The following is a 144,179-nucleotide window of genomic DNA, read 5'->3' on the forward strand; positions in this document are numbered from 1 at the left end:
CGCCAACACATGTCGATGAGGCCTCATGTACCCAGGTTCTTAACAAATTTTCTTCCCTTTTTGAGCCAGGCTTGGGAAACTTTTCCAGGGCGAAGGTGCGGATCCAATTGGCATGACCCATTCACCACATGGCACGAGCGGCACCTCACATGATGAGGGAGAGAGTGGAAATCGAGCTGGACAGGCTGCAACGTGAGTGCAGCATCTCCCCAGTGGAATTCAGGAGCGGGCCAACCCGATTGTTCCAGTACTCAAAGGTGATGGCACGTTCAGGATTTGCGGCTATTATAAAGTAACTATTAATCGTTTCCTGCTACAGGACCAATACCCGCTACCTAAGGCAGACAACCTATTTGTGACGCTGGCAGGAGGCAAGACATTCACCAAGCTCGACCTGACTTCAGCCTACATGACGCAGGATTTGGAGGAGTCTTCGAAGTGCCTCACCTGCATCAACACGCACAAGGGACTGTTCATCTACAACAAATACCAGTTTGAAATTCGGTCGGCTGCAGCGATCTTCCAGAGAAGCATGGAGAGCCTACTCAAGTCGATACCATGCACGGTGGGTTTTCAGAACGACATATTGGTCATGGGTCGGGACACCGTTGAGCGCCTACAAAATCTGGAGGAGATCCTCCAGCGATTGAATCACATACGGCTGTAGCTGAAGAGGTCGAAATGCATCTTCATGGCAACAGAAGTGGAGTTTTTTGGGAGAAAGATCGCGGCATATTGCATTCGGCCCACAGACGCCAACACAGATGCTATCAGGAACGCTCCCAGGCCACAGAACGTCATGAAGCTGCAATCGTTCCTGGGACTCCTCAACTATTTTTGTAAATTCCTACCAGGATTAAGCACCCTCTTAGAGCCCCTACATATGTTATTGCGTAAGTGTGAGAACTGGGTGTGGGGAAAAAAACAAGTAATTGCTTTTGAGAAAGCCAGAAACATTTTATGATCCAACAAGTTGCTTGTATTGTATAACCCATGTAAAAGACTTGGGCCAGCATGTGATGCGTCATCGTAGGGAGTCGGGCATGTATTACAACAAGCTAACATTGCGGGGAAGTGCAACCTGTCGCCTATGCCTCCAGGTGCTTTTCTAATGCCGAGAGGGCCTACAGCATGATTGAGCAAGAGGCATTAGCGTCAGTGTTCAGAGTAAAGAAAATGCACCAATATCTGTTTTGCCTCAAATTTGAGATGGAAACCGATCACAAGCCCCTCATATCCCTGTTCACTGAAAACAAGGGGATAAATACTAATGCCTCAGCCCAAATACAAAGGTGGGTACTCGTGCTATCAGCATATAACTATACCATCCGCCACAGGCCAGGCACCGAGAACTGTGCAGATGCTCTCAGTCGGCTACCATTGCCCACCACGGGGGTGGAAATGGTGCAGCCTGCAAACTTGTTGATGGTGGCGCAGCCCGCAGACTTGTTAATGGTCATGAAAGCATTTGAAAATAATAAATCACCTGTCACGGCCCGCCAGATTAGGACTTGGACCAGCGAAGATCCTCTGCTGTCCCTAGTAAAAAAACTGTGTACTGCATGGGAGCTGAGCCAGTATCCCCGTTGAAATGCAAGAACTAATCAAGCCGTTCCAGCGGCGAAATGACGAGCTGTCAATTCAGGCAGACTGCTTCTTGTGGGGTAACCAAGTAGTGCTACCCAAAAAGGGCAGGGAGACGTTCATCTCGGATCTATACAGCACACACCCGAGTATAGTAATGATGAAAGCAATCGCCAGATCCCACGTGTGGTGACCCAGTAACGACTCTGACATAGAGTCTTGTGTACGGCAATGCTGCGTATGTGCTCAGTTGAGGCACCACCAAGTTTGTGGTCCTGGCCATCCAGACCATGGTCAAGAATCCATGTCGACTATGTGGGCACGTTTCTCAGTAAAATGTTCCTGGTGGTGGTGGCTCTGCAAAATGGATTGAATATGAAATAATGTTGGGAAGCACCGCCACTGCCACCATTGAAAGTCTGAGGGCCATGTTTGCCACCCACGGCCTGCCTGACATATTTGTCAGTGACAACGGGTCATGTTTCACCAGTGCCGAATTTAAAGAATTCATGATGCGCAATGGGATCAAACATGTGACCTCGGCCCCGCTTAAACCAGCCTCCAATGGGCAGGCAGAGTGTGCAGAAGAAAAAACCTCACAGAGCCTTAAACGAGTCATAGAAAGCTCACTCCAAACCTGCCTGTCCCGAGTACTGCTCAGCTATAGCACGAGACCCCACTCACTCACAGGTGTGACCCCGGCTGAGCTACTCATGAAAAGGACACTTAAAACCAGACTCCCGCTGGTTCACCCCAACCTGTATGATCAGGTAGAGAGCAGGCGGCAGCAACAAAATGTAAACGATAGTCGCGCTACTGTGTCATGGGAAATTGTTCTGAATGACCCTGTGTATGTGCTAAACGATGGACATGGTCCCAAGTGGATCGCGGGCACGGTGATAGCTAAAGAAAGGAGTAGGGTGTTTGTAGTCAAACTAGACAATGGAGAAATTTGCAGAAAGCACCTGGACCAAACGAGGCTGCAGTTCATAGACTGCCCTGAACAAACCACAGCAGACACCACTTTTTCGAGCACACAACACACAGCCAAGGGATCAATTACACCACCCCGGACCAGGAAATCGAACCTATCATGCCCAACAGCGCAGCAAGGCCAGGCTCACCCAGCAGGGCCAAAAACACGCCAGCAGAGCGAGGGCACAGCCAACAAACCAGAATAGACATTTGTACCGAGGCGGTCCACCAGGGAAAGAAAGGCTCCCGACCGCCTCTCTTTTTAAATAGTTTTCACTTTGACTTTGAGGGAGAAGTGATGTTGTGTGTCTGTAAAGCATGCACTCCCATGTTCGGCCACCAGGGAGTGCATCCACTGAGATCCCAAGGAATCCCAGCATCCCTTGGGAGCACTGTATATAAGCCGGCCCCTAAGGCCTGTTCCTCACTCTGGAGTGTCTTAATAAAGACTGAGGTCACTGTTACTTTAACCTCCCTGTCTGCAGTCTCATCTGTGTTAGAAACACAATAGCGACGAGATAACGAACAACCACGCAAAAATGCAGAGAACTGTTGGTATCCTGTAGAAATTCTCAGAAAGGGACGATTGGGAGGCCTGCATGGAGCGACTCGACCAATACTTTGTCATCAACGAGCTGGAAGGGGATGAGAACACTGCCAAACGAAGGCCGATCCTGCTCACTCTCTGTGGGGCAACAACCTATGGCCTCATGAAGAATCTTCTCGCTCCGGTGAAACCAACAAGCAAATCCTATGAAGAACTGTGTAAGCTGTTTCGAAAGCACCTAAATCCGAAGGAAAGCGTTCTGATGGCAAGGTATCGATTCCATACGTGTGAGCGGTCTGAAGGCCAGGAAGTTGCGAGTAACATCACCGAACTAAGGCGCCTTGCAGGACATGAGCTGTGAGAACGAGGCTAAAAGGCTGTGTGCTGACTTGGACAGGTTAGGTGAGTGGGCAAACACGTGGCAGATGCAGTATAATATGGATAAATATGAGGTTATGCACTTTGGTGGCAAAAACACGAAGGCAGAATATCATCTGAATGGCGGCAGATTAGGAAAAGGGGAGGTGCAGCGATACGTGGGTGTCATGCTACATCAGTCTATGAAATATGTCATGCAGGTGCAAAAGGTGGTGAAGAAGGTAAATGGTACGTTAGCCTTCATAACTAGGGGATTTGAGTATAGGAGCAGGGAGGTCTTACTGCAGTTGTACAGGGTCTGAGTGATGCCTCACCTGAAATATTGTGTTCAGTTTTGGTATCCTAATCTGAGGAAGGACGTTCTTGCTATTGAGGGAGTGCAGCGAACGTTCACCAGACTGATTCCCGGGATGGTAGGACTGACATATGAGGAGAGACTGGATCGACTGGTCCTGTATTCACTGGAGTTTAGAAGGATGAGGGGGATCTCATAGAAACATATAAAATTCTGACGGGACTGGACAGGTTAGATGCAGGAAGAATGTTCCCGATGTTGGGGAAGTCCGGAACCAGGGGACACAGTCTAAGGCTAAGGGGTAAGCCATCTAGGACTGAGATGAGGAGGAATTTCTTCACTCAGAGAGTTGTTAACCTGTGGAATTCCCTTCCGCAGAGAGTTGTTGATGCCAGTTTATTGGAGATATTCAAGGGGGAGTGAGATATGGCCCAAGGCTAAAGGGATCAAGGGGCATGGAAAGAAAGCAAGAAAGGGGTACTGAGGTGAATGATCCGCCATGGTCTTACTGAATAGTGGTGCAGGCTTGAAGGGCCGAATGGCCTACTCCTGCACCTATTTTCTATGTTTCTATATTTCTATTGCGAATTCGATGGATTCCTTGATCAAATGCTTGGCATTGGACATGAGGTTATCCTTCACAAACTATTGACTGTTGAAACACCTAATCTGAACAAAGCCATAACAATAGCCCAAGTATTTATGTCCACCAGTGATAACACCAAACATCTTTGGCAGCATAACGAGGTTTTGGCAAGTACTGTACACAAATTAACATCATTTTTCCGCAGGAATGCATATGGCAGAACGTACACGCCGGCAGCTGCAAGACCTCAGATGACCCAGAATCACCATTAATCATTAATGCGATGCAGTTAACACCTTGTTGGAGCTGTGGAAGTGATCATCAAGCCCATCAATGCCGCTTCATACACTATCTGTGCAAAGGGTGTGAAACAATGAGACACCCGCAGCGAATGTGCAGATGAGCTGCAAACTCTGCAAACCACCACGTTGCAGAAGAGAACAGATCCATGGCGGAGCAGTCTGAACTACAGACTCGAACCGAGGAGGTAGAAGTGTAAGGGCTACAGACCTTCACCACGAAATGCCCACCAATCATGCTAAAAGTCGAACTGGATGGAATTCCAATATCCGTGGAACTGGACACGGGTGCGAGTCAGTCTATCATGAGCAAAAAGTTCTTTGATAGGCTGTGGTGCAACAAGGCACACATGCCCAAGCTTAGCTCCATTCATACCAAGCTAAGAACTTACACTAAAGAGCTGATCCCTGTAATTGACAGCGCAGCAGTAAAAGTCTCCTATGATGGAACAGTGCACGAACTCTCACTATGCATTGTACAAGGAGATAGCATAAGAACATAAGAACATAAGAATTAGGAACAGGAGTAGGCCATTTAGCCCCTCGAGCCTGCTCCCCGTTGGCTGATCTGGCCTAGGACTCGGCTCCACTTACCCGCCTGCTCCCCGTAACCCTTAATTCCCTTATTGGTTAAAAATCTATCTATCTGTGATTTGAATATATTCAAAGAGCTCGCCTCAACTGCTTCCTTGGACAGAGAATTCCACAGATTCACAAACCTCTGGGAGAAGAAATTCCTTCTCAACTCGGTTTTAAATTGGCTCCCCCTATTTTGAGGCTGTGCCACCTGGTTCTAGTCTCCCCGACCAGTGGAAACTACCTCTCTGCCTGTATCTTGTCTATCTCTTTCATTATTTTAAATGTTTCTATAAGATCACCCCTCATCCTTCTGAACTCCAACGAGTAAAGACCCAGTCTACTCAAACTATCATCATAAGGTAACCCCCTCATCTCCAGAATCAGCCTAGTGAATCGTCTCTGTACCCACTCCAAAGCCAGTATATCCTTCCTTAAGTAAGGCGACCAAAACTGCACGCAGTACTCCAGGTGCGGCCTCACCAATACCCGATTCAGTTGCAGCAGGACCTCCCTGCTTTTGTACTCCATCTCTCTCACAATGAAGGCCAACATTCCATTCGACGTCCTGATTACCTGCTGCACCTGCAAACTAACTTTTTGGGATTCATGCACAAGGACCCCCAGGTCCTTCTGCACCGCTTGGCAGAAGTTGGCTAAGAAAAATCCGCTGGAACTGGGTCGGCATCCGAGCACTCCTATCCATTGACGATGCTTCATGTGCCCAGGTTCTGAGTAAGTTCCCATAATTGTTTGAGCCAGGCATCGGAAGTTTCTCAAGGTCAAAGGTACAAATCCACTTGGTTCCCGGTACACGACCCATCCACCGCAAGGCACGGGCGGTACCATATATGATGCGAGAGAAAGTGGAAATTGAGCTGGACAGGCTGCAGCAAGAAGGCATCATCGCGTCAGTGGAGTTCAACGAGTGGGCCAGTCCTATTGTTCCGGTTCTCAAAGACGAAGGCATGGTCAGAATTTGTGGGGACTATAAAGTAATGATTAACCGTTTTTTTAACAGTTCCAGTACACGCTACCCAATGCAGACGACCTATTTGCGACTCTGGCTGGAGGAAAGTCATTCACCAAATTGGACCTGATCTCGACCTACATGACGCAGTAGCTGGCGGAATCTTCGAAAGGCCTCACCTGCATCAACACGCACAAAGGTCTGTTCATCTACAATAGGTGCCCGTTTGGGATTCGATCAGCTGTGGCAATTTTCCAAAGGAACGTGGAGAGTCTGCTAAGTTCCGCGCACCATGGTTTTCCAGGATGACATACTGGTCAGAGGTTGGGAGACCATCGTACACTTGAAGAACCTGGAAGATGTTCTAAGTCAGCTGGATCGCATGGGACTCAGGTTGAAATGCTCGAAGTTTATTTTCCTGGCACCAGAGGTCGAGTTCTTAGGGAGAAGAATTGCTGCAGATGGCATCACACCCACCGACGCCCAGACGGAGACCATGAAGAACGTGCCGAGACCACAGAACATGACGGAGCTGCAGTCGTTCCGGGGGCTCCTCAACTAGTTTGGTAATTTCCTACCTGGGTTAAGCACTTTGCTAGAACCCTACATATGCTGCCATGCAAGGAAGATGACTGGGTATGGGGGAAATCACAAGAGGTTGCTTTTGATAAAGCCAGAAATCTGTTACGTTCCAACAAACTGCTTGTTCTGTATAACCCATGTAAATGTTTAGTGCTAGCTTGCAATGCGCCTTCATACAGGATCGGGGTGTGTGATACAGCAAGCTAATAAATCGGGAACATTGCAACCGGTCGCCTATGCTTCAAGGAGTTTGTCCAAGGCCGAAAAGGCCTATAGCATGATTGAAAAAGAAGCTCTGGCATGCACTTATGGGGTGAAAAAAATGCACCAGTATCTGTTTGGTCGCAAGTTTGAGCTAGAAACTGACCATAAGCCACTCATATCACTATTGTCAGAGAACAAAGCGATTAATATGAATGCCTCTGCCCAAATCCAAAGATAGGCGCTCACGCTGGCTGAATACAACTATGTAATCCGCCACAGACTAGGCACAGAGAACTGCGCTGATGCTCTAAGTTGGCTACCATTGCCCGCCATCGGGCTGGAAATGGCCCAGCCTGCAGTCTTGCTCTTGGTTATGAATGCATTCGAAAATGAAAAGTCACCCGTTACGACCCGCCAGATCAGGACCTGGACCAGCCAGGATCCTTTACTGTCCCTTGTAAAAAAACCTGTTTCCTCCATGGGAGCTGGTCCAGCGTCCCAGCAGAGATGCATGAAGAGATCAAGTCGTTCCAGCGGTGCAAAGACGAAATGTCCATACAGGCGGACTGTCTTTTGTGAGGTATTCGCGTGGTTTTGCCTAAGAAAGGCAGGGAAATGTTCATACGTGACCGACACAATACCCACCCAGGCAGAGTACTGAAGAAAGCTATAGCCAGAGCCCATGTGTGGTGGCTCGGCATTGCAGACTTAGAGTCGTGCGTGCGCCAATGCAACAGTTGCTCTCAACTGAGCAATGCACCCAGAGAGGCACCGCTAAGTTTGTGGTCATGGCCCTCCAAACCGTGGCCGAGGATCCACGTTGACTTTGCGGGCCCGATCCTAGGGAAAATATTTTTGGTTGTTGTGGATGCTTATTCAAAATGGATTGAATGTGTAATAATGTCTGTAAGCACGTCCATTGAACGCCTACAAGTCATGTTTGCCATGCACGGCCTGCTCGATTTCCTTGTCATTGACAATGGGCCTTACTTCACCAGTGCTGAATTCAAGGAATTCATGACCCGCAATGGGATCAAGCACGTCACATCTGTCCCGTTCAAGCCCACACCCAACTGTCAGGCAGAACGGGCAGTTCAGACCATCAAGCAAAGCTTGAAATGTGTGTCGGAAGGCTCCCTGCAGACCCGCCTGTCCCAAGTCGTGCTCAGCTGCTGCACCAGACTCCACTCGCTCACCGGGGTACCCCCAGCCAAGCTGATCATGAAAAGGGCAATGAAAACAAGGCTCTCTCTTGTCCACCCTGATCTCCATGATCATGTCGAGGATAGGTGGCATCGACAAAACATGTACCATGATCGTGCAAATGTGTCACGCGATATTAAAGTCAATGACCCTGTATTTGTACTCAATTATGGACATAGTCACAAATGGCTTGCTGGCACTGTCATAGCCAAAGAAAGGAGTAGTGTGTTTCAGATCAAACTTGCCAAAGGACTAATGTGCAGAAAGCATTTGGACCAAACTAAACTGCGATTCACAAACAGCCACGAGCAAACTGATGAGGACACCATCAACTTCGACCCTCCAACATACACACAAGTGGCAACCGACATCACGGTTGACCACGAAACTGAACTCACCATCCACAGCAGCCCAGCAAGGCAACTGTCCAGCAGCCCAGCGAAGAACCAACCAACTCACCCACACCTGCATTTGTACCGAGACGATCGACAAGGGAGTGAAATGCCCCATATCGTCTCACCCTGTAAATAAGAGTACGATTGACTTTGGGAGGGAGTGATGTCATGTTTACAACTCCAGGCAACCTTTATAATATTGCCATCAGAGGGCTTACCTGATTGATCCCAGCATTCCTTGGGAGCACTGTATATAAGCAGGCCTCCCACGATGCAGTCTGAATAAAGGAGCTGAGGTCACACTTACTCATTGTCTACAGTACACAGTTGAATTACTTTATTATGAGCATTACACCACCGATCACCGAGCTCTCTTCCTGTTGGTTCCCAGGGCAATCAATCAACACTCGCCAACATTATGCTGCCAGATTAAGTTGAGGGGCTCAGAGGAAGTAATAAATTGAGGCCGTGAATCTGAGTTAAGAAATAAAGTTAGAGAAGCATGAATAAATGAATGAGGAGCGGCAATATAAACTAAAGGGTACAATCCTAAAGGGGGTGCATGAACAGTGAGAACTGCGGGTTTATGCACACAAATCACTGAAGGTGGCAGGACAGGTTGAGAAACCAGTTACAAAACTTACAGGATCCTGGGTATCACAGAGGCATGGCGTACAAAAGCAGGAAGGTTATGATGAACCTTTGTAAAACACTGGTTCAGCCTCAACTGGAGCATTGTGTCCAATTCTGGGCACTGCACATTAGGATGTGAAGGCCTTAGAGAGAGGGTGCAGAAAAGATTTACAAGAATGACTCACGAGATGAGGGACTTCAGTTACGTGGATAGACAGGAGAAGCTGGGGTTGTTCTGTTTTGAGCAGAGCAGGTTGAGAGCAGAATTGATAGGTGTTCAAAATCATGAAGGATCCAGACAGATCAGATAGAGAGATACTGTTCCAAGTGGCTAAAGGGTTGAGAAACAGAGGAGACAGATTTATGGTGATTGGCAGAAGATCATCATCATAGGCAGTCCCTCGAATCGAGGATGATTTGCATCCACGTTAAAAAGTTCACAGGTGTTTCAACGAAGGACCTAAAATTCCAGGTCCGAACTAAATCTTGAAGAGTGGAAGATGCCTGAGCGTGGAATTTTTAACGTGTTGTGACATTTGCATGCCAGCCACCACTCGAGCTTGACAGAGTTCTTAGTTCAGTAGTAAGGATTAACCAAGATGACTGGAGACCAGCTCTGCTGCACGGACCTAGTGCACACACATATCGCAGTGTGGGCTGGCCTGTGCTGCACCCGGGCCCTCGCCTCTTGTGGACCCTTAACTCGTGCCTATCCTGGGCCACAATCACGTCCCTCTACAATCTCTCGCTGCTCCTTCGCTCCAACCTCGCCGCTCCTGCTGTACCTGCCCACGCTCCAATCACTGACCTGGACCATGGCGACGTCCCTTTTCACTGCCGTTGCTCTGCTGCTGCAGCACATGCAGCTCCCTGGAATGGTATGCCGCCAGGGTGCTCATTCCGCTCCCTGGCCTGCTCCAATAGTGCTCACAGGCCGTGGGCCACTCAGACTGCTGTGCCAGGCCGCCACGCTGCTCCTTCCGCTCCCTGGCATGTTTCAATGGTGCTCGCAGGCTGGGGGCTGCTCAGACTGCTGATCTAGGCCACCGCGCTGCTGCGTCCGCTCGTTGGCCTGCTCCGATGGTGCTTGCAGGCCGAGGGCCGCTCAGTCTGCTGGGCTAGGCCGCCATGCTTCTCTTTCTGCTCCCTGGCCTGCTCCAATAGTGCTCGCAGGCTAGTGGCCGTGCAGACTGTTGCGCCAGGCCGCCATGCTGCTCCCCGGCCTGCTCCGATGGTGCACTCTTTGGTAGACTGTGGGTAAGGCACACAAAGAAACTACACATAAGCCAGTTGAACGGCCTCTCCCCAGTGTGAATTCGCTCGCATACAAGCAGGTGGGATGAACGAGACACACACACACGAGTAAGAATGTTCCAGTGCACTGCCTGTGAAAAGAGCTTTAACCAGTTACACAGCCTGAAAAAACATCGCACCATTCACAGTGGGGAGAAACCGTACACATGTTCTGTGTGTGGATCAGTCTTCAACATAGGTTCCCATCCCCCAACCATATTAGTCTAACCACTCCCCAACAGAACTAGCAAACACTCCCCCGAGGAGATTGGTTCTGGTCCTTCCCAGGTGTAGATCAATTGTACTGGTCCCACCTCCCCCAGAACCAGTTCCAATATTCCAGGAATTTGAATCCCTCTCTTCTGCACCACTCCTCAAGTCACGTATTCCTCTGAAATATCCTGCGATTCCTACTCTGACCAGCACGTGGCATTGGTAGCAATCCTGAGATTACTACCTTGAGGTCCTACTTTTTAATTCAGCTCCCAGCTCCATAAATTCGTCTTGTCGGACCTCAAACAGAACAAGTTTGGGGTTTATATGATAGAAGGCAAACTCGGTAAGAAGTGATATAAGTTAGATTAAGAAAAAGCACTAAAATGAAACATCAATTGGTCTCCTGTGATCACGGAGCAATCAAATATTCGAAACACTGTGTTTGAAACACAGATAATGTATTCAACATTTATACAGGGTATCAATTTCCATCTCAGGTATAAGTGTTATTAAGATCATCAGAAATGAACAAGAGCTGCCAGAATGAACATGTTTCAGTGTCCAATGCAATCACAGTAAATCCTGTTCTATTTACAAAGGCAGCCTTTCTCCTCAGACCATTTAAAACTGAGATGAGGAGGAATTTCTTTTCTCAGAGGGTTGTAAATCTGTGGAATTCTCTGCCACAGAGAGCCGTGGAGGCTGGTTCATTGAATATATTTAAGGCGGAGTTGGACAGATTTTTGAGCGATAAGGGAGTAAAGGGCTCTGGGGAGCGGGCAGGGAAGTGGAGCTGAGTCTATGATCAGATCATCCATGATCTTATTGAATGGGGAGCAGGCCCGGGGGTCCGGGTGGCCCACTCCTGCTCCAATTTCTCATGGTCTTATGTACCCAGCATGCCCCGCGGGGAAGAATGTGATGCACCCAGACTACAGGAAATCAGTGCGCAGGCGCGGGTCATGGGGGTAGGGGCTTTGGAGCATGTGCGGTGAGGGTAATGCCGGATGCAGAACGTTTTGGGCAGCCTCCTCAAAAGTGTCCTTTTCATCGGTGCAGAGCGGAATAATGTACCAGCGGGGAGTTGGAGAGGCTTCATAAACAACCGGTGCCCGCCGCAAGCCCGAAATAATAACCTGAACATCGGCGGCTGCAGCTTCGGGGCTTTCTCCCGGTCACAGGCCCAGGCTAACGGCGGACATTTTGGTGTAGGAAGTCAGGTTCAACGGTCTGCCATCTATATTCAGAGACTAGCAAAGCGCATGCGCAGCCATGTTGGTGCAGGAACAAAATGAATGATGTCAGTGGACCTGAACCCAGCCAGAGTCAGCACCTTCAGGGGAGGAGAGGGAGGGGAACCAGTGAGTGTAGAATTGAACCCAGCCAGAGTCAGTCCCTTCAGGGGAGGGGAACCAGTGAGTGTAGAACTGAACCCAGACAGAGTCAGCACCTTAAGGGGAGGGGAACCAGTGAGTGTAGAACTGAACGCAGCCAGAGTCAGTACCTTCAGCGGAGGGGAACCAGTGAGTGTAGAACTGAACCCAGACAGAGTCAGCACCTTCAGGTCGAGGGGAACCAGTGAGTGTAGAACTGAACCCAGACAGAGTCAGTACCTTCAGGGGAGGGGGACCAGTGAGTTTTGAACTGAACACGGCCAGAGTCAGTACCTTCAGGGGAGGGGAACCAGTGAGTGTAGAACTGAACCCAGACAGAGTCACTACCTTCAGGGGAGGGGAACCAGTGAGTGTAGAACTGAACCCAGCCAGAGTCAGTACCTTCAGGGGAGGGGAACCAGTGAGTGTAGAACTGAACCCAGACAGAGTCAGCACCTTCAGGGGAGGGGAACCTGTGAGTGTAGAACTGAACCCAGACAGAGTCAGTACCTTCAGCGGAGGGGAACCAGTGAGTGTAGAACCAGTGAGTGTAGAACTGAACCCAGCCAGAGTCAGCACCTTCAGGGGAGCGGAACCAGTGAGTGTAGAACTGAACCCAGCCAGAGACAGTACCTTCAGGGGAGGGGAACCAGTGAGTGTGGAACTGAACCCAGACAGAGTCAGCCCCTTCAGGGGAGGGGAACCAGTGAGTGTAGAACTGAACCCAGACAGAGTCAGTACCTTCAGGGGAGGGGAACCTGTGAGTGTGGAACTGAACCCAGCCAGAGTCAGCACCTTCAGGGGAGCGGAACCAGTGAGTGCAGAACTGAACCCAGACAGAGTCAGTACCTTCAGGGGAGGGGAACCAGTGAGTGTAGAACTGAACCCAGACAGAGTCAGTACCTTCAGGGGAGGAGAGGGAGGTGAACCAGTGAGTGTAGATCTGTACCCAGCCAGAGTCAGCACCTTCAGGGGAGGGGAACCAGTGAGTGTGGAACTGAACCCAGACAGAGTCAGCTCCTGAAAAGAACATAAGAAATAGGAGCAGGAGTAGGCCATACAGCTGCTCGAGCCTGCTACGCCATTCAATAAGATCATGGCTGATCTGATCATGTACTCAGCTCCACTTCACTGCCCGATTCCCATAACCTCTTATCCCCTTATCGTTTAAGAAACTGTCTATTTCTGTCTTACATTTATTCAATGTCCCAGCTTCTACAGCTCTCTGAGGCAGTGAATTCCACAGATTTACAACCCTCTGATAGTAGCAATTTCTCCTCATCTCTGTTTTAAATTGACGGCCTCTTATTCTAAGATCATGCCTTCCAGTTGTAGTCTCCCCCATCAGTGGAAACATCCTCTCTGCATCCACCTTTACAAACCCCCTTATATCTTATACATTTTGATAAGATCACCTCTCATTATTTTGAATTCCAATTGGTAGAGGCCCAGCCTACTCAACCTTTCTCCTTCATTCACGGAATCAACCTAGTGAACCTTCTCTGAACTGCCTCCAAAGCAAGTAAATCCTTTCGTAAATATGGAAACCAAAACTGCACGCAGTATTCCAGGTGTGGCCTCACCAATACGTTGCATAACTGTAGCAAGACTTCCCTGCTTTAATACTCCATTCCATTGGTCTTCCTGATCACTTGCTGTACCTGCATAGTATACTTTTGTGTTTCATGCACAAGTACCCCCAGGTCCCACTATACTGCGGCACTTTGCAATCTGTCTCCATTTAAATAATAATTTGCTCTTTGATTTTCTTTCTGACAAAATGCATGACCTCACACTTTCTAACATTATACTCCATCTGCCAAATTTTTGCACACTCACTGAGCCTGTCTGTGTCCTTTTGCAGATTTCACTTGTCCTCCCATCTTTGTATCGTCGGCAAATTTTGCTACGTTACACTCAGTCCCTTCTTCCAAGTCGTTAATATAGAATGTAAATAGTTGGGGTCACAGCACTGATCCCTGTGGTACCCCATAGTTACTGGTTGCCATCCAGAGAATAAACCATTTATCCCGATTCTTTCTTCTTTGTTCTCTGTTCGTTAGCCAATCCTCTATCCATGCTAATATATTACCCCCATACCCGTGGACTTTTATCTTGTGCAATAGCCTTTTATGTGGCACCTTGTCAAATGCCTTGTGGAAGTCCAAATACACCACATCCACTGGTTCCCCCGTATTCACCCGGTTCGTTACATCCCCAAAGAATTCCAGCAAATTTGTCAAACATGACTTCCCCTTCATAAATCCATGCTGACTCTGCATAACTGAATTTTGCTTTTGCAAATGTCCTGCTACTGCTTCTTTAATAATGGATCCAACATTTCCCCATCACAGATGTTAGGCTAACTGGTCTATAGTTTACTGCTTTTTGTCTGCCTCCTTTTTGAAATAGGGGCATTACATTTGCAGTTTTCCAATCTGCTGGGACCTCCCCAGAATCCAGGGAATTTTGGTAAATTACAACCAATGCATCCACAATCCCTGCCGCTACTTCTCTTAAGACCCTAGGATACAAGCCATCAGGTCCAGGGGGTTTAATCTGCCTTTAATACTATTATCTTACTGAGTACCACCTCCTTAGTGATTGTGTTAAGTTCTTCCCCCGCCACCCCCGTATCCCCTTGACTATCCACTGTTGGAATATTAGTGTCCTCTACCTTAAAGACGGATACAACATTTTTGTTCAGAGTTTCTGCCATCTCCCTGTTCCCCGTTACTAATTCCCCGGTCTCGTCCTCTAAAGGACCAACAATTACTTTAGCCGCTCTTTTCCTTTTCATACACCAATAGAAACAGATGCTATCTGTTTTTACATTTTGTGCTACTTTACTTTCACAGTCTATCTTCCCTTTCTTACTCATTTTTTAGTTATTCTTTGCTGGTTTTTAAAAGCTTCCCAGTTTTCTGTCGTCCCACTAGATTTGGTCACTTTGTATGCCCCTGTTTTTAATGGATAACGGCCATTATTTCTTTCGTTAGCCATGGATGGCTCTATTTTCTCTCGCACCTTTTCATCCTCACTGGAATAGATTTTTCTTGAGAGTTGTGAAATAGCTCCTTAAATGTACACCACTGTTTATCAACCATCCTGCACTTTAATCTATTTTCCCAGTCCAAGTTACCCAACTCTGCCCTCATACCTTCATAGTCTCCTTTATTTAAGCTTAGTACGCTGAATGGAGATCCAACTTTCTCACCCTGCATCTGAATTTCAAATTCAGTCATGCTCTGATCACTCATTCCGAGGGATCCTTTATTAGGAGATTGTTTATAAATCCTGTCTCATTACACAGGACCAGATCTAAGATAGCCTGCCCCCTGGTTGGTTCCGTTACATACTGCTGAAGGAACGCGTCCCTTATGCACTCCATGAACTCCTCCTCAAGGCTGCCCTGACCAATTTGATTTGTCCAATCAATATGGAGATTAAAATCACCCATGATTATTGTTGTTCTCTTTTTACAAGCCCCCACTATTTCCTGGCTTACGCTCCGACCAACAGAGTTGCTACTGTTCGGGGGCCTATAGACTATGCCCACCAGTGACTTTTTCCTCTCATTGTTCCTTATCTCCACCCAAACTGTTTCAACATCCTTATCATTTGAGACAATATTGTTTCTTACTATTGCATTGATTCCATCCTTTATCAATAGAGCTACCCCACCTCCTTTTCCTTTCTGTCTGTCCTTCCGGATTGTCAAGTACCCCTGAATATTTAATTCCCAGTCCTTGTAACCACGTCTCTGTAATGGCTATCAGATCATACCCATTTGTCTCAATTTTGCCGTCAACATATCTATTATGTTACAAATGCGACGTGCATTTCGACAAAGTGCCTTTAAGTTTGTTTTTTAACTCTTTTTTCCTGCTTGTTTCCTCTCTCCTTCAAACTCACTATCTTTCTTTTTGCTTTCTAATTCCAGCTCCCTGCTGAATCTATTGTCAGGTTCCCATCCTCCTGCCGAGCTAGTTTAAACCCTCAGCAACAACACTAGCAAACCCCCTCACCCTCCCATAAGGATATTGGTCCCGGCTCTGTTGTCCAGGTACCACCTCCCCCAGAAGTGGTCCCAATGTGTCAGGAATCTAAAACCCTCCCTCATGCACCATCTCTCCAGCCACGCATTCATCTGCTCTATCCTCCTATTTCTGTACTCACTAGCTCGTGGCACCGGGAGTAATGCGGAGATTACTACCTTTTGAGGTCCTGCTTTTTAATCTCCCTGCTAGCTCCCTAAACTCTGCCTGCTGGAGAGGGGAGGAAGGGGAAACAGTGAATGTGGAATTCAACGCAGCCAGAGTTAGTGCCTTAAGGGAAGTGGCGGATGGGAGGGAGGGGAACATGCGAGTATACAACTGAACTCAGCCAGAGTCAGCACCTTCAGGGGAGGGGAACCTGAGAGTCTAAAACTGAACCCAGCCAGAGTCAGATACCTTCAGAAAAGAGACAGAGGGGAACCAGTGAATGTAGAACTGAACCCGGCCAGAGTCAGCACCTTCAGGGGAGAAGATGGAGGGGAACCAGTGAATGTAGAACTGAACCCAGCCAGAGTCAGCACCTTCAAGGGAGGGGAACCAGTAAGTGTAGAACTGAACCCAGCCAGAGTCAGCACCTTCAGGGGAGGAGTGGGAGGGGAACCAGTGAGTCTAAAACTGAACCCAGCCAGAGTCAGCACCTTCAGGGGAGGAGTGGTAGGGGAACCAGTGAATGTAGATCTGAACCCAGCCAAAGTCAGCACCATCAGGGGAGGAGTGGGAGGGGAACCAGTGAGTGCAGAACTGAAACCAGACAGAGTCTGCATCTTCAGCGGAGGAGCGTGGAGGCAATTTAGAGAAGGTTCACGAGGTTGATTCCGGAGTTGAGGGGTTTCTTATGAGGAAATGTTGAGGAGGTTGTGGGTAATATAGCAGCATGGATAGGGGATTGGCTAACTAACTGAAAACAGAGAGTCAGGATAAATGGTTCATTCTCGGTTTGGCAATCAGTAACTAGTCGGTTGCCGCAGGGGTCAGTGCTGGGTCCCCAACTATTTACAATCTATATTAACGACTTGGAACAAGGAACCGAGTGTAACATAGCCACGTTTGCTGACGATATATAGATGGGAGGAAAAGCAATGAGTGAGGAGGACACACAAAATCTGCAAAAGGACAGAAGCTTAGGGAATGGGCAATATTTGTGGAGATGGAGTATAATATTGCAAAGTGTGAGGTCACGCACTTTGGCAGAAAAAAAAATCAAAGAGCAAGTTGTTATTTAAATGCAGAAAAATTGCAACATGCTGCAGTACAGTGTGACCTGTGGGTTAATTGTGCATGAAATACAAAAGGTTAGTATGCAGGTACAGCAAGTGATCAGGAAGGTCAATGGAATCTTGGCCTTTATTGCAAAGGGGATGGAGTATAAAAGCAGAGAAGTCTTACTACAGTTGTACAGGGTATTGGCGAGGCCACACCTGGAATACTGCGTGCACTTTTGGCTTCCATATTGAAGAAAGGATATACTTGCTTTGGAGGCAGTTCACTAGGTTGATTCCGGAGATGAGGGGGTTGACTTATGAGTAAAGGTTGAGTAGGTTGGGCCTCTACTCATTGGAAATCAGAAGAATGAGAGGTGTTCTTATCGAAACACATATACGATTATGAGAGTGCTTGACAAGGTGGATGCAGAGAGTATGTTTCCACTGATAGGAGAGACGAGAACTTGGGGGCATAATCTTGGAATAAGGAGCCGCCCATTTAAAACTGAGATGAGGAGAAATTTCTTCTCTGAGGGTTGTAAACCTGTGGAATTTGCAGCCTCAGAGAGCTGTGGAAGCTGGGACATTTGTATAAATTTATGACAGAAATAGACAGTTTCTTAAACGATAAGGGGTTATGGGGATCGGGCGGGGAAGTGGACCTGAGTCCATGATCAGATCACGAATAATCGTATTAAATGGCGGAGCAGGCTCGAGGGGCCGTATGGCCTACTTCTGCTCCGATTTCTTTTGTTAACCAGTGAGTGCAGAACTAAAACCAGACAGAGTCAGCATCTTCAGGGGAGGGGAGGGGAACCAGTGAGTGCAGAACTGAACCCAGCCAGAGTCAGCATCTTCAGGGGAGGGAGGGGAAACCAGTGAGTGCAGAACTGAACCCAGCCAAAGTTAGCATATTAAGGGGAGGAGATGGGCGGCAGTTCAGAGAAGGTTCACGAGGTTGATTTCAGAGATGAGTGTGTGAACTTATGAGAAAATATTGAGGAGGTTGGGAGCAATATATTCGCATGGATACAGGATTGGTTAACTAACATAAAACCGAGAGTCGGGATGAATGGTTCGTTCTTGGGTTGGCAACTAGTAACTAGTGGGGTGCCGCAGGGATCAGTATTGGGACCCCAACTGTTTACAATCTATATTAACGACTTGGAAGAAGGGTCTGATTGTAACGTAGCGAAATTTGCTGATGATACAAAGACGAGAGGAAAAGCAATGTGTGAGGAGGACACACACAATCTGCAAAATGACATAGACAGGCTAAATGCGTGGGTGAAAATTTGGCAGCTGGAGTGTAATGTTGGAAAGTGTGAGGTCATGCACTTTGCCAGAAAAAAATGAAAGAGAAATTTATTATTTAAATGGAGAAAGATTGCAAAGTGCCGCAGTACAGCAGGCCCTGGGGGTACTTGTGCACGAAACAGAAAAGGATAGTATGCCGAAACAGCAAGTGTTCAGGAAGACCAATGGTATCTTGGTCTTTATTGCAAAGGGGATGTAGTATAAAAGCTGGGAAGTCTTGCTACAGCTATATAAGGTATTGGTGAGGTCAAACCTGGAATACTGCGTGCAGTTTTGGTTTCCAATTTTACGAAAGGATATACTTGTTTTGGGGGCAGTTCAGAGAATGTTCACAAAGTTGATTCCAGGGATGAGAGGGTTGACTTATGAGGAAAGGTTGAGTAGGTTGGGCCTCTACATATTGGAATTCAGAAGAATGAGAGGTGACCTTATGGAAACATATAAGATTTATGAGGGGGCTTGACATGGAGGATGCAGAGAGGATGTTACTACTGATGGGGGAGACTAGAACTAGGGGGCATAATCTTAGAATAAGGGGCCGCACATTTAAAACTGTGTTGAGGAGAAATTTCTTCTCTCAGAGGGTTGTAAATTTGTGGAATTTGCTGTCTCAGAGAGCTGTGGAAGCCGGGCCATTTAATAAATTTAAGACAGAAATAGACAGTATCTTAACCGATAAGGGGTGATGGGGAGCGGGCGGGTAAGTGCAGCTGAGTCCATGCTCGAATCAGCCATGATCTTATTGAATGGCAGAGTAGGCTCGTGGGGCCGTATGGCCTACCCCTGTTCCTATTTCTTATGTTCTTATGTTCTCTGCCCATTCCTCATAACCCCTTATCCACTTATCGTTTAGAAACTGAGTAATTGGGACGAGGGTCCAGTGACCCTGCTGGAAAATGCACGTGTGAGGCCTCAGGTGAGAACAGTGGAATAGCCTGTCGACACTCACTGTTCAGGTTCACACAGGGAGATTGGGCACATATGTCACTACTGGAGAGAAACTGGTGAGTGTAGAACTGAACCCAGCCAGAGTCAGCACCTTCAGGGGAGGAGAGGGAGGGGAACCAGTGAGTGTAGAACTGAAGCCAGTCAGAGTCAGCACCTTCAGGGGAGGAGAGGGAGGGGAACCAGTGAATGTAGAACTGAACCCAGCCAGTATTAGTGGTGAAAACTAGGAGTGGAGGAGAAACAGTCTAGAAATGTGCGATGGTTTTGGATTTCAGCACAGCAGGAGGGACAATGTGTGGGACAGGGTTTTACAGCTTTGGAAGAACAAGAGAGAAAAGAATGTTCCATGGAAACTCGGGGGCCAAGTTTCGACCGACCCGTAGAATGGCGCACCTCCGAGAGGTCCGTCTAGAAGGAAAAGCGCACCTAATACTTAGCTCGGGATTCTCCACGCTGATCAGGCCTGCTTTGGACTGGGTGCAGCGCAGCAGAAGCAGTGGGGGGTGGAGCTACAGCCCTTCGCCGAAAAAAGTGCCGGCAGATGCGCGCGTGCGCAGTGGAGTCTGCGCGCATGCGCAGTAGTTCCTGGCCCTCCCAGCGCATCGTGGCTCCGGGTCACCCTAACCCTGGCCAAGTGGCCTGCCTGCCTCACCGTCCCTCGCCTCGCTGCTGCCTAAACCAGGGCCTCGCCTCACCGCCCCTCTCCTCGCCACTGCCCAACCTCGGGCCCCACCTCGCCACCACTGCTCTTACCTAAAGGCCTCCTCGCCGGCCTGCCTAAACACCTCCTCCATGATGGGGCCGCCCGACCACCTCCTCGGCAGCGGTCCCCACCGGACCACCTCCTCGATGGCGGGGCACACCCGAGCTCTTCCCCTTGAAAATGTAATCAGGCAGGCAGGCAGGGCTGAGTGTGTGCCGTATGCTGCTGGAGGGCTCCCGGTGCTCCCCAACACATAGGTGCTGCAGTAGGTGAGGCACGAACTTATAATATTTTATTTATTGATTTATTGATTTTTTTTATTGATTGATTGATTTATTGATCATTTATTATTGATGATGGTTCTTTATTTTTAAAATTGATATGTTTAATGCTTTGGAAAATCCTCTAACCTCACTTCCCCCTCCCCTTCACTCTGGCTACCTGCGCCTGATTGCTAAATTGTCCGCAAGGTTTTTCTGAGCATATCAAAGTGGACATTGACTCAGGCCTAAGTTAGTTTGGAGTAACTTTTCGCTGTCTAAACTTACTTAAATGGACAAAACAGGCGTAAGTGGCTGGTAATGCCCCCTTTTGGAAAAGAAAACTGAACTAAAAAGAAACTGAACTAAAAAAAAACTGAACTAACCGACTGAAACTGGAGCAAACTAACTGGGGAGAATTGCGATTTCTAGGATAATCAAAAAAAAACTAGATGTTCCAAATAAATAGGAGCAACTCCTGTCGAAACTTGGTCCCTAGATTGTCTATTCTGAATTTCTGTCTTGTACTGACAGTGATGAGTTTTATTATCTCCTTTTTACAGAATATTAGAATGGGAGATTTTCAGACAGGAAGCACAAACCAAACATCACATCAAGATCTGACAGAGTCAATCGATTCATCAGGACCTTAATATCATCGGCCTTTGAAAGTGGAAGGAGAATTGATTGCCTGTTCTGCCTGTGGGAAAATATTTCAAATATCAGTGTGACTGGAAAGACACCAAGACACACACACACCCGAGTGAGTGTTCCAGTGCACTGCCTGTGGAAAGGGCTTTAGCCATTTACACAGCCTGAAAAAACATTGCACCATTCACCACGCGGAGAAAATATAAACGTGTTTTGTGCGTGGGCGAGGCTTCAACTGATCATCCAACCTGGAGAATCACAAGGACACCCGCACCATGGAGAAACCGTGGAAATGTGGTGACTGTGGGAAGGTATTTAGATCAAAATCTGAGCTGGAAATTCATCGACGCAATCACATTGGTGAGAGGCCGTTCACCTGCTCTGAGTGTGGGAAGGGATTCACTCAGTCACCGACCTGCTGAAACACCAGCGAGTTCACACTAGGGAGAGGCCGTTGACCTGCTCAGATTGTGGAAAGGGATTCACTCAGTCATCCATCCTTTTAGCTCACCAGTGAGTTCACACTGGGGAGAGGCCGTTCACCTGCTCTGAGTATGGGAAGGGATTCACTCAGTCATCCAACCTTGTAGTTCACCAGCGAGTTCACACCGGGGAGAGGCCATTCACCTGCTCCGTGTGTAGGAAGGGATTCACTCGGTCATCCAACCTTGTAGCTCACCAGCGAGTTCACACTGTGGAGAGGCCATTCACCTGCTCTGAGTGTGGGAAGGGATTCACTACATCATACACCCTGCTGAGACACCAGCGAGTTCATACTGGGGAGAGGCCGTTCACCTGCTCTGAGTGTGGGAAGAGATTCAGTCAGTCATCTAACCTGCTGACACACCAGCGAGTTCACACTGGGGAGAGGCCATTCACCTGCTCTGAGTGTGGGAAGGGACTCACTACATCATACACCCTGCTGAGACACCAGCGAGTTCATACTGGGGAGAGGCCGTTCACCTGCTCTGAGTGTGGGAAGAGATTCAGTCAGAAAACTAACCTGCTGACACACCAGCGAGTTCACACTGGGGAGAGGCCATTCACCTGCTCTGAGTGTGGGAAGGGACTCACTACATCATACACCCTGCTGAGACACCAGCGAGTTCATACTGGGGAGAGGCCGTTCACCTGCTCTGAGTGTGGGAAGAGATTCAGTCAGTCATCTAACCTGCTGACACACCAGCGAGTTCACACTGGGGAGAGGCCGTTCACCTGCTCTGAGTGTGGGAAGGGATTCACTACATCATACACCCTGCGGAGACACCAGCGAGTTCATACTGGGCAGAGGCCATTCACCTGCTCTGAGTGTGGGAAGGGATTCACTACATCATCTAACCTGCTGATACACCAGCGAGTTCACACTGGGGAGAGGCCATTCACCTGCTCTGAGTGTGGTAAGGGATTCACTACATCATCCCACCGGCTGAGACACCAGCGAGTTCACAAGTGACTGCAGGGGTTGGAATCTGCTGTTATTGCTGCTGTTAATCACATCCCGACTGAACCATGTTCATTCTGACAGTTGCGGTTTGTTTCTGCTGATAATAACCCTATAGCTGGGCTGGACTTTAATATTCTGGATATATTGCTGATTGTGTTCTCGGGGCTGCAGTATACATTTAAGAAACGCTGTGTGTTATCTTTCCCCTTAATTCAGCGACTCTCAACATAAATTTAGTTTGTAATAAGATTATGAACTTTACTTTAATCCTAAACAGATCTTTGGTACAACATCTACAATAGTGTGTGAAAGTTTCCACTGAATGAAATCTCCAATTAGAAAGAGCTTGCTGTCAATTCTTACTGACTTGCACATTACACACAGTGGCCCCTCCATTATCCACCAGAAAGAGGAATGGGAATTAGTGGGGAATCAGTGTCCCCAAATGTTGCCCCTCCCGTCTGGTGTAGCAATCCCCTCGGCATGGGAATAGAGACAAGTCCAGAGCAAAACTGTGCATATACTCCAGGTGTAGTCTTACCAATACCCTGTACAATTGTAGCAGGACTTCCCTACTTTCATACGCTATCCCCCTTGCAATAAAGGCCAGCATTCCATTTGCCTTCTGATTACTTGCTTTACCTGCATGCTAATATTTTGAGTTTCATGTACAAGAACCCCTCGATCCCTCTGCACGACAGCATTTTGTAATTGTCTCCATTTAAATAATAATTAGCTTTTTTATTTTTCCTACCAAAGGGGATAACCTGACATTTTACCACATTATAGTCCATCTGCCAGATTTTTGTCCGCTCATTGAGCCTATCTATATCCCTTTGCAGATTCTTTGCGTCCTCCTCACAACAACCTATCTTTGTATCATCAGAAAGTTTGGCTATGTTACACTCGGTCTCTTCATCCAAGTCATTAATATAAATTGTAAATTGTTAAAGCCCCAGCACTGGTCCCTGCGGCACCCCACTAGTTACGGTTTGCCAACCGATAAATGACACATTTATGCTGACTCTGTTTTCTGTTAGGTAGCCAATCCTCTATCCATTCTGATATATTGCCCCCAGTCCCTTGAGCTCTTACCTTGTGCAGTAACCTTTTGTGTGACACCTTCTCGAATGTTTTCTGGAAATGCAAATACACAACATCAACTGGTTCTCCTTTATCCACTCTGCTCGTTACATCTTCAAACAACTCCAGCAAATTTGTTAAAACATGATTTCCCTTTCATAAAACCATGCTGACTGCCTGACTGCAGTATGATTTTCTAAATGTCCTGCTACTACTTCCTTAATTCTGGACTCCAGTATTTTCCCATTGAGATGGTAGGCTAACTGGTCTATGGTTTCCTGCTGTCTGCCTCCCTCCTTTCTTGAATAGGGGTGTCACAATTTTAGTTTTCCAGTCTGTGGGACCTCTCCAGAATTCAGGAAATGTTGGTAGATTACAACCAGTGCATCCACTATCTCTGCAGCCACTTCTTTTAAGACCCTCGGATGCATGCTACCAGTCTAGGGGACTTGTCTACCTTTAGTCGCATTTGTTTGCTGACTACTTTATCTCTAGAGCTAGTGACTGTTTTAAGTCCCGCTTCACCCCACCCTCACCACCGCAATAGCTCCTTGATGTTGGGATGTTTTTAGTGTCCTCTATCGTGAAGAACAATACAAAATATTTGTTCAAAATCTCAACCATTTCCGTGTTTCCCGTTAATAATTCTCCAGTCTCATCCTCTAAGGGACCAACATTTACCTTAGCAGCTTGTTTCCATTTTATATATCTGTAGAAGCTCTTACTGTCTGTTTTTTTATTTCTTGCTAGTTTGCTCTCATGTGCTATCTTCTCTGTCTTTATCATTTTTTTAGTCGTCCTTTGCTGGTTTCTAAAAATGTCCCAATCTTCTGGCCTTCCACTGTGCTTCGCAACATTATATCAGACAGGAGGGGATTGGTGACATGGAATCATAGCAGTTTACAACACAGAACGAGGCCATTCGGCCCATCATGTCTGTGCGGCCGAAAAAGACCTATCCAGCCTAATCCCACTTTCCAGCTCTTGGTCCGTAGCCCTGTAGGTTAACGCACTTCCAGTGCATATCCAAGTTCTTTTGTAAATGCGATGAGGGTTTCTGCCTATGCTGCTCTTTAGGGCAGTAAGTTCCAGACTCCCACCTCCCTCTGGAGGTTATGCTAGAACTGTGTAAAACACTAGTTAGGACACAGCTGGAATACTCACACAGTTCTGGTCAGTACATCACCCTATTGGGCCAGCCCGGGCTCACCCTATTGGGCCAGCACAGAAGGTCTAGTGTCCAGCAGAGAAAATGAGCAGCTCATTGATTTTATTCTCATCTGCGCACAGTGGGTGCAGAATTGAACCCAACTTTATAAACTGGAAATGCATCGTCGAAGTCACACCGGGGAGAGACCATTCACCTGCTCTGTATCTGGGAAGGGATTCACTCGGTCATCCCACCTGCTGAGATACTAACGAGTTCACAAGTGACTGCAGGAGTTGGATTCTACTGTAATTGCTGTTAATCGCATCCTGACTGAATCGTATTCGTTCTGTCAGTTGGGGTTTATTTCTGCTGATGTTAATAACCCCTTTAACTAGGCTGGCGTTTAATAGTTTGATATTTCAAATAACAAAGTGTGTCAATATTTGATGTCTCCACTATAAGAGGAGACTGATTTATGTTCTGTTACCAACTGCACCATTTTGGGCCTTTTTCTCCTTTTTAACTTGAGGTTATTTCAATTCTCATATCTTCGGTTACTCTCTGGGACAAGTCCCAGTTTCCCATACATTCCAGAATGCCTCTCCTAGCCTTGGTATCCAGGGAAGGTGTTGGTTACACGCCCCGGATCACGAAACATAAAACCCAGTCTGTTAATCACCTTCAGATACTGGACTTAGCGTGTGCCCCACAGCATCTCTCTCACCTTCGATGTGCAAATGGAGCATCACGCCTGCAAACCTGGTTCAATTTGTATTTGAATTCACTCAGCAAATATATTTTTAAAATATGTACATATAAACTGATCACATCAAATAATTGCCGATGGTTTAGAGTCAACAAGATGAATAAGTAAACACATCACAGCCCAATAAACCAGCTCTATATTCACAGGAGAAAGTCTGTTATCTAATTACTCAAATGTCAGCTGGTGAGATGAGCGACTGAATCACTTTCCATGTACAATACCATCCATTCCCCCTGTCCCCACATTTACAGTGTTGAGTCAGGTGGGTACATGAGTCTCACAGGCTGAACGATTGGTTGAAGGTGTATCCACACACACAAAATGTGTCCTGTTTCTCCCCGCTGTGATTGGTGTTTTTACAAAGGCTGATGATAAGGTGATCCTGATCCATCCGGGAATCTGTCAAATCTTGAGGCGATGCTGGATTGAGTTTCCCAGCTGCAGATCATCCCCTTCTAATACCCTGCAAATAAATGGTGGTTACAAACATTGTTACATTAAGTACAGGATAGAAATTCAGAACAGACAATTCTCGATTCCACAGAATATTCTGTACCCTCCTGTCCCTCCTTATTCTCCCTCCATCCTCACTGTCTAAAAATCAACATTCCTTTCAGCATCTGAGATTTTTTATCTCCAGAAAGTGCTGAATCTGGCTGTGTGCAAGTCCACAGACATTATTTACCCTCTAGTGCCTCACCGTCAGTCGACTCAGTGAGTGCCAGCAGGATTTCCACTGTGGTAGGCATCACAGCCTCAAATCCTGTCCTCAAATAATGCAGAAGATAGAGGGAAGCGGAGTCAGAGGAAATGTATTAGCATGGATAGAGAATTGGCTGGCGAACAGAAATCAGAGAGTCGGGATAAATGGGTCCTTTTCGGGTTGGAAATCAGTGGTTAGTGGTGTGCCACAGGGATCGGTGCTGGGACCACAACTGTTTGCAATATACATAGATGACGTGGAAGAGGGGACAGAGTGTAGTGTAACAAAATTTGCAGATGACACAAAGATTATTGGGAAAGCGGGTTGTGTAGAGGACACAGAGATGAACGACCTCTCCCCAGTGTGAACTCGCTGGTGTGTCAGCAGGTTGGATGACCGAGTGAATCCCTTCCCACACACTGAGCAGATGAACGACCTCTCCCCAGTGTGAACTCGCTGGTGTGTCAGCAGGTTGGATGACTGAGTGAATCCCTTCCCACAAACTGAGCAGGTGAACGGCCTCTCCCCAGTGTGAAGTTGCTGGTGTCTCAGCAGGGTGGGTGACTGAGTGAATCCCTTCCCACACACGGAGCAGGTGAATGGTCTCTCACTAGTGTGAACTCGCTGGTGTACCAGCAGGTTGGGTGACCGAGTGAATCCTTCCCCACACTCAGAGCAGGTGAACGGCCTCTCCCCAGTGTGAACTCGCTGGTGTGTCAGCAGAGTGGATGACCGACTGAATCCCTTCCCACACACTGAGCAGATGAACGACCTCTCCCCAGGGTGAACTCGCTGCTGTGTCAGCAGGTTGGATGACTGAGTGAATCCCTTCCCACAAACTGAGCAGGTGAATGGCCTCTCCCCGGTGTGACTGCGTCGAAGAGTTTCCAGCGAAGATGGGTAATTGAACTACTTCCCAGTCTCCACATTCCCACGGTTTCTCCATGGTGCGGGTGTCCTTGTGTCTATGGAGGTTGGACGATCAGTTGAAGCTTCGACCACACACATAGCACGTGTACAGTTTCTCCCCACTGTGAATGGTGCGATGTTTTTCAGGCTGTGTAACTGGTTAAAGCTCTTTACACAGTCTTTGCACTGGAACACTGTCACTCGGGTGTGTGTGTGTCTCGGTGCTTTTGCAGTCACTCTGATGTTGGAAATCTATTCCCACAGACATAACAGTTAAACATTTCTCCTCCTTTGAAAGGCCGCAGATAGTCAGGACCTGGTGAATCGAGTGACTCTGTCAGATCTTGATGTGATGTCTGGTTCACGTTTCCCGTCTGTAAATCCTGCCCTTCTAATACCTTGTAAAATGAGTTTACAAAGGTTAGCACAGGATAGAAATTGACAGGCAATCCTAGTTTCTATGGAATATTCTTTCCTCTCTTGTTCCCCCAAAGCTGTAAATCCCTGTCCCACTCACTCTCCCACCCTGCTCGTGCTGAAATCCAAACCCAATCGTTTCATCTCCATCATTTCATTCCTCCATCCCCAGTTTTCTCCCTCCCTTTGCTCTGGTTGGGTTCAGTTCAAAACACGGTGTGTGCAGAGTGAGAATAAAATCAATGAGCCAATGATTTTCTCTCCTGGTCACTGGGACCCTGAAGCCCCGCCCAGCCTCTGCTCCTGTATCAAGATGGCCGCGCATACATTGTAGCCTCGATCTGTCTCGGGGGAGAAAGTCACTAGCAAGATGGCCACGCAGGAGCCCTGATCCCTCACTGTCCAACATGGCGGCCAGTTACCTGGAGCGACGGGGTCGATCACTACATTGCAAACTCGGGACCAGTGGGCTCTTATTCGGGGCCTGTGGGATTTTATTCAGGGCCTGAGGCCTTTACCGAGTGTTTATGAAGCTGCTCTGCCCACCCAGGGTTGCAATTCCTCCCCTGCACACACAAGCTCCTACCGCCTCGGGGAACCGTCTGTTCCGCCCGAGACCATCACCACCACTGGCACTGCACATGCTCAGAGTACAGCCTAGTCCTGCGCCTGAGCACTGGGCTCCCGTTGTCATTGATAGGGCACTTTCTGCCGTGCGGGGCACTCTAGGTAACGATTCCGCCAATGAAAACCCTAATTGCTAGCCAGTCTGGGGATGGCCAATCAGCCCAAGCAGTAAACCACCTCATGGGCAAGGGCCACATAGTTCTGAGCATTCATCCACCCCAGGGTCCCGTAGACCCGAGTATTAAACCACCCCTGGCATACAGATATAGAATTTACAGCATAGAATTAGGTCATTCAGCCGAACTGGTCTGTGCCAGTGTTTATACTCCATACGAACCTCTTCTCACTCTAATGATCTTATCCCATCCTGTCCCCATATCCCTCTATTCCCTTCTCCCTCATGGATACATCAAGCCTCCGCTTAAATGCTATCTGCTTCAACCACTCCTTGTGGCAACAAGTTCCACATTCTCACCACCCTCTCAGTAAATAAATTGCTCCTAATTCTTTATTTGATATGTCAGTTACTATCTTATGTTTCTATCTCCTTGTTCTGACTCAGCCACAAGTGGAAACAGTTTATCCACATCTACCCTATCAAACCCCTTCTTTTCTTTTCTTAGTCTCCCCTTTTCCAGAGAAAGCCCAAGCCGCAGCCCACTCAATCTTACCTGAGAGTTGCATCCTCTCAATTCTGGTAACATTATTGTGAATCTTTTCAACATTTTCTCCAGGGCGTCAATATCCTTTTATAGTGTGAAGCCCAGAACTATTCACAGTGCTCTAACTGTGTCTAACCAACTTTCAATATAGAGTAAATGTTACCCCTCTGCTTTTGTATTTGTATTCTCTTCCAGAAATGAGCCCAGTATTTTATTGCCACTGTTTATGGCCTGTGCGAATTGTGTTGCTAATTTTTTGTGTCTTTTTTCCCAGGTCTTTTTATACCTCTCGTTCATTTAATTTCTTCCCTTCTAAGGAATAAGTGGTCTCCTTATTCCTTCTACCAAAATGAACCAGCTCACATTTCACAATGTTGAATTGCATTCCCCATTCCTCTGCCAACTTTGCAAGCCTGTTTATGTCTTCCTGTATTTTGGTGCATCCCCCACACTATTAGTAATACCATCCAATTTAGTGTCATCTTCAAATTCTGACACCATACTCGAAATTCTGATTCTAAACCATGGTAAACAACACTGGTCCCAGCAGCACAGATCCCTGTGGGACACCACTTCTCACTTTCCACCAGTCTGAGAAATGTCCTTAAACTTCTACACTCTGATTTCTGTTTTGTAGCAATCTTTCCATCCATTCTGCTGCGTGAATATGTACTATATATACTATCGGACTGCTTGAGCAACATCCAGCACTGGATGGGTAAAAATTTCCTGCAATGAAATTTCGGGAAGACTGAAGCCATTGTATTTGGTTCATGCCACAACCTCTGGTCCCTTTCCACTTATTCGATCTATCTTGCGGACCAAATCTGTTCGCAACCTTGGTTTGATATTTGATCACAAATTGTGCTTCCCATCTCATATCCGTTCTATCCCGAATGCCGCCCTTCATAATATCGCCCATCTCTGCCCTAACTCAACTTATCTGCTGCCGAAAGCCTCATCCATCACCTCTACACTTGACTATTCCGACGCACTCCTGGCAGGCCTACCTTGTTCTACCCTCTATAAAGTTGAGGCCATTCAAAACTCGGCTGCCCGTGTCCTAACTCTCACCAAGTCCCGTTCTCCTATCACCCCTGTGCTTTCAGACCTACATTGGCTCTCAGTTAAGCAACACATAAAATTCAAAATTCTCATCCTTGTTTTCAAATCCCTCCATGGGCTTGCTGCTCCCTCGCTTTGTAATCTCCTCCTGCCCTATAATCCCCCAGATTTCAATACTCCGCCTATTCTGGCCTTTTGATCATCACTGACTTGAATTGCTCCACCATTGACGATCATGTCTTCAGCTGCCACGGTCCTAAGCTCTGGAATTCCCTCCCTAAATTGCTCCGCCTCTCCAGTTCACTTTCCTCCTTTAAGCGGTTCTTTAAAACCTACCTAACATGCAGGTACAGCAAGCAATTAGAAAAGCAAATGATATGTTGGCCTTTAATACAAGAGGATTTGAGTACAAGAGTAAAGCCGTCCGAATGCAATTATATAGGGCCCTGGTAAGACTGCACCTGGAGTATTGTGTACAGTATTGGTCTCCTTACCCAAGGAGACCATACTTGCCATCGAGGGAATAAAATTAAGGCTCACCTCATTGATTCCTGGCATGGGGGGATTTTCCTGAGGAGAGATTGTGTAGACTCAGCCTATATTCTCTAAAGTTTAGAGAAGAATGAGAGTAATCTCATTGAAACACAAACATGTTTACAGGGCTTGATAGGGTAGATGCAGGGAGGATGATTCCCCTGGCTGGGGAGTCTAGAAACGGGGGTCTCAGTCTGCAAATAAGGGGTAGGCCATTTAGGACTGAGATGAGGAGAAATTTCTTCAGAGGGTGGTGAATCGTTGGAATTCTCTACCCCAGAGAGCTTTGGAACCTCAGTTGTTTAGTATAATGAAGACAGAGATCAATAGAATTTTGGATATTAAGTGAATCAATGGATATGGGGATAGTGGAGGAAAGTGGAGTTGAGGTAGAAGACCAGCCATGATCTTACTGAAAGGCAGAGCAGCTTGAGGGACCAAATGGCCTCTCATGCTCCTAATTATTTTGTTCCCCTCGCCCAATCGTTTGGTCATCTGCCCTGACATCTCTTGGGCTTCAGGGTCCTGGTGACGAGCAGAGAAACAACAAATTAGAACCATAGAATGGTTACGGCACAAAGGCGGCCATTCGGCCCATCGAGCCCGTGCCAACTCTCAATTAGTCCCTCTTCCCCGCCTGTAAATTATTTTCCATCAGATATTTATCCAACTCCCTTTTGAAAGATAAGATTGAGTCTGCCTCCACCACCCTTTCAGGTTGTGCATTCCCGATCTGAACCACTCGCTGCATAAAAATGTTTTTCTTAGGTCGCCTTTGATTCTTTTGCTAATCACCTTGCTCCATATGTCTTCTGGTTCTCGATCCTTCTGCCAATGGGAACAATTTCCCTCTAGCTACATATCCAGACCCCTCATGATTTTGAACGCCTCGTTCAAATCTCCTCGTCATCGTCTCTGCTCCAGTCAGAATCAGGGGAAGTCATAACGGGGAACAAAGAAATGGCGGACCAATTGAACAAGTACTTTGGTTCGGTATTCACGAAGGAGGACACGAACAACCTTCCGGTTATAAAAGGGGTCGGGGGGTCTAGTAAGGAGGAGGAACTGAGGGAAATCCTTATTAGCTGGGAAATTGTGTTGGGGAAATTGATGGGATTGAAGGCCGATAAATCCGCAGGGCCTAATGGACTGCATCCCAGAGTACTTAAGGAGGTGGCCTTGGAAATAGTGGATGCGTTGACAGTCATTTTCCAACATTCCATTGAATCTGGATCAGTTCCTATGGAGTGGAGGGTAGCCAATGTAACCCCACTTTTTAAAAAAGGAGGGAGAGAGAAAACAGGGAATTATAGACCGGTCAGCCTGACATCGGTAGTGGGTAAAATGATGGAATCAATTATTAAGGATGTCATAGCAGTGCATTTGGAAAGAGGTGACATGATAGGTCCAAGTCAGCATGGATTTGTGAAAGGGAAATCATGCTTGACAAATCTTCTGGAATTTTTTGAGGATGTTTCCAGTAGATTGGATAAGGGAGAACCCCTTGATGTGGTATATTTGGACTTTCAGAAGGCGTTCGACAAGGTCCTACACAAGAGATTGATGTGCAAAGTTAGAGCACATGGGATTGGGGGTAGTGTACTGACATGGATTGAGAACTGGTTGTCAGACAGGAAGCAAAGAGTAGGAGTAAATGGGTACTTTTCAGAATGGCAGGCAGTGACTAGTGGGGTACCGCAAGTTTCTGTGCTGGGGCCCCAGCTGTTTACACTGTACATTAATGATTTAGATGAGGGGATTAAATGTAGTATCTCCAAATTTGAAGATGACACTAAGTTGGGTGGCAGTGTGAGCTGCGAGGAGGATGCTGTGAGGCTGCAGAGCGACTTGGATAGGTTAGGTGAGTGGGCAAATGCATGGCAGATGAAGTATAATGTGGATAAATGTGAGGTTATCCACTTTGGTGGTAAAAACAGAGAGACAGACTATTATCTGAATGGTGACAGATTAGGAAAAGGGGATTTGCAAAGAGATCTGGGTGTCATGGTACATCAGTCATTGAAGGTTGGCATGCAGGTTTAGCAGGCGGTTAAGAAAGCAAATGGCATGTTGGCCTTCATAGCAAGGGGATTTGAGTACAGGGGCAGGGAGGTGTTGCTACAGTTATACAGGGCATTGGTGAGGCCACACCTGGAGTATTGTGTACAGTTTTGGTCTCCTAACCTGAGGAAGGACATTCTTGCTATTGAGGGAGTGCAGCGAAGGTTCACCAGACTGATTCCCGGGATGGCGGGACTGACCTATCAAGAAAGACTGGATCAACTGGGCTTGTATTCACTGGAGTTCAGAAGAATGAGAGGGGACCTCATAGAAACATATAAAATTCTGACGGGTTTAGACAGGTTAGATGCAGGAAGAATGTTCCCAATGTTGGGTAAGTCCAGAACCAGGGGTCACAGTCTAAGGATAAGGGGTAAGCCATTTAGGACCGAGATGCGGAGGAACTTCTTCACCCAGAGAGTGGTGAACCTGTGGAATTCTCTACCACAGAAAGTTGTTGAGGCCAATTCACTAAATATATTCAAAAAGGAGTTAGATGAGGTCCTTACTGCTAGGGGGATCAAGGGGTATGGCGAGAAAGCAGGAATGGGGTACTGAAGTTGAATGTTCAGCCATGAACTCATTGAATGGCGGTGCAGGCTAGAAGGGCCGAATGGCCTACTCCTGCACCTATTTCCTATGTTTCTGTGTTTTTCCAATGAGAACAATCCCAAATTCTCCAGTCTATCAACGTAACTGAAGTCCCTCATTCCTGGAACCATTCTCATAAATCTTTTCTGCACCTTCTCTCAGTCCGTCATAGCCTTCCTAAAGTGCGGTGCCCAGAATTGAACACAAAACTCCAGTTGGGGGCCGAACCTGTGTTTTTTATACAGGTTCATCATAATTTCCACACTTTTGTACTCTGTACTCTATTCATGTTCTGGGTCGTGTAAGCCTTTTTAAGTGCTTTCTCAACCTGCCCTGCCACAACGATTTATGCCCATATACCCCGGGTCTCTCTCTGTTCGTGCACCCCTTTCAGGATTGTACTATTTAGTTTATATGTACTCTCCTCATTCTTTCTACCTCATCCACTACACTACTAGGTGTATTCTATAGACCATCAAAAAGTGGGAAAAATATGGGCTGTGGGGAAAGGGCAGGGGAGTGGGGTGAGCTGAGAGTCGGCACGGGCTCGACGGGCCAAATGACCTTTGAAGAGGTAAATTACAATTCTTTATAATATTGTGCCATTTTAAAATGGAGCTAACAGATTTTAAATTGGAACAAACAGACTGTGGGAAACATTCCACAGAAAGCAAATGTTCTAGTACACAGACCAAAGACCTTGGAAGGCAAGAGTACAGAAGTTAACGTAGAAATTGAACGAAATAACAAGATAAAGATAGAATAGAAATGAAAAGGAAAGCAACTTTTCGGAATTACTATTTAAGGCATATGGAAGCCAGACTGGAATATGTGCTGTACTAATCAATCATATATTAATTGTAACTTGTGTAATTACATAATCTATAGACGTAATACATCAGAATCAGGTGAATATATGATGGGGAACAAAGAAAAGGCAGACCAATTGAACAAATACTTTGGTTCTGTCTTCACGAAGGAAGACACAAATAACCTTCCGGAAACACTAGGGGACCAAGGGTCGAGTGAAAAGGAGGAACTGAAGGAAATCCTTATTAGTCAGGAAATTGTGTTAGGGAAATTGATGGGATTGAAGGCCGATAAATCCCCAAGGCCTAATACTCTGCATCCCAGAGTACTTAAGGAAGTGTCCCTTGAAATAGTGGATGCATTGGTGATCATTTTCCAGCAGTGTATCAACCCTGGATCGGTTCCTATGGACTGGAGGGTAGCTAATGTAACACCAATTTTTAAGAAAGGAGGGAGAGAGAAAATGGGGAATTTTACACTGGTTAACCAGACATCAGTAGTGAGGAAAATGTTGGAATCAATTATTAAAGATGAAATAGTAGCGCATTTGGACAGCAGTGACAGATCGGTCCAAGTCACATGGATTTATGAAAGGGAAATCATGCTTGACAAATCTTCTAGAATTCTTTGAGGTTGTAACTAGTAGAGTGGACGGGGAGAACCAGTGGATGTAGTGTATTTGGACTTTCAACAAGCTTTTGACAAGGTCCCACACAAGAGATTAGTGCGCAAAATTAAAGCACATGGTATTGGGGCTAATGTATTGACGTGGATAAAGAACTGGTTGGCAGACAGGAAGCAGAGAGTCCGGTAAACAGGTCCCTTTCAGAATGGCAGGCAGTGACTAGTGGGGTGCTGCAGGGCTCAGTGCTGGGAAACCCAGCTATTTAAAATATACATCAATGATTTAGATGAAGGAATTGAGTGTAATATCTTCAAGTTTGCAGATGACACTAAGCTGGGTGGCAGTGTGATCTGTGAGGAGGATGCTAAGAGGCTGCAGGGTGACTTGGACAGGTTAGGTGAGTGGGAAAATGCATGGCAGATGCAGTATAATGTGGATAAATGTGAGGTTATTCCCTTTGGTGGCAAAAACACGAAGGCAGAATATTATATGAATGGTGGCAGGTTAGGAAAAGGGGAGGTGCAATGGGACCTGGGTGTCATGGTACATCAGCCATTGAACGTTGACATGCAGGTATAGCAGGCGGTGAAGGTGGCAAATGGCACGTTGTCCTCCGTAGCTAGTGGATTTGAGTATAGGAGCAGGGAGGTCTTACTGCAGTTGCACAGGGCCTTGGCGAGGCCTCATCTGGAATAGTGTGTTCAGTTTTGGTCTCCTAATCTGAGGAAGGTCGTTCTTGCTATTGAGGGAGTGCAGCGAAGTTTCGCCAGACTGATTCCCGGGATGGCAGGACTGACATATGAGGGACAGTCAACATGAATTTGCTAAGGAAGATCATGTCTGACGAACTTGATTGAGTTTTTTGAGGACGTAACAAGGAGGGTCGATGAGTGTCGTGTGTTTGGTGTAGTGTATGTGGTTTTTATCAAGGCTTTTGATCAGGGCACACACAGCAGACTGGTCACAACAGTAAACGCCTGTGGGATCCAATGCAAAGTGGCAAGATGTTTCTAAATTTGACTCAGAGGCAGGAATCAAAGGATGATGGTTGATGGATGTTTTCGTGACTGGATTGCTGTTTCCAGTCAGGTTCAGCAGGGTTCAGTACTAGGTCCTTTCGTTTTTATGGGATAGATCAATGATTTAGACTTGAAAGAAGGGGATATGATTAAGAAGTTTTCAGGTAATACAAAAATTACCTGCGTGGTTGGTAATGAAAAAAAAAGCTGTAGACCCCCACCCCACTTCCCTCCCGCCACACACACATTTAAAAAGTACTTGGATGTATATTGGAAGTGGACCAAGATCTGGAGAATGGAATTGTGGGCTGGATATCTCTGTTAGCCTGCCTCCTTCCGTGCTGTAAATCTCTATGGTTGTACATGTAACGACACAGATTGAGTCAGACATAAAAACAGAGAGAGGCGCAGAATGAAACACTGTTGTTAATTTGGTTGAGTTTTTTCTCATAAATCACATATGAAATTCTTCCAGAGCAATGAAAATGTGAAAAACTCGAGGTGTTCAAAGGTGTGGGATTTTATTCCACCACCAGAGAGTGGTGGTTGTGTGGAAATCATGGCTGACAACGTGGTAGAGGTACAAACACTTACATCTCTTAAAAAAGTACTTGGATGTGCACTTGAAATGCCGTAACGTACATGGCAGTGGACCAAGAGCTGAACGTTGGACTAGGTTAGATAGTTCTTCGCCTGCCGGCACGGATACAATGGGCGGAAAGCCTCTTTCCGTTCTGCAAATTTCAATGATATTATGAAACTCTAATTACCCATACATGTTTATCACTGTCCTAACTCATACTGTCACTACACATCCAGCTGCATAGTTAGAAAGAGGAATAAGATCCTGTCGGCAGAGTTTAGTGAGCTAGGAGAGAGATTAAAAAGCAGGAGCTCAAAAAGTAGTAATCCCCGGGTTACTGCCGGTGTCAAATGCTAATGAGTCCAGTAATAGGAGGATAGAGAAGATGAATATGTAGCTGAAGTGTTGGTGTAGGCGGGAGGGCTTTAGATTCCTGAGGCATTGGGATCATTTCTGGAGGAGGTGGGATCGCTACAAGCCGGATGGGTTGCACCTCAACAGAGCCGGGACAGCTATACTCGTGGGAGGGTTTGCTAGTGCTGTTAGGGAGGATTTAAACTACCTTGGCAGGGGGATGGGAACCGGAGAATAGATTCAGTGGGGAGAAGCAAAGCTGGAATTGGACAGCAGAAAAGTAGAAAGTGAATTTGGAAAACAGAGGAAACAAGAGGTGGAATATGGACAACAAGGAAGTTTGAACATAAGAATTAGGAACAGGAGTAGGCCATCTTGCCCCTCGAGCCTGCTCCGCCATTCAATAATATCATGGCTGATCTGGCCGTGGACTCAGCTCCACTTACCCGCCCTCTCCCCGTAACCTTTAATTCCCTTATTGGTTAAAAATCTATCAATCTGTGATTTGAATACATTCAATGAGCTAGCCCCAACTGCTTCCTTGGGCAGAGAATTCCACAGATTTACAACCCTCTAGGAGAAGAAATTCCTTTTCAACTCGGTTTTAAATTGGCTCCTCCTTATTTTCAGGCTGCGCCCCCTAGTTCTAGTCTCCCCGACCAGTGGAAACAACCTCTCTGCCTCTATCTTGTCTATCCCTTTCATTATTTTAAATGTTTCTATAAGATCACCCCTCATCCTTCTGAACTCCAAGGAATAAAGACCCAGTCGACTCAATCTATCATCATAAGGTAACCCCATCATTTCTGGAATCAGCCTGGTGAATCGTCTCTGTACCCCTTCCAAAGCTAGTATATCCTTCCTTAAGTAAGGTGACCACAACTGCAAGCAGTACTCCATAGAAACAGAGAAACAGAGAAAATAGGTGCAGGAGTAGGCCATTCGGCCCTTCTAGCCTGCACTGCCTTTCAATTAGTTCATGGCTGAACATGCAACTTCAGTACCCTATTCCTGCTTTCTCGCCATACCCTTGATCCCCTTAGTAGCAAGGACGACATCTCACTCCTTTTTGAATATATTTAGAGAATTGGCCTCAACAACTTTCTGTGGTAGAGAATTCCACAGGGTCACCATTCTCTGGGTGAAGAAGTTTCTCCTCATCTCGGTCCTAAATGGCTTAGCCCTTAGCCTTAGACTGTGACCCCTGGTTCTGGACATCCCCAACATTGTGAACATTCTTCCTGCATCGAACCTGTCTAAACCCATCAGAATTTTAAACGTTTCTATAAGAACCCCACTCATTCTTCAGAACTCCAGTGAATACATGCCCAGTTGATTCAGTCTTTCTTGATAGGTCAGTCCCGCCATCCCGGGAATCAGTCAGGTGAACCTTCGCTGCACTCCCTCAATAGCAAGAATGTTCTTCCTCAGGTTAGGAGACCAAAACTGTACACAATACTCCAGGTGTGGCCTCACCAAGGCCCTGTACAACTGCAGCAACACCTCCCTGCCCCTGTACTCAAATCCCCTCGCTATGAAGGCCAACATGCCATTTGCTTTCTTAACCGCCTGCTGTACCTGCAGGACTGACCTATAAAGAAAGACTGGATCAACTGGGCATGTATTCACTGGAGTTCAGAAGAATGAGAGGGGACCTCATAGAAACGTTTAACATTCTGACGGGGTTTGACAGGTTAGATGCAGGAAGAATGTTCCCAATGTTGGGGAAGTCCAGAACCAGGGGACACAGTCTAAGGATAAGGGGGAAGCCATTTAGGACTGAGATGAGGAGGAATTTCTTCACCCAGAGAGTGGTGAACCTGTGGAATTCTCTACCACAAAAAGTTGTTGAGGCCAATTCACTAAATATATTCAAAAAGGAGTTAGATGAAGTCCTTACTACTAGGGGAATCAAGGGGTATGGTGAGAAAGCAGGAATGGGGTACTGAGGTTGCATGTTCAGCCATGAACTCATTGAATGTCGGTGCAGGCTAGAAGGGCCGAATGGCCTACTCCTTCACCTATTTTCTATGTTTCTATGTTTCTATGACAACATTCCTGGTTACAGGGCTTTCAGATGGAAGAGAGAGGCAGTGTCAAACAGGAGCAGGTGGGGGTCACAGTGTTGATTAAAGAAACAATTACAGCTGTGAAAAGGGATGATATGTTAGAGGAGTAATTAAACGAGGTAATATTGGTTGAATTGAACAAAAATGGGCAATTGCAGTACTGGGAGTGTATTATGGACCCCCAAACAGTCAGAGGGAAATAGAAGAACAAATATGTGGGCAAATTGCTGCAAAGTGAAAAATCTACATGGCTGTAAGTGTGAGGGATTTCAAATACCTGAATATTAACTGGGGAAAAAGTAGTGTGAATGTTAGAGAGTGCGGAATTCCTAAAATGCATTCAGGAGAACTTATTTAGCCAGTATGAAGCAAGTCCAACAAGAGAAGGGCTGGTTCTGAACTTGGTTTTGGGAAATGAAGATGGGCAGTTGGAAGGGATATCAGTGGGAGAGCAACTTGTGTAAGTGAACATAATTCAGTAAGATTTAGGGTAGTTATGGAAAAGGACAAAGGAGGATCAGAAAAAAGTTCTCAATTGGGGTAAAGCCAATTTTGCTGAACGGAGATGGGATTTGGCAAAAGTGAAATGGAAACAGCTACTTGATGGTAAATCAGTGTCAGAGCATTCAAGGAGGAGATCCTGGGAGTACAGAGCAAGTATGCTCCCATAAAGAAAAAGGGTGGGGCTAAAAAATCTAGAGCCCCTTGATGTCAACGAGATACAGGGTAAGATAAATAAAAAAAGGGAAGCTTATAACAGATACCGAGAACTCAACACTGCAGAAACTCTAGAGGAGTATAATAAGTGCAGGGGTACAATTAAAAAATATATCAGGAAAGCAAAGAGAGAACATGAAAGAATGTTGGCAAGTAAATTCAGAGAAAACCCAAAGATGTATTATATATAAAGAGCAAAAGGATAACTAGAGAAGAAATGGGGCCTATTAGAGATCATGAAGGAAATTTGTGTGTCGAGCCAGACGACGTGGGTATGATTCTGAATGAAGATTTTACAACCATTTTCACAAAAAAAGATAGGTCGATGCAGGCTTTGCAATGCAGGAGGAGGAGTGTGAAATATTAGACGACATTAACATAGTAAGTCGCTTAGCAGCTTTGAAAGTGAATAAATTCCCATGGCCGGATGAAATGTATCCCAGGCTGTTAGAGAAGCAAGAGAGGAAATAGCAGAGAGTCAGACCATCATTTTCCAATCCTCTCTGGCTACAGTTATGGTCCCAGAGGATTGGAGGATGGCGAATGTTGTTCCTTTGTTTAAAAAGCGAGAAAGGGATACACCAAACAATTACAGGCCCGTCAGCCGAACCTCAGTGGTGGGAAAATTATTGGAAAAGTCCTGAGCGACAGGCTAAATCTTCATTTGGAAAGGCATGGATTAATCAAGGACATTCAGCATGGATTTGTTAAGGGAAGGTCGTGCCTGACTAATTTGATTGAATATTTCGACAAGGACATCATGAGGGTCGATGAGTGCAGTGGGACATTGGAACCGGTTCTGTGGGAGATGGGACCAGTACAAACCGGATGGTCTGCACCAGGGCAGGACCGGAACCAATGTCCTACAGGGAGTGCTGTTGGGGAGGAGTTAAATTAATATGGCAGGGGATGGGCACCAATGCAGCGAGACAGAGGGAAACAAAATGGAGACAGAAGCAAAAGACAGGAAGGAGAAGAGTAAAAGTGGAGGGCAAAGAAACCCAATGGAAAAAACAAAAAGGGCCACTTTACAGCAAAATTCTGAAGGGTCAAAGTGTGTTAAAAAGGCAAGCCTGAAGGCTCTGTGCCTCAATGTGAGGAGTATTCGGAATAAGGTGGATGAATTAACTGTGCAGAGGGCAGTTAATGGATACGATGTGGTTGGCATCACGGAGACATGGCTCCAGGTTGACCAAGACTGGGAACTCAACATCCAAGGGTATTCAACATTTAGGAAGGATAGACAGAAAGGAAAAGGAGGCATGGTGGCGTTGCTGGTTAAAGAGAAAATTAATGCAATTGTAAGGAACTACATTAGCTTGGATGATGTGGAATCGGTATGGGTGGAGCTACAGAATACCAAAAGGCAGAAACCGCTAGTGGGACTTGTGTACAGACCTCCAAACAGTGGCAGTGATGTTGGGGAGGGCGTCAAACAGGAAATTAGGGGTGCATGCAATAAAGGTGCAGCAGTTATCATGGGTGACTTTAATATGCATATATTTTGGGCTAACCAAACTGGAAACAATACGGTGGAGGAGGATTTCCTGGAGTGCATAAGGGATGGTTTTCGAGACCAAAATGTCGAGGAACCAATCAGGGGGGAGGCCATCGAAGACTGGGTGTTGTGTCATGAGATAGGATTAATTAGCAATCTCGTTGTGCGAGGCCCCTTGGTGAAGAGTGACCATAATATGGTGGAATTCTGCATTAGGATGGAGAATGAAACAGTTAATTTAGAAACCATGGTCCAGAACTTAAAGAAGGGTAACTTTGAAGGTATGAGGCGTGAATTGGCTAGGTTAGAATGGCGAATGATACTTAAAGGGTTGAGAGTGGATGGGCAATGGCAGACATTTCGAGACCGCATGGATGAACTACAACAATTGTACATCCCTGTCTGGCGTAAAAATAAAAAAGGGAAGGCGGCTCAACCGTGGCTCTCAAGGGAAATCAGGGATAGTATTAAAGCCAAGGAAGTGGCATACAAATTGGCCAGAAATAGCAGCGAACCTGGGGACTGGGAGAAATTTAGAACTCAGCAGAGGAGGACAAAGGGTTTGATTAGGGCAGGGAAAATAGAGTACGAGAGCAAGCTTGCAGGGAACATTAAAATGGACTGCAAAAGCTTCTATAGCTATGTAAAGAGAAAAAGGTGAGTAAACAGCAACGTAGGTTCCTTGCAATCAGAATCAGGGGAAGTCATAACGGGGAACAAAGAAATGGCAGACCAATTGAACAAGTACTTTGGTTCAGTATTCACTAAGGAGGATACAAACAACCTTCCGGATATAAAAGGGGTCAGAGGGTCTAGTAAGAAGGAGGAACTGAGGGAAATCCTTATTAGTCAGGAAATTGTGTTGGGAAAATTGATGGGTTTGAAGGCCGATAAATCCACAGTGCCTGATCGTCTACATCCCAGAGTACTTCAGGAGGTGGCCTTGGAAATAGTGGATATATTGACAGTCATTTTCCAACATTCCAAATACTCTGGATCAGTTCCAATGGAGTGCAGGGTAGCCAATGTAACCCCACTTTTTAAAAAAGGAGGGAGAGAGAATACAGGGAAATATAGACCAGTCAGCCTGACATTGGTCGTGGGTAAAATGATGGAATCAATTATTAAGGATGTCATAGCAGCGCATTTGGAAAGAGGTGACATGATAGGTCCAAGTCAGCATGGATTTGTGAAAGGGAAATCATGCTTGACAAATCTTCTGGAATTTTTTGAGGATGTTTCCAGTAGAGTGGACAAGGGAGAACCAGTTGATGTAGTGTATTTGGACTTTCAGAAGGCTTTCGACAAGGTCCCACACAAGAGATTATTGTGCAAAGTTAAAGCACTTGGGATTGGGGGTGGTGTGTAATGTGGATTGAGAACTGGTTGGCAGACAGGAAACAAAGAGTAGGAGTAAATGGATACTTTTCAGAATGGCAGGCAGTGACTAGTGGGTTACCGCAAGGTTCTGTGCTGTGATCCCATCTGTTTACATTGTACATTAATGATTTAGACGAGGGGATTAAATGCAGTATCTCCAGATTTGCGGATGACACTAAGTTGGGTGGCAGTGTGAGCTGCGAGGAGGATGCTCTGAGGCTGCAGAGTGACTTGGATAGGTGAGGTGAGTGGGCAAATGCATGGCAGATGAAGTATAATGTGAACAAATGTGAGGTTATACACTTTGGTGGTAAAAACAGAGAGACAGATTATTTTCTGAATGGTGACAGATTAGGAAAAGGGGAGGTGCAACGAGACCTGGGTGTCATGTTACATCAGTCATTGAAGGTTGGCATGCAGGTACAGCAGGCGGTTAAGAAAGCAAATGGCATGTTGGCCTTCATAGCGAGGGGATTTGAGTACAGGGGCAGGGAGATGTTGCGACAGTTGTACAGGGCCTTGGTGAGGCCACACCTGGAGTATTGTGTTCAGTTGTTTGGTCTCCTAACTTGAGGAAGGACATTCTTGCTATTGAGTGAGTGCAGCGAAGGTTCACCAGACTGATTCCCGGGATGGCAGGACTGACCTCTCAAAAAATCTGGATCAACTGGGCTTGTATTCACTGGAGTTCAGAAGAATGAGAGGGGACCTCATAGAAACGTTTAAAATTCTGATGGGTTTAGACAGGTTAGATGCAGTAAGGATGTTCCCAATGTTGGGGAAGTCCAGAACCATGGGTCACAGTCTAAGGATAAGGGGTAAGCCATTTAGGACCGAGATGAGGAGAAACCTCTTCACCCAGAGAGTGGTGAACCTGTGGAATTCTCTACCACAGGAAGTTGTTGAGTCCAATTCACTAAATATATTCAAAAAGGAGTTAAATGTAATCCTTACTACTAGGGGGATCAAGCGGTATGGCGAGAAAGCAGGAATGGGGTACTGAAGTTGCATGTTCAGCCATGAACTTATTGAATGGTGGTGCAGGCTTGAAGGGTCGAATAGCGTACTCCTGCACCTATATTCTATGTTTCTATGTATGATGTATTGTATATGGATTTTAGCAAAGCCTTTTTTTTTAAAAGAAGGTCCCACATGGCAGATTTCTCACGAAACTAAAAGCACATGAAATGCAGGGCAATGTTGGATCCAAAATTGGCTCAAGTGCAGAAAGCAAAAGGTAATGGATGATGGGAGTTTTTGAGTCTGGAAGATTGTATCCAGTGGGGTTCTGCAGGGCTCAGTGCTGGGTCACGGGTTGTTTATGGTATAGCTCAAGGACCTGGACTTGAATGTTGGGGGTATGATTAAGAAATTTACAGATGACACTAAAATAGGTTGTGTGGTTGATAATGAAGAAGACAGCTGTGGACTGCAGGAAAATGTCAATATACTGGTCAGAACAGTGACAAATGGAATTCAATCTGGCCAAGTGTGAGCTAATGCATTTGGGGAGGTCTAACAAGGCAAGGGAATACACATTAAATGGTACGACACTGAAAAGTGTCGAGGAACAAAGGGACCTTGGAGTGCATGTCCACAGATCCCTGAAGGTAGCAGGCCAGGTAGGTAAGGTGGTTAAGAAGGCATATGGAATACTTGTCTTTATTAGTCGAGGCATAGAATACAAGAACAAGGACGTTATGCTTGAACTATATATAACACTGCTTAGGCCGCAGCTGGAGTACGACGTGAAATTCTGGTTACCACATTACAGGAAAGATGTGATTGCACTTCGAAAGGTGGCAGAGGAGATTTACAAGAATCTTGCCTGGACTGGAGAATTTTAGCTATGAGGAAAGATTGGAGATGCAGGGACTGTTTTCTTTGGAACAGAGGAGGCTGAGTGGAGACCTTATTGAGGTGTATAACATTATGAGGGGCCTGGATAGAGTGGAAAGGAAGGACCTGTTTCCTTTGGCAGATGAGTCGACAATCAGGAGCATAGAGTTAAAGTAATTGGGGAAGTTTTAGAGGAGATACGAGTGGACATTTTTTCACCCAGAGGGTGGTGGGGGTCTGGAACTCACTGCCTGAAAGGGTGGTAGCGGCAGAAACACTCACCACATTTGAAAATACTTGGATGTTCACTTAAAGTGCCGTAACCTACAGGGCTACGGACCAAGAGCTGGAAAGCGAGATTAGGCTGGATGGCTCTTGGTCGGCAGTCGTGGACACGATTGGCCGAAATGGCTCCCTTCTGTGGTGTAAATTTCTGTGATTCTATGAATCAGTCCCGTCCAGTCCTACTCTGTCTTCTGTCCATTAACCTATCCTCAATCCATGCTAATATATTACCCCAAATCCCATGAGATGTATTTTAGCCATGTTATTTTAATACCTCGAAAACCTACAACAGGTTCAGATACACAAATATTTAAGAGTGATAGTGGTTAAAAAACACATGGGTTTTATAAATAGGGGTGTAGAGTACAAAAGGGCAGGGGTCATGTAAACCTGCACAAGTCATTGGTTAGGCTGCAGTTCGAATATTGTGTCAAGTTGTGGGGTATCTTACACCAGTAAGGATATCAAGGCCATGGAGAGGGTGCAGAGAGATTCACCAAGAAAGATAGGCTTTAGATATCAGGGGAGATTGGACAAACTGGGGCTCTTTTCATTAGAACAAAGGGGAATTGGAGATCTGAGGGAGGTGTTCAAAGTTTGATCAAGTAAATGAGGAAAAACTATTAACACCAGTCGGTGAGTCAGTAATTCGAGGGCATCAAATTCAAATCATCACCAAAAGGCTCAGACCCAGGGAGGAACTATCGAGCACACTGTACAACAATGTTCAGGATACCAACTGTCCCTCCGGATCTGTGTCCAGGGGAGGAACTGATGGGTTTCTCTTATCTTTGGGTTAAATGTTATTCTCATCGAGGTGATGGATGTCACTGCCAGGGAAATGGGTCATTCTGATGTAGTGTCTACCTGAAACACTCTCCAGTCAGGTATAGCACAGGTTAGATACAGAGTAAAGCTCCCTCTACACTGTCCCATCAAACACTAACAGGGCAGGTACAGCACGGGTCAGATACAGAGTAAAGCTCCATCGACACTTTCCCATTAAACACAAACAGCCCATAATGAGCAGGGCTTAGGGAGGTTGGTTGCTTGGCACTGCAGTGCTGTCATCAATCAGTTCCATTCAGCTGGTCCTCTCCTTATCCCTGTAAAGGAGGAGAGCTGGGACATCCTGTCTCAACACACATCCCCCTGTTCATACTGAGAATCCCCGGGGAAGGGCCAAGGCCCAGAGTGTGGAACACAACCAAGGAAGAAAGAGGAGGAGAGAAGAGGAGGTAAATCAAGGAGTGGGGACTGAGGGACACAAAGCTTCAGTTTTAGAGCCTGCAGACTTCAGATCTGGAAGAGTGAGTTCTGCAGTTTTAGGATCCAGGGAGAGAACAAGGCACAAGGCATTTTGCACAAATTTTTACGATTTTACCCTTCTCTCCTCTCCTCCCCTGAAGGTGCTGACCATGGCTGGGTTCAGTTCAACACTCACTGGTTCCTCTCACTCCCCTCCCCTGAAGGTGCTGACTCTGGTTGGTTCAGTTCTACACTCACTGGCTCCTCTCACACTCTCCCCTGAAGGTGCTGACCCTGCTGCGTTCAGTTCTACACTCACTGGTTCCTCTCACTCCGCTCCCCTGAAGGTGCTGACTCTGGCTGGGTTCAGTTCTACACTCACTGGTTCCTCTCACTCTCCTCCCCTGAAGGTGCTGACTCTGGCTGGGTTCAGTTCTACACTCACTGGTTCCTCTCACTCCCCTGCCCTGAAGGTGCTGACTCTGGCTGGGTTCAGTTGTACACTCACCAGTTTCTCTCCAATATGTGACTCACGTGCCCAATCTCCCTGTGTGAACCTCGACATTGAGTGTCGACAGGCTATTCCACTGTCCTTACCCGAGGCCTCAAATGTGCATTTTCCAGCAGGGTCACTGGACCCTCCTCCCAATGGCTCACTGGGTAAAGTTAACGCCCAATGTGACTGAGTCCTCGGATCAGGAAGGACCCAGGTTTAATCCTGTCTGTATTTCCTCCCCTTTCAATCCCGTAAAAGCTGTTTACAAAAGTCATCACTGTAAGTAGGAAGATAGGATCAGGAAAAGGCCATTCAGCCCCTTGAACCTGTCCCACCATTCAATTAGATCATGGCTGATCAGTATTTGAAGTCCGTCTACCTGCCTTGGTTCCATCGCCATGAATACCCTTGTCAAAGAAGAATCTATCAATCTCAGTTTTGGAATTTTCAATTGGTCCCCAGCCTCCGTTTTATGGTGAACAGAGTTCCAGATTTCCACTACCCTTCAAGAACATAAGAAATAGGAGCAGGAGTAGGGAGTTCGTGGAGACTCGGGAGGTGCGTGGAGGAGCAGCCGATAAAAGGCCCAACGCATCGGAAAGGCTCGGGAGTTCGTGGAGGCTCGGGAGGTGCGTGAGAGATGTGCTGATGCAGCTGCAGCAGGGAGAGAAGGCACAATGGAAGCAGAAAGAAATCGGAAGGTGATGTAACAGCCAAGGGGGTAAGTGATTGGCTGGTGATTGCTGAGTAGTTTTTTATTTTCTTTTCTATATCAGTAAGTAACCTTTAGCATTGTTGTTGCCAATTTAAGTTAATCTAAGGGTTAAGTCATGGCAGGAGAGCTCGGACATGTGTTATGTTCCTCCTGTACTATGTGGGAAGTCAGGGACGCTTCCGGTGTCCCTGACGACTAATTTTGCGGGAAGTGTATCCGCCTCTAGCTCCTGACGGACCACATTGTGGAACTGCAGCTGAGGGTGGATTCACTCTGAAGCATCATGATGCTGAGAATGACGTGAATAGCACGTTTACTGAGTTGGTCTAACCGCAGGTAAAGGGTCCACAGCCAGATAGGGAATGGAAGACCAACAGGAAGAGCTGTGCAAGGAAGGCAATGCAGGGGTCCCCTGCGGTCATCCCCCTGCAATACAGATACACCGCTTTGAGTACTGTTGAGGGGGATGACTCATCAGGGGAGTGCAGCATCAGCCAAGTCCACGGCACCATGGCTGGCACTGCTGCACAGGAGGGCACGAAAAAGAGTGGGAGAGCGATAATGTTCAGCCATGAACTCACTGAATGGCGGTGCAGGCTAGAAGGGCCGAATGGCCTACTCCTGCACCTATTTTCTATGTTTCTATGTTTCTATAATGATAGGGGATTCAATTGTAAGGGGAATAGACAGGCGTTTCTGCGGCCGCAACCGAGACTCCAGGATGGTATGTCCCTGGGTCAAGGGTCAAGGATGTCTCGGAGCAGGTGCAGGACATTCTGAAAAGGGAGGGTGAACAGCTAGTTGTCGTGGTGCATATAGGTACCAAAGATACAGGCAAAAAAACTGGATGAGGTCCTACGAGATGAATTTAAGGAGCTAGGAGTTAAACTAAAAAGTAGGACCTCAAAAGGTAGTAATCTCAGGATTGCTGCCGGTGCCACGTGCTAGTCAGAGTAGGAATCGCAAGATAGCTCAGATGAATACGTGGATTGAGCAGTGGTGCAGAAGGGAGGGATTCAAACGCCTGGGGCTTTGGAACCAGTTCTGGTGGAGGTGGGACCAGTACAAACCGGATGGTCTGCACTTGGGCAGGACCGGAACTAATGTCCTAGGGGGAGTGTTTGCTCGTGCTGTTCGGGAGGAGTTAAACTAATATGGCAGGGGGATGGGCACCTATACAGGGAGACAGAGGGAAATAAAATGGAGTCAGATGCAAAAGATAGAAAGGAGAATAGTAAAAGTGGAGGGCAGAGAAACCCAAGGCAAAAAACAAAAAGGGCCACATTACACCAAAATTCTAAAGGGGCAAAGTGTGTTAGAAAGACAAGCCTGAAAGCTCTGTGCTTCAATGCGAGGAGCATTCGGAATAAGGTGGACGAATTAACTGTGCAGATAGCAGTTAACGGGTATGATGGGCTGGGATAGATTGGCGAATGATACTTAGGGGGTTGACTGTGGATGGGCAATGGCAGACATTTAGAGACCGCATGGATGAATTACAACAATTGTACATTCCTGTCTGGCGTAAAAATAAAAAAGTGAAGGTGGCTCAACCGTGGCTATCTAGGGAAATCAGGGATATTATTAAAGCCAAGGAAGTGGCATACAAATTGGCCAGATATAGCAGCGAACCTGGGGACAGGGAGAAATTTAGAACTCAGCAGAGGAGGACAAAGCTTTTGATTAGGGCAGGGAAAAATGAGTACGAGAAGAAGCTTGCAGGGAACATTAAGGTGGATTGCAAAAGTTTCTATCGGTATGTAAAGAGAAAAAGATTAGTAAAGACAAACATAGGTCCCCTGCAGTCAGAATCAGGGGAAGTCATAACGGGGAACAAAGAAATGGTAGACCAATTGAACAAGTACTTTGGTTCGGTATTCACTAAGGAGGGTACAAACAACCTTCCGGATATAAAAGGGGTCAGAGGGTCGAGTAAGGAGGGGGAACTGAGGGAAATCTTTATTGTTGGGGAAATTGATGGGATTGAAGGCCGATAAATCCCCAGGGCCTGATGGACTGCATCCCAGAGTACTTCAGGAAAAGACCTTGGAAATAGCGGATGCATTGACAGTCATTTTCCAACATTCCATTGACTCTGGATCAGTTCCTATGGAGTGGAGGGTAGCCAATGTAACCCCACTTTTTAAAAAAGGAGGGATAGAGAAAACAGGGAATTATAGACCGGTCAGTCAGACCTCAGTAGTGGGTAAAATGATGGAATCAATTATTAAGGATGTTATAGCAGTGCATCTGGAAAATGGTGACATGATAGGTCCAAGTCAGCATGGATTTGTGAAAGGGAAATCATGCTTGACAAATCTTCTGGAATTTTTTGAGGATGTTTCCAGTAAAGTGGACAAAGGAGAACCAGTTGATGTGGTATATTTGGACTTTCAGAAGGCTTTCGACCAAGGTCCCACACAAGAGATTAATGTGCAAAGTTAAAGCACATGGGATTGGGGGTAGTGTGCTGACGTGGATTGATAACTGGTTGTCAGACAGGAAGCAAAGAGTAGGAGTAAACGGGTACTTTTCAGAATGGCAGGCAGTGACTAGTGGGGTGCCGCAAGGTTCTGTGCTGGGGCCCCAGCTGTTTACACTGTACATTAATGATTTAGACGAGGGGATTAAATGCAGTTTCTCCAAATTTGCGGATGACACTAAGTTGGGTGGCAGTGTGAGCTGCGAGGAGGATGCTATTAGGCTGCAGAGTGATTGGATAGGTGAGGTGAGTGGGCAAATGCATGGCAGATGAAGTATAATGTGGATAATTGTGAGGTTATCCACTTTGGTGGTAAAAACAGAGAGACAGACTATTATCTGAATGGTGACAGATTAGGAAAAGGGAAGGTGCAACGAGACCTGGGTGTCATGGTGCATCAGTCATTGAAGGTTAGCATGCAGGTACAGGAGGCGGTTAAGAAAGCAAATGGCATGTTGGCCTTCATAGCGAGGGGATTTGAATACAGGGGCAGGGAGGTGTTGCTACAGTTGTACAGGGCATTGGTGAGGCCACACCTGGAGTATTGTGTACAGTTTTGGTCTCCTAACTTGAGGAAGGACATTCTTGCTATTGAGGGAGTGCAGCGAAGATTCACCAGACTGATTCCCGGGATGGCGGGACTGACCTATCAAGAAGGACTGGATCAACTGGGCTTGTATTCACTGGAGTTCATAAGAATGAGAGGGGACCTCTTAGAAACGTTTAAAATTCTGACGGGTTTAGACAGGTTAGATGCAGGAAGAATGTTCCCAATGTTGGGGTAGTCCAGAACCAGAGGTCACAGTCTAAGGATAAGGGGTAAGCCATTTAGGACCGAGATGAGGAGAACCTTCTTCACCCAGAGTGTGGTGAACCTGTGGAATTCTCTAACACAGAAAGTAGTTGAGGCCAATTCACTAAATATATTCAAAATGGAGTTAGATGAAGTCCTTACTACTCGGGGGATCAAGGGTTATGGCGTGAAGGCAGGAAGGGGGTACTGAAGTTTAATGTTCAGCCATGAACTCATTGAATGGCGGTGCAGGCTAGAAGGGCTGAATGGCCTGCTCCTGCACCTAATTTCTATGTTTCTATGTTTCTATGTTTCTATGTCATTGGCATCACAGAGACATTGGTCCAAGGTGACCCAGGCTGGGAACTCAACATCCAAGGGTATTCAGCATTTAGAAGGGTAGACAGAAAGGAAAAGGAGGGAGGGTGGTGTTGCTGGTTAAAAAGGAAATTAATGCAACAGTAAGGAGGGACATGAGCCTGGATGATGTGGAATCGGTATGGGTGGAGCTGCGGAATTCCAAAGGGGAGAAAACGTTCGTGGAAGTTGTGTACAGACCACCAAACAGTTGTAGTTAGGTTGGGGACAGCATCAAACAATTAAATAAGGGATGTGTGCAGTAAAGGTACAGCAGTTATCATGGGCGACTTTAATCTACATATTGATTGGGCGAACCAAACTGGTAGCAATGCGGTAGAGGAGGATTCCCTGGAGTGTATTAGGAATGGTTTTCTGGACAAGTATGTCGAGAAACCAACTAGAGAGCTGGCCATTCTAGACTGGGTGATGTGTAAGGAGAAGGGACTAATTCGCAATCTTTTTGTGCGAGGCCCCTTGGGGAAGAGTGACCATAATATGGTAGAATTCTTTATTAAGATGGAGAGTGACACAGTTAATTTGGAAACTAGGGTCCTGAACTTAAGGAAAAGAAACTTCGACCGTATGTGGCGTGAAAAGGCGAGAATAGATTGGCAAAGGATACTTAAAGGGTTGACGGTGGATAAGCATGGCAAATATTTAAAGATCACATGGATGAACTTCAGCAATTGTACATCCCTGCCTGGAGTAAAAATAAAACAGGGAAGGTGGCTCAACCATGGCTAACAAGGAAAATTAAGGATAGTGTTAAAGCCAAGGAAGAGGCATATAATTTGGCTAGAAAAAGCAACAATCCTGAGGACTGGGAGAAATTTAGAATTCAACAGAGGAATACTGAGGGTTTACTGAGGAGGGAAAAATAGAATACGAGAGGAAGCTTGCAGGAAATATAAAAACGGACTGCAAAAGCTTCTATAAATCTGTGAAGAGAAACCGTAGGTCCCTTGCAATCGGATTCAGGGGAATTTATAATGGGGAATAAAGAAATGGCAGACCAATTGAACAAATATTTTGGTTCTGTCTTCACAAGGGAAGACACAAATAACCTTCCGATTGTACTAGGGGACAGTAGGTCTAGTGAGAAGGAGGTACTGATGGATACCCTTATTAGGTGGGAAATTGTGTTAGGGAAATTGATGGGATTGAAGGCCGATAAATCCTGGGGCCTGATAGTCTGCATCCCAGAGTACTTAAGGAAGTAACCCTAGAAATAGTGGATGCATTGTGATCATTTTCCAACAATCTATTGACTCTGGATCAGTTCCTATCGACTGGGGGGTAGCTAATGTAACACCACTTTTAAAAAAAGGAGGAATAGAGAAAACGGGTAATTATAGACCGGTTAGCCTGACATCAGTAGTGGGAAAAATGTTGGAATGAATCATTAAGGATGAAATTGCAGCGCATTTGGAAAGCGGTGACAGAATCGGATCAGTTCAGCATGGATTTATGAAAGGGAAATCATGCTTGACGAATCTTCTGGAATTCTTTGAGGATGTAACTGGCAGAGTGGACAAGGGAAAACCAGTGGATGTAGTGTATTTGGACATTCAAAAAGCTTTTGAAAAGGTCCCGCACAAGAGATTGGTGTGCAAAATCAAAGCGCATGGTATTGGGGGTAATGTACTGACGTGGATAGAGAACTGGTTGGCAGACAGGAAGCAGAGACTCGGGATAAACGGGTCCTTTTCAGAATGGCAGGCAGTGACTAGTGGAGTGCTGCAGGGCTCAGTGCTGGGATCCCAGCTCTTTACAATATACATCAATGATTTAGATGAAGGAATTGAGTGTAACATCTCCAAGTTTGCGGATGACACTAAACTGGGTGGTGGTGTGAGCTGTGAAGAGGATGCTTAGAGGCATCAGCGTGACTTGGATAGGTTAGGTGAGTGGGCAATGCATGGCAGATGCAGTATAATGTGGATAAATGTGAGGTTATCCATTTTGGGGGCAAAAACACAAAGGCAGAATATTATCTGGATGGTGGCAGATTAGGAAAAGGGGAGGGGCAACGAGACCTGGGTGTCATGGTTCATCAGTCAATGTAAGTGGGCATGCAGGTACAGCAAGCGATGAAGAAGGAAAATGGTATGTTGGCCTTCATAGCTAGGGGATTTGAGTATAGGAGCAGGGAAGTCTTACAGCAGTTGTACAGGGCCTTAGTGAGGCTTCACCTGGAATAGTGTGTTCAGTTTTGGTCTCCTAATCTGAGGAAGGACGTTCTTGCTAGTGAGGGAGTGCAGCGAAGGTTCATCAAACTGATTCCAGTGATGGCTGGACTGTCATATGAGGAGAGATTGGATCAACTGGGCCTTTATTCATTGGAGTTTAGAAGGATGAGAGGGGATCTCATAGAAACGTATAAGATTCTAATGGGACTGGAAAGGTTAGATGCAGGAAGAATGTTCCCGATGTTGGGGAAGTCCAAAACAAGGGGACATAGCCTTAGGATAAGGGATTGGACATTTAGGACTGAGATGAGGAGAAACTTCTTCACTCAAGAGAGTTGTTAACCTGTGGAATTCCCTGCTGCAGAGAGTTGTTGATGCCAGTTCATTGGATATATTCATGAGGGAGTTAGATATGGCCTTACGGCTAAGGTGGTCAAGGGGAATAGAGAGAAAGCAGGAAAGGGATATTGAAGGAATGATCAGCCATGACCTTATTGAATGGCGGTGCAAGCTCGAAGGGCCGAATGGCCAACTCCTGCACCTATTTTCTCTGGTTCTCTGTTTTTACGGTCCCTTGAGCCTGCTGCGCCATTCAATAAGATCAAGGTTTCAGCTCCACTTTCACGCACAATCCCCCTATCCCTTGATTCCTTTAGTGTCCAAACAGCTCTCTATCGCAGCCCTAAATATACTCAATGATTGAGCTTCCACAGTTCTCTGGGGTAGGGAATTCCAAAGATTTACAACCCTGTGAATGAAGAAATTTCTCCTAATCTCAGTCCTAAATGGCCGACCCCTTATCCTGAGACTCTGACCCCTAGTTCTAGACTCTCGAGCCAAGAGAAACAGCCACTCAGCATTTGTGTGAGGAAATGCTTCCTGACATCACCCTTGAACGGCCGAGCTCGAATTTGAAGGTTGTGTCCCTTATTTGAGGACTTTCCCACCAGAGGGAATAGTTTCTCTCTATTTACCCTTTGGACTCATTTAATCATCTGAAACAACTCAATTAGATCACCCTTTAATCTTCTATATTCAAGGGAATACACGCCTACTCTGTGCAACCTGTCCTCATAATTTACGAAAGTCATCACTGCAAGTACAGGATCTTAGAAGTTGACAGCACAGAAGGAGGCCATGGGGCCCCATCGTGTCCTTGCCAGCCTCATCTCACTTTCCAGCTCTTGGTCCGTGGCCTTGTCGGTTACGGCACTTCAAGTGCATATCCAAGTACGTTTTAAATGCTGAGGGTTTCTGCCTCCACCACCCTTTCATGCCGAGAGTTCCAGACCACACCACCCTCTGTTTGACTAGGACTCCTCAAATCCCCTCTGTACCTTCTACCAATCACTTTAAATCTATGCCCCATCTGCTAAGGGAAATAGGTCATTCCTATCCACTCTATCGAGGCTCCTCAATAAGTTCTCCCCTCAGCCTGCTCTGTTCCAAAGAAAACAATCCCAGCCTATCCAATCTTTCCTCATAGTCCAGGCAACATCCTCATCAATCTCCTCTGCACCCTCTCCAGTGCAAGCACATCTTCCCTGTAATGTGGTGACCAGAACTGCACGCTGTACTCGATCTGTGGCCTAACTAGTGTTTTATACAGTTCAAGCATAATCTCTCTGCTCTTATAGTCTATGCCTCGGCTAATAAAGACAACTCTCCTATATGCCTTCTTAACCACCTGTCCTGATACCTTCAGGGATCTGTGGACATGCACTCCAAGGTTCCTCTGTTCCTCTACACTTCACTATCCTACCATTTATTGTGCATTCACTTGCGTTATTAGCCCTTCCTAAATGCAATGTCTAACATTTCTACGCATTGAATTCCATTTGCCACTGTTCTGCCCACTTGACTAGTCCATTGATATCTTCATTAAAACATACAAGATTCTGAAGGGGATTGACAGGGTAGATGCTGAGAGGTTGATTCCCCTGGCTGGAGTATCTAGAACTTCTAGAACGAGGGGGCATTGTCTCAGGATAAGGGGTAGGCCATTCAGATGAGGAGAAATTTCTTCACTTAGAGGGTTGAGAATCTTTGGAATTCTCTGATCCAGAGGGCTGCAGATGCTGTCTCGGAGTATATTCAAGGTCGAGATAGATATATTTTTGGACTCTAGGGGAATCAAGGGATATAGAGATCAGGCGGGAAAGTATAGTTGAGGCGATGATCATATTGAATGGCGGAGCAGGCTCGACGGGCCGTGTGGTCTACTCCTGCTCCTATTTCTTATGTTCTAATGTTGACGTCCAGGGGGCTCTAGATTTATTAGTCTCACCCTTTTTCTTAACAAAACATACCTGCTCTGAACCCTCACTATCTCCTCCTTGAATGCATACCATTGCTCTTTCCAGTCCATTTTGACTAAATCACATCTCAGCTTGGTAAAATTAGCTTTTCCCCAGTTGAAAACTTTTATTCCTGGTCTATCTTTGTCCTTTTCTATAACTACCCTAAATCTAACTGAATTATGATCACCAGCACCAAAATGTTCTCCTGATACCCCTCCCACCTGCCCAGCTTCATTCCCGAAAACTAAGTCTGGAACCGCCCCTCTCTTGTTGTGCTTGTTACATACAGGCTAGAAAAGTTCTCCTGAATGCATTTTAAGAATTCTGTTCCCTCGACATCTTTCACACGAAATTTATCCCAGTTAATGTTATGGTAGGTGAAATCCCTTACTATTACAGCCCTATTGTTTATGCACCTTTCAGAAATGTGCCTACATATTTGCTCTTCTATCTCCCTCTGACTGTTTGGGGATCTATAGTACATCCCCAGCAGTGTGACTGTCGCTTTCTTGATCTTCAGTTCTCCCATGTGGCCTCATTTGATGATCCCTCCAACATATCATCCCTCCTCAGAGCTGTAATTGTTTCTTTAATCAATATTGCAAAACACCCTCCTTTTTAATCCCCCTCTCTATCCCTTCTTTAACCAGGAATGTTGAGCTGCCATTCGTGCCCCTCTTTCAGCCATGTCTCACTAATAGCTACAATATCATACTCCCACATGTCTGTCTGTGCCCTCAGCTCATCTGCCTTATCCTCTAGCCACCTTGCATTGAGGAATATACCATTTAGCATTGCGAAACTCCCTTGTTGTCTATTTTTTAAGCTGCTGTTTCCTCCGCCATCCAAACTCACTTTCCAATTTCTGCCTCCCATTCTAGCTGTTCTTCTCTCCCGTCTGAATCTACTCTCAGATTCCCATCCCCCTGCCAAGCTAGCTTAATCCCTCTCCAACAGCAGTAGTAAACCACACAGTGAGGATATTGGTCCCAGTCCAGTTGAGGTGCAACCCGTCCGGCTTGTACAGGTCTCACGTCCCCCAGAAATGGTCCCAAAACCTCAGGAATCTAAAGCCTTTCCTCCTGCACCATCTCAGCAGCCATGCATTCATCTGCGCTATCTTCCTATTTCTGTACTCACTAGCACGTGGCACCTGGAGTAATCAGGACATTACGACCTTTGATGTCCAGCTTTTTAAATCTCTTTCCTAGCTCCTTAAAATCTGCATGTAGGACCTCATCCCGCTTTCTACCTATGCCAATGGTGCCGATATGGACCATGACCTCTGGCTATTCACCACCACCCCAGACTGTCCTGCAGCCATTCAGTGACAACCTTGACCCTGGCATTAGAGAGGCAACATACCATCCCCGGAGTCACATCTGCAGAAGTACCTGTCTGTGTGGATTTCCGGATTCTTTTCCCTTCAATCTGTTTCAGCGAATACACTCAGGCGAACACCAAAGAAGCTTATAACAAAGCAGTCTTTATTCTTTTTGTACAGCCGGGACTTATCAGACAGAAGCAATGCTCTCTCGATAGAGCGCACCTACTTCATACGGACAAGTGCCGTTACATTGTGAAGGCACAACGGTTATACATTTTCGGTACAAGGTAACAAGATACAATTAGAGTGACATCCTAGTTCAGCCTATCCCTTTTGATCCCTCCTTCCGTTTGTCCACTCATGAGCCGACATCTGTATGGGCTGTTTTTCCCAAAGAACTTTCTCACACTTTGCTCAAAGAACTTTCTCACACTTTGCTCAAAGAACTTTCTCACACTTTGCTTCTAAATGTTACAATTTTACTGGCGTGACTAGTAACTTAGAACTTGCAAGTCTGTTAATTGTGCTGATGTTGTAATATTTGCAGTCTGACATTCTTTTAGTTATTCTCCCATGATTTCTTTGTTCAATTTCACTTTCTCTATACATTTTCAAACATTCATATTCTATACATTTTCAAACATTCACATCTGTTCCCCTAACTAGCAAATCCTGTACCACAATTGCTCTTCCATTCTTCTTCCTTCCCATTTGGAAAGCAGTGACAGGATCGGTCCAAGTCAGCATGGATTTATGAAAGGGAAATCATGCTTGACGAATCTTCTGGAATTTTTTGAGGATGTAACTAGCAGAGCGGACAAGGGAGAACCAGTGGATGTGGTGTATTTAGACTTTCAAAAGGCTTTTGACAATGTCCCGCACAAGAGATTGGTGTGCAAAATCAAAGCACATGGTATTGGGGATAATGTACTGACGTGGATAGAGAACTGGTTGTCAGACAGCAAGCACAGAGTCGGGATAAACGGGTCCTTTTCAGAATGGCAGGCAGTGACTAGCGGAGTGCTGCAGGGCTCAGTGCTGGGAGCCCAGCTCTTTACAATATACATTAACGATTTAGATGAAGGAATTGAGTGTAATATCTCGGAATTTGCAGATGACACTAAACTGGGTGGCGGTGTGAGCTGTGAGGAGAATGCTAAGAGGCTGCAGGGTGACTTGGACAGGTTAGGTGAGTGGGCAAATGCATGGCAGATGCAGTATAATGAGGATAAATGTGAGGCTATCCATTTTGGGGGCAAAACACGAAGGCAGAATATTATCTGGATGGTGGCAGATTAGGAAAAGGGGAGGTGCAACAAGACCTGGATGTCATGGTTCATCAGTCATTGAAAGCTGGCATGCAGGTACAGCAGGCGGTGAAGGTGGCAAATGGTATGTTGACCTTCATAGCTAGGGGATTTGTGTATAGGAGCAGGGGCGGTCTTACTGCAGTTGTACAGGGCATTAGTGAGGCCTCACCTGGAATAGTGTTTTCAATTTTGGTCTCCTAATCTGACGAAGGACGTTCTTGCTATTGAGGGAGTGCAGCGAAGTTTCACCAGACTGATTCCAGGGATGGCTGGACTGTTATACAAGGAGAGACTGGATGAACTGTGCATTTATTCACTGGAGTTTAGAAGGATGAGAGGGGATCTCATAGGAACGTATAAGATTCTGACGGGCCTGGACAGTTTGGATGCGGGAAAAATTGTTCCCGGTGTTGGGGAAGTCCAGAACCAGGGGACACAGTCTTAGGATAAGGGGTAGGCCATTTAGAATTAAGATGAGGAGTAACTTCTTCACTCAGAGTTGTTAACCTGTGGAATTCTCTGCCGCAGATACTTGTTGATGCCAGTTCATTGGATATATTCAAGAAGGAGTTACATATGGCCCTTACGGCTAAGGGGATCAAGGTGTATGGAGAGAAAGTGGGAAAGGGGTACTGAGGGAGTGATCAGCTATGATCTTATTGAATGGCGGTGCAAGCTCGAAGGGCTGAATGGCCTACTCTTGCACCTATTTTCTTTGTTTCTCCTGTGCAGCTGAGCAACCCATGGTGCCGTGGACTTGGCGCTGGCTGCACTCCCCAAAGCAACGATCGCACTCACCAGTACTTTACAGATTGAAAATCGGTTAGCGAGTCAGGGGAGTTCTGCCCTAGCTGCCTGGTCCTCCTTGTCTGTCTGGCGGTCACCCATTCCCTCTCTGCCTGCACACACTTAAACTGCAGGGTGAACATCTCCTGAAACGTGTTATCTACAAAGTTCTCAGCCTCTCAGATGCACTGCAGTGATGCCAGCCACTGCTCAAGCTCCGAAACCCGGAGCTCGAGCTGCTCTAGCTGGCAACGCTTCCCACACATGTGATTGTCCAGGCCACGAGAAACTTCCCACATGGCACAGGATGTTCATTCCATGGGACTGAGCTGCCATGCCATGATTTTACTTCTGAGCAGACAGTTCTAGTTTCTCTGCAACATTCTTTCCTCTCTTGCCCCTCCTATGTATGTAGAATTTGCCCCACTCCCCTGCTCTTGCCTCAAGCCTGCAAGTATTTCTAACTCAAATATTTATCTCTTTTGAAACTAACTCGTGAATCTGCTTCCACCACCCTTTCAGGCTGTGAGTTCCAGACCCCAAGCACAATCCGCGTGAAGAAATTTACCCTCAAATCGCCTCCAAACCTCCTACCAATTACTTTAAATCTATGCCCTCTGGTTGTTGATCCCTGTGTGAAGGGAAATTGTTCCTTCCTATCTGCTATATCTAGGCCCCTCATAATGTTAAACACCTCGTTAAGGTCTCGCCTGAGCCTCCTCGGTTCCAAAGGAAACAAACCTAGCCTATTCAAAGGATTGGTATGCTGGCAGAGGTCACAGAGAAAGGGAGGGGTGAGACCCTGGAGAGAGTTGAACAAGAGGATGAGTATTTTAAAGGCAGATGCCACCAGCCATCTCGCCCAGCACAGAATGTGACTCACTACCAATAAGAAGGATATTACTTTAAATACTACAGATGAATAATGAGGGGAAACCAATCTCTGTGCCTTTAACTAACAGCGACATGGAAAGAGGGAATTGAATGATCTTTAAACACCTGGTCCACTGAAGTGTCTGAAACTCACGAGAACTCCAGGGAAACAAAATACTGACAAACTTTAAAATTTTTTGTTGACAAGAGAAATCTCGATTTAATTTTTAAAAGATAAATTGTTTAACAGGGGTTCTCACAGACTCACCTGACAGGCCGACTCAGGATACACCCCTCAAACACCGTGATTGGTTGCAGAACACGCTGATCCCTGGGCCCACCGGCCTCTGAGCTCACTTCCTGTTGGTTCCCAGGGCAATCAATCACCACTCGACAACATTACGCTACCAGATGAAGTTGAGGGGCTCAGAGGGAGAAATAAATTGAGGCCGTGAATCTGAGTTAAGAAATAAAATTAGGGAAACATGATTAAATGAACGAGTAGAGGCAATATAAACTAAAGGGGCTGCATGAACAGTGAGACCTGCGGGTATATGTGCACAAATCGCTGAAGGTGGCAGGACAGGTTGAGAAAGCAGTTATAAAAGCTTATAGGATCCTGGGCATCAAAGAGCACAAAAGGCAAGGAAGTTATGATGAACCTTTATAAAACAATGGTTCGGCCTCAACTGGAGCAGTGTGTCCAATTCTGGGCACCGCACATTAGGATGTGAAGGCCTTAGAGCAGGTGCAGAAAAGATTTCCAAGAATGATTCACGAGATGAGTGACTTCAGTTACATGGATTGACTGGAGAAGGTGGAGTTGTTCTTGGAGAAGAGAAGGTTGAAAGGAGATTTGAAAGAAGTGTTCCAAATCATGAGGGGTCTGGACAGAGTGCATAGAGAGAAACTGCTCCCATTGGCCGAAGGGTCAAGAACCAGAGGATACAGATTTAAGGCGATTGGCAGAAGAATCGAAAGGCGACGCAAGAAAAAGTGTTTTTACGCAACGAGTGGTTAGGATCGGGAATGCACGGCCTGAAAGGGTGGTGGAGGCAGACTCAATCACGGCTTTCAAAAGGGAATTGGATACATATCTGAAATAAAACATTTGCAGGGCCGGGGGGGCGTGGGGGGAGAGGGACGGGGCAGTGGGACTCGGTACGGGCTCGACGGGTCGAAAAAGCTTCTTCCGTGCTGTAACCATTCTCTAATTGTGTGAGCAGAACCACTCTGTTCCCTGATTCAATCTAACGCCTTCCTGATTGTGACTGCTCCAAGTATAACCACCCCAGCTGCTGCAGCTTTATTCTTGTCATTGGTCACCATCCTGTACCTGATGGCCTTCCTGCACCAAGATTGCCGCCGCGCATGCTCCCTGCCCTGCAGCAGGACAATGGCAAGCGCTGTGACGTCCGAGCAAGCCGCGCCCCTCTCGTTCCCAGCTCCCCGCGGCGTGTTGCCCAAAGATGGTTGTCGAACTCTTTCCCCATAAACGGCCATTTCTCTCCTCCCTGCTCTCCCCCCCCCCATAACTAAGGCCCGTCGCCGCCCGAAGCTCTCCTGCAGCCGCCTCCTACCGACGATTCTGCGGCCCAAACCTCGCCCCTCCGCGGTGTAAGTAACTGCGTCAGTCCGCAGGCAATCTCCACAATGGCCTCCGCCGGCCTCACGGGCCGCAAGCGAAGCCCACCGGCCAACCGCCAACCGCCCTCCCGCGCGCCGCCGCCACTCAGCCCGCAGCCAATGGCGAGGCCGCACGGGGCATCAACCACCCAGCGCGCGCTGCTCTGCGCCAATCAGCGGCGGGGGCGCGGGCGGGGCTACGGCACCAATCAATCAATCAATCGGCGAAAAATTCAGGGCGCGCTCTACTTCAAGGGGCAGGGTCACTGTGCCTGTTTAAAGGGGCAAGGTCTACTCTTCTGAGGCAGTCCCTCGGAGTCGAGGATGACTTGCTTCCACATTAAAAATGAGTTCTCAAGTGGCTGAAGAGTCCAATGGGGGACTTATAGTCTCTCTCACAAGTGGGACAGGCAGTGGTTGAAGGAACGGGTGGGTGGGGAGCCTGGGTTGTCGATGCTTGGCTTCAGCTTGCTCCCAGGGAAGAGACTGGCGGTGTTCAGCGCCTTCCTGAATGCTTTTCCTCCACTTAGTGCGGTCTTAGGCCAGGGGTTCCCAGGTGTCTGTGGGGATGTTGCACTTTTTCAAGGAAGCTTTGAGAGTGTCCCTGTGCCTGTTTAAAGGGGCAGTGTCCCTGTGCCTGTTTAAAGGGGCAGTGTCTCTGGGATGGTTTAAAGGGGCAGTGTCTCTGAGACTCACAAATTGGTAGTGGCCCGGTGCCTGTTTAACTGAACAGTGTATCTGTGTTTGTTTAAATTTGCAGTGTCTCTGTCCATGTTTGCAGGGAGAGGGAGTGAAATTTTGCAACTTTGCATCGCCCGTTAATGCTCCCAGCTGGCGATAACTAGGTGCAAATGAGTTTGCGACTGGGCGCGGTGAGAACAGCGCTTCCCATTAAAGTTTTGCAGCGACGGTAAGACGTTGCACCCCGCTCTGCTGCACTCCATGATGCTGACATCATCACCACGCACAGTGCCCTGGACCAAAAATTGTCCCTCGCCCCCTAGTCCTGCGCCTGGCACTGACAACCACTGCTTCAGTCGGCTGGTGGAGCGCTACTTACACACATCCGGTTTACTTTTAGTCGGCCAATAATGCTTCTTTCTTCGTTTCACATAGTCTCTGTGCCCGTTTAAAGGGACAGATTCTGTCGATTCTCTGATTACTTCAAACAGGTTCTCTCTGCATCCATCTTGTCGAGACCCTCATTATTTGAAATGTTTCGATAAGATCACCTCTCATTCTTCTGAACTCCAATGAGTATAGGATCAACCTACTCAACCTATCATTATAAGTCAACCCCTTCATCTCCGGAATCACCTTGTGAACCTTCTCAGAACAGCCTCCAATACAAGTATATCCTTCCTTAAATAGAAAGACTAAAACTATATGCAGTACTCCTGGTGCGGCCTCACCAATACCCTGTACAGTTGTAGCAGGACTTCTCTGCTTTTATACTCTATTCCCCTTGAAATAAAGGCCAACATTCCATTTGCCTTCCTGATTACTTGCTGCACCTGCATACTAACGTTATGTGTTTCATGGACAAGGACCCCCAGGTCCCTCTGCACTGTAGCACTTTGCAATTTTTCTCCATTTAAATCATAATTGCTTTTCTCGTTTTTCTGCCAAAGTGGATAACCTCACATTTTCTCACATTATACTTCATCTACCAAATGTTTGCCCACTCACGTAGCCTGTCTATATCCCTTTGAAGATTTTTTGTGTCATCCTCACAATTTGCACTCCCACCCATCCTTGCATCATCAGCAAACTTGGTTACATTACACTCGGTCCCTTCATCCAAATCATTAATTTAGATTGTAAATAGTTGAGGCCCCAGCACCGATCCCTGCAGCACCCCACTAGTTATTTTTCCAACAGGAAAATTACCCATTTATCTCTGGCTAACTAAAAGAAAACAATCGTCTAATCATGCCAATATATTGTCCTCATCCCTGTGAACTTTTATCTTGTGCAGTAACCTTTTATGTGGCACCTTATTGAATGGCTTCTGGAAATCTAAATACGCCACATCCACTGGTTTCCCCTTATCCATTCTGCTCATTACATCCTCAAACAAATCCAGCAAATTTGTCAAACATGATTTCCCTTTGATAAAGCCATGCTGATTCTGCTTGATTGAATCATGCTTTTCCAAATGTCCTGCTACTGTGCACTAGGTCCGTGCAGCAGAGCTGGTCTCCAGTCGTCTTGGTTAACCCTTGCCACTGGACCAAGACCTAGCTCTGTCAAGCCCGTGTGGTGGCTGGTGTGCTACGGTCACCCCACGTTAAAAGAATCCACGCGCAGGCATCTTCCACCCTTCAATATGTAGCTCGGGACCGAGAATTTAGTTCCTTCATTGAAACACCTGTGAACGCATCCCTTTTTGTTGTGGAATCAGGTCATCCTTGATACAAGGGACTGCCTAAGAAAGAAGAATAATGGACTCCAGCATTTTCCAATAACAGACATTAGGCTAACTGGTCTATAGCTCCCTGCTTTCTGTCTGCCTCCTTTTTTAAATAGGGGCATTACATTTATGGTTTTCCAATCTGCTGGGACCTCCCCAGAATCCAAGGTATTTTGGTAGATTACAACCAATACATCCACTATCTCTGTCGTCATTTCTTTTAAGACCCTATGATGCAAGCCATGAGGTCCAAGGGGCCTGTCCGCCTTTAGTCCGAAAAGGCTCAAAAATGGAACAGTTAGTAACAGTCTCCCCCATGGAGAAATCAAGGAATCGACTCACAGTATGTAGGGACCAAAGTTGATTTATTTGACAATTATTTGACAGAGGGTGCAGGAAAGATTTACAAGAATTATTCCAGGGATGTTGGACTTCAGTTAAGTGGATAGACTGGAGAAGCTGGGATTGTTCTCCTTAGAGCAGAGAAGGTTGTGAGGAGGTTTGATGGAGGTGTTCAAAATCATGAGGGGTCTGGACAGAGTAGATAGAGAGAAACTGTTCCCATTGGTGGAAAGGTCTAGAACCAGAGGACACAGATTCAAGGTGATTGGCAAAAGAACCAAAGGCAGAATGTGGAAAAACATGTTTAATCTGCGAGTGGTTAGGATCTGGAATGCACTGGCTGGTGGAGGCAGATTCAATTGCGGCTTTCAACAAGGAATTGGATAAGTACCTGAAGGAAAAACAAATTGCAATGCTACAGGGAAAGGGCGGGGAGTGGGATTATCTGAAGTGGTCATGCAGAGAGCAGGCAAAGGCTCAATGGGCCAAATGACATCCTTGTGCTGTAACAATTCTGCGATTCTATGATATCCATAAAATTAAACTGCAGCCCAATTATAGGGATTAATTACATCAACAGCAGCAAACCCCAGCTGTCAGAGTGAACACGGTTCAGTCCTGGATGTGATTAACAGCAATAATAATAGCAGAATCCAACCCCTGCAGTCACTTGTGAACTCGCTGGTGTGTCAGCAGGCTGGATGAGAGCCTGAATCGCCTTCCCACACTCGGAGCAGGTGAACGGCCTCTCCCCAGTGTGAACTCGCTGGTGTGTCAGCAGGTGGGATGATGAAGTGAATCCCTTCCCGCACTCGGAGCAGGTGAACGGCCTCTCCCCAGTGTGAACTCGCTGGTGTGTCAGCAGGCTGGATGACTGAGTGAATGCCTTCCCACACTCGGAAAAAATGAACGGCCTCTCCCCAGTGTGAACTCGCTGGTGTCTCCGATGATGAGATGATTTATCAAACCCCTTGCCACATATGGAGCAGGTGACCGGCCGCTCCACAGTGTACGCTCGCTGGTGCAACAGTAGGCTGGATGACTGGGTGAATCCCTTCCCACTCATGGAGCAAGTGAACGGCCTCTCCCCAGTGTGACTGCGTCGATGAGTTTCCAGCCTAGATGAATATTTGAATCCCTTCCCACAGTCCCCACATTTCCACCGTTTCTCCATGGTGCGGGTGTGCTTGTGTCTCTCCAGGTTGGACGATCAGATGAAGCCTCGTCCACACACAGAACACGTCTACGGTTTCTCCCCGCTGTGAATGGTGCGATGTTTTTTCAGGCTGTTTAACTGGTTAAAGCTCTTTCCACAGTCAGTGCACAGGAACACTCTCACTCGGGTGTGTGTGTCTCGGTGCTTTACCAGTCACACTAATGTTTAAATCTTTTTCCACAGATCGAACAGACAAACATTTCTCCATCCACATTCAGATGAATCGAGTGACTGTCAGATCTCGATATGTTTGGTTGGAGTTTCCAGACTGCAAATCCTCCTTTTCTAGTATCCTGTGAAAGGAGTTTACAAAAGTCAGCACTGGAAGTGCAGGATAGAAATGGAGGACAGACAATTCTAGTTTCTATGGAACATTATTTCCTCTCTTGTTCTCCAAAGCTGTAAATTCCCGTCCCACACACTCTCCCTCCTCCCAGTGCTGAAATCCAAACCCATCGCACCATCTCCAAAATATCTTTGCTCCAGCCTACGTTTTCTCCCTCCCTCTACTCTGGTTGTGTTCAGTTCTTCACCTGTTGTGCGCAGAGTAAGAATAAAATCAATGAGTCAATGATTTTTTCTCCAGGTCACTGGGACCCTTAAGCCACGCATGCACCATGATCCCGTCCTGCCCAAGATGGTGGCCCCAGACCCCGCTCCCCCAGGCCTGTCACCACGGTGCAGACACGGGGCCTGTGGGCTTTTAGTCAGGGCCTGAGACCTTCACCGGGTGACGAAACTTCCCAGCCCACCCACGGGTCCAATCCCTTCCCTGCACCTACAATCTGGGCTGAGGCTAGTGGAGTGGAGTTTATTATGTTTTTAAAAAGGGACAGGGTCTCTAATTCTGTAGTGCGACAGTTCCTGGGAAAGACTGTATCTCCCTCTCTCCTCCATACAGCGGTTTGTAGTAGTTAAAGGGACAATGATTCTCCTTGTTCTGTGATTACAGACTCCAGGAGTTTCCCAACAACTCCTTGAGTCTTGGATTTACATAAGAAATAGGAACAGAAGTAGGCCATTTGACCCCTCGAGCCTGCTCCGCCATTCAATAAGATCATGGCTGATCTGATCTTGGCCTCATCTACACTTTCCTGCCTGCTCCCCATCACTCCCTTAACTTTCAAAAATCTCTCTATCTCCACCTTAAATATATTCAATGACCGAGCCTCCACAGCTCTCGAGGGGAGAGAATTTTTTTGATTTTCCAGAATTCCCTCAATTCTAGAACAGGCCGCGGGAATTGCAAGGAGGCAATAGTTATCCCGTCGTTCAAGAAAGGAGGGAAGAGAAAAAACGAGGAACCATCAGTAGTCAGTGCAAAAAAGATTCACAAGAATGATACCACAACTGAGAGGAAATACCTTTCAGGAAAGGGTAAACAGGCTGGTGGCTCTTTACTCTCAAAGACAAGGTTCAGGGGTGGCCTGACAGAGGTCATTAATAGTGCGTAGATTTAAAATGGTTGGTAGAAGGTTTAGAGGGGAGATAAGATGGGAGTCAGGAACTCACTGCCTCAAAGGGTGGTAGAGGCAGAAACCCTCATCACATTGAAAAATACTTGGATGTGTATTTAAAGAACCGTGACCTACAGGGTTACCAACCCAGTGCTGGAAGGTGGGATTAGGCAGGGTAGCTCTTTTTCGACCAACATGGATACAAGGGGCCAAATGGCATGCTTCTGTGTTGTAATTTTCTATGATTGTATGATTAAGATTATAAAAGGGTTTGATAGGGTAGATGTGGAGAAAATGTTTCCACTTGTAGAGGAGACCAGAGCTCGAGGCGATGAATATAACAACTGTATTTCTATAGTCCCATTAACATAGTGAAACATTGCAAAGTGCTTCACAGGACTTTATGAGATAATACAGAGCCGTGTAAGTAGAAATTAGTGCATGTGACCAAAAGCTCGGTCAAAGAAGTAGGTTTTACGGAGCATCTTGAAGGAGGAAAGAGAAGAGGAGAGATTTAGGGAAGGTGTTCCAGAGTTTGGGACTGAGGCAACAGAAGGCACGGCCACCAATAGTTGAGCAATTATAAACAGGGATGTTCAAGAGGGCAGAATTCGAGGAGCGCAGATATCTCAGGGGGTTGTGAGGTTGGAGGAGACTACAGAGATAGGGAGGGTTCAGACCATGGGGGCATTTGAAAATAAGGATGAGAATTTTGAAATGGAGGCATGGCTTAACCAGAAACTAAAATAGGTCAGCGAGCACAGGGGTGATGGGTGAGCGGGACTTGATGCGAATTAGGAGACGGGCGGCTGAGTTTTGGATCATAGAAATTTACAGCATGGAAGGAGGCAATTTTGGCCAATTATGTTCATGCCGGCCGACCAAGAGCTATTCAGTCTCAACTCACTTTCTAGCTCTTGGTCTGTAGCCCTGTAGGTTACAGCACTTTAAGTACATATTCAAGTATCTTTTAAATATGATGAGGGTTCCTGCCTCTATCACCCTTTCAGGCAGTGAGTTCCAGACCCCTATCTCCATCAGGGTAATGATTTCCCCCCTCATATCTCCTCTAAACCTCCTCCAAATTACTTTAAATCTATGCCACCTGGTTGCTGACCAATCTGACTGGGGAAACAGATCCTTCCTATCCACTCTATCCAGGTCCCTCATAATGTTGTACAACTCAATTCGATCTTTCCTCAGCCTCCTCTGTTCCAAAGAAAACAAACCCAGCATTTCCAATCTTTCCTCATAGCTAAAATTATCCAGTCCAGGCAACATTCTTGTAAATTTCCTCTACTTAATTTCCTCTACACCCTTTCCAGTGCAATCACAGCTTCCTGTAATGTGCTGACCAGAACTGCACACAGTACTCCAGCTGTGGCCCAACCAGTGTTTTATACAGTTCAAGCATACCTTCCTTGCTCCTGCATTCCGTGCCTTGACTAATAACGGCAAGTATTCCAGATTACTTCTTAACTACCTGGCCTGCTACCCTCAGGAATCTGTGGACCTGCACTCCAAGGTCCCTTAGTTCATCCACACTTTTCAGTGTTTTACCATTTAATGTGTATTCCCTTGCCTTGTTAGACCTCCCCAAATGCATAACCTCACACTTATCCGGATTGAATTCCATTTGCCACTGTTCTGCCCATCTGACCAGTACATTGATATCTTCCTGCAGTCCGCAGCTTTCTTCTTCATTATCAACCACACGGCCGATTTTAGTATCATCTTCAAACTTCTTAATCATTCCCCCAACATCTAAGTCCAAGCCATTGATTATATATCACAGAAAGGAAGGGACCCATTACTGAGCCCTGCAGAATGCTTCTGGATACAGCCTTTCAGTCACAAAAACACCCATCAACCAATAATCTTTGCTTCTTGCCTCCGAGCCAATTTTGGATCCAGCTTGCCACTTTGCCCGAGATCCCATGGGCTATTACTTTCGTGACCAGTCTGTGCTTGATTAATCCATGTCTTTCGAAATGAAGACTTATCCTGTCCCTCAAGATTTTTTCCAATAGTTCTCCCACCAGTGAGATTAGGCTGACCGGCCTGTAATTACGCAGTCTATCCCTTTCTAAACAAAGGTAAAATATTAGCAGTCCTCCAGTCCTCTGGCGCCATACCTGGGAATATATTCAAAAAGGAGTTAGATGTAGTCCTTACTACTAGGGGGATCCAGGGGTATGGCAAGAAAGCAGGAATGGGGTACTGAAGTTGCATGTTCAGCCATGAACTCATTTAATGGCGGTGAGGCTCGAAGGGCCGAATGGCCTACTCCTGCACCTATTTTCGATGTTTCTATCTCCTCACTGGAGTTTAGAAGGAAGGGATGGGATCTCATAGAAAAATATAAAATTCTGACGGGACTGGACAGGTTAGATGCAGGAAAAATGTTCCCGATGTTGCGGAAGTCCAAAACCAGGGGACATAATCTAAGGATAAGGGGTAAGCCATTTAGGACTGAGATGAGGACAAACTTCTTCACTCAGAGAGTTGTTAATCTGTGGAATTCCCATCCGGAGAGAGTTGTTGATGCCAGTTAATAGGATATATTCAAGAGGGAGTTAGATGTGGCCCTTATGGCTAAAGGGATCAAGGGGTACGGAGAGAAAGCAGGAAAGGAGTACTGAGGTGAATGATCAGCCATGATCTTATTGAATGGCGGTGCAGGCTCGAAGTGCCGAATGGCCTACTCCTGCACCTAGTTTCTATGTTTTTGCTTCTCTTAACAGCTTGGGATATATTTCATCTGGGCCTGTTGGAGGATGTAACTAGTAGAGTGGTCAAGGGAGAACCAGTGGATGTGGTGTATTTGGACTTTCAAATGGCATTTGACAAGGTCCCGCACAAGAGACTGGTATGCAAAATTAAAGCACATGGTATTGGGGGTAATGTACTGACGTGGATAGAGAACTGGTTGGCAGACAGGAAGCAGAGAGTCGGGATAAACGGGTCCTTTTCAGAATGGCAGGCAGTGACTAGTAGGGTGCTGCAGGGCTCAGTGCTGGGACCCCAAATATTTACAATATACTTTAATTTAGATGAAGGATTTGAGTGTAATATCTCCAAGTTTGCAGATGACACTAAGCTGGGTAGTGGTGTGAGCTATGAGGAGGACGATAAGAGGCTGCAGGGTGACATGGACAGGTTAGGTGAATGGGCAAATGCATGGCAGATGCAGTATAACGTGGATAAATGTGAGCTTATCCACTTTGGTAGCAAAAACACGAAGGCGGAATATTATCTGAATGGCGGCAGATTAGGAAAAGTGGAGGTACAACGAGACCTGGGTACATCAGTCATTGAAAGTTGGCATGCAGGTACAGCAGGCGGTGAAGAAGGCAAATGGTATGTTGGTCTTCATATCTAGGGGATTTGAGTATCGGAGCAGGGAGGTCTTACTGCAGTTGTGCAGGGCCTTGGTGAGGCCTCACCAGGAATATTGTGTTTGGTCTCCTAATCTGAGGAAGGACGTTCTTGCTATTGAGCGAGTGCAGTGAAAGTTCACCAGACTCATTCCTGGGATGGCTGGACTGACATATGAGCAGAGACTGGATCAAGTGGGCCTGTATTCACTGGAGTTCAGAAGGATGAGAGGGGATCTCATAGAAACATATACAATTCTGAAGGGACTGGACAGGTTAGATGCAGGAAGAATGTTCCCAATGTTGAGGAAGGCCAGAACCAGGGAACACAGTCTAACGATAAGGGGTAAGCCATTTATGACTGAGATGAGGAGAAACTTCTTCATTCAGAGAGCTGTTAACCAGTGGAATGTTCTACAGCAGAGAGTTGTTGATGCCAGTTCGTTGGATATATTCAAGAGGGAGTTAGATATAGCCCTTACCGCTAAACGGATCAAGGGGTATGGAGAGAAAGCAGGAAAGGTGTACTGAGGTGAATGATCAGCCAAGATCTTATTGAATGGTGCTGCAGTGTCGAAGGGACGAATGGTCTACTCCTGCATCTATTTTCTATGTTTCTATGTGCCACATAAAGGTTACTGCACAAGATAAAAATTTACGGGGTTGGGGGATAATATATTAGCATGGATAGAGGATTGGCAAACGAATAGAAAACAGAGAGTAGGGATAAATGGTTCATTCTCGGTTTGGCAATCAGTAACCAATGGGATGCTGCAGGGATCAGTGCTCGGAACCCAACTATTTACAATCCATATTAACGACTTGGAGGTAGGGACTGAGTGTAACGTAGCCAAGTTTGCCAATGATACAAAGATGGGAGGAAAAGCAATTTGAGGAGGACGCACAAAATCTGCAAAAAGACATAGCAGGCTAAGTGTGTGGAGATAGAGTATAATGTTGGAAAGTGTGAGGTCATGCACTTTGGCAAAAAAAAATCAAAGATTGAAGAACAAGTTATTATTTATATGGAGAAAAATTGCAAAGTGCTGCAGTACAGCGGGGCCTGGGGGTACTTGTGTATGAACATAAAAGGTTAGTATGCAGGTACAGCAATTGATCAGGAATAGCAATGCAATATTGGCCTTTATTGCAAAGGGGACGAAGTATAAAAACAGGGAAGTCTTGCTACAGTTGTACACGGTATTGGTGAGGGCAGACCTGGAATACTGCGTGCAGTTTTGGTTTCCATATTTACGAAAGCATATACTTGCTTTGGAGGAAGTTCAGGGAAGGTTCACTAGGTTGATTCCGGAGATGAGGGGGTTGACTTATGAGGAAAGGTTGAGTAGGTTGGGCCTCTACTCACTGGAATTCAGAAGAATGAGTGGTGATCTTATCGAAATGTATAAGAATATGAGGGGGCTTGACAAGGTGGATGCAGAGAGGATGTTTCCACTGATGGGGGAGACTAGAACTAGAGGGCATAATCTTAGAATAAGGGACCGCCCATTTAAAACTGAGATGAGGAGGAATTTCTTCTCAAAGGGTTGTGGATCTGTGGAATTCGCTGCCTCAGAGAGCTGTGGAAGCAGGGACATTGAATAAGTTTTAGACAGAAATAGACAATTACTTAAATGACAAGGAAATAAGATGTTTATGGGGAGTGGGCAGGGAAGTGGACCTGAGTCCATAGTCGGATCAGCCATGATCGTATTAAATGGCGGAGCAGGCTCGAGGGGCTGTATGGCCTTCTCCTGCTTCTATTTCTTATGTTCTTATGTAGATAGGTTGAGTGAGTGGGAAAACACAAGACAGATGCAGTACAACGTGGATAAATGTGAAATTATCCACTTTGTTAGGAAAAACATATGGACAAAATATTATTTAAATGATGATGGCTTGGGAAGTGTTGATGTACAGAGGGACCTGGGTGTCCTTGTACACCAGTCATGGAAAGCCAACATGCAGGTGCAGCAAGCAGTTAGGAAATCCAATGGTATGTTGGCCTTCATTGCAAGAGGATTTGAGTACAGGAGCAAGGATGTACTACTACAGTTATAGGGGGCCTTGGTGAGACCGCACCTGGAGTATTGTCTACAGTTTGGTCTCCTTACCCAAGAAAGGTATACTTGCCTTAGAGGGAGTGCAGCGAATGTTCACCAGACTGATTCTTTGGATGGCAGGACTGTCGTATGAGGAGAGATTGGGTCGACTAGGCCTGTATTTTCTCGAGTTTAGAAGAATGAGAGGGGATCTCATCGAAACGTATAAAGTTCTGACTGGGTTGGATAGACTGGATGCTGGGCGGATCTTTCACCTGGGCTGGGAAGTCGAGAACAAGGGATCACAGTCTCATGATACGGGGTAGGAAATTTAGGGCCGAGATAAGGAGAATTTCTTTCACTTAGAGGGTGTTGAACCTGTGGAATTCTCTACCACAGAAGGCAGTGGAGGGCAAGTCACTGAATATATTTAAGGGGGAGATAGATAGATTTCTAGAAACAAATGGCATCATTGGGTATGAGGAAAAAGCTGGAATATGGTGTTGAGATAGAGGGTCAGCCATGATCTTATTGAATGGCGGTGCAGACTCGAAGGGCCGAATGGCCTACTACTGCTCCTATTTGGCCTGTCGAGCCCTTGCCGGTTCCCAGCGAGTCCCACTGCCCCGCCCTTTCATGAGCCCTGCAAATGTTTTCTTTCAGATACTTATCCAAGTCCATTTTGAAAGCTGTGATTCAGTCTGCCTCCACCACCCTTTCAGGCCGTGCATTCCGGATCCCAACCACTCGCTGCATAAAATAGATTTTTCTTAGGTCGCCTTTGGTTCTTTTGCCAATCACCTTAAATCCGTCTCCTCTGGTTCTCGACCCCTCCACCAGTGGGAACAGTATCTCTCTATCTACTCTGTCCGGATTCCTCATGATTTTGAACACCTCTATCAATTCTCCTCTCAACCTTCTCTGCTCCAAGGAGAACAACCCCAGCTTCTCCAATCTATCCACGTAACTGAAGTCCCTCATCTCGTGAATCATTGTTGTCAATCTTTTCTGCACCCTCTCTAAGGCTTTCACATCCTAATTTGCGGTGCCCAGAATTGGGCACAATGCTCCAATTGAGGCCGAACCAGTGTTTTACAAAGGTTTATCATAACCTCCTTGCTTTTGTACTCTGTGATGCCCAGGATCCTGTAAGCTTTTTTAACTGCTTTCCCAACCTGTCCTGCCACCTTCAGTAATTTGTGCGCATATAGAAACAGAGAAAATAGGTGCAGGAGTAGGACATTCGGCCCTTCGAGCCTGCACCTCCATTCAATGAGTTCATGGTTGAACATGCAACTTCAGTACCCCATTCCTGCTTTCTCGCCATACCCCTTGATCCCCCTAGTAGTAAGGACTACAGCTAACTCCTTTTTGAATATATTTAGTGAATTGGCCTCAACAGCTTCCTGTGGTAGAGGATTCCACAGGTTCACCACTCTCTGGGTGAAGAAGTTTCTCCTCATCTTGGTCCTAAATGGCTTACCACTTATCATTAGATGTGACCCCTGGTTCTGGACTTCCCCAACATTGGGAACATTCTTCCTGCATCTAACCTGTCTAAACCCGTCAGAATTTTAAACGTTTCTATGAGATCCCCTCTCATTCTTCTGAACTCCAGTGAATACAAGCCCAGTTGATCCAATCTTTCTTGATATGTCAGTCCCGCCATCCCGGGAATCATTCTGGTGAACCTTCGGTGAACTCCCTCAATAGCAAGAACGTCATTCCTTAAGTTAGGAGATCAAAACTGTACACAATACTCCAGGTGTGGCCTTACCAAGTCACTGTACAACTGTAGTAACACCTCCCTGCTCCTGTACTCAAATCCCCTAGCTATGAAGGCCAACAAGCCATTTTCTTTCTTAACCGCCTGCTGTACCTGTATGCCAACCTTCAATGACTGATGCACCATGACACCCAGGTCTCGTTGCACCTCCACTTTTCCTAATCTGTCACCATTCCGCAGGTCTCATTGTTCATGCAGCCCCTTCAGGATTGTACCCTTTAATTTATATTGCCTCTCCTCATTCATTTAATTATGCTTCTCAAATTTTATTTCTTAACTCAGATTCACGGCTTCATTTTATTTCTTCCTCTGAGCCCATCAACTTAATCTGGCAGCGTAATGTTGGCGAGTGGTGATTGATTGCCCTGGGAACCAACAGGAAGAGAGCTCAGAGGCCGGAGGGCCCAGGGAGCAGCGTGCTCTGCAACCAATCGCGGTGCTTGAGGGGTGGATCCTGAGTCGGCCTGTCAGGTGAGTCAGTGTACACCCCTGTTAAACTATTCATCTTTTAAAAGTTAAATCGAGATTACTTTTTTCAGCAAAACAGTTTAATATCTGTCAATATTTTATTTCCCTGGAGTTCCTATTATGAGTTTCAGACACTTCAGTGCCAAGTGGACAAGGTGTTTAAAGGTCATTCAATTCCCACTTTCCATTTCGTTATTAGTTAAAGATATAGAGATTAATTTCCACTCATTATGCATTCGTAGTAGTTAAGTAACATACTTCCTGTTGGTAGTGAGTCACATTCTGTGCTGGGCAAGGTGACTGGTAGCTTCAGCCTTTAAAATACGCATCCTCTCGTTCAAATCTCTCCAGGGCCTCGCCCCTCCTGATCTCTGTAACCTCCTCCAGCCCACCAACCCTCTTAATAGTTTGTTTTCTTTGGAACAGAGGAGTCTGTGAGGTAACCTTAAAGAGGCGTATAAATTTATGAGGTGCCTAGGTAGAGTGGATAGGAAGGACCTATTTCCCTTCACAGAGGGGTCAGCAATCAGCAGAACATTTTAGCCAGTAAGTAATAAGACAAGCAAGAGATGGCGAAGTTCTGGACGTGGTATTAGGGACTGAAGCTGGGCAGGTGGAAGGGTATCAGTGGGAAAGCATTTTGGTGCTAGTGATCATAATTCAGTTAAATTTAGGGTAGTTAGGAAAAAAGGACAAAGATAGACCAGGAATAACAATTTTCAATTGGGGAAAGGCCAATTTTACTAAACTAAGATATGATTTAGCCAAAGTGGACTAGAAACAGCGACTGAAATGGTGAGAGATTGGGAAATGTTGGTGTTCAGAGGGACCTTGATGTCCTTGCACACGAATCATTGAAAGTTAGTATGCAGGTACAGCATGCAATTAAGAAGCAAATGGTACATTGGCCTTTATTACAAGAGGATTTGAAGATAAGAGTAAAGATGTCCTACTGCAATTATATTGGACCCTGGTGAGACCACACCTGGAGAATTGTGTACAGTTTTGGCTGCTGACCTAAGGAAGGATGTATTTGCCATTGAGGGTGGCACCGAAGGTTCACCAGACTGATTCCTGGGATGGGGGGAATGTCCTCTGAGGAGAGATTGAGCAGACTAGGCCTATATTCTCTAGAGTTCAGAAGAATGAAAGGTGATCTCATTGAAACATATACAATTCTTAGATGGCTTGACAGGGTCGATGAGGGAGGTTGAACATACGGCCCACGGGACGGACACAGCCCCCAGGTCACTTCCACTGGCCCACCACATGATTTAATTTTTACGCCCCCGCCCTTTTGCTGACTCAAACACAACCTGAATTTGTCGGCCGTCACAGAACAGGAGGAGGGTGGTGAAGGCACAGGGAAGGTCAGTCGGTGTCCACGGGGAGCAATTCTGGGACAATGAAGGCCCTCACACGGACTGTCAATGGGAAATACGCTTTGAGTGAGGCAGTGAGTTGATAAATACCGAGAGAGAGGGGGAGGAGTGTCGCTGGAACTCCAGGTGATTTAACAGATCATGGGGGTTAGTGCAGGGTTAGGTAGTGTGGGGGTTGTGTTCATGCCCTGGTCCCAACCTCGGCCCCAGCGAGTTGCTGAGTTTAAAATTCTCAGCCTCGTGTTCAAATCCCTCGATCTCCCCTCCCCTCGTCCCCACAACCCTCCCCTCGTCACTACACACCTTCCTATCTCTGTCACCTCTGCCAGACCCTATACCTTTTCCTATTTCTGTAACATCCTCCAGCCCCTACACGCCTCCCTCTCTCTGTAATCTCCTCCTACCCTACGCACCCCCGATCACGATAACCTCCTCCAGTCATTACACATCTCTGTAATTTCCAACCGTCCCGACACCCGGCCCTAATTCACTAACCTCCTCCAGCCATAACATCCCTCCTGATCTCTGTTACTTACTACAGCCCTTAGATCCCTCCCTATATAAGAAGCCTCCAGCCCCTACACCCCTCCCCTAGCTCTGTAGCCTCCACCAGCCCCTCAATCCCTTCTTATCTCTAAACTCCTACAGCCCTACACCCTTCCCTATCTCTGTAACCTCCTCCCACCATACGCACCACCTATCTCTATAACCTCCTCCAGAAGCTACCCCCCTCTCTATCTCTGTAACCTCCTCCAGCGTCGACACCCTTCCCTATCTCTGTAACCACCTCCAGCCTCTACACCCCTCCCTATCTCTGTAACCTCCGCCCACCCTACGCAACCCCTATCTCTGTAACCTCCTCCAGCACTACACCCCTCTCTATCTCTGTTACCACTAACCATCCCTACACCCGGTCCTACTTCTCGAACCTGCTCAAGCCATAACACCCCTCCCTATCTATACTTCCTACAGCCCTTACATCTCTCCCTATCTCAGTAACCTCCAGCCCCTACACCCCTCCCTATCTCTGTGACCTACAGCCCTACATGCCTCCCTATCTCTGTAACTTCCTCCAACGCCTGCACCGCTCCCTAACTCTGTAACATCCTCCATCCCCAACACCACTCCCCATCTCTGTAACCTCCTCCATCCCCAACACCAGTCCCCATCTCTGTAACCTCCTCCAGCCCCTACACCCCTCCCTATCTCGGTAACCTCCAGCTCCTACACCCCTCCCAATGTCTGTAACGTCCTCCAGCTCCTATAACCCTTCCTATCTCTGTAATGACCTACAGCCCTACACCCATCTCTATCTTTGTGACCTACTCCCACCCTTCGCACTCCCTATCTCCATCTACTCCTCCAGCGCTACACCCCACCATATCTCTATAACCTCCTTCAGCCCCGACATCCCTCCCTATCTCTGTAACCTCCAGCCCCTATAGCTCAAGCCCTACAGGCCTCCCTATCTCTGTAACCTTCTCCCGCCTCCCTATCTCTGTAACCTTCTCCCGCCCTACATCCCTCCCTATATCTGTAACCGTGTGTCGCCCTCCATCCCTACCCGTCTCTGTAATCTCCGCCAGCCCTACACCCATTCCTGTCTCTCTCGCCACCTCCAGCCCCTACACCGCTCCCTATATCTGTAACCTCCTCCCACCCTATGCACCCCCCTATCTCCATAATCTCCAAATCCCTCCCTATCTCTTTAATCATCTCCAACCATACATCCCTCGCTGTCTCTCTAAACACCTCCAGCCCCTACACCACTCTGTAACCTCCTCCCGCCATAAGCACATCCTATCACTGTAACCTCCTCCAGCACTACACCCCTCCCTATCTCTGTAACTGCCTCCAGCCCCTACAACTCTCCCTATTTCTGACAGCTCTTCCAGCCCCTACACCCCTTCCTATCTCTAATCTCCTCCAGTCCTACACCCCTCACTGTCTCTCTAACCTCCTGCAGCCCCTACATCCCTCCCTATCTCTGTAAACTCCTCCAGCCCCTACATCCCTCCCTATCTTTGTAACCTCCTCCAGCCCTACACACCTCCCTATCTCTGTAACCTCCTCCAGCCCTACACCCCTCCCTGTCTCTCTAACCTCCAGCAGCCCCTACATCCCTCCCTATCTCTGTAACCTCCTCCAGCCCCTACGTCCCTCCCGATCTTTGTAACCTCCTCCAGCCCTACACCTCTCCCTATCTCTGTCGCCTCCGCCAGCCCTGACACCCTTCCCTGTCTCTCTAACCTCCTCCATCCGCTACACCACTCTGTAACCTCCTCCCACGATACGCACCTCCTATCACTGTAACCTCCTCCAGCACTACACCCCTCCATATCTCTAATCTCCTCCGGCCCCTACAACTCTCCCTATCTCTGTAACCTCCTCCAGCCCCGACAGACCTCCCCATTTCAGTTACCTCCTCCATCCCCTACACCCCTCCCTATCTCTGTAATCTCCTACAGCCCTACACCCCTCCCTATCTCGGTAACCTCCAACCCCTACACCCATTCCTATCTCTGTAACGTCCTCCAGCTCCTACACTCCTCCCCTATCTCTAAACTCCTCCAGCCCCAACACCCCTTCCTATCTCTGTAAACTCCTACAGCCCTACACCCCTCCCTATCTCTGTAACATCCTCCAGTCCTTACACACCTCTATCTCTGTAACCTCTAACGGTCACTACACCCGGCCGTACTTCTCTAACCTCCAGCCACAACACCCCTCCCTATCTGTTACTTCCTAATGCCCGAACATCACTCCCTATCTCAGTAACCTCCAGCCTCTACGCACCTCCCTATCTCTGTGACCTCGCCATACATGCCTCCCTATCTCTAACCTCCTCAATTCCCAACAACGCTCCCTATCTAGGTAACCTCCAGCCCGTACAACCCTCCTAATATCTGTAACGTCCTCCAGACCCTGCACTCCTCCCTATCTCAAAACTCCTCCAGCCCCTACACCCTCCCCATCTCTTAATTCCTCAAGCCACTACACCCCTCTCTATCTCTGTAACCTCCTCCAGTGCCTACACCCCTCCCCGTCTCTGTAACCTCGTCCACCCCCTACACCCCTCCCTATCTCTGTAACCTCCTCCAGTGCCTACACCCCTCCCCATCTCTGTAACCCCCTCCAGCCCCTACACCACTCTATATCTCTAACCTCCTCCAGTGCCTACACCCCTCCCTATGTCTGTACCGTCCTCCTGCTCCTGCATCCCTTCCGACCTGTAATGTCCTACAGCCCTACACCCCTCTCTATCTTTGTAACGTCCTCCCACCCTACGCACCCTTTATCTCCGTATCCTCCTACAGCGCTACACCCCACCATATCCCTACAACCTCCTCCAGAAGCTACACCCCTCCCTATCTCGGTAACGTCCTCCAGCCCCGACACACCACCCTGTCTCTCTCACTTCCTCCAGCCCCTACACCCCTCCCCATTTCAGTAACCTCCTCCAGCCTCAACACCTCTCCCTATCTCTGTAACCTCCGCCCCGCTTAGGCAACCCCTATCTCTGTAACGTCCACCAGCACTACACCCCTCTCTATCTCTGTAACCTCCTCCCACCACACGCACCACCTATCTCTGTAACCTCCTCCAGCCCTACACCTCTCCCTATCTCTGTCGCCTCCACCAGCCCTGACACCCTTCCCTGTCTCTCTAACCTCCTCCATCCCTTACACCACTCTGTAACCTCCTTCGCACGATACGCACCTGCTATCACTGTAACCTCCTCCAGCACTACACCCCTCCCTATCTCTAACCTCCTCCAGTGCCTACACCCCTCCCTATGTCTGTACCGTCCTCCTGCTCCTGCACCCCTTCCGACCTCTAATGTCCTACAGCCCTACACCCCTCTCTATCTTTGTAACGTCCTCCCACCCTATGCACCCTTTATCTCCGTATCCTCCTACAGCGCTACACCCCACCATATCCCTACAACCTCCTCCAGAAGCTACACCCCTCCCTATCTCGGTAACGTCCTCCAGCCCCGACACACCTCCCTGTCTCTCTCACCTCCTCCAGCCCCTACACCCCTCCCCATTTCAGTAACCTCCTCCAGCCTCAACACCCCTCCCTATCTCTGTAACCTCCGCCCCGCTTAGGCAACCCCTATCTCTGTAACCTCCAACAGCACTACACCCCTCTCTATCTCTGTAACCTCCTCCCACCATCCGCACCACCTATCTCTGTATCCTCCTCCAGCCCAGACAAACGGCCCTATCTCTGTAATCTCCTCCGGCCCAGAAACCCCTCCATATCTCTAACCTCCTCCAGTGCCTACACCCCTCCCTATGTCTGTAGCGTCCTCCTGCTCCTGCACCCTTTCCGACATCTAATGTCCTACAGCCCCTACACCCCTCTCTATCTTTGTAACCTCCTCCAGCCCCAGCACCTCTCCCTATCTCTGTAACCTCCTCCATCCCCTACACCCCTCCCCATCTCTGTAACCTCCTCCATCCCCTACACCCCTCCCCATCTCTGAACCTCCTCTAGCCCCTACACTCCACCCCATCTCGGTAACCTCCAGCTTCTACACTCCTCCCAATGTCTGTAACGTCCTCCAGCGTCTACACCCCTTCCTATCTCTAATATCCTACAGCCCTACACCCCTCTCTATATTTGTGACCTACTCCCATCCTACACACTCCTTATCTCTATCTCCTCCTCCAGCGCTACACCCCACCATATCTCTATAACCTCCTTCAGCCCCTTCATCCCTCCCTATCTCTGTTACCTACAGCCCCTACACCCCACCCTATCTCTGTAATCTCCTCCAGCCCTACACCCATTCCTGTCTCTTTCGCCTCCTCCAGCCCTCACACCGCTCCCTATATCTGTAACCCCCTCTCACCCTATGCACCCCCTATCTCCATAACCTCCTAGACCCCTCTCTATCTCTTTAATATTCTACAACCCTATACCCCTCTCTATCCCTGTAATCTCCTCCAGTCCTACACCCCTCCCTATTTCGGACAGCTCTTCCAGCCCCTACACCCCTCCCTATCTCTAATATCCTCCAGTACTAAACCCCTCTCTATCTCTGTAATCTCCTCCAGTCCTACACACCTCTCTATCTCTCTAACCTCCAGCAGCCCCTACACCCCTACCCTATCTCTGCATCCTCCTCCAGCCCTACACCCCTCCCCATCACTGTAACCCCCTCCAGCCCCTACACGACTCCCTATCTCTAACCTCCTCCAGTGCCTACACCCCTCCCTATGTCTGTAACGTCCTCCTGCTCCTGCATCACTTCCGACCTCTAAAGTCCTACAACCCTACATCCCTCTCCATCTTTTCAACCTCCTCCCACCCGCTATCTCCTCCTGCAGCGCTACACCCCACCATATCTCAAAAACATCCTCCAGAAGCTACATTACTCCCTATCCCTGTAATGTCCTCCAGCCCCTACAACCCTTCCTATTTCTAATGTCCACCAGCCCCTGCACCCCTCCTTATCTCTAATCTCCTTCAGCCCTACACCCCTCCCTATCTCTGTAACCTCCTCCAGCCCCTACATCCCTCCCTATCTCTGTAACCTCCTCCAGCCCTACATCCCTCCGTATCTCTCAAACCTCCTCCAGCCCCGATACCCCCCACTGCGTTGAATCTGAAAATACGCACGTTGGGATTCTATCTTCACTACTGATTGTATTTTGTGTGCACGGTAGGAATAACCGGTGCTGTTAAATTTGATAAAAGTTGCCCCAGATTCGTGGTGTCATCGGCAATGAAGATTTTGAGCCAGAAAGCTATAATACAGTGAGTAAAATGGGATATGGTTTTCGAGTTAAGATGCAAAGCACAGGACAAATGATTGAAGTATGGACTGTTCCTGAGTTAGCATTTGTTTGATTGTGCAAAAGAAGGTGAAGGGTTAATTAATGATGGTTTCCCATGAAAGCAAGAGAAAAGTTTAAGAAGTAACCATACGGTGCCTGTCAGGTGAGCGCTGCTTGTGATACCGGGTGGGAATGGGCGGGATTTTAAAGCCCCTTGTATTACAGAACCTTCATATTGACGAACATCTCCCGCTCACTGTGTAGGTCTCAACGGTAGTGTGTCTGACTCCAGATCAGAAGGTTGCGTGTTCAAATCACGTCGGAGTCACTGTTCTTTTGGGTATTGTTCTTCCAGAATTAATATTTCCTTTGCTGTTTGGCAATAACCAGACGCTTGCTCCAAGTTCTGTCTCACTGTTTCTCCGGTGTCAGGCAGAGATTTTTTTTTTATTTAAAAAAATACTTTATTCCTATAAAAATGTGTTACAGTACATTCAAAAGCAGTTCAGTACATTTAGCTGCGGTCAGTAATCCAATACACTACATTTGGGTGCTGACGGCAGTTCGGGTCAATAAGTTCCCTTGCTTTTCAGTTCCAGTACAATTTGGTACAATACGGGATACCTTGTAGTACATTCAACAAATTACATCACTCGTGTCACGATACAGCACATGGAATGGGTGACGGTACATTTACACTTTTTTTCAACGTGCATCACGAAACAGACCTCACATTGGACATGGCACTACATAGGTGTTTACAGATCATGGTGCTCCATGTACACAATAAAAAAGTTACAAGTACGGCCCGAGGGGAGTTTTATACAGATTCCAGCCCCGGGGTTTACCGTGTCAGAAGGGCTTTAAACTGTGGCCCTTCCCCACCCTGCCTTTGCGGCAAATACACCAATTTTAAGTGTGTCCCTCAGCACGTAATACTGGATACTGGATTGCGCCAGTCTGCAACACGCAGACGTGGACATCTCCTTGCTCTGGAGATGGGCCGACTCCCAGCAAGGAGTAGGCCCATTCAGCCCCTAGAGCCTGTTGCACAGGAACAGGAGGCGGCCATTCAGCCCCTCGAGCCTATTACAAAGGAACAGGAGGAGGCCCATTCAGCCCCTCGAGCCTGTTGCACAAGAACAGGAGGCGGCCATTCAGCCCCTCGAGCCTGTTGCACAGGAACAGGAGGCGGCCATTCAGCCCCTCGAGCCTATTACACAGGAACAGGAGGAGGCCCATTCAGCCCCTCGAGCCTGTTGCACAAGAACAGGAGGCGGCCATTCAGCCCCTCGAGCCGATTACACAGGAACAGGAGGAGGCCCATTCAGCCCCTCGAGCCTGTTGCACAAGAACAGGAGGCGGCCATTCAGCCCCTCGAGCCGATTACACAGGAACAGGAGGAGGCCCATTCAGCCCCTCGAGCCTGTTGTACAGGAACAGGAGGATCCCATTCAGCCCCTCGAGCCTATTACACAAGAACAGGAGGAGGCCCATTCAGCCCCTCGAGCCTGTTGCACAGGAACAGGAGGCGGCCATTCAGCCCTCGAGCCGATTACACAGGAACAGGAGGAGGCCCATTCAGCCCTTCGAGCCTGTTGTACAGGAACATGAGGAGGCCATTCAGCCCCTCAAGCCTATTACACAGGAACAGGAGGAGGCCCATTCAGCCTTTCGAGCCTGTTGCACATGAACAGGAGGCGGCCATTCAGCCCCTCGAGCCGATTACACAGGAACAGGAGGAGGCCCATTCAGCCCCTTGAGCCTATTACACAGGAACAGGAGGAGGCCCATTCAGCCCCTCGAGCCTGTTGCACAGGAACAGGAGGAGGCCATTCAGCCCCTTGAGCCTATTACACAGGAACAGGAGGAGGCCCATTCATCCCCTCGAGCCTGATGCACAAGAACAGGAGGCGGCCATTCAGCACCTCGAGCCGATTACACAGGTACAGGAGGAGGCCCATTCAGCCCCTCGAGCCTGTTGTACAGGAACAGGAGGAGGCCATTCAGCCCCTCGAGCCTATTACACAGGAACAGGAGGAGGCCCATTCAGCCCCACGAGCCTGTTGCACAGGAACAGGAGGAGGCCATTCAGCCCCTCGAGCCTATTACACAGGAACAGGAGGAGGCCCATTCAGCCCCTCGAGCCTGTTGCACAGGAACAGGAGGCGGCCATTCAGCCCCTCGAGCCTATTACACAGGAACAGGAGGAGGCCCATTCAGCCTCTCGAGCATGTTGCACAGGAACAGGAGGCGGCCATTCAGCCCCTCGAGCCGATTACACAGGAACAGGTGGAGGCCCATTCAGCCCTTCGAGCCTGTTGTACAGGAACAGGAGGAGGTCATTCAGCCCCTCGAGCCTATTGCACAGGAACAGGAGGAGGCCCATTCAGCTCCTCGAGCCTGTTGCACAAGAACAGGAGGCGGCCATTCAGCCCCTCGAGCCGATTACACAGGAACAGGAGGAGGCCCATTCAGCCCCTCGAGCCTGTTGTACAGGAACTGGAGGAGGCCATTCAGCCCCTCGAGCCTATTACACAGGAACAGGAGGAGGCCCATTGAGCCCCTCGAGCCTGTTGCACAGGAACAGGAGGAGGCCATTCAGCCCCTCGAGTCTATTACACAAGAACAGGAGGAGGCCCATTCAGCCCCACGAGCCTGTTGCACAGGAACAGGAGGCGGCCATTCATCACTCGAGCCTATTACACAGCAACAGGAGGAGGCCCATTCACCCCTCGAGCCTGTTGCACAGGAACAAGAGGCGGCTATTCACCCCCTCGAGCCGATTACACAGGAACAGGAGGAGGCCCATTCAGCCCCTCGAGCCTGTTGTACAGGTACAGGAGGAGGCCATTCCGCCCCTCGAGCCTATTACACAGGAACAGGAGGAGGCCCATTCAGCCCCTCGAGCCTGTTGCACAGGGACAGGAGGAGGCCATTCAGCCCCTCGAGCCTATTACTCTGGAACAGGAGGAGGCCCATTCAGCCCCTCGAGCCTGTTACACTGGAACAGGAGGAGGCCCATTCAGCTCCTCGAGTCTGTTACACAAGAACAGGAGGAGGCCTTTCAGCCCCTCGAGCCTGTTACACAGGAACAGGAGGCGGCCATTCAGCCCCTCGAGCCGATTACACAGGGAAAGGAGGAGGCCCATTCAGCCCGTCGAGCCTGTTGTACAGGAACAGGAGAAGGCCATTCAGCCCCTCGAGCCTATGACACAGGAACAGGAGGAGTCCCATTCAGCCCCTCGAGCCTGTTGTACAGGAACAGATGAAGGCCATTCAGCCCCTCGATCCTATTACACTGGAACAGGAGGAGGCCCATTCACCCCCTCGAGCCTGTTGCACAGGAACAGGAGGAGGCCATTCAGCCCCACGAGCCTATTACACAGGAACAGGAGGAGGCCCATTCAGCCCCTCGAGCCTGTTGCACAGGAACAGGAGGCGGCCATTCAGCCCCTCGAGCCGATTACACAGGAACAGGAGGATGCCCATTCAGCCCATCGAGCCTGTTGTACAGGAACAGGAGGAGGCCATTCCGCCTCTCGAGCCTCTTACAATGGAACAGTAGGAGGCCCATTCAGCCCCTCGAGCCTGTTGCACAGGAACAGGAGGAGGCCCATTCAGCCCCTCGAGCCTGTTGCACAGGAACAGGAGGCGGCCATTCAGCCCCTCGAGCCGATTACACAGGAACAGGAGGAGGCCCATTCAGCCCTTCGAGCCTGTTGTACAGGAACAGGAGGATGCCATTCAGCCCCTCGAGCCTATTACACAAGAACAGGATGAGGCCCATTCAGCCCCTCGAGCCTGTTGCACAGGAACAGGAGGCGGCCATTCAGCCCTCGAGCCGATTACACAGGAACAGGAGGAGGCCCATTCAGCCCTTCGAGCCTGTTGTACAGGAACATGAGGAGGCCATTCAGAGCCTCAAGCCTATTACACAGGAACAGGAGGAGGCCCATTCAGCCTTTCGAGCCTGTTGCACATGAACAGGAGGCGGCCATTCAGCCCCTCGAGCCGATTACACAGGAACAGGAGGAGGCCCATTCAGCCCCTCGAGCCAGTTGTACAGGAACAGGAGGAGGCCATTCAGCCCCCCGAGCCTATTACACAGGAACAGGAGGAAGCCCATTCAGCCCCTCGAGCCTGTTGCACAGGAACAGGAGGCGGCCATTCAGCCCCTCGAGCCGATTGCACAGGAACAGGAGGAGGCCCATTCAGCCCTTCGACCCTGTTGTACAGGAACATGAGGAGGCCATTCAGCCCCTCAAGCCTATTACACAGGAACAGGAGGAGGCCCATTAAGCCTTTCGAGCCTGTTGCACAAGAACAGGAGGCGGCCATTCAGCCCCTCGAGCTGATTACACAGGAACAGGAGGAGGCCCATTCAGCCCCTCGAGCCTGTTGTACAGGAACAGGAGGAGGCCATTCAGCCCCTCGAGCCTATTACACAGGAACAGGAGGAGGCCCATTCAGCCCCTCGAGCCTGTTGTACAGGAACAGGAGGAGGCCATTCAGACCCTAGAGCCTATTGCACAGGAACAGGAGGAGGCCCATTCAGCCCCTCAAGCCTGTTGCACAGGAACAGGAGGAGGCCATTCAGCCCCTCGAGCCTATTACACAGGAACAGGAGGAGGCCCATTCAGCCCCTCGAGCCTGTTACACAGGAACAGGAGGAGGCCCATTCAGCCCCTCGAGCCTGTTACACAGGAACAGGAGGAGGCCCATTCAGATCCTCGAGTCTGTAACACAAGTACAGGAGGAGGCCTTTCAGCCCCTCGAGCCTGTTACACAGGAACAGGAGGAGGCCATTGAGGCCCTCGAGCCTGTTTCACAGGAACAGGAGGAGGCCCTTCAGCCCCTCGAGCCTGTGACACAGGAACAGGAGGAGGCCATTCAGCCCCTCGAGCCTGTTACACAGGAACAGGAGGAGGCCATTCAGCTCCTCGAGCCTGTTGCACAGGAACAGCAGGCGGCCATTCAGCCCCTCGAGCCTATTACACAGGAACAGGAGGAGGCCCATTCAGCCCCTCGAGCCTGTTGCACAAGAACAGGAGGAGGCCATTCAGCCCCTCGAGCCTATTACACAGGAACAGGAGGAGGCCCATTCAGCCCCTCGAGCCTGTTACACAGGAACAGGAGGAGTCCCATTCAGCCCCTCGATCCTGTTACACAGGAACAGGAGGAGGCCCATTCAGCTCCTCGAGTCTGTTACACAGGAACAGGAGGAGGCCCATTCAGCCCCTCGAGCCTGTTACACAGGAACAGGAGGAGGCCATTCAGGCCCTCGAGCGTGTTACACAGGAACAGGAGGAGGCCATTCAGCCCCTCGAGCCTGTGACACAGGAACAGGAGGAGGCCATTCAGCTCCTCGAGCCTGTTACACAGGAACAGGAGGAGGCCATTCAGCCCCTCGAGCCGTTTCTGCCATTTAATGTGATCATGGCTGATCTGTGACGAAACTCCATATAGCCACCTTTCGCCCATATTCCTTAATAATTTTGGTCTAAATGCGATGTAAAATGAACAACAGACCCCGCACCAACTGCCCTTTGCAGAAGGGAGTTCCAAACCTCTCACACCCTGTGTGTGTAGGAAAGTTTCCGAATTTCACTCCTGAAACATCTGGCTCTAATGTTGAGACTATGGCCCCTCGGCTGGGACTCCCCAACCAGCGGGAAGCATTTCTCTCTATCTACTCTATCTGTTCCCTTATTATCTTGAAAATTTTGATCAAATCACTGCTCGACCCTCTAATTTCCAGTGGGTATAATCTCATATCTTAATTTAAACCTTGGAATCCAGGTATCATACTGGGAAAGCGAGACAGTCCTCCCTCGAAACCAATATAGCCTTCCTCAGGCAAGGTCAGTGAAAACTGAATCAAGGGACGGGTCTTACTAGATTTAATCTGATGGTTTCCAGCAGGCATTTGGTAAGGTCCCACACATCATCATTATCATCATCATAGGTGGGTTCTCGAACGAGGAAGGCTTACTTCCACTTGGGTTCACAGGTGTTTCAATGAAGGACCCGATGTTCCAGTCCTGAACTCCAATCAAAGGGTGGAAGATGCCTGCTGGTGGATTGTTTTAACGTGGTGTGACCATTGCACACCAGCCACCACACGGGCTTGACAGAGCGAGGTCTTGGTCCAGTGGCAAGGGTTAACCAGGACGGCTGGAGACCTGCTCTGATGCACGTCATCAAAACCCATTTCGCCGTTTGGTGCATGGGCAGGAACATCGGCGAGACGCAGGTACAGCGGAGGAGCGGGAAGGTCAGTGTGGAGGAACGGTGAGAGATCGTGATGGAGGAACGGTGAGAGATCGTGGTGGTTGAAATGTGAGATATCGTGGTGGATGAACGGTGAGAGATCGTGGTGGAGGAACGGTGAGCGGTCGTGGTGGAGGAGCGGTGATAGGTCGTGGTGGAGGAACGGTGAGAGGTCGTGGTGGAGGAGCGGTGAGAGGTCGTGGTGGAGGAGCGGTGAGAGGTCGTGGTGGAGGAGCGGTGAGAGGTCGTGGTGGAGGAGCGGTGAGAGATCGTGGTGGAGGAGCGGTGAGAGGTCGTGGTGGAGGAGCGGTGAGATGTCGTGGTGGAGGAGCGGTGAGAGGTCGTGGTGGAGGAGCGGTGAGAGGTCGTGGTGGAGGAGCGGTGAGACGTCGTGGTGGAGGAGCGGTGAGAGGTCGTGGTGGAGGAGCGGTGAGAGGTCGTGGTGGAGGAGCGGTGAGAGGTCGTGGTGGAGGAGTGGTGAGAGATCGTGGTGGAGGAGCGGTGAGAGGTCGTGGTGGAGGAACGGTGAGAGGTCGTGGTGGAGGAACGGTGAGAGATCGTGGTGGTGAAACGGTGAGAGGTCGTGGTGGAGGTGCGGCGAAGGTTAAACTCAAGTGATGTTGGCAGAAATCAAAGTTGAGGCAATGTATGTGTTGTATATCTGTAAAGCATGCACTCCCATATTCCGCCACCAGGGAGCTCATCCCCTGAAGTCCCAAGGGATCCCAGCACCCCTTGGGAGCACTGTATTTCAGCTGGCCCCTAAGGCCTGTTTCTCACTTTGGAGTGTCTTATGAAAGACTGAGTTCACTGTTACTTTAACCTCCCTGTGTGCAGCATCATCTGTGTTAGGAACACAATAACTGGCGACGAGTATACGAATCCAACAGAAACTTGCAGCAAACTGTAGGCCTCCTGGAGAAGTTCTCAGAGGGTGAGGACTTGGAAGCCTATGTCGAACAGCTAGACCAGTACTTTGTAGCCAATGAGCTGGACGGAGAAGGAAATGCTGCAAAAAGGTGAGCGGTCCTCCTCACAGTCTGTGGGGCACCGACCTACAGCCTCAAGAAGAATCTTCTGGCTCCAATGAAACCCTCAGATAAGTTGTATGAGCAGCTGTGTACACTGGTTCGGGAGCATCTTAACCCGAGGGAGAGCGTGCTATGGCGAGGTATCGGTTCTACACGTGCCAGCGATCTGAAGATCAGGAAGTGGCGAGCTACGTCGCTGAGCTAAGGCGACTTGCAGGATAATGTGAGTTTGATGGCGACCTGGAGCAAATGCTCAGATACTTTTTTGTACTGGGCATTGGCCCCGAGACCATCCTACGAAAACTTTTGGCTGTTGAGACACCGACCCTCAGTAAGGCCATTGTGATAAAACAGGTATTTATGTCCAGCAGTGATAACACCAAACAAATCTCTCAGCACACAAGTGCTAGCAATGTTCATAAATTAACTGCAACTGTGTTTGTGAGCAGACATGTACAGGGAAGAAACCACGAGTCTGCAACTGCCAGCAGACCTCAGGTGACCCAGATGACTCAGAGACCCCAACAAAGGATGAATGCAAGGCAATTCACACCTTGTTGGCGTTGTGGAGGCTTCCATTCAGCCTATTCATGCCGTTTCAAATGTTATGTTTGCAAGAGCTGTGGAAGAATGGGGCATCTCCAACGGGCTTGCGAATGATCTGCAAGCTCTGCAAAACCTGCTAACCACCATGTGGCAGAGGAAGATTTGTCCATGGTGGATCAAAGCAATTTCGAGCCTCAGAGAGAGAAAGCAGATGCTGAAGTACACGGGGTGCACACATTTTCGACGAAATGTCCACCTCTAATGCTAAATGTAAAATTGAATGGCTTACCCGTAACCATGGAACTGGACATTGGCGCTAGCCAATACATCGTGAGTAAAAATATGTTTGAGAGACTGTGGGTGCAACAAGGCATTCAGACCAGCCCGAAGCCCCATCCCCACGAAACTGAGAATGTACACCAAAGAGCTTATCAGTGTCCTGGGCAGCGCCATGGTGGAAGGTCACCTACGAGGGCACGGTGCACAAACTGCCACTCTGGATTGTCCCGGGCGATGGCCACACACTGCTTGGAAGGAGCTGGCTGGGAAAATCCGCTGGAACTGGGACACCATCCGAGCGATATCACATGCAGATGAGGCCTAATGTACCCAGGTTCTGAACAAAGGCATTTGAAGCTTTTCCGGGGCGAAGGTGCGGATCCACTTGGTCCCAGAGGCACAACCCATTCACCACAAGGCGCGAGCGGTACCTCACATGATCAGGAGAGAGTGGAAATCGAGCTGGACAGGCTGCAACACGAGGGCATCATCTCCCCAGTGGAATTCAGCGAGTGGGCCAGCCCGATTGTTCCAGTACTTAAAAGTGATGGCACGGTCAGTGTTTGTGGCGATTATAAAGTAACTATTAATCGTTTCTGGCTGAAGGACCTATACCCGCTACCTAAGACAGACGACCTATTTGGCGCGCATACAGGAGGCAAGGCGTTCACCAAGCTTGACCAGACTTCGGCCTACATGACGCAGGATCTGGAGGATTCTTCGAAGGGCCTCACCTGCATCAACACACACAAGGGATTATTCATCTACAACAGATGCCCGTTTGGAATTCGGTCGGCTGCAGCGATCTTCCAGAGAAACATGGAGAGCCTACTCAAGTCGGTACCACACACGGTGGTCTTTCAGGACGACATATTGGTTATGGGTCGGGACACCGCCGAACACATACAAAACCTGGAGGAGATCCTCCAACGACTGGATCGTGTAGGGCTGCGGCTGAAGTGGTCGAAATGCGTCTTCATGGCAACAGAAGTGGAGTTTTTGGGGAGAAAGATCACGGCGGACGGCATTCGGCCCACAGATGCCAAGACAGAGGCTATCAGGAATGCTATCAGGCCACATAACGTCACGGAGCAGCTGCGGTCGTTCCTGGGACTCCTCAACTATTTTGATAACTTCCTACCGGGGCTAAGCACCTTTTAGAGCCCCTACATGTGTTATTGCACAAAGGTGGGAAATGGGTATGGGGAAAAAAAACAAGTAATTGCTTTTGAGAAAGCCAGAAACCTTTTATGCTCCAACAAGCTGCTTGTATTATATAACCCGTGTAAAAGACTTGTGCTCGCCTGTGATGCGTCGTAGTACGGAGTCGGGTGTGTATTACAAAAAGCTAACATTGCGGGGAAGTTGCAACCTGTCGCCTATGCTTCCAGGAGCTTGTCTAAGGCCGAGAGGGACTACAGCATGATTGAGAAAGAGGCATTAGCATGTGTGTTCGGGGTAAAGAAAATGCATCAGTACCTGTTTGGCCTCAAATTTGAGCTGGAAACATGACACTCACATCCCTGTTCGCTGAAAACAAAGGGTTAAATACTAATGCCTCAGCCCGCACACAAAGGTGGGCACTCACGTTCTCAGCGTATAACTGTACCATCCGCCACAGGCCAGGCACTGAGAACTGTGCGGATGCTCTCAGTAGGCTACCATTGCCCACCAAGTGTGGAAATGGTGCAGCCTGCAAACTTGTTGATGGTGGCGCAGCCCGCTGACTTGTTGATGGTCATGGAAGCGTTTCAAAATGAGAAATCACCTGTCACGGCCCACCAGATTAGTACTTGGACCAGCCAAGATCCTCTGCTGTCCCTATTAGAAAACTATGTACTGCATGGGAGCTGGGCCAGCATCCCCGTTGAAATGCAAGAGCCGATCAAGCCGTTCCAGCGGCGAAAGGACGAGCTGTCCATTCAGGCAGACTGCCTGTTGTGGGGTGACCGCATAGTGCTACCAAAAAAGGGCAGGGAGACGTTCATCTCGGATCTCCACAGCACACACCCGAGTATAGTAATGAAGAAAGCGATAGCCAGATCCCATGTGCGATGGCCCGGTATCGACTCTGACTTCGAGTCCTGTGTACGGCAATGCAGCATCTATGCTCAGTTGACCAACGCGCCCAGAGAGGCACCACTTAGTTTGTGGTCCTGGCCCTCCAGACCATAGTCGAGGATCCATGCTTGGTAAAATGTTCCTGGTGGTGGTGGATGCTTTTTCAAAATGGATTGAATGTGAAATAATGTCGGGAAGCACCGCCACCGCCACCATTGAAAGCCTGAGGGCCATGTTTGCCACCCACGGCCTGTCTGACATATTGGTTAGTGACAATGGGTCATGTTTCACCAGTGCCAAATTTAAATAATTCATGACCCGCAATGGGATCAAACATATCACCTCGACCCCGTTTAAACCAGCCTCCAATGGGCAGGCAGAGCGGGCAGTACAAACCATCAAACAGAGCCTTCAACGAGTCACAGAAGGCACAGTCCAAACCCGCCTGTCCCGAGTACTGCTCAGCTATAGCACGCGACCGCACTCGCTCACAGGGGTGCCCCCGGCTGATCTACTCATGAATAAGATACTTAAAAGCAGACTCTCGCTGGTCCTCCCCAACCTGCATGATCAGGTAGAGAGCAGGCGTCAGGAACAAAAAGTAAATGATGGTCGCGCCACTGTGTCATGGGAAATTGATCTGAATGACCGTGTATGTGATAAACTATGGACATGGTCCCAAGTGGATCGCGGGCACGGTGATAGCTAAAGAAGGGAGTCGGGTGTTTGTCGTCAAACTGGACAATGGACAAATTTGCAGAAAGCACCTGGACCAAACGAGGCTGCGGTTCACAGACTGCCCTGAACAACCCACAGCAGACACCACCTTTTTCGAACCCACAACACACACCCAAAGGATCAACGACACCACGCCGGACCAGGAAATCGAACCCATCACGCCCAACATCCCAACAAGTCCAGGCTCACCCAGCAGCCCTGCAGGGCCAACAACACGCCAGCCCAGCGAGGGCATAGCTAATACACTAGAACAGACATTTGTACCGAGGCAGTCCTCCAGGGAATGAAAGGCTCCCGACTGCCTCACCTTGTAATTAGTTTTCACATTGACTTTGGCGGGGGAGTGATGTTGTGTCTCTGTAAAGCATGCACTCCCATGTTCCACCACCGGGGAGCGCATCCCCTGAATTCCCAAGGGATTCCAAGGGACTGTTGGATGCTCTAGTTACAAGTTATTACTGTGGAAAGTTTAAGACCGGGTACTTGTTCAGTGTTGCTGGAAGGTCCAGTGACCGAATATCCTCTACCCGGGGTTTTCCTGAGCCTGTGCTCGGTGTACGGGGAGCTTTGGTCCGGGTCCGGGATAGCTTGCATAATGCGACAATGTACCCCGGACTGCTCTTTTTCCATTTTATCGTCCACAAGTTTTCATTTCAAAAACGTTTCTGCCAACAGTCGCTCAATCCCTCTCTCTGCAAAAAGTTCCATTCACAAATATTTCTCTGACCGGAACTGCACCAAACAACAATGCTCGTTTCAAAGTCATTAAACTCCCCAATTTCCACGTCCGCAATTTTAAGGACAAGGACTGAAAGCGCATTGCGATCAGAAAATTGCCGGATCCCCTGTGGTTAATGACAGAGCTTTTGATGGTTGATCTCCGTACACACCTTGGAATTCAGGAGAACCTGTTTCGTAGTTTGAATTTGGAGGTCAACCCACGGGGCGGAGCCAACAGGCGCCTGGCAACAATCAGCGACAGGAAGATGAAACTTAAGCAGGCCCGGCTATCAACGGCATTACCATCGCTGAATCCCCCGCCATCAACAGCCAGGAAAGTTTCAGACCGGGCACTTGTTCAGTGTTACTGGAAGGCCCTGTGACCGGGATATCCTCTCCCCCGGGGATTTCCTGAGCCTGTGCTCGGTATACGGGGAGCTTTGGCACGGGTCCGAGGTAGCTTACATGTGTAGGCAGCTTGCTGGCTTCAGCTGGTCTCTTACCAGTGTGCTCAATTCTTCAAACGACTTGCTTGCTGGTTTCTCGGGTGCCAGCAGGTCCTTCATTAAAGCGTATGTTTTCGAGCCACAGGTGGTCAAGAGATGGGCTCTCCTCTTGTCTGCCTTATTGTCGCCTAACCAGTCTTTGGTTACAAAGCTTTGCTGGAGCCTTTCTATAAAGTCCGCCCAATTATCTCCAGCATTGTATTTTTCATCTGAGCCGCTGGTCGCCATTATATGGATTCTGTAATCCCGTAACTCGCCGCCACTGTAAATTCCTGACCCTGTAGTACAGACTTACACGAGGCTCATACTGAAGTCAAGGTCACTTAGGACCTGCACCTTTATTACACAGCTCTCGAATGCCACACTTGCCTGAGACCTGTCCTTATATATCTGTCTGGGAATGGTATCCAGTGTCTCCTGCAAATGTACCCCTGGTGGTAAGGTAAGCTTGTGGTTACAGGCCATCACTTGTTACAGTCATGTATGGCATGGTAAGGTACAGTTATGTACAGTAGTGTGAGATACATGACAGTATTGGTATTCATGGTGATTAAAGCAATTATTAATCGTCTCATAGATCTCAATTAATTTTATGCGATGAATTGATCGAGGATTGAAACCAGGTTAGTGCGCCAGATCTTAACCCCTCGACCACCAGGGAACAGTTACGATACATGTCGATATATTTATATACATTTATATATGAACCTGAATATCAATGGCTACCGACCTAGACCTCATGGTGCAACGCTAGTGTGTCTAACTTTGAGTGAGAGAAATTGTTCCACAGTGACACCCATTTCATATTTTGTTCCCTTTTAAACACTAGAAACTAAGACAGGGGAATAAATAGAGAAACCAAAGCCCAGGGATATTGACAAGAGGAAGAGAGAAGTGGAAAGATACTGTCCCCACCCAGAACTAATGCAGAAACCCCTCTGCTGCGCTCGGGGTGACCACCCACAGCCTGGATACACAAACGTCCAAACAGCTCATTAACTGTCAGAGTGCGGTGCTTCAGAAGACAGGTCGAAAAAGCAAAGTCACTGATTCCGTCCTATGTGCTCCTCCGATCAAGAATAGCAACACACTAAAAATGCTTCAATAATGGTTACACCTTATCTCCATATTTATCAAGCAGTTGGCTCGTTGGTCTAGGGGTATGATTCTTACTTCGGGGTTGTTGCTTGACGTTTGCGAGAAGTCCTGGGTTCAAATCCCAGACGAGCCCTCTGTATATCTGCGAATTTTGAATTTGCATCGAACTTTTGCAAAGAAGGACTTGCATTTCTACAACCCCTTTCAGGAACTCATGACGCCGCAAAGCACTTTACAGCCGTTGAGTTATGTTTGAAGTGTTGCAGTATGGGGCAAGATGTGCCCAAATCACCTCACACGAACCGCAACTCTTTGCGAAGGTGTTCGGTGCAAATAATCAGGTGCTTCAGGGACTTGGACTTTCTGTGAATGAGTTCTGCTTGTACCTGCATTCAAGCTTGAAACATTAACTGGGCTTCCATCTCACGGGAGCAGCGTGTAGCGGTTAGTGAGTAGGTGACCAGGTTGATGTGCGCCGCTTTCAATCTTTGAAATTTCACCAAACAAAGAAACGGTGAATCCAACTGTCCCTGTAAGCGACGGATTGAAGGGATCTGTGCTCCAAACAGAGCTGGAACACACGCAGTGCAGTAATAGGGTCCGCAACATGAAATGTCAGAGTTATTAAGCAGACAATAATTAAACATGCACTTAACAACAGTACTTACACACAAACCTTGTGAATGTTAGCCGAAGAACTCAAACACGTTACAGTTCCCAGCTCGATGTACAAATTGGTCAAACATTAATCGGATTCTAAACGATCTGTTCCAAATGCCACATTTTATATCTTTTCCTTACCCCTGCTACGTGACAATTGAAACCTTTAATAGTATTACCGAACACAACTGCCCAACTTCTGATGGAAGGTCATTAAACTGAAACGTTAACTCTGTTTCTATCTCCACAGATGCTGCCTGGCCTGCTCAGTGAATCCAGCATTTACTCTTTTTACTCTCCAAACTTATAATCAGAGTATCACTTCCCTTGTCATCTCACTACACTCCTTCCTGATATGTAGCCTTGTCGTACAAACAGGCTCCTTTCGCACGATTCAGGCATTCATTGGAATTATAACTTCTTAACGATAACAATTATGTGATGTATGTAACTCTGTAATACTTGCCACCAGAGGGCGCGACTGTTGGAGTCCTAATGGTCACCTGCCCACACAGGGCCAGTCTAAAAGGTAGGCTGCCATGTTGTTCAGGCACTCTGGAGTTGTAATAAAAAAGACTAAGGTCACACTAACTTTAGCTCACAGTACTCAGCCTCGGGGAGTTCTTCTATACACACCAATTGGCGACGAGTAACAGAATACGAACCTTCACACAACCATGGCTGATGTTGGAATATTAGAGAGATCCGTAGAGGGTGATGATTGGGAAGCCTTCCTCGAGGGCTCGGCCAGTACTTTGTGGCCAACGAGCTGGAAGGAGACACTAACGTGGCCAAGCACAGGGCGGTTTTCCTCACCGTCTGTGGGCCTAAAATATACAGCCTCATCAAGAATCCGCTCACACCGACAAAAACAACGTAGAAGGAATATTCAGAGTTGTGCACACTGGTTTGGAACTACCTCAAGCCGAAGGAGAGTATCCTCATGGTCAGATATCGTTTTTACACGCACCATCGCTCCGGGGACCAGGACCTGGCGGATTATGTCACCGACCTGAGACACCACGCGGGACCTTGCGATTTTTGAGCTGCATTGGGGCAAATACTGTGGGACTTCTACATGCTGGGCATCAGCCACGAGGTCATTCTTCGAAAGTTGCTGGCTGCTGAATCCCGAGACCTGAGCAGGGCCATCGCGATCGCCGAGGCATGCAGGGCCACGGACGATAACATCAAACAGATACCTTCTCAACATCGAAGATCACCGGCAAGTACTGTGCATGAAATGATGTCGCTTGCAGGCCGAACTGCATATGACAGGGCCTATACCTCTGTGTCTGCAAGACCTGTGATGACTCAGAGTCCGCCATCGGGGGTGAATCTGAATCTATTAGCAGCGTGTTGGTGCTGCGGGAGTGATCATCATGCCCATCAATGTCGATTCAAGCACTACGTGTGCAAAGGCTGCACAACGATGGGGTACCTCCAGTGAATGTGCAAACGTGCTGTGACATACCACGTGGCAGAGATGATAGCTCCGGCATGGATCACGCAGCACAGGCAACTCAACCCGAGGAACAAGGACTCCTAGGTGCCGGTGGGGATGTTGCATTTTATCAGGGAGGCTTTGAGGGTGTGCACGAAACGTTTCCTCTGCCTGTAAAATCCTGACCCTTGCAGTACAGGCTTAGTCGAGGCACATGCTGAAGTCAAGGTCACTCTGGACCTGCACCTTTGTTTCACAGCTCTCAAGTGCCACACTTGCCTGAGACCTGCCTTTATATACCTGTGTGGAACAGATATGCAGTGTCTCCTGCAAGTGCACCCCTCGTGGTAAAGTACGCTTTGGTTACAGGTCATATCTAGTTACAGTCATGTATAGCATGGTAAGGTACAGTTATATACAGTAGTGAGAGATACATGACATAACCCTCCCCCAAGGTCTTATTGTCTTTATAGGTTCAGTCTCTCAGGTGGTCTACGCTCTCGCGTGGAGCGTCTTAGTTGTGGTTCAGTTGTTGCCTTGGTGCCTGTTTTTCTTTCGGTGTGATTGCTGGTATCTTGCCTGGGCTGTCTGTTGAGACTGCCCTTTTCTCAGGTTGTTCCCTCTGTCTGTCCACCAGGTGTGGTGTGCGTTCCACAATGTAATCTGCCTCTGGTTCTGCAGTGTTATCAGTGAATCTACTTTTTACTTGGTCTACATGCCTCCGGCAGGTTTGGCCATTGTCCATTTGTACCACAGTAGTCTGCTTGCTTCCTTATCTGTTACTGTCCCTGCAAACCATTTGGGACTCCAGCCATAATTTAGCACAAACACTTTGTCCTCTATCTCATTCAACCTCCCCCTCGAATTTCGGTCATGGCACTCAGTTAGCTTCCCGCGCTTTGCCTCAACAATTTCATGCATGTCTGGGAGGATTAAAGGGAGTCTCGTCTATCAGGTTCGTTTCATCAATAGTTGCGCGGGTGAACCCCAGTCAACGAATGCGGACAAGGTCTGTATGTCAGCAGCAGTCGCGACAGGCGGCTCTGCAGCGTAGGCCCTTGGATTTTTAGCATACCTTGTTTCACGATTTGCACTGCTCGCTCCGCCTGGCCATTGGAGGCCGGCTTGAACGGTGCCGTCTTAACGTGATTTATGCCGTGGTCAACTATGAAATCTTGAAATTCTGCACTGGTGAAGCACGGACCATTATCACTGAGCAATATGTCAGGGATTCTGTGCGTTGCAAACATGGTTCTAAGGCTCTCCACAGTGGTGGAGGTGGTGCTCGAGTTTAAAATGGTGCATTCAATCCACTTTGAAAATGCATCGACGACTACGAGGAACATTTTGCCCATGAATGCGCCCGCATAGTCTACATGCACCTGCGACCACGGTTTGGTGTGCGAGGGCCAGGGGCTTAGGTGGGCCTCCCTGGGGGTATTACTGCATTGGGCACAAATGGTGCACCGCCGGACGCAGAGCTCCAAGTCCGCGTCAATGCCAGGCCACCAGACGTGGGATCTGGATCTGGCCTTCATCAGGACGATCCCTGGGTGCTCGCGGTGGAGCTCCCGGACAAACGCCTCTCTACCTCGCAAGGGCATAACTACTCAGGCAGTCTGTCTGTAGTGATAGTTCATGCATGCGCCTATGGAAAGGTTTGATCTCCTCGGAGCAGGCATCACGAGCCTCTGCCCAGTCACCAGTTAAAACACATCTTTTGACGAAGGAAAACGTGGGTTCGCTGGTCGTCCAATCTCTGATTTGGCGATCCTTCATGGGTGAACCTGTGGATTCAAAGGCATTGATTGCCATGACCATCTCACAGTCCTGTTCGTCGGACCCTGCCGTGGTCGCCAGGGATAGCCTGCTAAGCGCGTCGGCACAGTTGTCTATGCCTTGTCTGTGCCTTATTGTATAGTCGTAAGACGCTAGCATGAGTGCCCACCGCTGAAAGCGCCGAGGCGTTGGCGTTTAATGCCTTGCACTCGGATAGTAGGGACGTGACGGGTTTGTGGTCAGTTTCTCACGCGATCTTGGCCCCGAAAAGGTATTGGTGCATCTTTTTGACACCGTATACGCACACGAGCGCCTCCTTCTCAAACATACAGTACCCGCGCTCCGCCCGCGAATGTGACCTGGAGGTATAAGCTATGGGTTGTAATTCACCCGCATCATTGACATGTTGTGAAACGCACCCGACACCATACGCTGACGCATCACATGCGAGAACTAGCTTTTTACCTGGATCAAAGAAAACCAAAACACTGTTGGAACATAGAAGGTTGCATGCCTTATTTGAAGGCGCGTTCCTGGGTGTCCCCCAAAACCAATCGCACCCCTTGCTGAGTAGCACAAGGAGAGGCTCCAGCAGCGTGCTTAAGTTCTGCATAAAGTTCGCAAAGTAATTGAGTAGCCCGAGAAAGGCGCACAGTTCTGAGACATTCCGGGGCCTGGGTGCCAGGCGAATTGCTTCTGTTTTGGATTCTGTTGGGCAGATTACATCAGTGGCAATCCTTCTGCCCAAAAATTCAACCTCGGGCGTGAGAAACAGACACTTGGATTTCTTAACTCTTAGGCCTACCCGATCCAATCGACTTAGTACTTCCTCCAAATTGCAGAGATGGGAGTCGGTGTCCCTGCCCGTGATAAGTATGTCGTCTTCAAATACAACCGTCCCCGGGATGGACTTCAGCAGACTCTCCATGTTGTGCTGGAATATAGCAGCTGCCGACCTGATGCCGAATGGGCATCGATTGTACATGAAAAGCCCTCGATGTGTGTTGATGGTGGTGAGTAGCTTAGTCTCTTTGGTCAGTTCTTGCGTCATATACGCAGATGTGAGATCTAGTTTCGAGAAAAGTTTTCCTCCAGCCAATGTGGCAAATAGATCTTCCGCTCTGCGCAGCGGGTACTGGTCCTGTAGGGACACTCTGTTTATGGTAGACTTATAATGCACACAGATTCGTACGGATCCATTAGGCTTCATGACGGGGACGATGGGACTTGCCCAGTCGCTAAATTCCACGGGTGAGATAATGCCTTCCCGCAGAAGCCAGTCCAGTTCGTATTCAAACTTTTCCCTAATCACATATGGCACAGCTCTAGCCTTGTGATGGACCGGTCTGGCATCCTGTGTGACGTAGATTTTAACTTTCGCCCCTTTGAAGGCTGAAAGAGATGTTCAAAACGACTTGGAACTGTTGAGCAGGAGGTCCGTTTCTCTGACGACATGGTGTGAACATCAAACCCATTTCCAATTTAGTTTTGCCAGACAGCTTCTTCCTAACAATGCTGGGAGATCGCCGGGGACAAATCACATGGAAATCGGTTCACTGTCCCTTTGTGTGTGACAGAGAGCATGGCGCTGCCAAGGACTGGGACGATTTATTTGGTATAGGGCCTTAGTTTGGTGTCGATCCTTGTGAGTTTTGGTCTGTTATTTTTATGCGGCCACAGCTGTTCAAATTGTTGAACGCTCATCAGAGATTGAGTAGCTCCCGTGTCTAGTTCCATGTTGACGGGTATCCCGTTGAGTAGGACCCTCATCATTATTGGAGGCGTCTTGTTGTAAGAACAGTGGACATTGATCGTGTTGACCCGCTGTACCTCGGTGTCCCGGGCACTGTCCCCACCTTCTTCTGGTCCGCTTTCCGACCCTTCTGATTCGTATACCAGCCGAGCTGCTGTTTGTTTGCACGTGAGCCAGATGTCCTGTATAGTTGCAGTTTCTGCAAACAGCATGCTGAAATCGACACCCCCTTGTTGAGTGCCTTCCCCCACATCTCTAGCACAGACCGCTTCCATTGTTTCCGAAGGATGAGCTGCGTCTGGCTGATCTCTCTTGAGCTTCTCTCAGTCTGTAGTTGATTGCTCGCATTGTGGGTTGATGAGGTGTGAATGGCCTTTCATTTGGCCCTTGATGGCTTCTGGCACCACTGCCTGCTGTTGAAGGCCTGCTCTCCTGCCTTTCTATGTGTGTGGGGGTAGCGGCTTGTTTCACGCTGTGAACCCCTTGTTCCGATGTTTCGTTAGTTGTCGTACCCGCAATGTAGATCAACCTTGTTTCTTCTTCTCCTGCCAAGAATGTCTGTGCGATCAGTGCTGCTGCTTCTTGGGTCAAGTTCTTGGTCTCTATCAGCTTTCGGAATAAGCCTGCGTGGCCTATTCCTTCAATCAAAAAGTATTTCAGTACTTCTCTCCTTAGTTCATTGGAGAACACACATAAACTAGCCAACGTCCGAAGTTCCGCCACAAAGTCGGGTATGCTCTGGCCCACACAGCGTCTTTAGTTGTAGAACCTGTGTCTGGCCATATGTAGGCTGCTCGCTGGCTTCAGGTGGTCTCTCACCAGTGTGCTCAACTCCTCAAACGACTTGCTTGCTGGTTTCTCGGGTGATAGCAGGTCCTTCATTAAGGCGTATGTTTTCGAGCCACAGCTGGTCAAGAGATGGGCTCTTCTCTTGTCTGCCTTATCGTCGCCCAACGAGTCTTTTGTTACAAAGCTTTGCTGGAGCCTTTCTATAAAGTCCTCCCAATTGTCTCGAGCATTATATTTCTCAATTGAGCCGTTGGTAGCCATTCTGCGGATTCTGTGATCCCGTAACTCGTCGCCACTGTAAAGTCCTGACCCTGCAGTACAGAGTCACACGAGGCACATGCTGAAGTCAAGGTCACTCTGGACCTGCACCTTTATTTCACAGCTCTTGAGTGCCACACTTGCCAAAGACCTGCCTTTATATACCTGTGTGGAACAGGTATGCAGTGTCTCCTGCAAGTGCATCCCTGGTGGTAAAGTATGCTTGTGGTTACAGGTCATATCTAGTTACAGTCATGTATAGCATGGTAAGGTACAGTTATATACAGTAGTGTGAAATAAATGACACTGCTCACCTGGGGCTCGATTACCGTGTCGCAGTTCTGAGTAGAGCGCTTGCTTCGAGAGTCTCGTGTCGGATATGTGGACAATGTGGCCCGCCCAGCGGAGCTGATCGAGTGTGGTCAGTGCTTCAATGCTGGGGATGTTGGCCTGAGCGAGAACACTGATGTTGCTGCGTCTGTTCTCCCAGGGGATTTGCAGGATCTTGCGGAGACAGCCCTGGTGGTATTTCTCCAGTAATTTGAGATGTCTGCTGTACATCGTCCATGTCTCGGAGCTATACTGCGGGGCAGGTATCACCACCGCCCTGCAGACCATAAGCCTGGTCCCAGATTTGAGGTCCTGGTCTTCAGACACTCTCCTCCTCAGGTGATCGAAGGCTGTGCTGGCATACTGGAGGCGGTGTTGGACCTCGTCATCGATGTCTGCCCTTGCTGATAGTAGGTTCCCGCGGCGTGGAAGGTCAACGCTGTCGAAGGCCACACTTACAGCCTTCCTAAATATAGCACCCATATTCTATTCTCTTAAAACAAGTTCCTGAATTCTCGGCTAGCTGTGTAGGTTTAGAGCTGAGGTTTTATCCTAAGATAGATTCTATCATAGTGTTTCCGTCGTGTAGCAGATATCACATTCGCCTCACACACGAAATGTCCCCGTTCCGAAACCGAACGGAAAGATCTTGAAAACGTGAAAATGGGACGAATGGCTGACTACTGTTCCTAACTCTTACGTTCTTATGATCTCTTAACATTTCACAGGAGAACAATCTCTCCTCTGAACATGCATGAGAAAGCTCCAGAAAATATTTCCCCGCGAGGTGCTTTCGCGTGTGAGGCGAACGTGTTAACCATTACACTGCGGAAACATCTCCACTTTCAGCACCAGATTACCAAAATTAAACCAAATGAGATCGGGATAAAAGTTCCTCACATGCTCAGGGCAAAATATATGATTGCCGGTCGACAAAAAATGAACAAACTTCAGCACCAGGTCAGACGGAAATGTTAAGCAAGCAGGTGGACTGCTGAATCGTACTTTTAAGGAGTGGGCGGTGACAAAACAAATGGGTTCTGCTTAATGATTAATTATAAGAAATGGGACATAAACCCACATCTCGAAATGAAACAGTGACCTGAACACAGCACCTTAGACCACTCGGCCATCCTGACTATTCAGTGTTGCATGTGGCCACCTGCAGGTTGATTTTGAACGTTTGTGTCCTGTCACATGAAATAAATGAGGGCAGCAGGCTCATCTCTGCCTGACACCGGGGAAACAGGAAGACAGGCCTTGGAGCAAGGGTCTGGTTATTGCCAAAAGCAAAGGAAATAATAACTCTGGAAGAAAAATATCCAAGAGAACAGTGACCCCGAAGTGATTTGAACACACAACCTTCTGATCTGGAGTCAGACACACTATCGTTGCACCATGAGACCTACACAGTAAGCTGGAGATCTTCGTCTATATGAAGGTTCTGCAATACAAGGGGCTTTAAAATCTCCGCCCATTCCCACCAGGTATCACAAGCAGCGCTCACCTGACAGGCACATTATGATTTCTTCTTAAACTTTTCTCTTGCTTTCACGGGAAACCATCATTAATTAACCCCTCACCTTCTGTTGCACAATAAAACAAATGCTAACTCAGGGACACTCCATACTTCAATCATTTGTCTTGTGCTTTGCATCTTAACTCGAAAACCATATCCCATTTTACTCCCTGTATTTTAGCTTTCTGGTTCAAAGTCTTCAGAGATCTGGGGCAACTTTTATCAAATTTAACAGCACCGGTTATTCCTATCGTGCACACAAAATACAATCAGTAGTGAAGATAATATCCCACCCTGCGTATTTGCAGATTCAACGCAATAGGATTTCAAATAAAGTGAAATAATTTTACACTGAAAAGATTTGGAAGTGTTACTTGTATTTGTGTCTTTAATTAAACCTTGTGACATCTGACTCCCGTTTATGCCACTGCTGAATAAGAAAGGAGGGTTTGACGTTGACCAGACTGCACTGCCCATGATATTTGTCAGCTCATCCTTTATATTCAGTGGTTTCTCGCCCTTTGATGGGCTGCAGTGTAGCGGATATCACGTTGGCCTCACACGCAAAAAGTCCCCGGTGGATCCGTTTTCTCTCAGTCAAAGTTATCCATTTATTGGAGTGAAATAAAGTGCAATTAAGGAATAAGGGAACCCTATTGCCAGGAGAATAAATAGCGAATAAAAACAGCAAATGCTGGAAATCTCAGCAGGTCAGGCAGCATTTGCCGGTAGATTTAACTTGCCTCCGATTGTTCATCCACAGAAAGTTTGAACATAATGTTTCTGCCCGGGATTGAACCAGGAACCTTTTGCGTGTAAAGCAAACGTGACAACCACTACACAAGTTTCAACAGCAAGTTTCAACATCTGGGGCGGAGCCAACAGGCGCCTGGCTGCAATGACAGATAAAAACCTGCGTTGAGCAGAAGCCCGGCTTGCTCAGTCAGTCGAGTATGAGATTTTGATCTCAGGGTCGTGGGTCCGTACCCCACGTTGGGTGATTACGTTTCTTTTAATTTAATGCAGCTTTCATGGAAAAACATCATTAATTAACCCACAATCTTCTTTTGCACAATTAAAGAAATGCTAACTGAAGGAACTCCATAATTCAAGTCTGTGAGATACTCAATCATGATTTCAATCATCATTAATCCACCCACAACATTTGACATACGTCAAGGATCGCACATTTGCCAAGCCCGGCTAGCTCAGTCGGTAGAGCATGAGACTCTTAATCTCAGAGTCGTGGTTTCAATCCCCACGTTGGGCGAATAAGCTTCGTTTAACTTTTGTGTTGCTTTCACGGGAAAACATCATTAATTAACTGATCAATTGGAGAGGCTGGGTCTGTTTCCTTTGGAACAGAGTATTTTTCCTCCAGGATCGATAGTTTCCTTGCTAAATCACAATAACCAGACCCTATATCTCCCCCTGGATGTTCGGGGGTCTCTCGTACATTCCCAGTCGTCTGATCGCCCCTTTTCTGTTCTCCAATTCAATCCATATGGCCTCGTTCAAAAATCTGTCTATCTCCACCTTAAATATATTCAATGACCCAGCCTCCACAGCTCTCTGGGGCAGAGAGCTCCAAAGATTCACCACTCCCTGAGAGAAGAAATTCCTCCTCATCTCCCTTTTAAATGGGCGACCCTGAAAACTTCAGGGAATAAGGGGTTATGGGGATCAGCCATGATCGTAATGAATGGTGGAGCAGGCTCGATGGACCATGTAGCCGACTCCTGCTCCGACTTCTTATGTTCTTATGACCTCTTATTCTGAAACTGCGCCCCCAAGTTCTAGATTCCACCACAAGGGGCAACATACAACATAGAAAATAGGTGCAGTAATAGGTCATTCGGCCCTTCGAGCCTGCACCGCCATTCACTATGATCATAGCTGATCATTCCCTCATTAGCCCTTTCCTGCTTTCTCTCCATACCCCTTGATCCTTTTAGCCATAAGGGACATATCTCACTCATTTTTGAATGTGTGGGTTAATTCCCGTGAATGTAACATAAAAGTTTAAGGAAAATAATTCATGCAAGGTGGGGCTCGAACGCATGACCGTAAAATTAAAAGTCTCATGTTCTACAGACTGAGCTAGCCAGGCTTGCCAACATCTACTTCATCAATGATGACCCTCAGGATGTTGATGTGTATTAGTCAAAGGAACATAAGAAATAGGAGCAGGAGTCGGACATACGGCCCCTCGAGCCTGCTCCACCATTTATTAAGATCATGGCTGATCCGATCATGGACTCAGCTCCACTTCTCCGCCCGCTGCCCATAACCCCTTAACCCCTTATTGTTTAAGGAACTGTCTATTTCTGTCCTAAATATATTCGATTTCCCAGTTTCCACAGCTCTCTGGGACAGTGAATTCCACAGATTTACAACCCTCTGAGAGAAGAAATTCCTCCTCATCTCAGTTTTAAATGAGCGGCCCCATATTCTAAGATCATGCCCGAAGTTCTAGTCCTCTCTGCATCCACTAATAGTGAAAATAAATTCACATAGAATCTGGTAAGGTGATAGAGACAACTTTATTACTAACAGAGCTCTGGGAGAAGAGTTGATATCCAGCGATCTCCCCGAGTGCCTTGTGCTGCGGGGTTATAAGCAGTTTACAGGGGGCAGAATACAATCATTTAAATTCATTGACATACAACCAATCGTTCCATATGGCAACGCAATTCATTTACGTTCAACTTTTTAGTCCTTGTGAAGCCTGATAGCCTGGTGCGAGTTTGGGGGCCCTTCCTATTCATCTTCTTTAGTGGTTAGTTATTCTGTTGCAAAGTCTTCGATGAAACAGTGACCTGCACGTGGCCAGGAGTCACTTGTTGCTGCAGAGTTCATATCAGGGACAGCAGATAGGCTTCTTGGTACTAACTTCATTTCGTGGTGGCTTACCCCATCATGCTTTGCTATGTCTGAAAATCCACTCCAACACCGTCATTTGATTCTCGTAAAACCAGCTCCTGAAGTATCTGCCAGCTGTGTAGGTTAAAGCTCTGGTTATATTCCTAAGATTACTTTAACCACAACGTTTCTGCAGTATAGCGGTTATCACATTTGCCACACACGCAAAGTCCCTGGTTCAAGCCCAGGCGGAAACATTATTTTGGAGGCTATTTTTGCTGTAAATAAATTGAACAAAAGATCGCCCAAGGTTCCTTGTCGCATGAGTAGTGAATATTTTAAACCAGTCTCCTAAACACAAAGTGTATAAAGTCAGATAGGGAGAAAATTTCATCAATGATTCAAGCTCCATAAATAATTAACATAAGAACATGAGAAATAAGAACAGGAGTCGGCCATTCGGCCTCTCGATCCTGCTCTGCCATTCAATAAGATCATGGCTGCTCTGACCATGGACTCTGAGTTAAGGGACTCGGGGGCCTGTTCTCTCTCCCCTGAGAAGGTTCACGTTCTATAGTCCAGCCTCTAAAGGCACCACTCTGTGTACAGTACTTGCCGGGTTTGAGTCCTGAGGATGAGTCATCCGCCGAGAGCCACAGTTCGAGGTCATGAATGTTTGGCTCACGGAGATGGCCTTCTGCAGTGTGACTGTGGTATCCGCTGACAGTAGCTTATGAAGGAGGCCCTCGTGGCCGATTCCGATGACAAAGATATCCCGCAGTGCTTCGGTGAGGTGGTCACCAAAATCCTACGGTGCCGCCAGCCTCCTGAGGTCTGCAGCATATTTCGTGATCTCCTGGCCTTCGGGCCATCGGTGTGCATAAAACCGGTGTCTGGCAGTGTGGATGCTCTCTTTGTGCTTGAGCTGTTCTTGGATCAGTGTTACAAGCTCCTCATACATCTTGATCATTGTCTTCGCTGGTGCCAGCAAGCCCCAGATGAGGCTATAGATGGTGGGCCCACAACTGGTTAGCAGGATAGCTCTGCACTTATCAGCCAGTGTGGCCGGATTGTCACCTGCCAGATCGTTTGCTGTGAAGAAATGGTCGAGCCTCTACACAAAGGCTTCCCAATCATCACCATCGGCGTACTGCTGCAACTTACCAAGGTTAGCCATTTTCGTGTGAAGGTCCGTAATCTCGTCGCCAATTGTTATACCTTCAGATGCTCTGATATTGACTCCACGAGACAATGTGTAGTGCTTGAACTGTAGTGACCTTAGTCCTTTATTGATAACCACAGAGTGAGGATCACACCTGGTGGCCTACCTTTTATACTAGGCCAGGTACACCTGTACAGGTAAGCTACAAGTCTCCCACTGCTGTGCCCTCTGGTGCACACCTTGTAATATTACAAGCAATAACCATGAAGGACACATGACAGGTGTCACTGTGGAACCGTTTCTCTCACTCAAAGTTAGACACACTACCGTGGGCACCACGAGGTCTAGGTAGGTAGCCATTGACATTCAGGTTCATATATAAATATATATAAATATATCGACATGTATCGTAACTGTTCTCTGGTGGTCGAGGGGTTAAAATCCAGCGCAGTAACCTGGTTTCAATCCTCGATCAATTCATCGCAGAAAAATAATTGAGGTATGTGAGACGATTAATAATTGCAGTAATCACCATGAATACCAATACTTTCTGTGATATACCGAGCTTACAGAATATCTGGCTTCTCCTGCCCTTTGCCATGCACGAGTTCGGGGTTTAATTTTGGAAACTGGGTGTGTTCGCTGATCGCGGGGAGAAGGTAGGAGCCTCTGTGAGGATGTCGAAGTGAACACGGTGGCTGGGTGATTGGTGACATTTCTGTAAAGGGCAGCGGAGGAGAAGGATTGAGAACTTTCAGTGTGGGACAGAAGTTGTTTAAGGTGAGCCAACACATTCCCGATTAGCACAGAGGGAGCTCACAGGTCATTGTTCTTTTGGATATTGTTCTTCCAGAATTAATATTTCCTTCGCTGTGTCGAAATAACCAAACCCTTGCTCCAAGGTCTGTCCCACTGTTTCCCCGGTGTCAGACAGAGATACGCCTGCTGCCCTCATTTATTTCATGTGACAGGACACAAAAGTTCAAAATCAACCTGCAAGTGGCCACAAAAATCGCTGAATCGTCAGGTTGGCCGAGCGGTCTAAGATGCTGTGTTGAGGTCACTGTCTTCTCTGTGGATGTGGGTTCAAGTCCCAGATCTTACATTTAATCATTAAGCGGAACCCATTTGTTTTGTCACCATCAACTCCTTAAAAGTGCGATTCAGCAGTCCACCTGCTCGCTGAACATTTCCGTCTGACCTGGTGCTGAAGTTTGTTCATTGTTTTGCAGACCATCAATCATATATTTTGCTCTGAGCATGTGAGGAACTTTTATCCCGATCTCATTGGGTTTAATTTTGGTAATCTGGTACTGCAAGTGGAGATGTTTCCGCAGTGGAACGGTTAACAAGTTCGCCTCACACGCGAATGCACTTCGGGGGGAAATATTTTCCGGAGCTTTCTCATGCATGTTCAGAGGAGAGTTTGTTCTTCTGTGAAAGGTCAAGAGATCATAAGAACGTTAGAGTTAGGAACAGGAGTCAGGTATTCGGCCCATTTTCAAGTTTGCAAGATCTTTCCGCCCGGTTTCGTACCGGGGACCTTTCGTGTGTGAGGCGAATGTGATAATTACTACACTACGGAAACACTGAGATCGAATCTATCTTATGATAAAACCACAGCTCGAACCTATACAGTTAGCCGAGAATTCAGAAACTTGTTTTAAGAGAATAGAATAACGGTGCTATATTTAGGAAGGCTGTAAGTGCATTTTCCACGCCTCGGGAACCTTTTCCACGCCTCGGGAACCTACTATAAGCAAGGGCAGACATCGATGACGAGGTACAACACCGCCTCCAGTGTGCCAGCACAGCCTTCGATCACCTGAGGCTGTGAGTGTTTGAAGACCAGAACCTCAAATCTGTCGCCAGGCTTATGGTGTGCAGGGCGGTGGGGATACCTGCCCCGTGGTATAGCTCCGAGACATGGACTATATTCAGCAGACATCTCAAATCACTGGAGAATTACCACCAGGGCTGTCTCCGCAAGATCCTGCAAATCCTCTGGGAGGACAGACGCACCAACCTCAGTGTTCTCGATTCGGCCAACATCCCCAGCATTGTAGCACTGACCACACTCGACCAGCTCCGTTGGGCGGGCCACATTGTCCACATGCCCAACACCAGACTCCTTAAGCAAACGATCTGCTCAGAACTCCGACACGGTAAGCGAGCCCCAGGTGGGCAGAGGAAACGTTTCGGGCACACCCTCAAAGCCTCCTTGATAAAATGCAACATCCCCACCGGCACCTGGGAAACCTTGTTCCTCGGGTTGAGTTGCCTGTGCTGCGTGATCCATGTCGGATCGATCATCCTCTGCCATGTGGTATGTCACAGCACGTTTGCACATTTACTGGAGGTACACCATCGTTGTGCAACCTTTGCACACGTAGTGCTTGAATCGACATTGATGGGCACGATGATTACACCCACAGCACCAACACGGTGCTAATAGTTTCACATTCACCACCGATGGCGCACTCTAAGTCATCACAGGTCTTGCAGCCACAGACGAATAGGCCCTGCTATATGCAGTTCGGCCTGCTAGCGACATCATTTTATGCACAGTACTTGCCGGTGAGCTTCGATGTTGAGAAGATATCTGTTTGGTGTTTTCGTCCGTGGCCGTGTATGCCTGGGCGATCGCGATGGCCCTGCTCAGTTCTAGGGTTGCAGCAGCCAGCAGCTTTCGAAGAATGACCTCGTGGCTGATGCCCAGCACGTAAAAGTCCCACAGCATTTGCCCCAACGCAGCTCCAAAATCACAAGGTCCCGCGAGGTGTCTCAGGTCGGTGATATAATCCGCCAGGTCCTGGTCGCCGGAGCGATGTTGCGTGTAAAAACGATATCTGGCCATGAGGATACGCTCCTTCGGCTTGAGGTAGTCCCAAACCAGTGTGCACAACTCCTTCTCCGTTATTTTTGTCGGTGTGAGCAGATTTTTGATGAGGCTGTATATTTTAGGCCCACAGACGGTGAGGAGAACCTCCCTGTGCTTGGCCACGTTTGTGTCTCCTTCCAGCTCGGTGGCCACAAAGTACTGGTCGAGCTGCTCGACGAAGGCTTCCCAATCATCACCCTCCACGGATCTCTCTAATATTCCAACGGCAGCCATGGTTGTGTGAAGATTCGTATTCTGTTTCTCGTCTCCAATTGTTGTGTATAGAAGAACTCCCCGAGGCTGAGTACAGTGAGCTAAACTTAGTGTGACATTAGTCTTCTTTATTACAACTCCAGATTGCCTAAACAACGAGGCAGCTTACCTTAAATACTGGCCCTGTTTGGGCAGGTGACCATTAGGACTCCAACAGTCGCGCCCTCTGGCGGCATGTATTACAGAGTTACATACATCACATAATTGTTATCGTTAAGAAGTTATAATTTCAATTAATGCCTGAATCGTGCGAAAGGAGCCTGTTTGTAGGACAAGGCTACATATCAGGAAGGAGTGTACTTAGATGACAAGGGAAGTGATACTCTGACTATAAGTTTGGAGAATAAAAAGAGTAAATGCTGGAATCACTGAGCAGGTCAGGCAGCATGTGTGGAGAGAGAAACAGAGTTAACGTTTCAGTTTAATGACCTTCCATCAGAAGTTCGGCAGTTGTGTTAGGTAATACTATTAAAAGTTTCAATTGTCACGTAGCAGGGGTAAGGAAAAGATATAAAATGTGGCATTTGGAACAGATCGTTTAGAATCCGAGTAATGTTTGATCAATTTGTACACCGAGCTGGGAACTGTAACGTGTTTGAATTCTTCGGCTAACATTCGCAAGGTTTGTGTGTAAGTACTGTTGTTAAGTGTATGTTTAATTATTGTCTGCTTAATAACTCTGACATTTAATGTTGCGGACCCTATTACTGCACTGCGCGTGTTCCAGCTCTGTTTGGAGCACCGATCCCTTAAATCTGTCGCTTACAGGGACAGTTGGATTCACCGTTTCTTTGTTTGGTGAAATTTCAAAGATTGAATGCGGCGCACATCAACCTGGTCACCTACATTAACCGCTACACGCTGCTCCCGTGAGATGGAAGCCCAGTTGCTGTTTCAAGCTTGAATGCAGGTACAAGCAGAACTCATTCATAGAAAGTCCAATTCCATGAGATACCTGATTCTTTGCACCGAACTCCTTCGCAAAGAGTTGCGGTTCGTGTGGGGTGATTTAGGCACATCTTTCCCCACACTACAACACTTCAAACACAACTCAACGGCTGTAAAGCGCTTTGGGGCGTCATGAGTTCCTGAAAGGTGTTGCAGAAATGCAAGTCCTTTTTTGCAAAAGTTCGATGCAATTTCAAAATTCGTGGGTAAACTGAGGGCTCGTCCGGGATTTGAACCCGGGACCTCTCGCAAATTTCAAGTAACAACCCCAAAGCGAGAATCATACCCCTAGACCAACGAGCCAACTACTTGACACATGTGAAGCTCAGGTGTAACCATTATTGAAGCATTTTTAGTGTGTTGCTATTCTTGATCGGAGGAGCACATGGGACGGAATCAGTGACTTTGCTTTTTCGACCTGTCTTCTGAAGCACCGCACGGTCCCACTCGGACAGTCAATGAGCTGTTGGGACGTTAGTGCATCCAGGCTGCGGGTGGCCAACAGGCGCCTGGCTGCAATGAGTGATTAAATCCAGCGTTAGCCAGGAGCCCGGCGTGCTCAGTCGGTAGAACATGAGACTCTTAATTACAGGGTCGTGGGTTTGAGCCTCATGTTGGGCGATAGCATTTCTTTTAATTTAATGGAAAATCATCATTAATTAACCCACAATCTTCTTTTGCACAATTAAAGGAATACTAACAGAAGGAACTCCATAAGTGAATCATTTCTTCTGTGCTCTGCAAGAGAACTCTGAAACCATAAACCATTTTACAAACTGTGCTTTCAGGGTCTGGGTCAAAATGTTCATTGCTGGCAACATCAACAGGAGACGGGAGAAACAGTGAGATTGACTTTAGAGCAAGGGTCTGGTTATTGTGGAATACCAAAGAAAATAGCAATTCTGGAAGAATAACATCGAAACGAAATGTGAGCTGACAACCAGAAAGAAGTGTTAAGGCAGAAGGTTAAATGCTACATCCCTTTCTGTAAAAAATACCTTTCACAAACATTTCAATGGCCGAAACGGCACAAAACAAAAATGTTCCTTTCAATGTCATTAAACTCACGAATTTCCGGGCCCCGCGAATCTCCTCAATCAGATGCCTCTATTTTTGTCGACTCAATCCATGTCCCTTTGCAATATTATGCTCCCACCCACACTATGAAATGTGCCACGAATTTATGGAATCATGGAATGGTTACAGCACGGAAGGCCATTCGGCCCATCGAGTCCGTGACGACTCTCAGCGAGTCCCACTCCCCCGCCATTCCCCCGTAACCCTGCAATTGTTTTTCCTTCAGACACTGATCCAACTCCCGTCTGAAAGATAAGATTGAGTCTTCCTCTACCGCCCTTTCAAGCCGTGCATTACAGATCCTAACCACTCGCTGCTAAATGGCCATCTCCTGTTCCTATGTGTAAAGTCTGGGAAACAAAAGATCAATTCCTGCCACACTCACAGCCTTCCTAAATATAGCCCCTTTATTCTCTTCTCGTAAAACCAGCTCCTGAAGTATCGGCCAGTTGTGTAGGTTAAAGCTCTGGTATATTCCTAAGATTAATTTAACCACAGCGTTTCTGTAGTGTAGTGGTTATCACGTTGGTTCACATGCGAAAGGTCCCTGCTTCGAGCACGGGCAGAATCGTTATTTTGGAGAATATTTTTGCTGTGAAATAAATTGAACAAAATTCACCCCAGGTTCCTTGTCGCATGAGCACTGAACATTTTAAACCAGTCTCCAGCATACAGAGTGTGTAAAGTCAGATAGGAGAGAAAACTTCATCAATGATTCAAAATCCTTGAATGATTAAAGTTCAGTTATTGAAGTTCCCACTGTCCCTCAGTAACAATTCTACAAAACAAAGCTGTCGGTTAATGAATGGGGACTAAAACAAATAATCTTCACCCACCCCATCCCCCGACACACAGTTTAATTAGATTATTGTCATTATTTTAAAGATTTTGAATGAAAGAGTAACTTTCTGAATCCGGGCTCCCTCTATGAGCACCGCATCACTAAACGAACTGGAAACACATTAAAGAGTTTACCACAATTGCTGATATTTCTTAGATTTTTTCTTGTGATTTTAAGCTCTTCGTCCTTTTCAGCTCCTGACTGCGGTTATTGATGTGATTAAACCTGAACACAATGCAATGTTTCACAGCCCCTGCCTCGGTTAATACCAGCAGATCTAAGTCGCATTTCAAACCCACAAACAACTCATTAGTTATTCGCTCTTCCCAGTTCCAGAGCTCAGAGGGTTATTGTCCATCCCTGGGATGCAAGCTACCTCAGATCCAGGCCAAATCTCCCCGTACACCGAGCACAAGCTGAGGAAAACCCCGGGGGAGAGGATATCCTGGTGTGGGGTGCTACAGGACCCTCGGACCCTTTAATAATCTCTCACAGCTCATCTGAAAGCAGCCGGAATGTGCCTGCCTCAGCCGGGAGGCGACACTTGTTCATTTATAAAAAGAGAAGCAACTATCCTCATTCAGCAGATATAAGGCAAGATATCATCAAAAGAGGTTTTTGGACATTTTAAGTGATGTGTTTAATGCTTCTTTCCTTTTTGTGTTCAATTCCCACCCCCTCTCTGGCTGTGCCTGCACTTAGCTTACCTCTAGGTAAGGTTGTTCTGAAGTTACAAAAGTGGGCACTTACTCCAGCCTAAATTAGCTTGGAGTAGGTTTTCACTGCCGAAACTTGCAAAACAGGCCTGTGTGGCTGGACACACCCCCTTTTGAAAAAAAATTACCTTACCTGAAACCAACCTCAACTAACTCAGTAGAACTGAAGCAAACTATTATCCGATAATTGCAATTTCTAACATTCTCCAAACTAAACTAGTTGTTCCAAAAATCTCGGAGTAACTCCACCCAAAATTTGAGCCCTCAGTGTTCGACAGAAGTTGTTTAAGGTGAGCCAACACATTCCCGATCAGCACAGAGGGAGCTCACTGGTCAGCTTCCCTCTGTTGGGGCTGTTGTACCAGAAGTTTCTGGAAGGCAATAAACGGCAAGGCCTCGGCGCGAATTCAACGGTGGGCACTCATGCTGGCGTCCTACGAATAAACCATAAGGCATAGACCAGGCACAGACAACTTAGCCGACGTGCTCAGCAGGCTACCCGTGGCGACCACGGAAGGGTCTGACGAACAGGACTGTGAGATAGTCATGGCAATCAATGCCTTTCAGTCCACAGTTTCGCGCATAACAGCTCACCAAATCAGACTCTGGACGGCCAGCGACCCCACGTTATCCTTAGTAAAAAGATGTGTCCTAACCAATGACTGGGTAGAGGCTCGTGATGCCTGCCCCGAGGAATTAAAACCCTTTCACAGGAGCATGCATGAGCTATCACTACAAGCAGACTGCCTGATGTGGGGCAGCCGAGTAGTCATGCCTCTGCGAGGCAGAGAGGCATTTGTCCGCGAGCACCAGGGGATCGTTCTCATGAAGGCCATAGCCAGATCCCACGTCTGGTGGTCTGGTATTGACGCGGAATTGGAGCTCTGCGTCCGAAGGTGCACTATTTGTGCCCAACTCAGCAATGCCCCCAGGGAGGCTCCACTGAGCCCCTGGCCCTGGCCTACCAAACCGTGGTCGCGGGTGCACGTAGACTATGCGGGCCCATTCATGGGCAAAATGTTCCTCGTAGTTGTAGATGCATTTTCAAAGTGGATCAAATGCACCATTTTATACTCGAGCACAGCGTCCACCACTGTGGAGAACGACACGTGAAAGTTCCCCGGTTTGAACCGGTGTAGTAACATTATTTTGGAGACTTCTTTTGCTGTGAAATAAATTGAACAAAAGTCGCCGCAGGTTCCTTGTCGCATGAGCACTGAACGTTTTAAACGAGTCCCCGAAATACAGATTGTGTAAAGTCAGATAGGGGAGAAAACATCATCAATGATTCAAGCTCCTTAAATGATTAACATAAGAACATAAGAAATAAGAACAGGAGTCGGCTATTCGGCTCCTCGATCCTGCTCTGCCATTCAATAAGGTCATGGCTGATCTGACCGTGATCTCCTGGCCTTCGGGCCGTCGGTGTGTATAAAATCGCTGTCTGGCTGTGAGGATGCTCTCTTTGGGCTTGAGTTGTTCTTGGATCAGTGTTACAAGCTCCTCGTACATCTTGGTCATTGTCTTTGCTGGTGCCAGCAAGTCCCTGACAAGGCGATAGACTGTGGGCCCACAACTGGTTAGCAGGATAGCTCTGCACTTATCAGCCAGTGTGGCCGGGTTGTCACCTGCCAGGTCGTTTGCTGTGAAGAAATGGTCGAGCCTCCCCACAAAGGCTTCCCAATCATCACCATCAGCGAACTGTTGCAACGTACCATGGTTAGCCATTTTCGTGTGAAGGTCCGTAATCTCGTCGCCAATCGTTATACCTTCAGAAACTCTGATGATGACTCCACGAGACAATGTGTCGTGCTTGAACTGTAGTGATCTTTGTCCTTTATTGATAACCACAGATTGAGGATCACACCTGGTGGCCTGCCTTTTACACTAGGCCAGGCACACCTGTACAGGTAAGCTGCAATTCTCCCTCTGCAGTGCCCTCTGGTGCACACCTTGTAATAGTACAAGCAGTAACCATGAAGAACACATGACAGGTGTCATTGTGGAACAATTTCTCTCATTCAAAGTTAGATACACTACCGTGGGCACCACGAGGTCTAGGTAGCTAGCTATTGACATTCAGGTTCACATATAAATATATATAAATATATCGACATGTATCGTAACTGTTCCCTGATGGTCAAGGGGTTAAGATCTGGCACACTAACTTGATTTCAATCCTCGATCAATTCATCGCATAAAAATAATTGAGGTCTGTGAGACGATTAATAATTGCTGTAATCGCCATGAATACCAATACTTACTGTGATAGTCCGAGCTTACAGACTATCTGGCTTCTCCTGCCCTTTGCCGGGCACATGTTCGGAGTTTAATTTTGTAAACTGGGTGAGTTCGCTGATCGCGGGGAGATGGTAGGAGCCTCTGTGGCCCCACTGTGAGGATGTGGAAGTGAACACGGTGGCTGGTGATCCATGACCTGTCTGTAAAGGGCAGCGGAGGAGAAGGATTGAGAACTTTCAGTGTGGGACAGAAGTTGTTTAAGGTGAGCCAACACATTCCCGATCAGCACAGAGGGAGCTCACTGGTCAGCTCCCCTCTGTTGGGGCTGTTTTGCTAGCGGTTTCTGTAGTGTAGTGGTTATCACGTTTGATTGAAATGCATAAGGTCCCTGGTTTCAATCCTGGATAGAATCATTATGTTTAAACTTGCTGTGGATTAACAATCGGAGGCGAGTTTAGTCTCCCTGTAAATGCTGCCTGACCTGCTGAGATTTCCAGCATTTGCTGTTTTTATTTGCTATTTATTCTCCTGGCAAAAGGGCTCGCTTATTCCTTAATTGCTTTTTATTTCACTTCAATAAATAGATAACTTTGAGTGAGAGGAAACGGATCCACCGAGGACCTTTCGCGTGTGAGACCAACGTGATATCCGCTACACTGCAGCCCATCAAAGGGCGAGAAACCACTGAATATAAAGGATATGCTGACAAATATCAGGTGCAGTGCAGTCTGGTCAACGTCAAACCCTCCTTTCTTATTCAGCAGTGGCATGAACGGGAGTCCGACGTCACAAAGTTTAATTAAAGACACAAATACAAGTCACACTTCCAAATCTTCTCAGTGTAAAATGTTTTCACTTTATTTGAAATCCCACTGCGTTGAATCTGAAAATACGCACAGTGGGATTTTATCTTCACTGCTGATTGTATTTTGTGTGCACGATAGGAATAACCGCTGCTGTTAAATTTGATAAAAGTTGCCCCAGATTCGTGGTGTCATCGGCAATGAAGACTTTGAACCAGAAAGCTAAAATACAGTGAGTAAAATGGGATATGGTTTTACAGTTAACATGCAAAGCACAGCACAAATGATTGAAGTATGGAGTGTCCCTGAGTTAGCATTTGTTTGATTGTGCAAAAGAATGTGAGGGGTTAATGAATGATGCTTTCCTGTGAAAGCAAGAGAAAACGTTTCGAACAGACCATCCGGTGACTGTCAGGTGAGCGCTGCTTGTGATACCTGGTGGGAATGGGCGGGGATTTTAAAGCCCCTTGTATTGCAGAACTTTCATATAGACGAACATCCGTTAGCTACTGTGTAGAACTTGTGCTGCAACGATAGTGCGTCTGACTCTATATCAAAGCGTTGCGTGTTCAAATCATGTCGGCGTCACTGTTGTTTCAGCAATTGCTGTTTCATAATAACCAGACTCTTGCTGCAATGTCTGTCTCACTGGGTCGTCGTGGGAAGGTTGGGGAGAGCATCAAACAAGAAAGAAGGGATGTGTGCAGTGGTGGAACAGCAGTTATCATGGGTGCCTTTAATCTACATAGTGATTGGGCTAACCACATGTTAGTAATGTGGTGGAGGAGGATTTGATGGAGTACATTATGGATGATTTTCTCAACCAAGAAGAGAGCTGGCCAACCTTGACTGGGTGATGTGTAATGAGAAGGGACTAATTAGCAATCTTGTTGTGCGAGGCCCCTTGGGGAAGAGTAATATAAGATGGAAGAATTCTTCATTAAGATGGAGAGTGTCACAGTTAATTCAGAAACTTGGGTCCTGAACTTAAGGAAAGGTAACTATGACGGTTTGAGGTGTGAATTGGCTAGAATAGACTGGCCACGGATACTTAAAGGGTTGACGGTGGATAGGCAATGGCAAACATTTAAAGATCACACGGGTGACTTCAGCAATTGCACATCCCTGTCTGGAGTAAAAATAGAACGGAGAACGTTGCTCAACCGTGGCTAACAAGGGAAATTAAGGATAGTGTTAAAACCAAGGAAGAGGCAGATAAATTGGCCAGAAAAATGAACAAACCTGAGGACTGGGAGAAATTTAGAATTCAACAGAAGAGGACTATGGGTTTCATTAGGAGGGGGAGAATGGATTATGAGAGGAAGCTTGCTTGGAACATAAAATCTGACTGCAAAAGCTTCTGTAAATATGTGAAGAGAAAAAGATTAGTGAAGACTACTGTAGCTCCCTTGCAGTCGGATTCAGGTGAATTTATAATGGGGAACAAAGAAATGGCAGACCAATTGAACAAATACTTCAGTTCCGTCTTCACGAAGGAAGATACGAATAACCTTCCAAAAGTACTAGGGGACCGAGGGTCTCGTGAGAAGGAGGAACTGAAGGATATCCTTATGAGGTGGGAAATTGATGGGATTGAAGGATGATAAATCCCTGGGGCCTGATAGACTGCATCCAAGAGTACTTAACGAAGCAGCCCTAGAAATGGTGGATGTATTGGTGATCATTTTCCAACAATCTATTAACTCGGGATCAGTTCCTATGGACTGGAGGGTAGCTAATGTAAAACCACTTTTTAAGAAGGGAGAGAGAAAGCGAGTAATTAGCCTGACATCAGTCATGAGGAAAATGTTGGAATCAATTATTAAGGATGAAACAGCAGCACATTTGGAAAGCAGTGACAGGATCGGTCCAAGTCAGCATGGATTTATGAAAGGGATGGATTTATGCTTGACCAATCTTCTGGAATTGTTGAGGATGTAACTAGTAGAGTGGACAAGGGAGAACCAGTGGATGTGCTGTATTTGGACTTTCAAAAGGCTTTTGACAAGGGTCCACATAAGAGATTGGTGTGAAAATCAAAGCACATGGTATTGGGGGTAATATACTGACGTGGATAGAGAAATACTTGGAAGGCAGGAAGCAGAGAGTCGGGATAAAAGGGTCCTTTTCAAAATGGCAGACAGTGACTAGTGGAGTGCCGCAGGGCTCAGTGCTGGGACCCCAGCTCTTTATAATGTACATCAATGATTTGGATGAAGGATTTGAGTGTAATATCTCCATGTTTGCAGATGACACTAAACTGGGTGGCGGTGTGAGCTGTTAGGGGGACGCTAAGAGACTGCAGGGTGAATTAGTCAGTTTAGGTGAGTGGGCAAATTCATGGCAGAGGCAGTATAATGTGGATAAATGTGAGGTTAACCACTTTGTGGGCAAAAACGTGAAGACAGAATATTATCTGAATGGTGGCAGATGAGGAAAAGGGGAGGTGCAACGAGACCTGGGTGTCATTGTTCATCAGTCACTGAAAGTTGGCATACAGGTAGAGCAGGCAGGAAAAAGGTAAATGGTATGTTGGCCTTCATAGCTAGGGGATTTGAGTATGGGAGCAGGGAGGTCTTACTGCAGTTGTACACGGCCTTTGTGAGGCCTCACCTGGAATACTGTTTTCAATTTTGGTCTCCTAATCGGAGGAATGACGTTCTTGCTATTAAGGGAGTGCTGCGAAGGTTCACCAGACTGATTCCCGGAATGGCTGGACTGACATATGAGGAGAGACTGGATCAACTGGGCCTTTATACATTGGAGTTTAGAAGGATGAGAGGGGATCTCATCGAAACATACAGGATTCTGATGGTACAGGACTGGTTAAATGCGGGTAGATTGTTCCCGATGTTGGGGAAGTTGGAGCAGGCTCGAGGGGCTAGATGGCCCACTCCTGTTCCTAATTCTTATGTTCTTATGTTCTTATCGCAATTCTGGAAGAATAACATTGAAACGAAATGTGACCTGACACCCAGAAATAAGTGTTAAGGCAGAGGGTTAAATGCTGCATCCCTTTCTGCAATAAATTCCTTTCACAAACATTTCTCTGACCGAAACGGCACAAATCAAAAATGTTCCTTTCAAAGTCATTAAACTCCCGAATTTGCACGCCCCGCGAATCTCCTGAATCAGATGCCTCCAGTTTTGCCGACTCAATCCATGTCCCTTTGCAATGTTGTGCTCCCACCCACACTATGAAATGTGCCACTAACTTATCGAATCATCGAATGGTTACAGCACGGAAGGCAATTCGGCCCATCTAGCCTGTGCCGACTCTCAGCGAGTCCCACTCCCCACCCATTCCCCGTAGCCCTGCAATTGCTTTTCCTTCAGACAATTATCCAACTCCCATCTGAATGATAAGATTGAGTCTGTCTCCACCGCCCTTTCAAGCCTTGTATTCCTGATCCTAACCACTCGCTGCTAAATGGCCAGCTCCTGTCCCTATGTGTAAAGTCCGGGAAACACGAGATCAATTCCTGCCACACTCACAGCCTTCCGAAATATAGCACCGTTATTCTATTCTCGTCACACTAGCTCCTGAAGTATCGGCCAGCTGTGCAGGTAAAAGCTCTGGTTATGTTCCTAGAACTGCGTCAATCGCAGTGTTTCTGTAGTGTAGTGGTTATCACGTTTGTTTAACATGCGAACGGTCCCCAATTCGAAACCGGGTGGAAACATTATGAACATTGTTCAATTAAATATTAGAAAAAATTGAATAATTGACATTAATGGTTCAATATTAACAAATTGGTGTTTGTTTCTGCTGATGTTAATAACCCTTCAGCTCGGCTGGAGTTTAATATTTTGATATTTCCAATAACAGTGTTGATATTTGATGTTTCCAAGATAAGAGAGACTAATTGATGTCCTGTTTCTGACTGCTCCATTTTTGATCGGGGCCCAGGAGCGTCGTGATCAGGGCTCAGGAGAGGCGAGAGCCCAGGGACAGCACGGACCAGCCCACACTGCGATCTGTGGATAGTCGGCGCATATGTGCACACTGGGTCCATGCAGCAGAGCTTGGTCTATGGTGGTCTTGGGTAATCCTTGCCTCTGGACCAAGACCAAGCTCTGTCAAGCCCGTGTGGTGGCTGGTGTGCAACGGTCACCCCACGTTAAAACAATCCACCCACAGGCATCTTCCACCCTTCAGGATGTAGTTCGGGACCTAGACTGTCAGGTCCCTCATTGAAACACCTGTGCACTCATCACTTTTTGGTGTGGAAACAAGTCATCCTCGATACGATGGACTGCCTAATACTATACTATTAACAAAATGCACTGTATCACAGCCCTGTTACATTGGCTGATTTCTCTGTACCGTTCTGCAGACACTCAAACTCTACACCGTGTCTCTCACTCCCTCCCGTTTCCAGCCCTGACGGTGCAGAAAGCCCCTCTCAAAGCTGCACGTTCCGGCTGCTTTCAGTTGAGTTGTGAGAGATCATTAAAGGATCACAACAGCAGATCGAAGCCACAAACAACCCATCGATTAATCGCTCGTCCCCAGCTCCAGAGTGAGTGAGGCCGGGACTGCCATGTATTCAACCAGCATTGTAACCCATGTATAATCTGACCTAATTTTTACATTGTGAGAACAATGACCACTAGCTGGTGAACTTGTGGGAGACATTCCTAACCTGGAACTTCAGATATAAAAGGGCAAGCTCCACCCACTTCCATCACTTTAGTGCTTAGGAATAAAGGACAGGTTACAGATTGCCCTTCTCTCAAGCATGGGCCTCGTGTACATTTACACTGTATGGTAAGGACGTATCAATGGCGACGAGAAACTGGGATTTAAACCACACGAGCATGGCCACTAGCAGAACAGACGAGAGGTACTGTGTTAAGCAATGGTTGGGACAGAGATTCAACATTGTTAAAGCATCACACTGTACTTCAGGCAGACAAGGGCAATCGAGCCTGCCCCAATATGTAGCCGAACTCAGAGGGGGAGTTCGACAGAGACAATGGCAAGCTGAACGGCGATTCACGCCATTGCAAGGGACAATGCGGCCAGTAAAGGGGCCATCAACACCTGTTAATGGTGCACTCAAGGACAATCACGGGTCAGTCAGTGACGATCGACTGGCAAGAGACCTTTTGTTTCCAACAGCAGCTCATGTTGGAGGTGTGGAGGCACACACTCAGCCGGAGTTTGCAGAGATGAGCAGAATACCTGCAGAAATTGCAGAAATGAACACTGGGGGAAATCGCTGGAAGCTGAAGTTCTGTGAGTTCATGTGGAGCACGTATACAGTTCATACACCAGGACGCCACCGATAATGATGAAGTGCTCCTCAATGGCATCCCAGTATCAGTGGAGCTCGACACGGGTGCCAGCCAGTCCCTGATGGGTATCAAACAGTTCGAAAAGTTGTGGGCGTCCAGGGCCAGGAGGCCAAAATTAACGACGATTGACGCACAGCTACGAACATACACAAAGGAGATCATTCCGGTGCGAGTCAGCGCCACGGTAGTCGTGACCCAGAAAGTTGGCTTGCTGTCATGAACAGGAAATGGGGCGGTGTCAATGCAATTTCCTCTGTGGAGTGACTATCATGCTCACAGATCCTGGACAAATTTGACTCATTATTTCAACCCGGCATTGTCAATTTCATGGGGGCCAAGATAGTGATTCACATAAACCCGGACACCAGTACACCACAAGGGCAGGGCGGTGCCGTACGTGATGCGAGAAAAGATAGAAGGCGAATTGGACCGCCTGCTGAGGAAAGGCATCATCTTGCCAGTCGAATTCAGTGACTCAGCGAGCCCGATTGTGCCGGTGCTCAAGGCGGATGGGTCGGTCAGGATATGTGGTGATTACAAGGCCATCATCAATCGGGTGTAACTCCAAGACCAGTACCCGTGATGGAGAGCGGAGAACCTCTTTGCGACGCTATCTGGTGGCAATCTTTTTTCAAAATTAGACCTGACCTCAGCTTCCATGACCCAGGAGCTGGCGAGTGAGTGGAAGAAGCTGATCACCATCACGACACACAAGGGGTTGTTTGAGTACAACAGATGTCCGTTCGGGATTAGCTCGGTTGCCGCGATCTTCCAACGAAATATGGAAAGCCTCAAGTCGATTCCAGGGACGGTGGTTTTTCAGGACGACATCCTCATCAAGGGTTACGATGCTGAAGAACACCTCCACAACCTGGAGGAGGTGCTACGCAGACTGGACCGGGTAGGGCTTCGACTGAAAAAGGCGAAGTGCATCTTCCTATCTCCAGAGGTAGAATTCCTGGGGATGAGGGTAGCAGCAGACGGGATCAGCCCTACTGCCTCCAAAACGGAAGCGATCCAGAGAGCACCCAGAGCCCGTAACACGACTGAGCTGCGTTCGTTCCTGGGGCTCCTGAACTATTTTGGTAACTTTCTTCCCAAATTGAGCAAGCTGCTAGAGCCGCTACACGTGCTCCTACGCAAAGATCAAGAATTTGTCTGGGGAGACAGCCAGGAAAGGGCTTTTAATAGAGCACGCAATTTGTTATGTTCCAACAATCTGTTAACGCTGTATGACCCATGTGATAAACTTGTGTTAACGTGCGATGCGTCGTCCTATGGTGTCGGGTGTGTCTTGCAGCATGTTAATGCCAAGGGTCAGTTGCAGCCGGTAGCTTAGGCCTCCAAAAGTCTGTCCCAGGCAGAAAGGGGCTGCGGGATGGTAGAAAAGGAGGCGCTCGCATGTGTATATGCGGTAAAGAAAATGCACCAGTACCTGTTTGGCAGGAAATTTGAGCTGGAGACAGATCACAAACACCTAACGTCCCTTTTGGCTGACAACAAGGCCATAAATGCAAACACATCGGCCCGCATACAGAGGTGGGCACTCACGTTAGCTGCCTACGACTACACAATTCGGCACAGACCGTGCACCGAAAACTGCACCGATGCACTCAGCAGGCTCCAGCTCGCCACCACTGAGGGGGCTACCGAGCATGGTGCTGAGATGGTCATGGCTGTTGAAGCTTTCGGAAGTGAAGGCTCACCCGTGACAGCCCGTCAGATTAAAGTCTGGACAAATAGAGACCCGCTATTGTCTTTAGTCAAGAAATGTGTCCTGAATGGGGACTGGACAGCCACGTACAGGGCATGCCCTGAGGAAGTTAAACAATTTCACAGGCGCAGGGATGAACTCTCGATTCAGGCCGATTGCCTACTGTGGGGAAACCGCGTAGAAACCAGATGGGCAGAGAGGTGTTCATCAGAGAACTCCACAATGAGCACCCGGGCATTGTCATGAGGAAGGCAATTGCCAGGTCACACGTTTGGTTGCCAGGGATAGACGCAGATCTGCAACTTTGTGTTCGCAGGTGCAACACGTGTGCCCAGCTGGGTAATGCGCCCATGGAAGCCCCCCCCTTATTCCCTGGTCCTGCCCAACCAAGCCATGGTCACACATCCATGTGGACTATGCAGGTCCTTTCAAAAATGTTTTTGGTTGAAGTAGACGCCTACTCCATAAGAAACGTAAGAAACATAAGAATTAGAAACAGAGTAGGCCATCTAGCCCCTCGAGCCCGCTCCGCCATTCAACAAGATCAAGGCTGATCTGGCCGTGGACTGAGCTCCACTTACCCGCCCGCTCCTCGTATCCCTTAATTCCCTTCGTGGTTAAAAATATATCTATCTGTGACTTGAATACATGCAATGAGCTCGCCTCAACTGATTTTTTGGGAGAGAATTCCACAGATTCACAGCCCTCTGGGAGAAGAAATTCCTTCTCAACTCGATTTTAAATTGGCTCCCCCGTATTTTGAGGCTGTGCCCCCTAGTTCTAGTCTCTCCTACCAGTGGAAACAACCTCTCTGCCTCTATCTTGTCTTACCCTTTAATTATTTTAAATGTTTCTATAAGCTCACCCCTCATGCTTCTGAACTCCAACGAGTAAAGACCCAGTCTACTCAATCTATCATCATAAGGTAACCCCCTCATCTGCAGAATCAGCCGAGTGAATCGTCTCTGTAACCCCTCCAAAGCCAGTATATTCTTCCTTAAGTAAAGTGACCAAAACTGTACGCAGTGCTCCAGGTGCGGCCTCACCAATACCCTATGCGTTGCAGCAGGTCCTCCATGCTTTTGTACTCCAACCTTCTTGCAATGAAGGCCAACATTTCATTCACCTTCCTGATTACCTGCTGCACCTACAAACTAACTTTTTGGGATACATGCACAAGAACCCCCAGGTCCCTCTGCACCGCAGCATGTTGTAATTTCTGCCCATTCATATAATATTCCTTTTTACTGTTTTTTATTCCCAAGGTGGATGACCTCACACTTTCCGACATTGTATTCAATCTGCCAAACCTTAGCCTATTCGCTTAACATATCCAAATCTCTTTGCCGCCTCTCTGTGTCCTCCACACAACCCGCTTTCCCACTAATCTTTGTGTCATCTGCAAATTTTGTTACACTGCACTCTGACCCCTCTTCCAGGTCATCTATGTATATTGCAAACAGTTGTGGTCCCAGCACCGATCCCTGTGGCACACCACTAACCACCGATTTCCAACCTGAAAAGGACCTATTTTCCCGACTCTCTGCTTTCTGTTCGCCAGCCAATTCTCTATCCATGCTAATACATATCCTCTGACTCCACGTACCTCTATCTTCTGAAGTAACCTTTTGTGTGGTACCTTATCGAATGCCTTTTGGAAACCTAAATGCACCACATCCATCGGTACACCTCTATCCACCATGCGCGTTATATCCTCAAAGAATTCCAGTAAATTAGTTCAACATGATTTCCCCTTCATGAAGCCATGCCATGTCTGCTTGATTGCACTATTCCTATCTAGATGTCCCGCTATTTCTTCCTTAATGATAGTTTCATGCATTTTCCCCACTACAGATGTTAAACTAACCGACCTATAGTTACCTGCCTTTTGTCTGCCCCCTTTTTTAAACAGAGGCGTTACATTAGCTGCTTTCCAATCCGCTGGTTCCTCCCCAGAGTCCAGAGAATTTTGGTAGATTATAACGAATGCATCTGCTTTAACTTCCGCCATCTCTATTAATACCCTGGGATGCATTTCATCAGGACCAGGGACTTGTCTTCCTTGAGTCCCATTAGCCTGTCGAGCACTACCCCACTGGTGAGAATGATTGTCTCAGGGTCCTCCCTTCCCACATTCCTGTGACCAGCAATTTGTGGCATGGTATTTGTGTCTTCTACTGTGAAGACGGAAGCAAAATAATTGTTTAAGGTCTCAGCCATTTCCACATTTCCCATTATTAAATCCCCCTTCTCATCTTCTGAGGGAACAACATTTACTTTAGTCACTCTTTGCCGTTTTAAATATCGGTAAAAGATTTAACTATCTGTTTTTATGTTTTGCGCAAGTTTAATTTCGTAATCTATCTTTCCTTTCTTTATTGCTTTCTTAGTCATTGTTTGCTGTCGTTTAAAATTTTCCCAATCTTCTAGTTTGCCACTAACCTTGGCCACCTTATACGCATTGGTTTTTAATTTGATACTCTCCTTTATTTCCTTGGTTATCCACGGCAGGTTATCCCTTCTCTTACTGCCCTTCTTTGTCACTGGAATATATTTTTGTTGCGCACTATGAAAGAGCTCCTTAAAAGTCCATCAGCTGTTCCTCAATTGTGCCACCGTTTAGTCTGTGTTCCCAGTCTATTTGCGCCAACACTGCCCTCATCCCACTTTCGTCCCCTTTGTTTAAGCATAGTATGCTCGTTTGAGACAGGACTTCCTCACCCTCAATCTGTATTACAAATTCAACCATACTGTGATCACTCATTCCGAGAGGATCTTTACTAGGAGATCGTTTATTATTCCTGTCTCATTACACAGGACCAGATCTAAGATAGCTTGCTCCCTTGTAGGTTCTGTAACATATTGTTCTCAGAAACAATCCCGGATGCATTCGATGAATTCCTCCTCCAGGCTACCACGTGCGATTTGATTTGACCAATCGATATGACGGTTAAAATCCCCCATGATTACTGCCGTTCCTTTTTCACATGCCTCTATTATTCCCTTGATTATTGCCCACCCGACCGCCAAGTTATTATTTGGGGGCCTATAAACTACGCCCACCAGTGACTTTTTCCCCTTACTATCTCTAATCTCCACCCACAATGATTCAACCTTTTGTTCATTGGAGCCAATATCATCTCTCACAACTGCCCTGATATCATCCTTTATTGACAGAGCTACCCCACCTCCTTTCCCTTCTTGACTATCTTTCCGAATTGTCAGCTACCCCTGTATGTTTAATTCCCAGTCTTCGCCACCCTGCAACCACTTTTCTGTCATGGCCACCAAATCATACCCATTTGTCATGATTTGTGCCGTCAACTCATTTACTTTATTTTGAATGATGCATGCGTTTAGGTAGAATGTTTAATACTAGTTTTTAAACCATGAGTTTTGACCCCTCCTGCAGCCCCTTTATATTCATACATATTGTCCCTTCCTATCACCTTGTGGTTTACACTTACCCCAGTGCTACTCTGCTCTGTTGCCTCCTGATTTTTGCATTCTTTCTTGGGGTCCTGTTTATCTGCGCTCTCACCCACTCTAACTAGCTCAGAGCCCTATCCTGCGTTCTGAATACTCCTCGCATTGAGGCACCGAGCTTTCAGGCTTGCCTTTTTATTACATTTTGACCCCTTAGAATTTTGCTGCACAGTGGCCCTTTTTGTTTTTTGCCTTGGGTTTCTCTGCCCTCCACTTTTACTCATCTCCTTTCTATCTTTTGTTTCTGTCTCCATTTTGTTTCCCTCTGTCTCCCTGCATTGGTTCCCATCGCCCTGCCATATTCGTTTAACTCCTCCCCAACAGCACAAGCATTCACTCCCCCTAGGAAATTGGTTCCGGACCTGCCCAGGTGCAGAGCATCTGGTTTGCACTGGTCCCAACTCCCCCAGAACCGTTTCCAATGCCCCAGGAATTAGAAACCCTCCCTGCTGCACCACTGCTTAAGCTACGTATTCATCTGACCTATCCTTCGATTCCGATTCTGACTCGCACGTGGTATTGATAGCAATCCCGAGATTACTACTTTTCAGCTCCTACTTTGTAATTTAGCTCCTAGCTCCTTAAATACGTCTCGTAGGACCTCATCCCTTTTTTTTACCTAAATCATTGGCACCAATGTGCACCACTACAACTGGCTGTTCACCCTCCCTTTTCAGAATATCCTGCACCCGCTCCGAGACATCCTTGACCCTTGCACCAGGGAGGCAACATACCATCCTGGAGTCTCGGTTGTGGCCGCAGAAACGCCTATCTATTCCCCTTACAATCGAATCCCCTATCACTATCGCTCTCCCACTCTTTTTCCTGCGCTCCTGTGCAGCAGAGCCAGCCACGTTGCCAAGAACTTGGCTGCTGCTGCCCTCCCCTGATGAGTCATCCCCCTCAAAAGTACTCAATGTGAGGCCAACGTGATATCAGCTACACTGCAGCCCATCAAAGGGCGAGAAACCAGTGAATATAAATGATGAGCTGACAAATATCAGGGGCAGTGCAGTCTGGTCAACGTCAAACCCTCCTGTCTTATTCAGCAGTTGCATGAACGGGAGTTAGACGCCACAAAGTTTAATTAAAGACACAAATACAAGCAACACTTGCCAATCCTTTCAGTGTAAAATTCTTTCACTTTATTTGAATACGCTACTGCGTTGAATCTGAAAATACGCATGTTGAGATTTTATCTTCACTGCTGATTGTATTTTGTGTGCACGGTAGGAATAACCGGTGCTGTTAAATTTGATAAAATCTGACCCAGATTCGTGGTGTCATAGGCAATGAAGATTTTGAACCAGAAATCTATAATACAGTGAGTAAAATGGGATATGGTTTTCGAGTTAAGATGCAAAGCACAGGACAAATGATTGAAGTATGGACTGTTCCTGAGTTAGCATTTGCTTGATTGTGCAAAAGAAGGTGAGGCGTTAATTAATGATGGTTTCCCGTGATAGCTAGAGAAAAGTTTAAGAAGAAACCATACGGTGCCTGTCAGGTGAGTGCTGCTTGTGATACCTGGTGGAATGGGCGGGGATTTTAAAGCCCCTTGTGTTAGCGTTAGTGTTTTCTTAGAAGAATCACTCAACACTCAGAGTCGGTTCCAATGCTGATGCAGCTTTTATTATGCTCAGCGGGGAGGATAAACTCAGGACCGTATCCAGGTTTGTCTCCACAGAACAAAGGATTACATGCACCTTTCTATGTTTCACAACAGTTACAAAACAGTTTACTACAGCCACATAGCCCATCACGGCTGGATACAAGCCAATCACAATGATTATAGATTACATATAGGTTATTTTAACCCAATAGAATTATCCTAGTATCCAGGGAACCATATGTTCGGTTATTGTCAGCTTGGGCTGATCGATGACTTTATAGGTTCTCTCCCTAATTCTTTCATCTGGGAGAAATAATTGGTTTATAACCTTGTTTACAGGAGATGGTTTCCCTCTTATCTTTCTTCCTGGGGAATTAATTGGTTTATGACCTTGTTCACAGGAGATGGTTTCCTTCTTATCTCTGTCTTCCCGCATCCCAGGCATTCCTACAGTGGGCCTCACAGGGTTATTGCTTGGTCATTGAACGTTCAACAGTTCACAGCTTGACTACCTGATTTCCCATCATGCCTGGGCAGCCATTTTATGTGTGTGTCCATTTTAAGCTTATGTGAGTTTTGATATATCTAGCAGGTGCCCAATGCCTAGTATTCTGGTATAATCTAAAGGTGCCTACCTCCGACAACAACTCCCCCTTTCGGTAAAGGGACAAGTCCTAGTCCCCTTTTAACCGACCATTCGAACTTTATTAGATTTTGTGCACGGCCCGGTACACCCTGCCTCAACATGCTGGCCAGTCACGCGGTTTCAGGAGTCCCGGTTGCTTAAATCGAATTGACAAAGGCCAAATCCTCCTGCCCCCTTACAAAACAGGCTTGTTTAGTATCCGGGGAACGGTGCTTTGTCCGTCTTCGTTGTGCGTGTTGTCTGCATGCCTGGCAGGCCATTACGCCCCATGTTATTGCTAAGATCAATTGTATCCCGACCAGTATATGTGAAATTATTCGAATCCATGGGTGGATGTTCACATTTATTCCCCAGTCCCAGACCTTTCTGCACCAAATCTGACTTTGTAAGTCTACCTCGGTATCTTCTTCCAGTACTTTGATTTTAGTTTGCAGTTGGTGATGTAGTTTTACAGATTGACCCACTCTGAGCCTCAACTCTCGTAATACTTCGGTTAGATGTGGGATAGGGACCTGCTCTGGCTCGTCATAATCCTGTAAATGATCATGGAGCTGATCGGTTACCTCGATAACTTCGGACTTCCGGCGCCTAACCTGGGTGATATGCGCTTGCCCGATCGCGACAGGTCGTAGTGGTGTAAAGCAAAAGTTTGGCTGCGGTATAGGGCACTGCAGGTCATTATACCGGTTTCAACGCTCTGTGGTAGAGACGCAGTATCTTCCTCTCCCTCCGTAGCCTGCCCTCGCGAAGTGCATGTGTGCGGGCACAATTTCTATTACACACCCGTCGGTTCGGTTAAACCCGCACTCGTCTCACTCCCCTCTGCCCACCGGGTGAGGACATACTGTGATTTCCCCGTTTTGCTTGCAATCTGCTCGGGAAATCCCGTTAAGTATGTTGTTTCGACGAATGGCAGAGGTGGTGGTCAGGTAGTAGCGTATGGAGACATTTTCCCGGATTATTCCGATATTCTCTCGTTGGTATAGGGGGAACGGCCCTGAGTCCGGCGTGGCTATAGGGATCATCAGGACTATCCCTATCCCGGTAGTCCTACCCATCTGGCAATCTGGAATTGCTGGGTATACTCTGGTCAGTCCCTTCAGAGTACAATTATCCAGTGTCCCGCTTTGGTTAGCCAACTGAGCTAAATGTGAACTGTCTATCCAATCAGGTACTTCCCCGCGTTGGATCTGGTCGAGATTGTGGCGGATCTGTCCCACCATCCACAGACCATAAGCGTGACAGAGTTGCCCCTGTCTTTGCTTTCCCTGTATCTTCCTGTTCTCTATCAATGAGGTGATTGATGGTTCTGGCTTGAGCTTCCAGGACTGAGATGCCATCCAGCTGGATTTTGGCACCCTCCTTTCCGAGGTTGGCTTGGTCTTCCTGGTTTTGCTGCACCCTCTCCAATAACCCCTTCATCACCCCTCTAAGCTGTTCCACCCTCTCATTTAATCCTTGTATGTCTATCGAGTTCACTACGGAGGTCCCTGTATTGAAAACGGTAGCAACATCATTAACTATTTCCCTCTTCATCCTGGGGGCTAACCCCTGTCCCCGGAACCTACTGGCACCCATTGCATCGGCAGCCTGCTGCATTACAACTTTACTTAATACATTGTACATCTTCCTTGACCGTTCGGTACAATATTCCGGCATCTGGATGCCTGAAATATTGATCAGAACAGGCACAATTTCATGTTTAACAATATCATACAACAGTTCCCCCTCGTTGTACATTACAATCCCATTCTCTGGTCCCTTCGTAGTTATGGGGCAAGGCAGTTCCTCGGGCAATGTAGTGATTTGTATGGGGCGCGGTGTCGGAGGGGGTGAGAAACATACATACAATGATATTGCAGCCGCCCCCGCCTCCTCGTAATACCCACACAGCCCCATTCCCTTCTTGCGGATGACTGATTGCTGGGATTGTCCCGGAGGCGCGCAAATTTTGCCGAAAGTACATTCATCAGGCCCTTTGACATCCCTCCGTTTAATGCATCTGCTCCTTATACCCGTGGAGCACTGTACACATACTCTTATTCTTATTAGGATTCTTATTAGGATTCACTTGTAACCATGCATTAAAATAAGTCCTGTCCTTGCTCCAGTCCTTGGCTGCTGGGATGCACATTCCGTCCGTTAAATTAAACAAGACTCCATTGTTCAGGTAGTTGTTTATTTCCAGCGTGCTCTGCTGTCCGTCGGTGTTGCCCAGGGTACGTGCATGTCGCAGGGCTATCCATATTACGAGTAGCGCCTTTCGTATTCCCATTCCGGTAAGTATTATCTGTAATTTTAAATAGGCCTGGTCGTCACCAGGGGTTAAATTTTTTGCTCCACGAGTGTCCCTGTCACCCTGCAAAATCAGAAGCACAAGGTTATAATCGAACCATTTCGAGCTGAATCTGTAGGGCGTGCGCCCGTGTCTTTACCCACTTAAATATTACCCAAACTCCTATGACCAAGGCCAAAGCTATTCCTCCAAACATCGCTGTCTGCTTTACCGTTAGGTTGGGTTTGTGGACTACACCTACCCACCGTGGGGTACATTGGCTCTATTGCCATAGGTGATGGTGCTATGGCTGCGCACTGCACTATCCGTCTAGTCCTGTTATCTCTTCCAGCCTGTTTATCTTAGCTTTTAACTCTTCAATTTGTTTTATTGTATATCTATTTCTTTATTGTATCAGGCAAGTATTATTACATAAGCTAGTTCTGTTTTTATTTTTGTTTCCTCTGTTAGGTGAGTCTTTTTTTTCCTATTAAGAAATCCAAATTAATAATGTTCAGTATAAAACGGCTGTCAATGGAAAGGGTTAACTCCTTTCCAGGTTTGTAAGAAGACCTGATGTCATTAAGTGACTTCACGTAATCATCTGAAAAAAAAGTATTTGTGCCTTCAAAACTGGCTTCGAAATTAGGAATCCGTTAAAAACAGCATAAATCATCAGAGTAAACTCCAATGTTTTCTTAACTTCTAATTCAAGTACTTGCCAAATAATTTTTTTTTAATTGTTTTAAAACCAGACCACACATACAATAGCAATTTTGTTGACTGAAATTCAATTCTGTTTTTTTTTTATTTCTCTCTTCTTCCTCGTTATCTTCAAAACCCTCCTGCTTGTTTAGACTGTTCGGGACATTTTTGATAAACACTGTCCATTTTGGAAATCTTTTCAAACTGCATTGAAACTTTTTCATAATTGAAAATTCGAATCCATGTAGAGTGTTTTTTACTTATTCCAATTTTTTTTTTCTCTTCTAATTAAACCAATATCTTTTTCACAGCAAACATCAACTAGTATTTAGTAAGTTATGTCTTTTTCCATTTAGTCCGTTACATCTTTTTTTCCTTTCTTCAAATTAGGTTTTGTATTTTACACGGAGGGTTCGTAACTCCATAAAGTTGTTAATTTAAAATAATTTGTTTACTTTCAAAGTGGCGTCTTTATCTTTTTCTTATTCTCCATAACTGGAATGGAGTCCAGCTTTGAGAGTTTGAGTGCTGCCTTTCGTTATCTCAAAATGCTCCAGTTTCAAAGTCGTTACTAAAGCTTGCTGTTTTTTAACATTTTCCAAAAGTTCCTTTTACACCTTCGCAGATAGCTCGCCACTTGCCCAGGAGTTTGAGCTGATCAGATTTAATTTAATCTTTTTCTTTTTTTTAAATCCACCTCAGTATTTCCTGTGCCTTCTCTGAATATCTCAAAATCCCAATTCAAACTTTGTAATTTCAATCTTTATTTAAAACTTTTTTTTAAAGCATTCTTTATCTCATTCCGAGACTAAATTTATGTCTTTCAACCCAATCAATCATTGCATGTTTTCTTTCGGCAAGTAAGTGAGCGTGTCAAATAAATATTTTGCTCAACAAACCTATCCTTTATTTGTTTATTTTCCCAGCTCTGCAACTTATCATCCGAATAAATCCACACCTGCGTTTCTAACTTAAATGTCTTAAAACTTCCCACATACAGGACAACATTACAAAGGGTTAAAAAAAGACTTTCACTCTGTTTCTAAAATAAACAGACACTTGCATTCCTCTTCCAACCAGGCTTTCGGAACATGAAAACATAAAAAAATTCATTCTGCAGTCAAAAATCACACAGACACTTCTCACTCAACGATCAGACATTTACAACAGTCTCTCTTCTTGTTTTGGCCGGCTCTACTTTTGGATCCATGACCTTTCAGGGAATTCGTAGTTTTATCTAAATAATTCCTCACATAACTAGTTCCTGAGGATTCCACCCTGCTTTAATCATTTTTTCAATTAGCTTCTTTTGTTTTTCTGCCAGGTGGCGGGTAAGCGACCCTTCTGGTCCCCACTCGAGTTTACTTGTTTTCATGGCCATTCCTGGGAAGGACTAGTACCGTTAGGAATCTACTCTCAGAGGTCCGCTTTCTCTCTAGCGCGACTTGTAGTAAACTCTCTCTTGGCTACTGTCAGGTCACAAGTTCTGCTGTTGCACAAACTTATACAATTCTTAAAAACGCGTTTAAGCAATTCCCGCAGTGCTCTACGTATCCGTAACGACTACCTACCACCGCTCAGCCCGTTGGTCCGACCCTGTTCACAGGTTTGGATTCCGTTAGCCGCTGTACACCGCTTGGTTCTACCCCGGGGTATTTCAAATTGCACTACTGGGTCCGGAAGATGTCTCTCGGTATCACGATCCCACGGTCTAAATGTGTTCCCTCCGCCTACTTGGTTCCTGGCCGTCACGTAGAACAAAAGTCCTCTTAATTCAGGCTCAGGCTAGGCGTTTGAGATATTAGACCGTCTCCTCATGTCGATCAACCAGCTTCCACCTTCCGCACCCTTTATACTTAAAAATTGTTTTTTATACTCACCCGGGTTTTTTCCAAGGGCTTCCAGCGACTCCGGGAAATCCCGTCGACTACGCCATTGTTAGCGTTAGTGTTTTCTTAGAAGAATCACTCAACACTCAGAGTCGGTTCCAATGCTGATGGAGCTTTTATTACGCTCAGCGGGGAGGAAAAACTCAGGACCGTATCCAGCTTTCTCTCCACAGAACAAAAGATTACATGCACCTTTATATGTTTCACAACAGTTACAAAACAGGTTACTACAGCTACACAGCCCATCACGGCTGGACACAAGCCAATCACAATGATTATAGATTACATATAGGTTCTTTTAACCCAATAGAATTCCCCTAGTATCCAGGGAACCATATGTTCGGTTGTTGTCAGCTTGGGCTGATCGAGACTTTATAGGTTCTCTCCCTAATTCTTTCATCTGGGAGAAATAATTGGTTTATAACCTTGTTTACAGGAGATGGTTTCCCTCTTATCTTTCTTCCTGTGTATTTAATTGGTTTATGACCTTGTTCACAGGAGATGGTTTCCTTCTTTTCTCTGTCTTCCCACATCCCAGGCATTCCTACAGTGGGCCTCACAGGATTATTGCTTGGTCATTGAACGTTCAACAATTCACAGCTTGACTACCTGATTTCCCATCATGCCTGGGCAGCCATTTTATGTGTGTGTCCATTTGAAGCTTATGTGAGTTTTGATAGATCTAGCAGGTGCCTAATGCCTGGTATTCTGGTATAATCTTAAGGTGCCGACCTCCTACAACGCTTGTATTACCGAACCTTCATATAGACGAACATCCCCAGCACACTGTGTATGTCTCATGGTGCAACGGTAGTGTGTATGTCTCCAGGTCAGCAGGGTTGCGTGTTCAAATCACGTCGGGGTCACTGTCTTTTTGAATATTGTTCTGACAGAATTAATATTTCCTTTGCTGTTTGGCAATTACCAGACACTTGCTCCAAGGTCTGTCTCACTGTTTCCCCGGTGTCAGTCAGAGATATTTTTTATTTTATTTAAAAAAATACTTTATTCATGTAAAAATGTGTGCAGTACATTCAAAAGCGGTTCAGTCCATTTAGCTGCGTTCAGTAATACCATACACTACATTTGGGTGCTGACGACAGTTCCGTTCGATATATTCCCTTGCTTTCCAGTTCCAGTACAATTCGGTACAATACCTTGTAGTACATTCAACAAATTACATCACACGTGTCACTATACAGTACATGGAATGGGTGACGGTACATTTACACTTTTTTTCAACGTGCATCACGAAACAGATCTTACATTGTACATGGCACTACATAGGTGTTTACAGATCATGGTGCTCCATGTACACAATAAAGAAGTTACAAGTACGGCCCGAGTGGAGTTTTATACTAATTCCTGACGCGGGGTTTACCGTGTCAGAAGGGCTTTAAACTGTGGCCCTTCCCCACCCTGCCTTTGCAGCAACTACACCAATTTTAAGTGCATCCCTCAGCACGTAATCCTGGATATTGGATTGCGCCAGTCTGCAACACGCGGACGTGAACAACTCCTTGCTCTGGAAGACCAGCTAGTTTCGCAAGACCAAAGAGTATCTTTGACTGAGTTGATGGCCCTCCAGCAGCAGGTGATGTCTGTCTCGGTGTGTGTCCCGGGGAATAGCCCGGAGAGCATAGAGTCCTGTGTTACAGAGTTGCTCGATGTGAACCACGACACAACCACTGCATCGGTTTCCAAACTGGGTTCCTTGATAGTCTAGTGGGTAGGATTTGGCGCTTTCACCGCCGCGGCCTTGATTCGATTTCTGGTCAGTGAAATTGGCCTTTTAATTCAAAACCTTATAAAAAAATAGTTAATCCATGTTACACATCTTTATGCAATTATTGCGTAAAAAAAAAAGAAGTATTGATTTAAACATCATTAATTAATTCATAAAATTCTATTGTCATATGATATATTTTGCCCTGAGCATATGAGGAACTTTTCTCCCGATCCCATTGGGTTTAATTCTGCTAATCTGGTGCTGAAAGTGGAGATGTTTCCGCAGTGTAGCGGTTAACAAGTTCGCCTCAGAAGCAAATCATAGACACCATCAGAGGCAGTCCCTCGGAATCGAGGAGGACTTGCTTCCACTCCCAAAGTAAGTCCTTTGATGGCTGAACAGTCCGATACAAGAGCCACAGACCGTGTTACAGGTGGGACAGACATACGTCGAGGAAAGGGTTGGTGGGACTGGTTTGCCGCGTACTCCTTCCGCTGCCTGCGCTTGGTCCTTTCATGCTCCTTGCGTCGAGACTCAAAGAGTTCAACGCCCTCCCGGATGGACTTTCTCCACCTCGGGCGCTCTGAGGCCAGGGTCTCCCAGGTGTCAGTTGTGATGTCGCACTTTACCAGGAAGGCTTTGAGGGTGTCCTTGTAACGTTTCCGCTGTCCTCCTTTGGCTTGTTTACCCTGAAGGAGCTCCGCATAAAGACGTAAACATAAACATGGAAGGGTTAGGGGCCGCAGTTGGCCATTCGGCCCCTCGAGCCTGGTCCACTATTCAAGAAGACCCTGGCAGTTCTTCAACAGCAAGTTAAAACATCTGGGGCGGAGCCAACAGGCGGCTGGCTGCAATGAGCGATAAAAACCTGTGTTGGCTCGAAACCCGGCCAGCTCAGTCGACAGAACATGAGACTCTTAATCTCAGGGTCGTGGATTCGAGCCCCACGTTGGGCGATTTCATTTCTTTTAATTTAATGTTGCTTTCATGGAAAAGCTCTGACCGAAACGGCACAAAACAGAAATGTTCCTTTCAAAGCCATTCAACTCCCAAATTTCCGTGCCCCGCGAATCTCCTGAACCAGATGCCTTTAGTTTTGCCGACTCAATCCATGTCCCTTTGAAATGTTGTGCTCCCACCCACACTATGAAATGTGCCACGAACTTTTCGAATCAAGGAATGGTTACAGCACGGAAGGCCATTCGGCCCATCGAGCCCGTGCCGACTCTCAGCGAGTCCCACTCCCCCGCCCTTTCCCCGTAGCCCAGCAATTATTTTTCCTTCAGATACTTATCCAACTCCCTTCTGAAAGATAAGATTGAGTCTTCCTCCACCGCCCTTTCAAGCCGTGCATTCCAGATCCTAACCACTCGCTGCTAAATCGCCATCTCCTGTTCGTATGTGTAAAGTCTGGGAAACACGAGATCAATTCCTGCCACACTCACAGCCTTCCTAAATATAGCACCGTCATTCTATTGTCGTAAAACCAGCTCCTGAAGTATCGGCCATCTGTCAAGGTTAAAGGTCTGGTTATATACCTAAGATGACTTTAACCACAGTGATGCTGTAGTGTAGCGGTTGTCAGGTACGCCTCACACGCGAAAGGTGCCTGGGTGGAAACATTATTTTGGAGACTATTTTTGCTGTGAAATAAATTGAACAAAAGTCGCCCCAGGTTCCTTGTCGCATGAGCACTGAACATTTTAAACCAGTCTCCAACATACAGAGTGAATAAAGTCAGATAGGGGAGAAAACTTCATCAATGATTCAAAATCCTTAAATAATTAAAGTTCAGTTATTGAAGTTTCCACTGTCCCTCAGTAACAATTCTACAAAACAACGATGTCGGATAATGAATGGGGAATAAAACAAATAATCTTCACGCATCCCCATCCCCCGACACACAGTTTAATTAGTTGCATGTCATTATTTTAAAGGTTTTGAATGAAAGAGTTACTTTCTGAATCCGTGCTCCCTCTGTGAGTGCCGCATCACTAAACGAGCAGGAAACACATTAAAGAGTTTACCACAATTGCTGACATTTCTTAGCTTTTTTCTTGTATTTTTTCAGCTCTTCGTCCTTTTCAGCTCCTGACTGCCGATATTGCTGTGATTAAACCTGAACACAATGCAATGTCTGTCTCACTGTTTCCCCGGTGTCAGGCAGAGATACGCCTGCTGCCCTCATTTATTTCATGTGACAGGACACAAAAGTTCAAAATCATCCTGCAGGTGGCCACTTTCAGCACTGAATAGTCAGGATGGCCGAGCGTTCTGCGTTGCTGTGGTTAGGGCACTGTCTTCTCTGGAGATGTGGGTTCATGTCCCACTTCTGATATTATTTTTGAACCAAAAACTAATGTGCGATAAAATGGAACAAGAGCAGTCCGGGGTGCATTGTCACATGATGCAAGCTACCTCGGTCCCGGACCAAAGCTCGCCGTGCACCGAGCATAGGCTCAGGAAAACCCCGGGGGAGAGGGTATCCCGGTCACTGGGCCTTCCAGTAACACTGAACAAGCTTTCCAGAGTAATAACTTGTAACTGGAGCTTTTAACAGTCAGGATGGCCAAGCGGTCTAAGGTGTTGTGCTTAGGTCAAAGTCTTCTCTGGAGATGTGTGTTCAAATTCCACTCTGGATATTCAGTGTTTTTAATTACAAACTCGTTTGTTTGGACACCACTCTCAACTGCTTTGGGACATCCATCGAACTGAATAAAATGACCCCACTTCAATTACAAACAATGATCTCAAAGTTACTTCTCAAACCGGGAATCGATGCTGGGTGGCTGTAGCGAAAGGAATGGTTTTGTGAAGCATTGAAATGTGCCCTCTAACTATCTCGCACTGCTCATTTAAAAACACGGTTATAACTTGTTTCAGTGCAAAAGAAGGCAGGCTCGAAGGGCCAAATCGCCGACTCCTGCAGCTGGTTCTTGTTTTCTTACACAGAGCACAGAACTAATGATCAAATGTTCAACTCTCCCTCAGTTCGCATTTCTTTCATTGTGCAAAAGAAGATTATGGGTTCATTAATGATATTTTCCTGTGAAAGCACCATAAAAGTTTAAGGAAAATAATTTACCCAACAGGGGGCTCGAACCCACGACCCGGAGATTAAAAGTCTTATACTCTACCGACTGAATTAGCCGGGCCTGCTTAAGTTGCATCATCCTGTCGCTGATTGCTGCCAGGCGCCTGTTGGCATCGCCCTGTGGGTTTATCTCGAGCTTCAAACCACGAAACCGGTTCACCTGAATTTCAAGGCTTGTACGGAGATCAATCATCAAAAGCCGTGATATTAACCACAGCTGGGCCGTCAATTTTCTGAACGTAAAGTGCTTTCAGTCCTTGTCAATATCTCTTGTCTATTTACCGGTGTTTCCCGATTCTGTCGGTCTCTCGGGCTCTTTAATCTGTGTGTCGTCACCTGCAGGTTGATTCTCGATGAATGCCTGTCTTTGTGTCTTCAACACCAATAGAAAATGTTTCTTATATATTTCTTACGTTCTCTCCAATGCCTTGCTATCCTTCCTAAATTGTGGTGCTCAGAACTGTAAACAGTTCTCCAACTGAGGCCTAAACCGGGATTGAAAGGGGATGGTACAACTTCCTCGCTGGTGTCCTCTATTTCACTACATATAAAGCCAAGGGCCCTGTATTCTTTTTAAGCAACTTAGCAAATTATCTACCCAGCTTCAAAGATTTCTGTGTGTAAATCACTCAATCCTTCTGCTTCCCTTTTAACACAATACCATTTAGTTTATATTTTCTCATATCACCTCCCTTTGTTTCCCAGACCTTACACACAGGTACAGGAGGAGGCCCATTCAGCCCCTTGAGCCTGTTACACAGGAACAGGAGGAGGCCCATTCAGCCCCTTGAGCCTGTTACACAGGAACAGGAGTAGGCCCATTCAGCCCCTCGAGCCTGTTGCACAGGAACAGGAGGAGGCACATTCAGCCCCTTGAGCCCGTTACACAGCAACAGGAGTAGGCCCATTCAGCCCCTCGAGACTGTTGCACAGGAACAGGAGGAGGCCCATTCAGCCCCTCGAGCCTGAAACACAGGAACAGGAGGAGGCCCATTCAGCCCCTCGAGCCTGTTACACAGGAACAGGAGGAGGCCATTCGCCGCTCGAGCCTGTTACACAGGAACAGGATGAGGCCCATACAGCCCCTCGAGCCTGTTACACAGGAACAGGAGGAGGACATTCAGCCCCTCAAGCCTGTTGCACAGGAACAGGAGGAGGACATTCAGCCCCTCGAGCCGGTTCCTCCATTCAATGAGATCATGGCTGATCTGTGAGTAAACTCCATATACCCGCCTTTGGCCCATATTCCTTAACACCTTTGGTCAAAATGCGATGTAAAATGAACAACTGACCCAGCACCAACTGCCCTTTGCAGAAGGGAGTTCCAAACCTCTCCCACCCTGTGTGTGTAGGAATGTTTCCGATATTCACTCCTGAAACATCTGGCTCTAATATTTAGACTATGGCCCCTAGTCTGGGACTCCCCAACCAGCGGGAATCATTTCTCTCTATCTACTCTATCTGTTCCCTTATTATCGTGAAAATTTTGATCAAATCACTGATCGACCCTCTAATTTCCAGTGGGTGTAATCTCATTACTTAATTTAAACCTTGGAATCCAGGTATCATTCTGGGAAACCGTCACAGTGCTCCCTGCAAAGTCAATATAGCCTTCCTAAGGCAAGGTCAGTGAAAACTGAATCATGGGACGGGTCTTACTAGATTTAATCTGATGGTTTCCACCAGGCATTTGGTAAGGTCCCACACATCATCATCATCATCATAGGCGGGTCCTCGAACGAGGAAGGCTTACTTCCACATGGGTTCACAGGTGTTTCAATGAATGACCCGATGATACAGTCCTGAACTCCAATCAAAGGGTGGAAGATGCCTGTGGGTGGAATGTTTTAACGTGGTGTGACCGTTGCACACCAGCCACCACACGGGGTTGACAGAGCGAGGCCTTGGTCCAGTGGCAAGGGTTAACCAGGACGGCTGGAGACCTGCTCTGCTGCACGTCATCAAAACCCAGGTCGCCGTTTGGTGCGTGGGCAGGAACATCGGCGGGACCCAGGTACAGCGGAGGAACGGTGAGAGATCGTGGTGGTGGAACGGAGAGAGGTCCTGGTGGAGGAACGGCGAGAGATCGTGCTGGAGGAACGGTGAGAGATCGTGGCGGAGGAGTGACGAGAGATCATGGTGGAGGAACTGTGAGAGATCGTGGTGGAGGAGCGGTGAGAGATTGTGGCGGAGGTGCAGCGATGGTTATACACAAGGGATGTTGGAAGAAATCAAAGTTGAGGCAACGTATGTGTTGTGTATCTGCAAAGCATGCACTCCCATGTTCCGCCACCAGGGAGCTCATCCCCTGAAGTCCCAAGGGATCCCAGCACCACTTGGGAGCAGTTTATTTTAGCTGGCCCCTAAGGTCAGTTCCTCACTCTGTAGTGTCTTATGAAAGACTGAGTTCACTGTTACTTTAACCTCCCTGTGTGCAGCATCATCTGTGTTCTGAACACAATAACTGGCGACGAATATACGAATCCAACACAAACTTGCAGCGAACTGTGGGCATCCTGGCGAAGTTCTCGGAGGGTGAGGACTGGGCAGCCTATGTCGAATGGCTAGACCAGTACTTTGTAGCCAACGAGCTGGACGGAGAAGGAAGTGCTGCAAAAAGGAGAGTGGTCCTCCTCACATTCTGTGGCGCTCAGACCTACAGCCTCATGAAGAATCTTCTGGCTCCGGTGAAACCCACAGATAAATCGTATGAGGAGCAGTGAACACTGGTTCGGGAGCATCTTAACCCGAGGGAGAGCGTGCTATGGCGAGGTATCGGTTCTCCACGTGCCAGCGATCTGAAGGTCAGGAAATGGCGAGCTACATCGCCGAGCTAAGGCGACTTGCAGGATAATGTGAGTTTGATGGCTACCTGGAGCAAATGCTCAGAGACTTTTTTGTATTGGGCATTGGCCACGAGACCATCCTACGAAAACTTTTGGCTGTAGAGACACCGACTCTCAGTAAGGCCATTGCGATAACACAGTTATTTATGTCCACCAGTGATAACACCAAACAAATCTCTCAGCACACAAGTGCTAGCAATGTTCATAAATTAACTGGAACTGTGTTTGTGAGCAGAAATGTACAGGGCTGAACCCAAGAGTCTGCAAATGTCAGTAGGCCTCAGGTGACCCAGATGACTCAGAGTCCCCAACAAAGGATGAGTGCAAGGCAATTGACACCTTGTTGATGTATTGCAGGCTTCCATTCAGCCTATTCATGCCGCTTCAAAGGGTATGTTTGCAAGAGTTGTGGAACAATGGGGCATCTCCAACGAGCTTGGGAATGAGCTGCAAGCTCTGCAAAACCTGCTAACCACCATGTGGCAGAGGAAGATCGGTCCATGGTGGATCAAAGCAACTTCGAGCCTCAGAGAGAGGAGTCAGATGCTGAAGTACACTGGGTGCACACATTTTCGACGAAATGTCCACCTATAATGCTGAATGTAAAATTGAATGGCTTACCCGTAACCATGGAACTGGACACTGGCGCTAGCCAATCCATCGTGAGTAAAAAGATGTTTGAGAGACTGTGGTGCAAAAAGGCATTCAGACCAGCCCGAAGCCCCATCCACACGAAACTGAGAATGTACACCAAAGAGCTTATCACTGTCCTGGGCAGCGCCATGGTCAAGGTCACCGTGTTTGACCAATTGAGCTAGATGGGCTTGGCAAAGCTATGGATCCTTGTTGTATCTCAAATGTTGTGGGTGGATTAATGATTGAAATAATGATTGAGTATCTCACAGACTTGAATTATTTTTCCCAACTTATCATCGGGAACATTCTCCTGCATCCTCGTGAACCTTGTCTGAACTCCCTACAATGTAAGTATATCCCTCCTTAAATAAGCAGACCAAAACTGTTAGCATTTCTTTCATTGTGCAAAAAAGATTAATTCCCGTGAAAGCAACATAAAAGTTTAAGGAAAATAATTCACCCGACGTGGGGCTCGAACCCATGGCCCTGAGATTGAAAGCCTCATGTTCTACCGACTGAGTTGGCCGGGTTTCTCAAAATCAAACCTGTCAATACGCTTCAGTTAGTGATCAATGGTGATCTCAGGCTGTTGATGGCGGGGGATTCGGCGATGGTAATGCCGTTGATCGCCGGGCCTGCTTAAGTTGCATCTTCCTGTCGCTGATTGCTGCCAGGCGCCTGTTGGCTCCGCCCCGTGGGTTTATCTCGAACTTCAAACCACGAAACAGGTTCTCCTGAATTCCAAGGTGTGTACGGAGATCAACCATCAAAAGCTCTGTCATTAACCATAGGGGGTCCGGCAATTTTCTGATCGCAATGCGCTTTCAGTCCTTGTACTTAAAATTGCGGACGTGGAAATTGGGGAGTTTAATTACTTTGAAAGGAACATTGTTGTTTGTTGCAGTTCCGGTCAGATAAATGTTTGTGAAAGGAACGTTTTGCAGAGAGAGGGATTGAGCGCCTGTTGGCGGCAACATTTTTGAAATGAAAATTTGTGGACGATAAAGTGGTACAAAAGCAGTCCGGGGTACATTGTCACATGATGCAAGCTATCTCGGACCCGGACCAAAGCTCCCCGTACACCGATTACAGGCTCAGGAAAACCCCGGGTAGAGGATATTCCGGTCACTGGGCCTTCCAGCAACACTGAACAAGTGCCCGGTCTGAAACTTTCCAGAGTAATAATTTGTAACTGGAGCATCCAACAGTCTCTTGGGATCCCTTCGGACTTCAGGGGATGCGCTCCCTGGTGGTGGAACATGGGAGTGCATGCTTTACAGGGACACAACGTCACTCCCCGCCAAAGTCAAAGTGAAAACTATTTACAAGGTGAGGCGGTCGGGAGCCTTTCTTTCCCTGGTGGACCGCCTCAGTACAAATGTCTGTTCTAGTGTGTTGGCTGTGCCCTCGCTGGGCTGGCGTGTTGTTGGCCCTGCAGGGCT

The 144,179-nt window shown here is 47.3% G+C and overlaps 2 non-coding genes and 2 pseudogenes across 2 annotated transcripts; 2 read left to right on the plus strand and 2 right to left on the minus strand.

Annotated features, from left to right (window-relative positions):
* The first annotated feature begins 21,586 nt into the window (after positions 1-21,586).
* On the plus strand, positions 21,587-26,409 carry LOC139256452 (zinc finger protein 229-like; annotated as a pseudogene).
* Positions 26,410-26,766: 357 nt separating this feature from the next.
* LOC139256453 (zinc finger protein 271-like) lies at positions 26,767-109,881 on the minus strand (annotated as a pseudogene).
* Positions 104,198-104,270, plus strand: trnak-cuu (transfer RNA lysine (anticodon CUU)). The gene has a single exon. It is a non-coding gene; the product is annotated as a tRNA-Lys (tRNA).
* Positions 109,882-111,341: 1,460 nt separating the features above from the next.
* trnap-ugg (transfer RNA proline (anticodon UGG)) lies at positions 111,342-111,429 on the minus strand. The gene is given in 2 exon segments: positions 111,342-111,377; positions 111,394-111,429. It is a non-coding gene; the product is annotated as a tRNA-Pro (tRNA).
* Positions 111,430-144,179: the final 32,750 nt, after the last annotated feature.

The sequence above is a fragment of the Pristiophorus japonicus genome, unplaced genomic scaffold (assembly GCF_044704955.1).
Source record: "Pristiophorus japonicus isolate sPriJap1 unplaced genomic scaffold, sPriJap1.hap1 HAP1_SCAFFOLD_73, whole genome shotgun sequence".
NCBI classification, from domain to species: Eukaryota; Metazoa; Chordata; class Chondrichthyes; family Pristiophoridae; genus Pristiophorus; species Pristiophorus japonicus.